Genomic DNA, 144,179 nt, shown 5'->3' on the forward strand with positions numbered 1-144,179 from the left:
CCCGTAAACCACATACATTTGAAAACAGCATATCTTTAGAATTTCCACAGAGATAAAACTGTTATTTTCCGTACGGTGCTCGCTCTGAACTCATTTAGTTTGTTAATCAACAATTCGTTAAAGTTTTACAAAATATGAAATAGATTAAAACAAATTCGAAATTCGGCCGTCCAGATGCCTATGTTCGGGTGGAGGATTACATTATTCAAAATTTGATGGCTATAGATACCGTTGTTAATAGCTCTAGATACTGTCGTTTGTCACAGTGCGAGAAACATACATGTATTCATGCAGATTCTTCATTATTTAATTTCTTTACATATAATACAGGGCAATAATATTTGGTAACAATTTGCAAGGAGACATGGGCATTTATAGTAAAACAGCGCAAAATGCCGCTTCGAAACTAGCACCCTTTTTAGGCTACCGCCCCTTTGGGCTAATAAATTAAATTAACAGTTAATAAAGGAATCTTATGCAGAATTAAAAATAAATTTAAAAAATAATCACTATAAAATACAAGCAAAATTAATTATTACGGTTAAATACAATTTTAATATTAGAATTAAATGTATAACAATTTTTAAGGAGTCAAAAGTGTTTATCACTATGATGTATTATGAAATATAATTGAAATAAAATTCCCTTATAGAAATTGTGCTACAATACTCATCTATAATTTTAAAAAAAGCAGCACAATTTAGAATTTTAAACAAAACTTTCGAAAATTCGTTTTTAAATATTTTAGTATTTTTTTACTTATTTACACCAATAAAAAGCATAAAAGTTGCAAGAGAAAATTGCTTGTTTGAAATTTTATATTAGTTCAGATTTAAAATATTATTTTCTAAAAGAAGTAGTTACAACATAGGAAAAGCTAAATAAAAATATCCAGTCCTGAAAGCATTCAATAGCTTTATAATTATTTGGAATGTTATTTATGCTTGATAAATATGCTAAATTTTTAAAAATCAATCTCAGTTTCAAAAATAAAAATATGTAGAAATTTTAATTTGTGAAGTGAGGCGCTACAACCAGCTTCTTCTTGATAATTATACACGCTGCAATAGGCAACCACTGTTAAATTTCTGCAAGTCGTCCCTACTCCTCCGGATGTGATCAAGGTGACAGCTGGCAACCCCTCAGAGGAGAGAGAAAACCCATTTGGGTTAGTCTATTTCTTATAAGGTCCATGCTACGCCCTAAAGGAAAGGTTTCTCCTTTTGCAATCCCAAATCAAAAAGCGGTGGAAGGGGAAATTAATTGTAACTATTTATTATAAAGTACTTATTTTATATATTAATTTGTTTCTGTATAATTCGCATTATGATCGAATAATCAATAGACATGTTTTCTAAGTATAAATCAAAGAAGTAACTAGGCAGGATTCTGGTACTCTGGAATGAACTTTGCAAGTTAAGAGGAAACGTGGTATATTATTTGCAGTTCGAAATTTTCATATATCATTCCGAAGCGTCTAATTTTGTTCATATACTGAATCTCTTACTAGCTTTTCCATTAAACGCAAGTCCAAAAATCAGTCCTAATATTCAATTTGAAATTGAATTTATTAATGTGAATGATTCTTACAATTTAATACAACATGTATTGCGTTGGTTTGCTATAAACGGTGTATCACTTTTCAAATTGTTGCCACTAAATAATTTCACCCTGTATTATTTTTAAAGAAATTAATTAAGGAAGAAGTCTGTATGTTTGAATGTATAGTTCTCACAACGTATAAAACGATGGTACTTGCAACCTGTGCAGTCGCAACAAGAGGCAAGGTAAGGGACAGGAACATTTTGGATTTGGAAGCACAATTCACATTACAAAATGGCAAAGCTAAAGGCGGATCGATTTTTTTCTCTGTTTTTTACACTAATAAGCTGGAGGGGAGAATCATTCGTAAGTATTAATTGCTAACTCCAGAATACAGGTTTTTCTTTCTTAAGGACACAAAATCATTGACGTAAGTTGAGCAGTTGTGGCATGAAAGGACTTTGCCCCACCCCCATGTCGAATACCATTCTAGCAGTGGCGTAAATAAGGGTATGCAGGAATGCCGTTGCATAGGGGCCCGAAGGTTTAGGGGGCCCTTAAATGTCCTGCTGAACTACATTTACATGTTTAAAGTTAAAAGTATCTTTTTCCCTTTCGCTTTTCATTTTTATTTTTAGAGTTTGTACTACTATGAATTCTTATTTTAATATAATAGAATTCGTCTTCTTTTAAGTTTTTTAGCGCCCTCTTCCTATATGGTGCAATGACGCAGTTCCGTATAAGACGCAGAAAAGGGGCCCTTGGAAGCACATGAAACAGTTAAATTCAGTGTTTGCAAAAGTTAATATTCCATCATTCGACTATCAAATAGTAACTTCGTGACCTACCTCAGTTCAGACATAGGAGTCAGCAGAAAATAGGAAGAGTTCCTTTGTATTTCTTAAGTTTCTTACCAGAAAATTTTTAAAGGCGACCCCCTGAAGGAAAGATTTCTCCCTTCGCAATCATAATTCAACAGGAGATAGAAGTGAAAATTAATTGTAACTATTTATTATAATGTAATTATTTTGTATATTAATTTATTTCTATATACTTTGTTATTATGATCGAATAATTAATAGACACATTTTCTAAGTATAAATAAAGAAGTAACTAAACAGGATTCTGGTACTTAATTTCGAATGACCTTTGCAAATTAAGAGGAAACGTGGTATATTATTTGCAGTTTGAAATTTTCATAATATGTCATTCCGAAGCATTTAATTTTGTTCATATATTGAATCTGTTACTAGCACTTCCATTAAACCCAAGTCCAAAAATCAGGAATAATATTAAGCTTAAAATTGAATTTATTAATGTGAATGATTTTTACAATTTAATATAACATGTATTGCGCTGGTTCACTATAAACGGCGTATCACTTTTCAAATTGTTGCCACCAAATAATTTCACCCTGTACTATTTTTTAAAAAAATAAATAAAGAAGAATCTGCATAAATGTATGTATGTTTCTCGCACTATGACGAAACAACGTTACCTAGAATGTTTGAATGTATGGTTCTCACAATGTAAAAAACGACGGTGCAGTTATACATTAAGCGCGCATTCGTAAACGTATTTTGCGCACACAAATTCGCAGCGGTAAAGGTCTTACGTGCATGCGTCGCAGAAAGTTTGTAGCTTTGAGGTCCGGATTATGGGTGTCCAAATTAGCGACTTTTGACTGTATCTGTATTGCACACATGATCTTGCGGATACGTTTTGTATTCTGCTGAACGGATGACTTAAGTTCATACTTACGGATTCATTCATAAGTTCATACTTATACGGATGAAGAAAAGATTTTTTCTTCCTTTTGATAAGAATAAGCCACATGTTTATACTATAGGTGCTTTATACTTTAAGTGCTTATACTATAAACACACCAATTTTCTGCTGGAATCAATTCCTTTAAAATTGAATTTTGATGACTATTAAAATTCAAACAAGCATACATATTTTATTTATTTATTTATTGAGAAATTTTCTGCATTTGTGAAAAATTAAAAATAATGAGCCTACAGGAAAACAATAATGTATCACGTTTTATTACATAGTATTTCTGAAACACAAACTATTAGTGAGAAAATGATAACCTGTAACTATTTATCAATACATATGAGATGAGCTAATGCATAAAAATTGCTTTTTTCCCCTCACTTTTCTACAAAAGACTTCATTCCTTGCAAGAACCTAATGTAAAGTTGATGTTCATAAGATGTAAAAAAAGCTATCATTTTATCTGCAAACTCATTGGAAATTCCTCTTTCTTCCAAGTAATTCATCAGCAAATCATACAGATACTGTAAATAAAATTAGAGAAACATATTTTAATGCTAAAACATTCCACAAATGTCCATTAATTAATCAAAATTGAATACTAAGTTCATAACTTAGGTACACATTTATACAAGTACAGTTAAAAGACTTTAATCCGGACTCGTCAGGACTTTGGCGATTCCGGATTATAGATCATCGGTTTAAATCTGGTAAGATGGCATGCAGAAATTAAAAATATGAAACCGTAATTTATGAAATAAAGAGCAATTATGATCTAAAGGGTATCAAAATTTACAAAAAAAAAAAAAAAAAAAAAAAAGCTTAATACTTATTTGTTTATTTTATTAAACATTTCTTTCAACGCGCGCATGCCTAAAGCATACATTACGCATAGTCGAAATTAGAAAATTGCAATCAGAAAACTATTTGATGCGTATTCGTGATATTTATAATGATGAACGTCGGGACTTCGGCGATTCCGGATTTTAAATAATTTGTTTAAAATCACATCGGAGTACATCGAGACGAAATACTACATTTAGTAAGGAATTATAAGCCAAACAAAATAAAAACACCTGCCCTGAAGATAAGGATAGTGCTGACAGATCAACTTCCAGTTCATTGAGTGCTGCGACGCCCCCCCCCACAGAGCAGCGTGAAATTGATAAACAGATTTCGGAATGGTTAGAGAAACAAAGGATATGCCTTTATCCATTTTTTGCAGCATTTCTACTTTTTGTTTGATGGACATCGAAACATACTTTCGCTTTGTAGATCCTTTACATATTAGTAAATATATATCGGAAATTCTATTTGACATAATCGAAAGTTCAAGCTTACTTTTATAAAATTGCTCTAACAGTCTGCAAAAAATAATAAGCCGGATCCAATTCGAAGATTAAGGAACAACGCAATCTGCAACATTAACTGAAATAGATAATTTTAGCTTAGCTTATACCGTCCGTTATACATTAAACGCGCATGCGTAAATGCTGCGCAGAAAGTTTGTAGCTTTGAAGTCCGGATTATAGATGTTCGAATTAAAGACTTTTGACTGTATATGCTATATACATACATATATCTCGTGACAAACTTGCGTATGTATGTGTATATCTATATCAAACCAGATAATAATTAAATCAAAAACAGGTGATCCTTAATCTACCAGGAAGAACATAAATTGAAATTGAAACAAAAACAACTCAACAACTTAGCATGTGTATATATGTTAGGTCACCTGGAAAGTTCTGAACGGTGTGAAACTAAAGTGCATTTTCTTTTCATTATTATGCTACTTAGCAGCTTCACTGCCAGCCTTCACCTGGCTTTTAAATGTACTGGGAAAATGGCTGAAGGGAACACTAAACATTAAATTTAAAAACTGCGTAGAATTTTACTCTGCAAAACAACTTCATATAAAAGTTATTATGTATAACAAAATTACAATGAAATAAGCAATATCCCTTAATACAAATATTAATTATCCTAATAAATAAATTAACCAACTTCCCTTTGCAAAATCTTAAGAACTCAAATGGTATAAAGGAGGTAAAGAACTTTGTTTCCTAAAAAAATCATTCAAAACTTTTAAAAACAGTGAAATGAGCAATAAATAGCATAACAGAATACAAAAACAAAAAATTCTGAAAAGCAAAGTATAATTAATGATATTTTATTGTATATTTTCAAGAGAAAAAATTACAATGAAATAAGCTGTATCCCTTAATACAAATATTAATTATCCTAATAAAAAATTAACCAACTTTCCATTGAAGGGAAAAAAATCATATAAACTTTTCAATATCTTACAAACAGTGAAATAAGCAAAAAATAACATGAAAGCAACTCAAAAAACATAAAATTCCACGCAGAATTTTACTCCGCAGAACAACTTTATAAAAAAAAAAAGTATTATATATATAAATGACAATGAAATATGCCAATCTCTTGCACGCACGCACACACAGAGAGAGACTTTCTTTTATTATATGTAGAGACTGCTCATAAAGAGTGATTCTGGATTGGAGTGGATATATGGTTTTTTCTGCTCATTCTGCTTATTTCTACATGCATACTGTTGTGTAATTTTTCGTCCAATATACTGCTAAGAATGAAGAACCAAGAAGAGCATTTTCACCAAAATTTGGGCTAATATAGACAAAGTGCTATTTTTGATGATACAGTTTGAAGGTGGTTATGATAAGCATGAGAATTTTAGCTTTGAAAATGGTATTCAATCTGGATGACCATCGAGTGTAAACAAGAACCTGTTAAAAGCAGCTATTGTTGGAAATCTACCTTATACAGTTCCCAAAATATCAAATAGTCTAATTATTCCAAAAAGTACAGTATGTGATCAGTTGAAGATTTTTGTATGTAAGCTGCTATGATGTATAGTTATTCCATACTTTAACAGATCAGAATATAATTCCTCAAGTTTTGGCATGTGATTCTTTGGTTGGGAAAAAATAAAGAAGTTCCTTTTCTGAAATGACTTATTACTAGACACAAGAAGTAGATACAATACAATGTTACAAGAAAAAGATCTTTGGATAAGCCAGGAGAACCTTCTTTAGTATCATTGAGAAGGGGTTGCATCCCCAAAAAGTAATGCTTTGTGTATGATCTGACTATAAAGGGACTGCAAACTAAAAACTGTTGCTACAAAATTAGGCAATAAATTTGGAAAATATTCTTCCCAAATGGCAACTTTAAAAGCAAAGTGCTTAGAAGTGACCTATTTTTGAGGTGCTCTCATCTGACATGACAATGATCCACCCCACTTTTTGATGAATTTCAGACAAAAACTTATATACAATGTACGTCCAGAAAGTAAGTTCCGTTTGGTAATAAAAGTAAATTGTGTACAGCTACAGAAAAGTTATTTATTGCACAAAATTCAACAACTCTTAAACTACTTTTCCACATAACTGACAAAATATTGCAGGCATTTGTCATAGAGTGGCACAAGTTTTTGTATACCTTCTTCATAGAAATTTGTCGCCTGTGTCTTCAACCAGTTGGAAACAGTTTCTTTCAGCTCGTCGTCATTGTTGAAGTGTTGACCGCCAAGGAATGACTTAAGATGTAAGAACAGATGAAAATCGCTAGGAGCGAGGTCAGGGCTGTACGGAGGATGGTCAAACATGTCCAAGCCAAATCCCTGTAGGAGGTTTTTCGTCACATTTGCAGTGTGTGGTCGTGCGTTGTCGTGAAGAAAAACAACACCTTTTGACAGCAATCCTCGGCGCTTATTCTGTATTGCGCGGCTCAATTTCCGAAGTGTCTCGCAATAAGCATCTGCTCTGATTGTTTGACCACGCGGTAAGAAATCAATGAGTAAGATGCCTTTCCAGTCCCAGAACACTGTGCAGATCATTTTTTGAGGTGTCAAGATTTGCTTCGGCTTAACCTTTGCTGGGGATGAAGTGTGCCTCCATTCCATTGATTGGCCGCTTACTTTCAGGGGTGTTGTAAGAAACCCAAGTTTCATCTCCTGTGACTATCCGTGTCAGAAATTCTTCACCGCTTTCAGCATAACGGGTCAAAAACTGAAGTGCACTACCCATCCGTTTTGTTTTTGTTGCTCAGTAAGAATCTTTGGTACCCAACGTGAGCAAAGTTTACGAAATTTCAGTTTTTCGGTAACAATTTCATGCATTAGTGATCGTGAAATTTGGGGAAATTCCACAGCGAGAGCACTAATTGTAAACCTTCGGTTTTCATGGATCTTGTCATCAATCGCGTGAACCAGTTCTTCTGTAACCAAAGATGGATGCACACTTCGTTCTTCATCGTACACATCACTACGTCCGTCATTGAACTTTCGGACCCATCTTCTCACCATTGAATCTCTCATCGCTTTTGGTCCGTAAACATCGCAAATTTGCCGATAAATTTCACTAGGTTTCACTTTCCTTGCATTCAGAAAACGAATCACAGATCTGATTTCACAAACGGCGGGATTTTCAATCAACACCGACATTGTAAACAAGCACAGCAAAACGTACGTGACTGACAGCGATCTCCAAATGGTGCGCGTTTCTTCTCCTTGATACAGAGCGTCTACTGCGCATGTGCGGAACTGCGATCGCAGAGCTGCAGCGGAGATAAATTAAAACGGAACTTACTTTCTGGACGTGCCTCGTAGTTGAGACAGGGTTCATAGCCACATTTTAGTTTAAAAAATAAGCAGCTATAAGCACTTTTCAAGCACATTTTAAGAAAAAAAAAAAAAAAACAGCACCTGTCTAATTACATCATACACAACTGCATAACCTTAAAAATTAGACTTGTAATTTAAAATATTAGAAATGAAGTACTTATTAAGAGAGAATAAGGATTACCTCAACCATGGGAAAAAATTATTTTTTAGTTTTTGTTTTTAATTTTAAATAATAGTTCAATTTACAGAACTAGTTGACAATGAGAGAAAAAAAAACTATGAAGAACTAAACTATATTACAAGATTTAATGATGAAATTTCAGTTCAAAATAGAGAAAATAAATAATAATAAGGCACATTTATTGTATTCGCTTGGAACCTAATAATAAATACAATTTATTTTTCCACTCATATTGATATTTAAATAATTTAAATCTAAATTTTGAACATTTTCTAATTTTCATTGTATATCAGTTTTCTCTTAACAGATATTGCAAGCAAAGTAATTTAAGTAAAAAGAGGAACATTTCCGAAATCAGAAGACAGAAATTTGCTTCATGCAGTCATCTTTAACAGTAAAAGCTTAACTAACCCGCATATTTGGAAATTGGCGAATATTCGGACAGACGAGCGTAACTTGAAGGAGCGGAGAGGGGGGGATAAACTTTTTCCACTAAATAAATGCTTTTGACATTTCAATATGTGCATCGTATAAAAATAAGCCAACGGAACTAAAAAATTTTCTGCTCAGCAAGCACAGTAAAACTCTTTTTTCATAAACAAACCTCGGACTGAACATCAAATTAATTAACTCTGTAAAATATCGCAAACGTTATTGCGCAATACGTGCGCCGTAATTCTTCCCTACGTGATATTACGCAATCGGAATCAACAACTGCCGGTATTGAGAGAATAAAGAACTAAATAACTGGGGTGTTTTTCATTCTAATTTTCAACAGACGGCGTTAAATTTCCGGAATAGAATCATTCTTCGCTTGGGCTGGTAGATCGCAGAACTTTTAGTCCTATTCAATCCAGAATTCGATTACTTTCCCTTTATTTAAGCCATTCCGAATATTATTCCTTAGAAAGCTAATCTGTGTTAAAACACAACCATTTTTGGAAGTTTACTATACTTTAGCAGTTACTGCAACTATGTTATTATAAAGATTCATACATATGCTCATAATATAAGCATAACGATCATAATAAACACAAATATGAACTGACCGCAAATTTTTAAGATCTTGATACAAATTCAAACGTGTGTAGTATTTGGGTGGGAGGAAAGGAATGCCGAATGTACCGGAATATTCTACTGCTTTCGCAATTCTTTGACCACGATGGGCACCTGTCTGTACTCTTCGTGCACATCAAAGGTTATGTTAATGCAGAGAAAGGGGGAAGAGCTATTTCCGGGAGTATGATTCACCATCTGACATTCCATATTAGGAAGAAAATTTGCTTATTTAGCTTCGGCTTTGGTTCGGGTAAAATAGCGCATTCATTAAAAAAAAAAAAAAAAAAAAAAAAAAAAAGCACTAAAAGCAAAAATTAAGCACTAAAAACAAAAAAATAAGGGCTTTAAAGAAAAAGTAAGCACCTATAAGGGCCTTTATATTTTATTTTCAAATATAAGGACTTATAAGGACCGCTACGAACCCTGTGAAAGTATTACAGTCAAAAGTCGTTAATCCGGACTTGTCGGGACTTCGGCGATCCCGGATTCTAGATCATCAGTTTAATTCTGGTAAGATGGCATGCAGAAATTATAAAATGAAAAATATGAAACCGTAATTTATGAAATAAAGAACAATTATGATCTAAAGGGTATCAAAATTTACAAAAAAAAAAAAAAAAAAAAAGCTTAATATTTATTTGTTTACTTTATTAACCCCTTAAGGCACACATTAATTTCTAATTTTCGGTCAAAAAATCACCTATTTTTTTCTTGCATAATCATATTCTCTAGTGCATTTTAAGACATGATCGACAAATAAAAGTAATTTTTAACTAAAAATTTAATTAAAAAATCTTATTTTTAATTTTGGAATAATTTCACTTAAAGTTGTCTTTTGTTATGCTCCTTTGTATTAGAAAAGACAACATACAGGGGTACAAGTATAGGCTAATTCAAAAATATATATATATATTATACAAACAAAGTGAAAATGATTTGATTACATGTTTATTTTGAATTTATTTGATTTGATTACATGTTTATTATAGAATTATGTCCATGAGAGAGTTATCAAAAAATAATTCAAAGTATGACAAAGCATCATCGTAATCCGTCAGAGCAAAACAACAGCCAGGCTTAGCTTCAAATCGAAATCTCGGTGGTGCAACGTTTGGTTGATTTATACTAATTTGATACCAATTCTTTGCTATATCCAAAATCTCGTTGTCATTATCTTCCGATTCACTTCCATCACTCAAGAAATCATCACTCTCATCGCTGAAACTGTCTGATAAATTGGCATACTCAAAATTGTCATCGTCAGAGTCGCTCATTATCAGATAACTTTTTTTAAATTACAAAAACACTTAGTAATATAATTTGCAGTTAACTGCTTACTTTTATTATATTTACATAATAAAAATGGATATATTACCTTTACCACACCAAACGACTACTTTATAGCAAAGAATTCCTAGCAAACTTATAGCTAATCATCAAAATGCGCCACGTAGTTTACACAAGGAAAATGCTGAATAGTGGTGCCATCTATGTCAAATAAGTTTAATTATAATCTAGCCTATTTATTTTTACTGGAACAGATCTCAGACAAGCATTAGAAATAAAATAACGCGAGATACAAGGGCGCCCATGTGAGACACGGGCATGTGCAAATTTGCCGGAAACTTTCGCCCGTGTGAGACACCGGCAAATGCGTTAAGGGCTTAAACATTTCTTTCAATGTAAGTTGTTTAAGTTGCTTCGTTTTATGTGACAATACTTTCTCTTTAATTCTATAAACAGACATAATTTCTTGTTCAGTTACAAAGCTCCGCTGTTCAAGTCCTGTAATTGCTGTGTCGATAATACCGACTAAGTTTTCAATCGAAATTTTTTCGTTTTCAATAACCTCCTCGTCACTTTCTTCACAATCGGAAGCAAATTATAATGACGAGGAATTTGATTTAAATCATATTAAAGACAGAATATATCGAGATGAAATACTACATTTAGTAAGGAATTATAAGCCAAATAAAATGAAAACATCTGCCTTGAAGATAAGGATAGTCAGATCAACTTCCAATTCATTTCACGCCGCGGCGTCCCCACCCCACCCTACCGCAGATCAGCGTAAAATTGATAAACAGATTTCGAAATGGTTAGGTCATTTTTTGCAGCAATTCCACTTTTGTTTAATGGACTTCGAAACATACTTTCGCTTTGTAGATCCTTTACATATTAGTAAATATATATCGGAAATTCTATTTAACATAATTGAAAGTTCAAGCTTACTTTTATAAAATTGCTCTAACAGTCTGCAAAAAATAATAAGCCGGATCCAATTCGAAGATTAAAATAAGGCAATTAATTAAAAAAAAAGGTTTAAAAGATTTTGTGGTAAAATCCTAGTATATGCTACGGCATTGGCATGATTTTCAAAATTGTTGCCAAATCCCGTGTGTACCAACTGTACATGGAAGCTACTTTAACCTCCCACGGTACCCTATACTAGGATTAAACCGATTTTGTTTCATACGAGAATGGGAAGATATTTTCTTTAATTCAATATGCACTGCACATGTGCATGCGAGTCTCTAGATTCTCGAGGTTACAGAAAACCAAAAGTTGCTGGAAACTAGCTTTGTTTTTTTAATAGACAATCTGATTGGAGCTGTGAAAATTGGCTGTACCGCAGCTGCCAAAATGACACTTACGTGATATGTATTTTGCCAAGAAAGTGATCACTTTCAATGTTGGCGCAAAACTCACTTTTTGGAGGGAGACCGCTGTGTGAAATTCCCTGACTTTTACCAGTTTTCCAGGTAATGTGGCAATCCAAAGTCAATCTTTTAAACTGTCAGTTTTCAATTCTACTTTTAAGGACTATATGAACCTTGAATCTGGAAGAAATTCCAAGCTGTTCTGTTAAGTTGATATTTCTCTTCAAATTACTTCGTTTTGAAAGAATATGAAGCTGCACTGCTTTGAGACTTTAATTTTCTGAATAAAATTTATTACCCTTGAAGTTTAATTTGGGGTTTGACATTTTTCAGTTTTTTCCAGGAATATTTTAAAAGCATCAAGTTTTTTTAAACACATCTTATTAACATTATGACTTTTAAATATTACTGAAGCACTGCTTAAAACTGCACATTTTAAAAAGAAAAACTTTTCTTAGTCTGATAAAATTAAAAATGAACATAATCTTTCTGGTTTACATAAATCTAGTTTTAAATCCTGACAGTTAACCTTTTTCTCTCTATAAAGCGTCGAATGTTTTTTTTTTTTGTAAAACTTCGTAGCATAGTTTTAAAAAACTTTGGAATTAGAAATACTTGCTTAGGACCAATATTTAACCCCTTCCTTCTTGCTCCTGTCAAAATTACAGAGTAAAATTTCACCCTCTATTACTCATCCTCATGATATTTCTGGGCTGATGTGTTTAAAAGAAACACATAAAAACTTTTTTTAAAAATTCATTTCTTAAAACTGGAAAAAATTGTATTTCTATTTTATACACCAGATTGGTAGTATCCTTGATTTCAAGCTAAAAAAAAATTCGAAAACTTTAAAAAAAAATCGGGCACTTCTTTTCATTTTTTTTTTTTGTTGAAAGTTATGCAGTTGTTAAGCGATTAAGGAAATAAGCATAGTAGACAACTTTTTCAAACATTCGGCACATATAAATGTCACTACCAAAATACACCACAAATTATACCTAAATATTAAACAGTACTTACACCATCCATAACTTCACCAGCTACATAGTATGTAGAATCAGTAGAGTCACCTTCATATAAAGCTACATCAGTGATTTCAAATGAATCACCTAAAGAAGAAAAAAAAAAAAAAAAAAAAAAAGAGGAGCACTTTTTTTTTTAAACTGTATAGAGCAAAAATAATGAAAACATTGAATATGATGAAAGATTTATCCATCAAGCAAAATGTAAGAACCATTATTATTTCCAACATGCCAGGGCAGCATTTTTTAATCTTTTTTATAAGTGGAACATTTTTAATGTCCACTTTTATTGTGGAACCACTCGTTTGCTTCTATGGTATGGTTTTAATGCAACATACTGTAAATCAGTGTTTCTTAACCTGTGGGACCCCTTCGGGGTCCATGGGTCATATTTTGGGGGTCTGCCCACTGCTCCTAATTTTAAAATGTTTGGATCAATATTTAAAAAAAAAAATTTTTTTGTCACGGGCAACCTCTGTAAGCCGTCTGCCATTTCCCAATAATAGAGACCTCCACAATACGAGGAAAAGAGCATTCGCAAACCATATAAAATTTGAAATTTTTGGAAACACAAAATAGCCTTTGAATTTTACTTCACTTGGAAATAAAGTGACGTTCAAATCAGTTCCACAAAGTTCTTGCAAATTTTTAAAACAAAATATTTGTTCTACTTTTTCATGAGTTATAATTAAAGTATTTTTTTTTAAGTGTATTTTTGTGTCAATGTTGGTTCTTAATTTGATTATTTGATATTTTTTGTAGTCCAAAATGTCCAAAAAAAAGGAAGTATGATGAAAATTATGTAAAATATGGATTCTGCAGCATGAAGGAATCGGACGGTATTGAAAAGCCACAATGCTTTCTGTGTGGAAAAGTTTTGGGCAAACGCCAGTATGAAACCGGCAAAATTGAAAGAGCATCTAAAATCTCTTCATCCTGAAAATGCATCTAAACATCTAGAATATTTTACAAAAAAGAAAGCCCAGTTTTCGAAATCTGGAACGTTAACCAAACTTGGATTTGGTATTTCACAAAAACATTTGGTTGAGGCATATCGTATTGCCAAAAGTAAGAAACCACATACTATTGGAGAGACATTAATTAAGCCATGTGCACTGGAAATGGTTGAATTAGTTTGTGGACTGGAACAGAGAAAAAAAACATGAGGCTATTCCATTGTCCAAGGATGTGATACATTCAAGAATAGTTGAAATTTCTTGCAATATCTTAAAACAGATCACCAATGAATTGAAAGCATTGCCATTTCCCTTTAGTATGCAACTGGATGAAACTACAGACATCTTGAATTGTAGTCAACTTCTTGTTTTTGTTCGTTTTGTGTCTGCTGATACTATCAAAGAAGAATTCTTATTTTGTGAGCCTCTTTTTCAAACTACAACAGCAGTTGATGTTTTAGCGATTTTAAATGTTTTCTTTTCCAAACAAGACTTCGATTGGAAACAAAAACTTCATTCACTTTGTATGGATGGAGCACTTGCGATGCTTGGCAATAAATCTGGTTTTGCCCATTTGGTAAAAAAAGAGGCTCCTAATGTTATTGTTACACATTGCTTTTTACATAGACATGCACTTGCTACAAAAACTCTTCCAACCAGTTTAAAAGAAGTATTGTCAATAGTTATTAAAACTGTGAATTTTATTAGAAGTAGAACTCTTAATCATCCTCTTTTTAAAACACTGTGTCAAGAAATGAACACAGAACATGAGGTACTTATGTACCACATGGAAGTGCGCTGGCTGTCACGAGGGCAGGTTTTGAAACGAATTTTCATGTTGAAGACAGAAGTATCACTTTTTTTAGAAGAAAAAGATAACTCACTCTTTGAATATTTCAAGAAAAAAGATTTTATATGTAAATTGGCTTACCTGGCAGACATTTTTAACCACATGAATGATATACGTCTTTCAATTCAAGGGCCTGATACAACAATTATGGATGCCACTGAGAAACTACAGGCATTTTTATTGAAAATGTCACTTTGGAAAATTAGAATTCAAAATGGGATATACGCAAACTTTCATATATTGGACGATGTGCTTTTTGAAAATGGATCTTGGAAAGATAGTTTGTTATTGAACAACTTGAAAAATGAAATCTGTGAACACCTGGAAGTACTTCAAGTTTCATTTGAAAAATATTTCAATTCGGATGGAATAAATATATAAGATGAGTTGTGGATTCGCAATCCTTTTCTTTGTGATATTGACTGCATCGATGACATGAACCTTGCCAAGAATGAGCTAATTCATTTGAAAACAAAGTCATTGTTAAAAATGGATTTCCATTAAAAAACTCTTGGAGACTTTTGGTCTTCTTTAAGAGAAGCCTACCCATTACTTGTAAAACGAGCTATGGCAGCCATTATTCCATTTGCTACAGTATATCTTTGCGAAGCGGAATTTTCCACACTCGTCACAATAAAAACAAAACATCGAAATAGACTGAATGTCAAACATGATATGCGCGTTGCTTTGTCGAAAACTATCCCTCAATTCAATCTATTAATCAAGGAAAAGTAGCAACAGCCTTAAAATAAAAAATTTTAATTTCTTCAAATTTTTTATACTATTAGAATAAAAATATTTAAATAATTAAATAATAAAACAGAATATATTTCGTAATAAATTATGTTTAAGCAATTTTTTTTTTCACAGAGGAGTCCGTGACATATTTAAAATTTTTTAAGTGGTTCATTGTGCCAAAAAAGTTAAGAAACGCTGCTGTAAATGGATTATTACAACAAAAATAATTATTTCAAATAATATTTATTTGCTTCAGAAAATTTCAAAATTAATCCAAAAGCTCCTAAATAGCTTAAAATAGCATATTTAAAAAGCCTTAAAATTTTAATCAGATGAATGGTACTGCTTTTTTATTATTGCAGATATACTTAATATTAATTATGTTCGGCATTACATCTGTTTGGTATTTATTTTTTGTTGACATATACAGCTGAGCTCTTTTTCATGCAGTAGCAAATGATGAAAGAATTCATTTTTCAAATGGCACCAGTTTTCCACTCATGGCATTAATTTAATGTGTTATCTTAAATAAATTCACACAACAAACTAAACAAATAATAATTCTGCACAGGATGTCCGAAATGAGGTTGATCTGTTTCTGGACTTGCGACTACAGTCAAATATTGAAAATTCCCCGACCTGAAATCCGTGTTGCCTCTCAAAATATAAATATTCAGTTTATAGGTTATGGAAACCCCAACACTGAGTATAAAATAACAAAGAAAAAATACTTACCAAATAATGATGTCATAATTACCGAATAATAATAATGAGTCATAACGGAAATACCGAATTACTGACATCATGATAAAAGTTTTTTCCACCTCTAATCTGCATTGAGGTAAAAAAGCAGACGATTCACTCAACTCTTCTTTCAAGTTCATGATTCACGTTGTTGTATTTTCTGAGCTTTGTTATTTCACAAGATTATTTGGTGCTGCCTTCTTTTTTTATTCGGATATTTTGTGGATAAATTAAGAATATTTTAAATTTCAGCCCTTAATACAATGACAGATAAGAAATGCACTCATGATTTTACTGCCTGCAACGTTGAAAAACGTAAACACGTTGCATTGACGGTAATGCAAAAAGTGCAAATTCTGCAAAAGATGGAAAGTAGGTGCTATTCCTCGTTTTATAGCAGAATCATATGGAACTGCAACGCAATTGTGTATGATATACAGAAAAATAAAGAAAAGCGGTTGAAATTTTACAGCAACAGTGATTCTAACACTGGAATTCGAAACCGGAAATCTTTGCATCAGGCGAAATCGGCAAACTTCGATGCTGTGTACATATAATAATACAATGAATAATATAATCAGTTTATATATGTAATAATAATTTTACGCATATTATAAGTTATTGCAATAATGTATATAATAATTTAATTAAATGTATCTAATATGCCTTATTTATTTTGCACTTTTAGTCTGAATATTATGATTTATCTTTTCTGCCCTGAAATCCACAAAATCCGCACAACCTCTGGTCCCAAGCTTTGCGGATTTCTGGACTTCTACTGTAGCAAGTTTCTGGGCTGAAAGGCTTTCAAAAAACTGCAAAAACGTTGGCAGAAAATCATAGATTTGGGTGTTGATTATAACTTATACTAAAAGTACTGCTTTCAAGGTGTTTTTTTTTTTAACCCTAACTTTATTAAAAACGTTTTGGGGCAGAAAAATTTCATTAAAACCAGATTATTATTTCCTTCTTACAATAACTATTTTAGGTAGCATGCAGTACAAGCAACTAGTATATGAAAAGAGCTTTTAATTATATGAAATGTTTTAGAGGAAAGTAATAATTTCATTCCAATTTTCTTACAGCTGTTAAAAAAAAAAAAAAAAAAAAAAAAAAACACTACTCTAAGAAAGAAGAATCATGCATCATGATTTTGCTCATAGCAATTTGCCACATTTGGCTATTTTGCTAATAAAAGTGTTTCAGCATCTCATTTTTATACTGGTTCTAAATTTAAATTTTAATAATAATACTAAAAATTCTCTCACGCTCAGCATTGCTATGGGGAATTGTAACATTAAAGTTCTCTGTACTTTTAAATTTTCTGATTAGACGCCATTGAATATCAACTCATTCAAGTTTTCCAACTGCAAAATTATGTTTGCAGTGTGCCTGTTGAAACATTAGCATCTTTGTCTTTGAAAATTAAGCGAAGTAATACTGAAAATCTCTATTTAAGAAATAACTATAACTGGGAAAAGATGTAGTTTCCAGGATAGAAGCATTTGCAAATCTGGAAGATCTTTTCCTACTTTGCTAACTGCAGCCCTAATAACAAATCTTCAACATTTATTATTACTTCTCATTTTACTATAATTCACATGCCATACAAAATCAGAAAACACAAAGGTTGGCTTTACAAATTTCGATATCATGTCTTTAAAGAAACCACCAATCATTAAATGCAAAATACAAATTAACAGGATTCCTTATTGCAGAATTGAATTAAAAACACTGAATCATGACAAATAGAACCATACAAAAAGAAGAAGAAGAAGAAGAAAAAAAAAAAAAAAAAAAAAGCTTTATTAAGACCAAAGACAAAAAGCAAAATAATCATTGTTCATGAGAAATGGCTTCTTTTTTTTTTTTAAATTTTGGAAACACCTCTGGTTCAAATTTATACTTATATTTTGTTGTACTCTTCTGTGAATTGCCAATTAAGTTGCTCACTATTGAAGGAGTTACTTTTCTCACACTTATACTAAACAGTGACAATATCTTCATTTACTTTAGTCAATTTTATTATAACACCTTTTATCTTAACTCTGAAAGTATTTATTTCATCCTTAAAAAATGCAAATTCAGTTCCCATATTCGAGAATTCAACAAACATTTCTTTAAAGGTAAATAGCATGCATATACATGTTTCAAAAGTTTTATTAATTCAGTATTATGCAGTTATCTAGTTTCGTCTAGGTTTTCTTTCCTTTTAGAATTCTATTCAAGATAGTAATGAACATTAACAATGAATTCATGTATATTTATTAGTGAAGAAGCTGCACATATTTCAACTTAAGTTTTAAAAGTAGTAGTAAAGTACATACATAATTTGCAACTCAGTTTTTCTTCAAGATGCCTGCAATACCAGTCCTCAAGCCTACCAATGCTGTATTTTTCAATACAATTCACAATGTTCTTGTGTTTATATGTGCATGTTTTAAGTATATCCAACCTAGCACTGTATGAAACTGGAAAATCACGACAAACATTACACATCACAAACATGTGACATTTTATGGATGAAAATCATTTCACTCAGATTCAACATCTCGATTAGTAGAATTTTCTAATATTCTGATGAAATAAGAATACTGTTTCTCTTGTATAAAGAATTATCAGTAAACATGAGTCATAATTTTGTGTTCATTTTGTCCTCCCTTTTATTTGGGTCACCTGTCACTACTATTGACTGAATGATTTTGTAAGTTTAAGATCCAGACTAGAAAGTCAAATCAGCTTTTAAGACTAGAAAGTCAAAACAGCTTTTAGGTCATGCTAGCATGACAAAAGATGAATCTTTAGGAGAAGTAAAAATCACCACAAGGTTTCCCCATATGTGAACCGGCGGAAGGATCATTACCAATGATCAAATTTATCTAACTTAAATGTTGGTGAAACCTGGGAAGAGGATTTAACTTTCCTTCCCAGTGTTATGCACCATTGAGCAGTGTGCAGAATGCTTTAATTACGATTATTTTGAAATCCTAAGTAATCTTGTTTTATGTCCCTTGATTTACTAAAATTTTTCAATATTTTGATAAAATAAGAATCAAAAGAAGATATTTAAACATCATGAAAATGCATATCTAAGAGAATATATTCTGGTGCCTAATAATGTAATGTTCATGACTGTGAATGATACATATTTAAAAGCATTATATTGTATCCCCCCAGTTTTAACTAATTTTATCAGCTGAAAGTCAAGGTGGGAAAATTATGAAAGTAATTTAATTTCAGACCATGTTTACAATAGGGACATAATAAAAGCACAGTGGTCATGGATAAACTACTGACAATAGAAACATACATTTTAATAAGAATACTATTTATATTAGCATTACAATATTTTATGGATATTGAGCTGATAACTGATGGTAGTTGATCCAAATATGTTGTACTCAAAGCTTAGGAGCACCTCACATGATTGAGTTTTCACTGCAGTTCCCAAGAGAGATATCAGAGAATGAAGAAAGTAAAAGACTGGGATTTCAAAAGCACACGAGCAGTACATATGGCAATAGAATTGGAACATAAATAATAGAAGTAAGATGAAATTACATGTTTGGAAAAGTTTTTTTAAGTGCAAGAATACCTGCCACATCCAGGCACCTTAACTAAGAATTTGCACATAATACCTTTCAAATAATAAATGAAAGGGAAAATGAAATGGATGAAATGCTAATAAAAAAATAAAAATACAAACTGAGTAAAAATAAATATAATCAAGCGAATACATTTATCCAATAAACTAGCGCTCAGAGGTGAAAACACTGTACAATAACAAGGAAAATTTATGTGAACCTACCTAAAATATTCAGAAACTAGTGCTAAAAAGTTGGAGGAAGCATACGAGGAAATACAGTATATGCTTTCAAAAAATAAGACTGAAATCATCATAGTGAAGACAATAAGAAAGCTATATATTTATCCATCTGACTGTTTTTTTGTTTCAAGTCGAAATATTCGTATAAGAGAATTCTTATGACTTCTCTTTAAATCACCTCATTCAAAAAAACTTTTCAGTTGTTAACCCACTCAAAATTCCACATCAATTACTGTCTGCTATTTGGATTTCAGACAACACAGACATCTATCTTCATAATTTTTATTGGCTGTGTAAAATAACCTATTCTAATATTGCACTAATCCTTTTCCAACTGGCATGTCATATACGCATCAGCTGCTAATTGTATCTCAGAGTCAAGTGTGTCATACATGAACTGCTACTTAAATGGACTGTTAGGACAGGTGTACCACATATGAATTTTTAGATAGAATATTTAATTAGCATATAATTTTTCTCCCCACTAGTTGTAGCCCTATGTCTGTTACGGTCTTATAGAGATTGAAGAATGCTGACCTTCATTCTGTAACAGTATTTTTTATTTTTGGTATTTTATTTTGGAATAAAAGTGGAAATAAAGAAAGCTGGCTAGCAACAGCATCAGCTATTACAAACACATGGAGATGTTATTGATGCTTCAGAACATTTTTGCTTTTATTTTTGGTGATGAATACATGTCCTGTTTTAGAAGTTTTATTCATTCCTCTTAAAGAGTTTGGCTAACGTTAAGGTGACTGTTTTGTGTATCATTTAGTGAAACATTTTTTATACTTCAAATGGCAAAGAAAATATAATGATTAAATTTTCAAATTAATTCTGACAACTACCTGAGTGTTCCTCTCATAATGTGCCAAAAATTGTAACAACTGGATTACAAACATAATTTATGTGAATTATTTTACAAAATTAGGTTTAGCAACGCAGACTGACTATCCCAACAATACAGTGCATCTTGTCACCATGTACTCTCAGAGAGCGGTTCTGTGACTGAGGAACTGTTGCAAAAGGGTTAATATTCCTAATGTTGAATTAGAAAAAAGAACTTTTCCACTTGCAAGGGAAAACCAAAAAATTTATATTTGGTAACATATGACTATTTTCAGTGATTGCTATATTAATAACTTAAATATTTATTTATTGAGAAAGAAATTGTACTGCTATTCCATTGGCTAAAAAAATTTTAAGATGTCTTTCAGTAAGAAAACTGCTTTAAAATTCCTGTAAGGACCAATCAGGGTTGCCACTCAAACAGAAGAATGAAATTCCCTGACTTTTCCAGGTGTGTTTTAAGTCTATCCGTGTAATGCGTGTTGGCTGTGCTGAGAGGTAAATTAATTATGGTACCATTTGAAAACACAAAATTTGCCAATTACATATGACAAAAATCGCTTTCCCAAAACTTTACTATTATAATTATAATCGCAGTTGTTTTCTCCACTGAAGATTGAGATTAGAATCTGCCCAATCTGGATTTAAAAATGTCTTTTTTGGAGATATTTTGCAGCTAAGTGAAAGAAAGAAATCTATTTAACCATATTTTAAAATAAATTCAGGTATTTTACATTTCTTTAGCAGCATACATAAATAAAATATATGTGCATTAAATTTTGTGATGGTATGTCATCATACTGCTAGAATTAGTTGCAGGAGTAAGCCAGAGGAAATTGCCTAAAATTTGAAAGGACTCATAATAAATGCATTTAGAGGGAAGAAGCAAGATTAAATGATATGAATGACATCAAAATAAAGTTAATTACTTAAAAATTGAATTACAATAAACAACCATATCTTGGTGAATATAGTTAGTTATATTAAATGGTTAGCCTAGGTGACTGCTTACTATTTTTTTTATTTTACTACAAAATGACAAATAAGACATTTGTTAAAAAGATAAAAAAAGGTTAAAGGATTTTGTGGGAAAATTCTAGTGTATGGTACATTCTTGACATGATTATGAAAATTGTCGCCAACACCAAAATGACCTGTTTACCCCTCATCATAAATGTACGGTTTACTACTCATAATAAAGTTGCCAAATTCTGTGTGTACTGTATACTGGAATTGACCTGACTTTGTTTTATATGAGAATGGAAAGGCATTTTCTTTTCCTCAACATGCACTGCACATACCCATGCGAATCTCTCGATGTTACTGGAAACCAGAGTTGTTGAAAACTTGCTTTGGCTTTGTAAAAAAGACAATCTGTTAGCAGCTGCAAAAACTGGCTCTATATCAGCTGCCTGAATGATGCTCATGCAATACATAATTTGTGAAGAAAAGTAATCACTTCCAACATTGGTGTAAAAATCACTTTTTGGCGGGAATGTCGTATGAAATTCCCTGGCTCTTCCAGATTTTGACAAAATAGTTAAATGCCCTGATTTTTCCCTGACTTTCTTTAGCCAATTTCCAAATTCCTTGACTTTTTTTGGTTTTCCAGGTAGCGTGGCAACCCTGACCAATACTGTTGTCTTTTGAGGTATGCCAGAAAGTGATCTTGAACTACTAATGGATAGATAGCATATTGCCATGGCTGAGGCATCTATCGAAACATGAAAAAACTGTTTGACAGTGTGGTATTGGCTGTTCCAAGCAACTGTAATGAATGTTGTGAGATTTTTATTTAGCATAGAAGTAAAAATTATATAGGTTTATTATTGGATGAGAATACAGTATGATGACAGGTGTATAAGGTTGGATATAAGTGTATGAATGGGCTGAGAAGATAAAAATCAATATTGCTAATATGAAAGCTTCTTCTTGTCTGGGTCTAACAACGCAGAAGACATTTTTACAGATATGCAGAACTTGATATGGGAAAACCAAATTCTTAATTAGAAAGGTGTTATCCCATCATTCATCACAATCTGAAGTTCTCTCAAATGTGTGCAAGATAGGCACACAAGCATTTGACAGCTAAAATGGGAAAAAGACTTGCTGATGCTTATAAAAAAACTCCTCCATCGGTGCAAACCTGATGATGAAGAAATCTGCAACAAATGAAGGCTGAATGCACTTCTGAGTAGAACAAAGTTCTTAGATAATGATGAGGTTTGGTCAGAAGCACATGACTGGATCCATACACTTTAGAAATAATGCAATTTTTGCAGTATCTATATATCTGCCTAGTGTATTAGCCCATAAGTATACTGAAATACAAAGGGACCTTATTGAATGCTGATACTATAATTAATACACTGTTAACTATATACAGCTTGTAAACAAACAAAAAAGGGGGTTTTCTCTGATAAGAGTAACATTATTGTCTGCAAAAGTAGCACACTGAAAACTTGCAACTCCAATCGAAGTTTTGTTCTTTTTTCTTTTGTGCTGTCATTGGTTCTTTACAATGTTTTTCTTCTCAAATGATTTATGCTAGAAATCTTCATCATGCATGTATTGTTCTTACACTATTTATGGATTTTCAACATGCTGATCAATTTTTGAAAGAAAAAAGTGGGTGTTGCCACTTGAAAATTTCAAACTTATTTTACTGTAATTTACTGTTTACTTTATTATTTTACTGTATTATTACAGAATTATTTCTGAAAGCTCTGTTGTTTTGAATCATCACAATCTTGAGTGCATACTTTCAAATACATAAACATACAAATAATATCTAAAATTTCATTTGAGTCGGTTGAGTGGACAAGTTTCAAATATTAACCCACGGGAAAGTGCGTGCGGTGTATCATACCACCTCTACAAAAAAGTGGAATATTGCTAACTTGTGAAACTGAAATTTTGTGCTGCAATTTAGTAGCTGAGTTTCTAGCAGTGGTTGACTTTCAGAACCGCTTTTCCATTCATTGCCTGTGTGTTTCAGAAAAAGATTTATCGGTATTTTGTTGCAACTGGGGTATAACACACCCCACGCGCCTGTCCGCGTAAGTGCTTTTGTGACTGAATATTTATTTGAGAAATTTATTTCTAGAGTGAAACAGTAAATATTTCCACTCGTAAACAATTTCAAAATGTTTGAAATTATATTTTTTAAGATTTCTGATCTCATTATGGCAAATGGAGATGGAACTGCAGAATGGCTGTGTGAATTATTAGAAATAGTTGAAAGTGATGAAGATTGCATTTCGGAAACTGAAAATGAAGATAGGAATATTTTCTACACTGTTTTGGGTTCGGAAAAAAAAAAAAAAAAAAAAAAAAGAAACAATTTCTTATGTTAACCAAAAAAGGAAAAACTGCTCTAACACTTTCAACATTACATAACGATAATGCTATAGATGATACTATTGGAGAAAAAGAAAAAGCCAGAAATTATATGTTTTTAGAATATGTGATGTAGCCGTTCCTCAATAGACACTAATGCCGGCTAGCTTTAAAAGGATTTATTAACAGAGCACACAGGAACGGTTACAAACAAAAGAAATATATATAAAAATGAAACATAAACGAAATGGAGCATCAAACATTGAGAATAACATAACATAGTAATCTATCATCATGGCGGCTGGAGGTCGACTGACGTTTTTTTTCATATCGCCACGAGATGGCGTTTAAATAAAATAGTTCGGTTACAATTCATGAGTTCATGGCGTGAATAAAATAGTTCAATTACACTTAAATAGGTCTGTGTCGACTGACGTTTTTTTTCATATCGCCACGAGATGGCGTTTAAATAAAATAGTTCGGTTACAATTCATGAGTTCATGGCGTGAATAAAATAGTTCAATTACACTTAAATAGGTCTGTGTCGACTGACGTTTTTTTTTCATATCGCCACGAGATGGCGTTTAAATAAAATAGTTCGGTTACAATTCATGAGTTCATGGCGTGAATAAAATAGTTCAATTACACTTAAATAGGTCTGTTACAAATATGACTAAGGGAGCAGTGGACACTGTGGATGAAATAGCAACAAGTTTTTCAATTGCCAGAATAAAAAGGAGGTGGCCAATGCTAATTTTATTTTCTGCACTAAATGTTGCTGCAAATAATTTTTGAATTATAATACTTTCAACGGCTAATCCACCAACCAGATACTAAAGCAGACATCTGTTTTTGAGAGACATAGCATTACATTTAATAAAAAAAAGGTACTGAACAACGATAAGAGATTAATACTTTATCGAGAAACTTACGTACTGCATGCAAAAGAGCAGAAGTTTCGACGAATAATTCAAATGAATATATGAAATTCAAAACAACTAAGTATAAAAGATGTGATTTTGGGAAGGGGGGGCTCAAGCCAAGGACAAAATGCAAATGCTATGTTTAAAATGAGAACTTTCTGTGCCAAGAACACATGAATAAATTTTATTCAAAGTGCAAACAGATCAAATAAGAATTGTGTATTAGAGATGCAATAAGACCAAGGAAATGATTTTTATTTTATTATTATTTTCATTTATCTTAATTTTAACTCTCTATAAGCTTATTTTCGCAATTCATTTCTTGTAACCCAAGTATTATTCATGTGTTATAAAAGAAAATAAAGCTTTAAAATTTAATAAAATTACTTTTACCATATTTTAAATATTGGGGTATGTGATACCCCACGTGCCCACTTTAGTAACTTTTCTTGATGCGCCTTCCGCCGGGTTAAGGAAGGAATTATAACCAGAGGCATCATATTTCAGAGATCTATACAATTACTAGCATATGCTGATGACATTGACATTATTGGCAGAAGTAAACAGGCGTGTGAAAACTCATTTCTCTAAAGTCTGTAGCCAGAGACATTGGACTTCTTATTAATGAGTGTAAAACAAAATTTATGGCAGTAACTAAAAGAGTTCCTAATCCCCTTCCACTGCAAATAAAGTTTTATACTTTCGAGGCTGTTCCTCAGTTTATGTGTTTATGTTTCCAGGGTTGAGAATGCTGAGAAACAACAAATGCTAACTCTGAACTCTTTGGAAGGCATTTTCCAGTATAACATGATCCCAAGCATTTGATAATGCACTATCAAATGCCTAGAGCATAAACTATCATTTCTTCAGCAAATTCATTCCTACATTTTCCACCTTCCCTTTTAATGGTTTAACAGAAGTAGGTTTTCAGGAAATCTGCATATAAATCATCATTCATTGCCTGTCCATGGGTTGGCAACGTTGACATGTTTAATTACAATGGATGGCCTGACAGATTTTGCAGCCTATAAATTATTTTTGTGATACTATCTTTGAACTACTTCTACTACTCAAGAATTGAAACAGGATTAAATTCATCACTAGATGCTTGCTGTGACATGCCAAGTATTTCATTACCACTCTTCTCAAGTTTCAACTCAACAGTTACACTTCTACCATAGTTTCCTGGAGATGTATTTCTTATTCTATGGCAAAATGTATTAAGTGCTTAAACTATGATTAAATTCAACAGGCTATCACTGTCCAACTACTGGTTCAGGTATGTCAATGTATGACCATCTTTGCTAAGTCTGATATCAAAAAAGAGAGGCAGTCAAAAACTTTTCAAGCACAACAGCTCATATTTCTGGTTGCCATTCTTGTCAATGGAGATTCCCAAGCGATACTTTAAAATCATAAACAGCTGAATATGCATATGTTAATTATGAATGTATTGTTTTAAGGATGCAACTGCAATTCATATCAATAATACTTAAGAACCAAACAGTAAATGGAAAATGTAGAAATGTTAAAAATTAATATTATTAACATTCTTACTGTAAGCTTCACTTTCTGCATTAGGATCAACTTCTGAATAACTGCACGTAAATGACAAAGTCTTGTTACCCTTCTTGACTTCTACAGTAAATTGAGGTTTTGCTTGCAATCTCTAGAAAATGGGAAGAAAAAAATTTATATTTCACATTGTGTTATTCATATGGACAAAATAAATAATCAGCAGAATAAATTTGAATTTTTCACATAATTAAGCCTTCATTAAGATTTTTACAAATTTGTGAAACATTTAAAAAATATTAAAGGTGGCGCATAACTTCACTTTAGGCACTTTGCACATTTTTAAACTTGCCTTTAATATCAGATTTTTATTCCAAATGGAAAATAAAGCTCAGTGATCCCGAAGTTACCAATTCATTAAAATTACCAATATATACTAATGAGAATTTTTGTAATTAATGCATTTACCTCTGTCTGCAAATATATCAAAATTACTGTTAAGATCTTTGAATGGTCCAAATCATAATTTATTTCAGATATATCAATTAATCAAGATCTTGTGGGTGATGCAACTGTTATATATTGGATGGGTTTCAATGGGATTCTTGCAAAAATTAGAACATACTGGCAATAAAATAGCAATTGGTGATAATTTTTATCTAGAATAGGATTGTCTAATCTAATCTAGTTACAATCATCTGAATTGTCACTTAAAATTTGTGTACGGAACGTTTGAACCAAAAACTGCAGTGCATTCTTTAAAAAATATAATACAAGCAAAAATATCATATACAGAGAAAAATAATTATTATAATACAAGTAAAAATATTATAAACAAAGTAATGATTTATATATATGTGTGTGTGTGTGTAAGAAAAATAAAGAATATGTAAAAGATTAAATGAGCAGCTTAAATTTAAATTTCCCTTCTCTATTCCAAAATTAGTAACCCCTCTCTGCACTGCGTCATTTCGAGACTATTCTATGTCATATGACTCGTAGGTAATTCTGGTGATGTAAATGGAACTAAAACTCAATCAACCAATAGCTATTTTAGAGCAATATTAACTGTCCAATCAGAATGCTTTGGGAAACAAAACTAACTCAGTTTGACTTACGATTTTATTCTGAACATTACGCACTTGCTTTCCTTGCTTTGGCCTAGCTACACTGCTGTCTGTCTGCTCTAATTTCTTGCTACAAAATTATAAGGTAACCCCTTTGGAACAGGCACATTTAATGTGCCAATTTGTATGTAACCATAAGATGTTGCTGAAAATAAAACTGAAGATTTAATCTGCCTTCGCCTCCAATTTCCTAGTTATGATGGATCAACACGTCTACGCTATCAAAATTCCTGCACCTGAATTTATTACATATATATATATATATATATATAACCTTATTTTGTATAATAAACATACTAAAATTAAAAGCATTAAAATAGACAGTAAAATTCAAACATCACAAAGTTATACACTAATAATAAGGTAATATAAAATTACTCTGCCAAAAACAACCTTTAGACCTAATGTCCAAAGACTTCAAAGTTTACACAAGCAGTAAATATCTGGTTGCATACTTAATGTAAGAATAAGCAGAATTCTGTAAGATGGTATTCATTCAATCTTTATTACACAGACCTAAATATGACGATGCGATACTTAAAAAAAAAAAAAAGCAATTTTTATAATGCAAAAATGATGCTAAAAAATAAAATTGGCAGGATTTTGCCCTTTACATAGATAACTTTGTTTGCTAAATCAATCTACTTTCCTGTGTTGAGTACGGTGGCTTGGCAAATGCAATCAAGAGCAGGAGACTGACGTTAATTATGGAAAGGGAAAGTAAACGGCTGTGTCAGGGATCATAAGGGGAGATATATTTAAAAAAAAGTGTTTTTAGGTCTCATGTATCAGTATATCAGAAATAAATGATGCACATGGTATCAGAATGGAGACAAATTACATAAGATACGAAAAGTTATATTTATTTGTTTATTAACATTACATTGTTTTCGTTCAGGAATTTCCTTCCACCCCCTCTGAGCAATACATACAGGTACATGTAAGTTGGCTGAAAAGCACTGCTATAAACAAATAATCCAACCCAATTCCAGTTGAACAGCGCTTATTAATACTAATTGTTTACGGAAAGCATCCTAGTTTTTGAAAAGCTTCGTATCATCTAACATAAAATTAATTAATTAATCATCTTAAGAATGATTTTGTGTTGAATATGGCAAAACATATGAGGTTTGGCTAGGCATGATTTCATGGAGAATTTTCTAAGGAAAATGGGCTCATATTTACATACCTTAAGGAAATCCACAAAAATGCTTACAAAAAGTGGCACATTGCAGTAGGGTTCCTTCAATTCATCTGTTAAATTTGCATCTAATTGTCAAGTGCTCAATTTTTTTGGCTAGTTTATACATTCAAAGGAAAATACAAGTTACTCACTGAACTTTGCACGTTAGTCTGAATAACCTTTAAACCTGATGAACAGTATATTTCTGTGACAAGGCGAGCTTTCTGACTGTACAATCTGTTTTACATTTAGCAAGCTTGTGCGGAATAAGTTTATTCGCTATTTTATGTAATTTCTGCAATATTTGGTAATTCTTTTATTTTTTTTCATTTAATTTTTTTAAGATAATTTCTTTTCATTCACAAATATTTATATTTTCTATTTTTCTAATAAGTGAAACATTTACTTAGATTCTGATATTTTGTTTTCATAAGATAAAGTACAAAACCTTTGTTAAAATTTTCATTGCTCACTGTAGTTCAGTGACCGTATTTTAATGTGCTACTTTATTCGCGAGTCCATTCATCCGGTTTGAAACTTGAAAATGAATTAACAAATCGATCTTTCCATTCAATTGGTCCTATCGACTTGAATACAGTGAGCCTGAGTAAACGGGAAGTATCTTTCGTAAATATAAAAACCATTATAAGCGCATCTCTAAATAATAATTTTCAAATATAATTTTGACAGCTGTTTGACGCTGCTTTCAAAAGATTTCTTAATTATAAATATAAATATATATACTGAAAATTACAAAGAGAATAACACATACGTATCTGTTATTACGAGAATAAGTATTTCTAACGTATGCAAAAGGCAATTTATTTACTGTATTGATTTATTACTTATTGTAATGGATTGGAATATTTGAATATGAATTAGCTGAATATTTAAGAAAAATATTATGACTGTGAGAATAGGGAAAAAAAAAACATTTTTTAAATATTTACTTTCTTATAGAATGTAGATGAATTCATTTTTACTCAACGAAAATCAAAATTTAGTAGCTAATTAATCTGTCCTGTATCGAGCACTTTAGTTCAGTGATCCGTATTAATGTGCGCTTTTTAAAAAAAAATTTAAATGCTTCAAGAATAATTACAAAAGGGCATAATTCTCTTCTTACCCTTAAATTCTTCAATAAAAAAACTGCATTTTCATAATAACCAAGTGAAATAATTTTCTAAATATAAGTCAAGGCATGAAAAATAAGGTACATAAACAGCTTGGAAATGGAACTAGCATTGAGATTCTCTTTAAGAAATATGGTGAAGCTTAACAAAAAGTCTACGAAGTGAAGTAATTCTATACAATATTTTCTAACTCTTTAACTCTTTATGATTAAATTGCACTCAATTATACTTTATAAACGACATGTAAATACTATTTAATGTATATGTGTGGATGTGGCTCACTAGCGGCTGAGCTGTAAAGTCGTTGGAACTCTGGCAGGTCGATCCTGATTGACGGGGATGGCTGTATTGGTGCTTTCGAGGTTTTCCCCCACATGTCACGTGCATAAGAGTCAGTTTTGCTTAGAAAGTTCTCCACAAGGCACCCTTACCCCTAGGCAAATAACCGTCGAATGCTTTGCTATAATCAAACAAACCAGACCAAACAATAGATATATAAATAAGTAGCTTAAAAAACTGCTATATTTTATGTATACTTATCAAGTAGTATTTCAATATATATAATCATTAAAAGAAAGGAAAAAGAGAATCCTAACTGATTGTATATAATGTAATATCCCTATGAAGGCCTTAACAATTCTTTCTCACTTAATCGTAACCCAAAAAGAGAACAAATTAAACGTTAGATACGTATATAATACTGAATCTAATACAAAATATAAAAATAAATTATATATGTACGAAACCTAACTAACTATTTATATTGATATTACATAAATATACGTATGGTAATGAACATTGTATAATAAAGATATTTTATACCTTGTTCTATATCTGGTTCCATTTATATATACTTATACATAGATATATATAATTTAAGGATTATAGTAGTAGTTAATACTACTACATATAAAACACAAAAGTGCATCAATAATGTATTTTTCAGTATTATTTAACTTCATTCTTAAGAATTTTCTGCAGTCTAGTTTGTGTTATTTTATTCATAAGTCTCAAATAAAAACAATTATTGTTTATATGTCATTAGAAAATTAACCAAAAAGCAGCCACCACAATGTAATTGAGAAACAGTCCTTAGCCGTGCAAAGGTTGAAAGCCATTCAGTTATGACTATTATCTCACATACTCAGCTACTTTGCATACATGCAAATAGCATTCGAAATGAAAAACTCAATATTTACTACAAATTCATTCGTGTAACAAATATCTGTCTTTCTACACCTATGGCTTTAAAAAAAGATGTTATTTATCTTACAGTTTATCGTTAAGTAATGCATTTTCATTGTACAAAATTGCATTCATTCAAAGAATTCAATTTGTATTTTCCTCTGTATAAAACTGACAGTAGAGAAGTTAGATGTTTAAACAACCCCCACATTTTCTCAAGAGCACGAGCAAAATTATCCCCTCCTTTTCAGCCCCCTCATGAAAAAAGGGGTTCTAAATTTACGACCTGACCGCATATGAGGGTATTTTTTGAGTACTGCTTAGTAAGAAATATTTGTTTTCTTTTCTACTGCTTTTTAATTAAGTCATGAAACAGCCATAATATGCCCTAACAATCTTTCAGAAATCCTCATCTGATAATGCTTTACCTGTTTTTGCTATTTCTTTGACAAGAATGTATATCAACTAACCTCCAATTAAGGATTTGAAATCCTTAAAGATCACTGTCCTGAAATTAGAGAAATCATTTGAAAGATTTAACTTTCGGGTTGTTTATTCTCCCATCAATAAACTTCCGAGTTCCATACTCGGATTTATTGATTCCATACTCTCATTCCGAGACCCCATTCCGGATATGAATTCCTGGGGTATTTATAGGATTCCTTGCCAGTGTGGTTTAATTTACATTGGCCAAACTAAGAGAGCCTTAAAATTTCGCGTCAAGGAACATGAGGCATATGTTAGAAAAAAGGAAACACAGAAGTCTTCTGTTGCTCAACATTGTAGGTCCGAAAATCACACTTTCAATTTTTCTGCTGCCAAAATTATTCAAAAAACATCTTCCATTGGAGGAGAACTAGATTTCTAGAGGCATTTTACATTAAAAAAAAAACCTTTCTGTTCTAGTTAAAGATCCTAATTCCAATCCATCTTTGCCTTCGGCCTTTAAAGAAATTATGTTTTAGTTCTGGTTTCACCAACAGATGGCGCCACTTGCTTATTCTTGTCCATATTTTCTTAACTTATCTAATCATTATTTCCTATCTTGTTCATTTGCGGTTTTGCAGTTGAGGATGGTGGTTCGGTAAAACCATCGAAACTAGTCATGTGAAATTTTGAAAATATAAAGCTGATTTTTGCTGTTTGACTTCTGAATTGATATAAAAGTTGCTCAGATGTACAACTCAAAACTACTACATCTATTCCAGGTCCAGCTAGCTATGGTACTTGGGGCGGAGAAAATAAACCATTACAAAATTTCTTTTTCTGTAACTGTGGCTAGCTATAAAGCTTATGCAGTATCACAACTGTACTAATTTCAATTATACAGCTGAAACTTGCAAAGTAAAGGTACACTTTGTAAAATGTGCTCAATTACACACAAGTTGCAAGTGTGTAGCTAAAGAAAATTAAGCACTGTAATTGCTTAATAATACACACACCTTTAGTTATAAAGGTTGTCTGCAATACCCTTTAAATTTATGAAGTAAAAATTATTCAGAAATAGTGAGGAAAACATTCCTGTGAAACCAACTGACTGTAATGATAAAAACAGTTTGGAAGCAAATTTTCCTGTTACTTTAACTAAGAATTTAAGCATACCTGAGGTTTCTCAGCTAAATGAAAATAAAAAAAAAATTCTAAATTCCAGAAACAAGCAAAACCAAATATTGTCAAAAGCAAAAAATCCTTGAATGGTAACAGCATTATCAATATATGCAAGTTCATGGAAGTTATTACAAATTTCTCTTCATTGGATGTAATTACCCCCTTAACAGCTGACAAAATCTTTCACAATTCACTCCACAGTACCACTATTTTTTGCACAAGCACACAGTGATGGGGTGTATTTGGGGAAAAGAAGAACAGTTTACCATTGAAAAAACATTTCTTGTTTTAGTGATAACAAGATTGCGGCCATTGATGTTTACATTTGAAACAGGAGACTAGTGGATATTTGTTGCCAATCTAGAGAAATTTAGCTTCCAACAACAAAGCATTAATTTATTATTGCCAATTAAATCATAAGCATGATTTTATTTTCGAGGAAAAACGTGTTTAAGATTTACTTCGTAATTTTTAATATAGATATTTTGAGTTTTTATGTATTTTTGCCTTCTCGCGAAGTGAGAACTGAATTAATTAAATGAGAAATACTCAATCGTCTGTGTAAAACTGTTTCTCTTTTTTTTTTTTGGTTTGCTTAATTTCTTTTACACATCATTCTAGCTTTATTATAGTATTTGAATAGAACATGTGGCAATGATTATCTAATTCTGTTCAGGTGCGCCGGAACAACTCAACCTGACTCTTTCGCATTTGGAACTATGCCAAAGAACATTGAATTCAGTTGAACAGTCAGACTCAGACGAACGCATTCACAAGGCAGCTGCAATGCTGTCTATTTTTCACTGTTTTTGTTCTGTTCTCGTACTTATAAGTGTTATATGTCATTTGCTTGTTTATACTTGTATTGTGCAATTATTTAATATAAGTTTTGTGTTTAAAACGAGGACGTGTAGTGAGTTCATTCACATTACATCGCAACATTAAATTTTTGGAGGCACCGGTGAGATTAAAGGAATTTTGATTTTGGGTACGTCAGCACTGCAACTCTACATTCGGTACAGTACTGGATATTACTGGATACTTTTAGCTTCGAACTTCATTTAAAGACCAAGCAAGATAAGTATTTTTTTCTTTTTTACAAGTTTGACTTTGGTTTTCTTCATTGCACCATTACTTCGTAATGGAAGACAAGGTTAAGATTGCAATAAATAGTAGAGGTAGAGCGAAAGTTGCTCTTACTAGAATTTCAAATTTCATTAATGATGATAAGCAATTATTCGAAAAACATGATTTAATGAATAAACTTCAAAAAATTGAAAGCGTTTATTCTGATTTTGACAAGGCAGATGCAGATTTTCCGCCGGAAAGTTCTGAAATGGAAGAATTTGAGAAAAAATATTATGAAACCAAAGCCAAACTACAACAAGAACTTGAGAAATTAAATGTTACTGTTAATATGCAAGTGACTAATGTTAATGAACGTCAAATACCAGGTTATAGTACTACAAATACTGCTAATATTTTTAAATTACCTAGAATAAATATGCAGTCTTTTAACGGTAATTACAGAAACTGGAGGTCTTTCAAGGACTTATATGTATCATTAGTGCATAACAATGAAAATTTAAGCAACATTCAAAAATTTCAATATCTAAAGGGTTTATTAACTGATGAACCAGCTTCTATTATTAAACATATTCCCATTTCAGAAAATAGTTATATGGAAGCCTGGGGAAATTATTATCTAGGTATGATAAGAAAAAACAAAGTGTCACATCACTAGTCAAAACTTTCATAGATCAGTCTTGGGTAATTAATGCAAATGCAATTAATTTGCGAAAAATTGCCGATACATCTGATGAAATTATCAGAGGTTTAAAATCTATTGATCCAAAAGCTAATGAAAGGGATGTCTGGCTAATTTATATTTTATTACAGAAGGTTGACAACGAAACATGTAAGCAATGGTCTGAGTTTTCAGCAAAAGTGGAATTTCCTACTTTTGAAATGTTTATTCAATTTATAACTGATAGATGTTCCTCTTTAGAAATTTTCCACGAAAAAGAAAGGGAAAAAACTCAACCTAGTGTTAAAAGATTTTCTATTAACAAAAGTAGTATCAAATGTATTATGTGTAAATCAGATCATTTTCTTTTCAAATGCCCCAAATTTAAAGCACTAACTGTCATAGAAAGAAATCAATTTGTTAGGAAAAATAATCTTTGTTTAAATTGTTTTTCTAGTCAACACAAAAAATCTGAATGTATGTCTCCACATCGTTGTCATTATTGCCGGTTATTGCATCAGAGTACTCTGCGTGAAAATCAATTAAAAAGTTATTCCACATATGCATCTCTTTCTGAGAGCAGTTTTCAGTCAGAACAGCAAAGAATCCAACGGCGAATGAAATATCAGACACTGCGTCTATGAATGAAAACAAAAACGGAACTGTAATTCAAAATAATAGCGTTCAAACAACTTTTGGCTTATTGCCAACTGCGTATGTAAATATAATTGATTCGATGGGTCAAAAACGTAATATTAGACTGCTTTGTGATAGTGGTTCCGAATCAACATTATTATCTGAATCTTGTATTAATTTATTGGGATTTAAAAGAAAAAATGCGCGTTTTCCTGAGTCAAAAGTCGCAGTTACAAAAGGTTGCATTGAAATTGAGTTGATGTCAATCCATGATACATCAGTCAGAATGCCAATTAAGGCATTTGTATTAGATAAACTAACTGCTGTGCTTCCAAGCCAAAAAATAAATGAGAAAGACTTTTCGCATTTGAAAAATGTAAAGTTAGCTGATCCATATTTTCACATTCCGGATAAGATAGATACTATTCTAGGATCTGACTACTTGTTTTCTATTTTACTTCCTGGACAAATAACTTGTTCTCAAAGTGATTTAATTGCTCAAAACTCAATCTTTGGTTTCCTCATATCCGGAAAACTACCGGAATCTCAAACAAAATCAAATTCACTTTCAAACTTGCGTATTTATGAAATAAATATTGATAGCGAATTGAAACGGTTTTGGGAGTTAGACGAGGTACCAAATTCAACTGACACTGTATTCTCACCTGAAGAACAATTTGTTGAAATGCATTTTCAGGAAAATTACTCAATTAATTCAGATGGTCGTTTTGTTGTGAAGTTGCCATTTTTAAAATCTAAATCTGAATTAGGTAATTCAAAACCAGCTGCACTTTCTCGATTATACGCTATGGAACGTAAATTTAAGGAAAACTTGGAATTTGAAAACCAATACAAGGATTTTATGCATGAATATGAAAATTTAGGTCATATGGAATTGGTTACACAAAACGGTTTAAATAGATTTCAGAATGAACAATATTTCCTTCCCCATCATGCAGTGATCAAGCCGTCTAGTACAGCTACCAAATTAAGAGTCGTTTTTGACGCTTCATGTAAAACTTCCAACGGTAAATCATTGAATTCAATCTTGGGTGTTGGTCCTAAATTGCAACGAGACATTTTCGAAATATTAGTTAATTTTCAATTTCTGGAAATAGTCTTTTTAGCAGACATAGAGAAATTGTACCGTCAAGTTTTAGTGTCCGAAGACGATCGGAACTACCAACAAATTCTTTGGAGGTTTAATTCTAACGAAGAAATACGCACATATAAGTTAAACACCATAACATATGGTTTAGCTCCAGCTTCTTTCCTAGCCACTAGGTGCATTAAGCAAATTGCCCTAGATTATTCACAAAATATTGCTGTTTCTCATACTTTACTACACAATGTATACATGGATGATTTACTATCGGGTTCAAGTACCGATTGTGATGCAATATCACTTTGTAAGGAAATTAACAATATTTTACAAACGCACGCTTTCCACCTACGAAAGTGGAATTCTAATTCAAATGCATTTCTTGCAGAATTTCAAGAACATTGTTTAACGGACACTAATTTAGAAATAATTTCTAATGATAAGGAAAGCACGAAAGTCTTAGGATTGTTTTGGAACTCTTCAACAGACACATTCATTTTCAAACCCGTACTTACACTCTCCTCACCGCTGACAAAAAGACACATTTTGTCCCAATCGGCACGCATTTTCGATCCATTAGGATTAATTTCACCATGTACTGTTGTATTGAAAATTGTTTATCAAAAGCTCTGGCTTACAAAAGGGGACTGGGATTCTCTTATTCCACAAAGTCTTGCTGAAGATTTGTTTAAATTTCAGAAACCTTTCAATGCAGTTGAACATTTTACCGTTCCTAGAGGTGTCACACTTATTTCCTCCGACACATTTGAATTGCACGGTTTTAGCGACACTGCAACACTTGCTTACGCTGCTGCAATATATTGCAAACAAATACACGGAAATGAAATAAAGGTTTCTCTCTTAGTTTCTAAAACTAAAGTGGCACCTATCAAACAAAAGTATCTATTTCTAAATTGGAACTATGCAGTGCTCGTTTGCTTTCAAAGTTATATTGTGCAGTCATGAACAGTCTCAAAAAATATAAGTTTGATGTTTACGCTTGGACTGACTCCAAAGTCGTACTTTCTTGGCTTTCGGGACATCCCTGTAAATGGAAGACTTTTGTTGCAAACCGGACGTCTCAAATAATCGAAGTACTTCCAACAAAATACTGGAGGCATGTCCCTTCCAAAGAGAACCCAGCAGATATCGCTTCACGTGGTATTGATCCCAAATGTCTTCCTAATTGCAACTTGTGATAGAATGGCCCAAGTTGGCTGTTTATGGATTCGTCTCACTGGCCGAAACAGGAATCCGCTTCCAAATAAATCAAGGATCTAATTAAAGCTGAACAAAGATCTGATCCTATATGTTCATTTCATAGTGCTATGTCAAATGAATTATATAGTGATTTATTTGAAAAATATTCATCATTTTCTAAGATTATACGTATTTTAGCATATTGTTTAAGATTCATCAATAAGTGCAAAACCAATAACAAATGTCAAACACTTATAACTGATTCCTTTTCTCCACTCACTTACACGGAAACTAAAAATGCAGAAATAATCATAATTCGGTGGGTTCAGAAAGATTATTTTAATGAAGACCTAAAATGCATTAAAAATCAAAGATCGTTGCCTAAAAAAAGTCAGCTACACTTCCTCCATCCATTTATAGATGAAAACAGTCTTTTACGGGTGGGAGGGCGTTTACAAAATTCAGAATTGTCTTTTAATCAAAAGCACCCAGTGATTCTACCTGCTAAACACAAGATAAGTGAGCTCATCGTAAAAGAAAAGCATGTGACATATTTACATCCTGGTGCTTCATTACTGTCCCACATTATCAAACAATCATATTGGATAATAGGTGGAAAAAAGCTCATTAATAAATGTGTTCACAAATGCATCAAATGCTTCAAATTTAAAGCATCCACCGCATCTCAGCTTATGGGTAATCTACCTAAGCATCGAGTAACACCCGAGAGGTCTTTCTTCAACTGCGGCGTGGACTATGCTGGTCCTATTTCAATCAAGTTCAATAAGGGTCGTGGAGCAAAATCAACCAAGGGTTACATTGCTCTATTTATTTGTCTCGCTACTAAGGCACTACACATCGAGGCAGTGAGCGATTTAACCGCTGATGCATTTTTGCGTCGCTTCAGTGCTAGACAAGGAGCTCCAAGTCACATTTACAGCGACAATGCAACAAACTTCGTTGGGGCTAATCGAAAGCTCAGCGAAATACAATGATTGTGGGCTTCACTTCCTAAGAATGAAGCCGTTGCTAATAATTTAACTCAAGCATCAATAGAATGGCACTTTACACATCCAGCATCTCCTCATTTCAGAGGAATTTAGGAGGCCACAATTAAATCAACCAAATATCACTGTAAAAGAGTAATCGGTTAAACTCTACTTACTTTCGAAGAATTGATAACTCTATTGGCTCAGATAGAAGCCATTTTAAATTCTCGTCCGTTATGTAGTGTAAACAATACTGACATTGATTGCATTAATATTCTCACTCCTTCACATTTTCTTACAGGAGACGTGATCCTATCCCCTCCTGAACTACCTCTTACTAGTCCTGCTAATATACGGAATAGGTGGGATCTCCTTCAAAAGATGCGAAAGGACTTCTGCAAATCATGGACCAAAGCATATCTAGCTTCTCTTCAAACCAGAAAGAAATGGAAGGACACTCAGCCGAATATAAAAATTGGAGACATCGTCCTGTTACTAGATGATGGTCATCTTCCAGGTTCTTGGCCACTAGGACAAGTGGTTGAACTTCATCATGGTGCTGACGGACTGGTTCGTGTGGCCACGGCTAAAACTAAAAACTCTATTTTCAAAAGAAATATTCATAAATTAGCTCCTTTGCTCATATATAAGGACTAATGCCTGATAGGGTGGGAGTATGTTCCGGTGCGCCAAAACAGAACAACTCAACCTGACTCTTTCGCATTTGGAACTATGCGAAAGAACATTGAATTCAGTTGAACAGACAGACTCAGACGAACGCATTCGCAAGGCAGCTGCAATGCTGTCTATTTTTCACTGTTTTTGTTCTGTTCTCGTACTTATAAGTGTTATATGCCATTTGCTTGTTTATACTTGTATTGTGCAATTATTTAATATAAGTTTTGTGTTTAAAACGAGGACGTGTAGCGAGTTCATCACATTACATCGCAACAAATTCTATTCTTTAAATGATATAAATTTTGTGCATTATGCGTTATAATATGAACAAAATATATAAGTTAACTGTTATATAATTTAAAGTTTATATAATTATTAATACTGTTAAGTGAATCTAGCGCCCGAGTGTCGCTATGGTAAACAAATACTAGAGTGAATTTTAAAAAATGCAATTATTCTATTGTGGTTTACGCGCTGTCGGCGAAGTAGATTTAATTCAATCCAATAAGTTTAAATTAAATGCAAGAAAAAATGCGTATAATTTAATATTCCAATACAAGGAAGTCATGTGGTGTACACATCAGTTTTTTTTTTTTTTGGTGTGTGTGTGTGTGTGTGTGTGTGCAGTGTACATCAATTTTATTTTGAATAAGAATTGCTGGTAACTCAAGTGACAGATAAAAATTGCCAAAAATTACACAACTTTTCCCAAAAAAGGTTCCATGAGCATCATCACTAATTTTGTAGAAAGTCGAGGTACTGGACATATCCTGACTTTGCTTTAGCAAGTACAAACAACTTTACTCCAAAGCAAAGTCTTTTCAAAGCTATGTATTATACCCGTGATAGTTTTCCTTTGCATTCCAAAGCTGTTTGAGTAGTTATAAGGCTAGACACAAATGAAGGAGCATGTATTTGGTAAAGATGTACATTTATGCCCTTGGTAGTTAAGGTGTTAAGAAAACTGCCTGGTGAATGTTTGAGATTCAAATTGCAAATAATTCCATTGATAAATTCTTTATTCAAAGCCACTGAAGATATCCCTATGCCTAGCCAAAACTAATTTCTAGTTGTCATATATATTAAAAATTAACACACTTTGGTCTAAATTATTATATCCACAATATTCTGCAAATGTTATTACTTATATGATTATTATTATCTTTTGGTACTGATAAATACAATTCATTTATATTTAATGTCCTGGTAGTATTACATTGTTCCACTTTCCATTTGTGTGCTTCTTTGGTGTTAGCAATTTACCCCACATAAAACATATCAATTATTGCAAAATTTACCTGAAATATACTTGTATTAGAACTTATTGAATTAAAACGCATGTTGTGCAACGGACTTTTAACATGCTATGCATACAAGGTATGAGGACACTTAAGTGCAATTTTGAAATGTTGCTTAAATTTGTAAAGGGCTAATATTATATATTTATACAAACCGTTATACAGGATTCATACACATTTTTGCACACATAAATTAAGTACTTTTAAGGACCATTAATGAAAAAATTAAGGACCTATGAGCAAATGGGAACTGAAAAAATTCAATTAAAAATATTATCCACGCCTGAATTTCAATTTGTAATACCATCCGAAAAATAAAATAGATCCATAAGTAGTATGCATAATTACTAAACATGAATTAATTAACATAACTATGCTTTGCTCATTGCTTTCTATATAAAACACAGTCCTCCTCCTCTCATTTTATAATTTTTTTTTCACATGAAAGAGAGGGAACTATGATTGGTATCCTGCAAAATCAATAGTTTTACTCAAAATCTACACCAAATTCAGACTATTGCTGTCCCTGATTTAAATTTTATATTGGCTGTTTCTTTTCCAATTTAATACCATATTCAGCTTTTAAACCATATCTGTGGAAGGCCAACGAAAATCTTTATATACAGATAAGTAAAAATCTTCAAGAGGTGAATGCTACAGCTGAAAAAGATGTTAAATTGCTTAAGGACTATAATGACATATTAAAAATGCAGGGGGGGGGAGGAGATTTTTACTTTTATGTTACTGAGGTTAATAGATAAGCTGTTCCCATAGAAACCAACAAATAGAAACAGCTTTGGAAGCTTTAAAAAATTAGATGCTTGTTGAATTTTAATTTAAAATTTCATACTTTTTTTATCTAGTTTTGCATTATTATACTAATATCTGCAATTAATTCATCTGGTAGCGACAATCTAATGTTCAGATGGACGGTTTAAAATTCACACACACATTTATTATCTAAAATAGAAAACAAGACACAACTGTCATTTAAAGTACTGAATAACATTTGTATTAATGCTAAAGAAATTCATTTTCAAGAATTTACCTCTTGTTGAGTTTCTTGAGTTTCATTAGGATCCATTACATCATCAGAATCAGATACAAATGGATCATTAACATTGGCTTTTATAGTAATTCTGAAATAAAAATGTAATTAGTAGAAAAATATTTGTGTGAAACACTGAAGCTAAACAACACTTTTTCAAGCTAGAGCAAAATACTACCAAAACAAATTGTATTTTATTGTATAATTTCCCCCGGGGCTTTTAATGGATCTAATTTTAAATGTTTTGCCTTATTTATGCATTTTTCAACTTACAGCATTACTTTAAGAATTGGATTCTTTCATAAGTATAATAAGTTCTTAGAATTTCTCATATTGGTGCCCCTTACACATGCAATCTAATGTCCTTCATTTCATTCTTAAAATCCCATTCAAAGAAATCATCTTCCCCTCTCATGGAGATAAACAGGGAGTGAAACATACCCTGGATTTTTAGTCTGCAAGAGGGTCTGACAAAGAACTGGACTGGAGTACTAAACATCTGCACTCTATAGGAAAATGGAGAGTACATGTAAAAGTGCCCACTGCATTTCTGTGTCTATCTGAAGCTGGTGGCATTTAGTTATATACTATATTATGATTTTTACTCTTTTTAAAATTTTTTATTAAAGGCCTTTATCAAAAATAAGAATTTTTAGATTTAAATAAATAGTTTTTAAAAGAAATTTTATTTCTACCCATAGTCCGAGAAATGGATAGTAATGCACGTTAAGGAAATTAAAAACTAAATAAGTAAAATTAAAGACTAAATTGTTTAGCGCATCTTAGTTATAAAAACTTTTGTAATCACATAAATAAGTCATGTAATGCCTCCTTTCAGAAATCGCATATATCATGTCTGTGCTTTCATTTGATGTACAGCGTTTTATTTTTGATAAGCCATATTTTATTTTTCTGAACAAGGATATAAATTAACTGTTATTGCTATATAGTTTTTCTTTCAGTTTAAAAATTAAATTAAAATGTGGGACCTGCATTCTACAGAACAGCAAAAAATGGATTATTTTCAGTCTTACCATTAAAAAAAAAAAAAAGAGTGCATTAATAGACACAATACGGCCAAAAGAATAATAACTGATTGGAACAATTATGTACATGAAGTTTGCACACATAGCATTCTAAACAGTTTCCTGTAAAACTGGAAGGCCTAGCAAAATAGCAGAAACTTTTATAAAGCGTAATAACAAAAAAGGTTGAATTCTAATTGCTTATTAAATAGATAGGCATCAGTTTCTTCAGAATTCCGGAGAAATGACTTGTGTGATATTTGCCAATTTTCACAGTTCAGTGATATTTAACTTTCATAGTCAGTGAGATAACATCTTAAGTTCCATAAAATAATATGTATTATAACGAGAAATCATAAACAAAATTTCTCTCTTATTTTTTATGTAATGAAATAAGGAAATTTATAAGCATTAAAGTTTTTTAATACAGCTTAACTAAAATTGAATATAAAATTAAGTGTGTGTAATAATTCAATCCTTCAGTCATTAAAAATTTTAATGAAATAACAAAACAAAATATTCCTGCTAGGTTTTCAGCTGCCTTCCATGCAAGGAATATATGATATGGCATGTTTTTCTTCACTGCTTAGTGGTTCAATATACACTGAAGTGACAAAAGTCATGGGATAGCAAAATGCAAATATACAGATAGCAGTAGTATCGCATAGAAAATGTATAAATGCAATAATACATTTCATTATGTAAAATAATGAAATGTGAAGTGCTTTGGCAGGGCTTTCATTTGTGTTCAAGTTATTCATGTGAAGACGCTTTGGCGTGATTACGGCCGCACGAAGAGAATTTACAGACTTTGAATGCGGAATGGTAGTTAGAGCTAGACACATGGGTCATTCCATTTCGGATATTGTTAGGGAATTCAACATTCTGAGAAGATCCACAGTGTCAAGAGTGTGCTGAGAGTATCTAATTTCAGGCATAACATCCCACCATGGACATCGCAGTGGCCGACCACCTGCACTTAACGACTGAGACCAGCGACGACTGCGTAGAATTGTCAATGTTCACAGACAAGCAACACTGAGTCAAATAACCGCAGAAATCAACACGGGACGTGTCCGATAGGACAGTGCGGTGAAATTTGTCTTCCTTGGGCTATGCCAGCAGAAGACCGACTCGAGTGCCTTTACTGACAGCACGACATTGCCTGCAGCGACTCTCGTGGGCTCGTGAGCATATCGGTTGGTCACTAAACGAATGAAAAACCGTGGCTTGGTCAGATGAGTCACGATTTCAGTTTGTAAGAGCTGATGGTAGGGTTCGAGTGTGGCACAGACCCCACGAAGCCATGGACCAAAGTTGTCAACAAGGCACTGTTCAAGCTGGTGGTGGTTCCATAATGGTCTGGGCTGTTTTTACATAGCATGGACTCGGTCCTCTGCTGCAACTGAAACGATCATTGACTAGAAATAGATACCTTCAGCTACTTGGAGATCACTTACAGTCATTCATGGACTTCACGTACTCAAACAACGATGGGATTTTTATGGATGACAATGCGCCATGTCACCAGGCCACAATTGTTTGCGATTGGATAGAAGAACATTCTGGACAATTCCAGCGAATGATCTGGCCACCTAGATCGCCCGACATGAATCCCATCGAACATTTATGGGACGTCATCGAGAAGTCAGTTCGTGCCCAAAACCCTGCACCGTCAACACTTTCACAATTATGGACGTCTATAGAGGCAGCATGGCTCAATATTCCTGCAGCGGACTTCCAACGACTTCTTGAGTCCATGCCACGTCGAGTTGCTGCACATCGCCGGGCAAAAGGAGGACCAACAAAATATTAGGAGGTATCCCATGACTTTCATTGTTCATAACATAGATAGCTAATTAGCAATACACTTAATTAACTATCTATTTATCTGATCTCTGACTGTATAAATTATTAAATTAAGCAAAACTTTAAGTATAATGTAATTTAATATTTGCCTATTACACTTCAGTTGAACATACACACACATTATTTGTCTCATATCACATATTATATACCTTAGCAGTTGAAATTCCCTTTTCGCATTATTTACGCAATGAAATCTGATAAAATTATTACCCTTAAGCTAAGGTACTCTGGAATACCTTGTCACACAAGGAAGTTTTCCTTAAATTCTGCATTTTACCCCCTATTATTTTTAATTGTAAATAATGTGTAAAAACTGAAAAAATTAAATAAAAATAAGTTAAAGCATGCATTTATTTTTGAAAGAAAGGCACAAAAGAATTATCATTTCGAAATAATCATATATATTAAATGTTGATGCTTACGCATAGGAATTACACTGTAAAAAATTTTAGTTCAATGTTACACCATTTAATGGTTCAAAGTAAAATGTAGCACCAAAACATGGTTCAATTCTTTTCATTGTCCACTGAGATATGGTGCAATCAGTGCCGACGTGAACCTTTTCACAATTTTAACGTAATAAATTGCAGCCATTCAAAGCAAAGCATTCTAGCACATGACTAGTCTTCCCATGATTCCATGTTTTGAAAGTTTAATGGATAAAATCACTTAATTCTAATTCAGAATTCTGCTTTCAACCAAATGTTCCCCAATTTTTCTAAAAATTTTCAATCAAAATATCCATTCTAAAACAAATATTCATTGTGTAATTTGTTGAGCTTTACTGCCTAAATACCCTTAATAAATTTTCTGAACAAAATTGCAGCATCATATGCTAATCAGCTCCCATAATAATAATTATATAACAATAGTAAAATTTCTAATTGATCCAAAACAATACTCATACAAGGAGTACACTTATTCACTTCCTCAAGGAGAAAACAAATCATCATGAACTATTCTAGAAAAATCTATTAAGTATACACAGTGTATCTCAGATACGAAGCTTTAGCTGTATTATGAACAAATTCTGCTTTTTAAATAAATAAATGTATAAAAAATTAAAATTTATAATAAGACATACACAGTTTTTCAATTTTGCTTTAAATAATCGCTCAGAACCAAAATACAGATAATTAAATCAAGATTAAACTTAAAACTCTTCTACATCGTCTCTTTTCAAAAATATGAAGCAAATTTTAAAAAATTCTGTTTTAAATTTTACAAATGAAATTTGTGAAATTTTATATCTTTAAAAATTAAGAAAACTTTATCATTTGGAAATCTATACACAATTATAGTTCTGAAAATTACAATAATTTACTTTTTTAAAATTTATTCTTGCGTCCTCCAACTTAAGACTTAGTTAATCCAAATTCTAGCATGAAATACTGCATGTACTAATTAATGGTTTTTTAATGAGAATGATTACAAATAAAGTGAAATTCTTGATGTTTCCTGAACATTTTATAACATATAACATTGTATAGTTTTATATGCAGAACTTGAAGTACTGTTCAGTTACTGAGACTATTGGTGGCAAGTATTGTATGATTATTTCCACCATACATAAATTACATTCTCATGGTGCATAAATTTATATCTGCAATTCGATACAACATTTAATTTAAAAACTGAAAGGAGTATCTAAAGTATAGTCATCAGAATGCAATAGATATAAGAGAATATTATAAATGCAGTTTTACGATAGTAATTTACTTTAAAAACCAAAATCCACTTTAGTTATTTCATATTATTTTATTATAGCACCAATCAAAAATGATTTGAAATGCTTTTAGAAATTTAAGACTTTTGGAATAAGATAACTCAAATACTTTTTATCCATTTTTAGTGTAGAAGACTATACCTTTTAGAATATAAAATAAGAATTCCAAACCTTTACTCTAAAATATTTCCAAAATTAATTAAAATCTTTATTCATCTACTTTTTAAAATTTTTACATTTTGAACATGCCCTCATCTTTTAGTGGATAATACTTTAAATGGATGGACAACAAGAGGTTACCGAAACTCTAAAACGAATGACATAAAAATTTTAAAATATGCCATTATACAAATGATTGATATTTTATCGTAAATTATTATTCAGTGAATTAAGAAATTAATAATTTTAATATTAAATTTGATTGAAATTGAACTAAGGATTTACATCTTCTATATTACACACTTTTAGACAACAGATAGGAAATACAAAATATCAGAATTTTTCTTTAATGTAAAAGCTTAGAAAATCCTTCAAAAGAGAAAAAAAAAAAAAAAAAAAAAAAAAAAAAAAAAAAAAAAAAAAAAGAGGACCAAAATTTTACAATTATTGCAACATAATTCGGATGAAAGAAAAACTTCTCCAGCAGCATGGGAAATTTCATTACCCTCAGTCACAATGAAAAAGACAGAATGGGAAAGAAGAAAAAGAAAATAACCCACTGCAGGGATTCCAGAACCCCCCGCCGCATTCAAGCAATTCTGACTTCGCCCCGTATCCAGACGATATAGAGGCTTTGATTTTCCGAATTGTGAGAAAGCATATGTCATTTCATTTCAAGATTTTTTCAAGCTTTCATTCCTGTTTCAAGTTAGAATTAAGTTTCAAGAATAAAACAATTTTTAGAAACAAGACAAAAAAAAAAAAAAAAAAAAAAAAAAAAAAAAAAAAGGACAGTAAAGATTTTCTAACACTGCATGATAAGTGAAAACTCTTATGTTATTACCTAAATTCTCTCAAAGATATTAAATAAATATTTTAGAGTAAAGGTTTGGAATTCTTATTTTATATTCTAAAAGGTATAGTCTTCTACACTAAAAATCGATAAAAAATATTTGAGTTATCTTATTCCAAAAGTCTTAAATTTCTAAAAGCATTTCAAATCATTTTTGATTGGTGCTATAATAAAATAATATGAAATAACTAAAGTGGATTTTGGTTTTTAAAGTAAATTACTATCGTAGTAAAACTGCATTTATAATATTCTCTTATATCTATTGCATTCTGATGACCATACTTTAGATACTCCTTTCAGTTTTTAAATTAAATGTTGTATCGAATTGCAGATATAAATTTATGCACCATGAGAATGTAATTTATGTATGGTGGAAATAATCATACAATACTTGCCACCAATATTAATCTAACAAATAATGCTTAACAATTTAAACAGGGTTCATAGCCACATTTTAGTTTAAAAAATAAGCACCTATAAGCACTTTTCAAGCACATTTTAAGAAAAAAATAAGCACTTGTCTAATTACATTATACACAACTGCATAACCTTAAAAATTAGACTTGTAATTTAAAATAATGAGAAATGGAGTATTTATTAAGAGAGAATAAGTATTACCTCAACCATGGAAAATAATTACTTTTTTTTTTTTTTTTTTAAATTTTAAATAACAGTCCAATTTACAGAACTAGTTTACAACGAGAGGAAAAAAAACTATGCAGAACTAAACTATATTACAAGATTTAATGATAAAAATTTCAGTTCAAAATAGAGAAAATAAATAATAATAAGGAATATTTATTGTATTCGCTTGGAACCAAATAATAAATACAATTCATTTTTCCACTCATATTGATATTTAAATAATTTAAATCTAAATTCTGAACATTTTCTAAATTTTCATTGTATATCAGTTTTTCCTTAACAGATATTGCAAGCAAAGTAATTTAAGTAAAAAAGAGAAACATTTCTGAAATCAGAAGACAGAAATTTGCTTCATGCAGTCATCCTTTAACAGTAAAAGCTTAACTAACCCGCATACTTGGAAATTGGCGAATATTCGGACAGTCGAGCGTAACTTGAAAAAGAGGAGCGGAAGGGGGGTAGACTGTAGCCGCTCTTTAGATTTCTCCGCTAAATAAATGCTTTTGATATATGCATCATATAAAAATAAACCAATGGAACTGAAAAATATTCTGCTTAGCAAGCACAGTAAAACTCTTTTAAGCGTTCACAAATCTCGGACAGAACATCAAAATTAGTTATCTCTGCAAGATATCACAAACGCTATTGCGCAATACGTGCGGCGTAATTCTTCCCTACGTGATATTACACAATCAGAATCAACAGCTGCCGGTATTGGCAGAATAAAGAACTAAATAACCGGGGTGTTTTTCATTCTAATTTTCAACAGATGGCGTTAAATTTCCGGAATAGAATCGTTCTTCGCTTGGGTTGGTAGACTGCAGAACTTTTAGTCCTATTCAATCCAGATTGGAAAGTGACACACACAAAAAAAAGGGAGAAAAAGAAAAAAAAAGTCCGTGGCTTGTTTTGCAGTGAACTGTAACAGTTTCAATATTCGAGATTTTGTGGAGAGAGGGGAGAACCACCCAATCTTCGTACTGTATAATGTATTCGCCAAAAAAATGAAATTATTTTGACTATTCGATGACTTTCCCTTTATTTAAGCCATTCCGAATATTATTCCTTAGAAAGCTAATCTGTGTTAAAACACCACCATTTTTGGAAGTTTACTATACTTCAGCAGTTACTGCAACTATGTTATTATAAACATTCATACATATGCTCATAATATAAGCATAATGATCATAATAAACACGAATATGAACTGAACATTCATACATATGCTCATAATATAAGCATAATGATCATAATAAACATGAATATGAACTGACCAAGCGGAACGAGAATGCAAATTATTAAGATCTTGATAGAAATTCAAACGTGTGTAGTATTTGGGTGGGAGGAAAAGAATGCCGAATGTACCGGAATTTTCAACTGCATTCGCAATTCTTTGACCAGTAAATAGAACGACGGGCACCTGTCTGTACTTTTCGTGCACACCAAAGGTTATGTTAATGCAGAGATAGAGGGAAAAGCTATTTCCGGGAGTATGACTCACTATCTGACATTCCATATTAGGAAGAAAAGTTGTTTATTTAGTTTCGGCTTTGGTACGGGGAAAAATAGCGCGTTCATTAAAAAAACAAAAAAGCACTAAAAGCAAAAAATAAGCACTAAAAACAAAAAAATAAGGGCTTTAAAGATAAAGTAAGCACCTTTAACCCACCGGGCGGCTCGCATTCAAATCTATTTACGTCTCGAAAACTGCAGTAAAAATTAACCATGTTTACAATTTTTTTTTCATTTAGAGTGAACCAAAATTGTCCTGAAAACGGCCTTTGTTAGATTTTCTTCCCCCCTTCTTGTAGGTCGATCAACAAGTCGTTTCACTTAAGTGATGGTTTCCTACTGTCCTTTGATTACCGCCTAGAGGCGAGTAAGCAGATGGGCTGCTTTTGCCTTACGGAGGAAGGAACACGTTTTGTGTCCATGCTTTGGTTAGACGAAAAAAGATATTTTTTTCTGGAAATCCAAAACAGAAAAGGAAGTTTTGTACTGCCTTGTTACTAATTTTGTGCATATTTCTAATCTTAATTGCTTATCAGAGCCGTGCCAAGATAATTTTTCACCTGAGGCAGAAAGGTCAATGCGCGTCCATATAAATATAAAAATAGCTACACTTGTATTAAGCAAAAGTAATTGTATTAAGTCAAAATGTCATAACTCTTATAGCATAATTATACCATAATTCTTAAAGTATTTTTTAATCGTAGTTTTATAAATTCAGAGAAATAATGTAGCCAATTATTTATAATTTTCAAATGAAAACGTTAAAAAATTCGTTTTTGATAAATAAGAAATAACACTGAAATGCATATTGCATTAATTTCCAGGTTTTCTTGCAATTTTTTTGGTTTGTTTTATTGATTTAAGTTTGACGAAGCCTATTTCCTCTAATAATTAAAGTAATTTTCGAATTCGTATAGCCAATTTGGCGCCTCTTCTAGTGATTCACATGAGCCCGGCTTTGTTGCTTTTTAAGTATAAATGTTATTGATTTTTATTGCGTTTCGGTATTTTAATGTACGTTTATAAAATGTTAATTTGTTTTTATATGCATATTTCAGTAATATAATCTTACGACTAGTGAGACAGTGTAGTTCAACTAATTTTCTGCTTTTGATTCATGTTATCGAGCTTTAACGCTAAGAAAAAATTTATAAGAGGCTTAAAATACCTAATTCCTATTGAAAGCTACATGTAATTGATAATTAAATTACTATTAAAATAAAAAACACATGCTCAGTGTCAGTCATATCGACATAATGTTTGTAATTCATTTTACCACAAATTTATTTCGTTTATCTTGTTTCATATTTATAAAAGGGGAGTTTACCTTTATCGCATTTATTGGTTGATAGAAGTTATGGAATATTGAATATTTTGAAACAAATTTCAGTTATAATAACCTTATTAAAAATTTTCTACATATAGACAAGAAGTCACAGATACCTCTCAGTTTCCGAACTAAATTACATGGTACTGAAATTCGGTGCATTTTCATATGATTATTTTTGACAGAAAGAGTTACCTTACGTAAATCACAAAAGAACATTGTTTTAATTCTTAATTAAATATAGCACTTGTATTAAATTGCTAAAATTCATTGTTAGGAAAATCTCGCTCTAAAAAATTAGACACTTTTACCTTTCAAAGTGGAATTTTTGTGGTTTTCTCTGTGCATAATGTGGGCGCGAGTAAGTTTTTCTTAGAATGTCCTCCACGGAGGCATTTCTCCCTTTAGGCAGATAGCTCTCGCGTGCTTTGAAGGAAAAATAAAGCAAACCAAAACAAAAGCTTCAAAATTGGTGCTTAACATTTTTTTGGGTTCAAATACGCAAATTACTTAGAGATCTCAATTCACATTATCAAATGTTATTATTTAAATAAATAAAAGCAAGCTGAGGATTTCCATTTAAATTGTTTGTTTTAAAATAAAAAATAAGAACAGTAAGTTTTGAATAAATCTTGTCAACATCAAGCAGGGACAGGAACATGCCAATGTAAAATTTAATATTAGGCCAAAAAGAAACGCTTTGACGTAGATTTTGGATAAAACTTAATCAAATTCGCAGGTAGTCAGAGACAAGCCTTTCTTCAGTAGAGAGAAAAAAACGTTTCTGAAGTATTTGTGTATTTATTGCATAAATGTTTTAATGCTTCCATAGCACTGCTAATCGATAAAATTTATTTGACGAAAAGTAGGAAGTTTGCTTTTAAAATTCCGATTTTTCAACCTTTTTCAGTGACATATGTGGCATCGAAAAACACGTCTGGCCAGGAGGCAGATTAATGGCTGAAAAATTCTTAGAATTTAAAGAGGCATCGAACAAGAAAATTTAGGGATGGCGAAATTCTAAGAATTTGGCACTTGACAACGGCAAAAGTTTTAGAATGTAGAGAGCTACAGAATTTAGGCAGGGCAAAATATTTTTAATTTATAGAACATCGGTCAGTAGAATTAAGATCCCACAGCGATTGCACTGAAAAACAAATCAACCTCCTTATCGATTATGCGGATGGACGCAGATTAACTTCCGAAAGCTCAGTGAAGCAAGAGCTATACATAATGCAGCTATTTACGATTTCTGCTATAATAAACTGAAATTTAATATAATAATTTAACACTATATATCAGTTTACGAAAACATGATGATACTTTTTAGAAATTTTCTTTAATTCCCCAGTACACTTAAAAAAAAAAAAAGTACAATAGATTATATAATGATATTACTAACAAAATGATGCCGATGACGCATTTAATTTTTATCTTTTTATTAATCTAAATAAATATGTTATTGAGTTTTTCATAACTTATAGTTTTGCAAATTAAAAATGTTCAATAATATAATATGTGATTATGGTATTACTGGTATGGTACTATTCAAGGCAAAGCACACGAGGGTTCATGGAGGACTTTCTAAGGGAAACTGGCTCGTATACACGTTACACATGGGGAAAACCACGAAAACGACCATGCAGCCAGCCCGTTCGCGGGATTCGAACCTCGGACCGAACTATCAGTGTTCAGCGTCTTTACCGCTCGGCCGCTGGTGGGTAATATGTGATTATGAAAGCTGTGTAAAAGAAGAAAAATTCTTGCACATTCGTCAGGCAGCATATGATGGGCACCTGGTTGAGGAAAAGAATGCGTTTGTAGATGACTTTTTCAGGGAAACTGGTTTGGTATATTCAACCTAAAAATCAGCAAAATACCAAGCAACGAACGCATTCGCCGGAATTCAAACATAGGCAAAACTACCAGTGTTCAGTTGCAAAAGAGAGTTAACATAAACAGGCAACATGTCTGAAATTAGTATTTATTGCATCCAACAGTGATATGATTTTCTGATATGATTTAATGGAATATCACTGTAAAAGAATGGGAATCTTTTTTTTTTTTTTTTTTTTCCTTTTGTAAGGAGATATTTTTCTGCTTTGTTTTCAATATTTGGTTGAAATGCAAATTAAATAAATATTTACAAATACAGAATATTGGATAGTTATTGATGATTTCGAGATTCAGTTTCTGAAATCCATTTTATGTGTCATTTCCTTAAAAAGGTGAAAGTGAAACCAACTTTCGAGGAGTAAAATGATTACTAGAAAAGAGTTTCCGATTTCTTTCATTCTTTTATTCCCATTATAAATTTATCCCGTAGTTCTTAGAACATTCTTCTATCCGTAAGTGATGATTTGCTTTCCGAAAAAATTTTCTGAAAGGAATAAATTACTTAGTCTTCAAACCATGGGAAAATCTTGCCATCGCCGGTACTTAATTCCCTTCATTTACTGAGATAACCTGCTTTGTTATAAGTATGGTACTTGTTTTCTGATTTTTACTGAATTTGCATGCTCAAAGCTATCTAAATAAAGAAACGCTATTGTGAATATCAGGGTATGAGTACAATATGAAAGGGTTATATATTTTTTCAGAATTCCCCTATGAGCTGTTTATTCTTAGGGCAGAAAGAGGAAAAAGCTTGCATACATCGCCATTCCCGGAAACTAGACAGTACCGAAAACATTACTAGACAGTCCGGTTTATCAAACAATAGAGTTTATCTTATTCCTAGTTGTAAAAGCTGACAGTTATAAATTGTTATGTTCATGGCGACCTTCAGAAGGCATCAAATTATTTCAAAAGTTCCGCTGCTATAAATTTTCAGACTGCAATTTTGTTCCTTTAAATTTTCGAAAATACCTATTTTTTAAGTATTTTTCGGTACTTACATTAATATTGATACAAATAATATAGAAAGCACCAAACGTAGCTATGATGTATTTCAATTTGTCCTTAGTATTTTCTCACATATAGTATTAACACTTTGTCTACACGTTTCTAATTTTTCACCATAGTAAGCCTTCTCTTTCCGAATGTATTCAGTTCCTTTTCGCTTTCGTTTTCTGCTTCTTTTTTTTTTTTAAATTTTATTTATTTATTTATTTAATGTTACCATATCCTGAGTTTTACTCTAGCTATTAGCTAGAGTAGCTACTAGGTAGCATTCATTATAGTACATTCATTATATTCATATAGCTACTAGCTAGCATTCATTATAGTACAAAAACTAATATAGCTTCGCAATATCAACACATTTTTATTTTCAATAAAATCCACTAATTCGATTGATGCTGTAAAAATTACAATTTAATACTTTAGCCAATTATTCTGATTATAGTGATTTAAATTCGATTTTAGGCAACATATGCATTCTTTCAGAAAACGCGATATATTGAACACCGCTGTTACAAGTAAATACTGTACATTCAACCATTTCATAATATGTAAATGTAGCATAACTTCTTTTCGAGTGCTTGCACTGAGAGTCTCCTTCAAGTAAACCTTAATGGAACTTTATTTCATGAAAATTTACAAGTACTATAAAAGCCTCAGAATTATTTCCATTGCAAACATTTATGAATTATGCAGAAAAATATATAAGAAAAACATCAATGAGAAACTATTATCGAATATACATTTCATGACAGTAGTAAAACATTTTTTCAGTATTGACGGTATTAAAAAGCTCAATATTGTGATAAGCTAATTAAATAAAACGGTATTAAAAGTTTAATATTGTGATAAGTAAAAGTATACTAATCTATAACACTCATTTGATATTTTTGCCATTAGAACTATAATGTAATTCTAACCGTTAAAGTAACATTGTATTTGTATTAACTAGAATTATAATTGTAATTTCAATTAAATTTATCAGTACTCGTTGTTTCCTGCACCTTGAGGGAGACGCATTATTATTATTTTTTTTCCTATTATATAAAATACTGTCCTCAGAAAAAAATGTCTCTAGACATGATTCTGTCTCCAAAATTAATGGATGAGGTGAACAGAAATAATCTTGGAACAGCCTTTGGGCAAGTGCTGCGAGTATGCGAAATGTAAGACTGTAATTAAACTTCAACCATCCTGGAGACTACACTTTCTTAGAATATTGCCATTCGACAAATTATAAGACCTTCCATTTATCTTTAAAGTTTAAGCTATCTGTTATTGACTGACAAAAGCTGGTAATTCATTGTAGTTACTTTTTAGTTAAAACTACAACTAATGCAGTTATAATTGTAATTGTGCCGCCCAGATAGTATAGTGGTTAGGGAAGCCTGACTGCGATACCGAAGGGCCTGGGTTCGAATCCCGGATAAGGCATGGCTTTAACTGTTCGTCCTTTCATAGGAAGCGATGGTGGCCCACATATTAGACGCCTCCATACTAAAGTGACTGCAACTTCTGGCCTTGTATAGACTAATGGACTGTGTTGCACTGTAACTGTTTCCAATCTGCCATTGGGAAAAAAATTTAAAATAATAATAATAATAATAATAATAATAATTGTAATACAATGATTGTTCGAATTACAATATAACTTCAAAAGCAATTAGATTTTTCGCTCAGCAGAGTAATAAGTCATCTTTTGAATACTACTAGTTCAAATCGGATGCCCATTTTGGCAAACAATCTAAATGTTTAGATAGCTCCGTGGATTTCCTTATGTGTAACATGAATACAAATCATTTTATTTTAGAAAGTTCTCTATGAGTACATCATTCTTCTTAAACGTTTCGTTGCATTCAATTAAATAAAGATCTTTTCCTGCTTTTATTAACGGGTGATGTGAGCATGAGCCAGTTTCCCTTAGAAAGTCCTCCACAGAAGCATCTTTGCAGTCTTTACCGTAATGCAAATAATATGACAATCACAGGTGCATAAGAAAATTGTACTTTTATTTGTTCTTACGTGAAACAATGATGGAAAATAGTTCATGCAAGTACTTTCACTTGTAACTGAATAATGCATTTTAACTATTTATGGAAAATGTGTGTTATGTTGAATAAAAGACCAATTCGTAATTTTTTTTTTTCCAATGGCAGATAGTAGCCGTTTATAGACATTGATCACTACTAAGGCCAGTCATGTTATTAAGGAGGGAACTAATACGTGGGCCACCGTTGCCACCTATGAAGAGGACGAACAAATTACATTCATGCCCTATCCGGGATTCGAACCCAGGCTCTTCGGTACGGCAACCAGAGTCACGAACCGCTTTACTGTCTGAGCGGTAATTCATAATAAATGGATTTAGTAAAATGTCTAATACACACAGCAATTAAGCATACTGATTGCTGATCAGAATCCTTTTTTACCAGCTAAAGCAATAGGTTGGATAAAATTATGAGACTTAGTTTAGTCCTTGATGATCTCCTTTCTGAAAAGAAAAGGATAAATGTAATTTTTATCATTTATTTCTTGTGTAATGTAAACAAGACAAGCGTCCCGTAACAAATCCTCTGCGAAAACATCCGTTTGCACTGGCATAAACTCTTTGCTTGCTTTCCCTTAATCTTCTAATTTAAGTTCACATGTATATCGAAGATCATAAACATACATATTTGCTTACTAACTTCATGTGCATTTCGGTCTATATAAAATATTTCCTTTAAATAAACTCCTATTTATGCTGGTACCACAAACTACAATATATGTAAGATGATTCAGAAGACATGACAGAAAATATTAATATTTTTCTTATAGGTGATTATCCCGTTGTATTATTTAAAAACTCATTATCCAAAATGCAGAAACATTTCGAATATAATATTATTGACTGTAATTTTCAAATATTATCACGATTTCGTTAGTCTGTGTCACTGAAATTATAAGGGACAGTTGTTTTTCTGATTAAATAGTTACAAAGAGGTCATTACAATTGCATTGTAATTTTTATTAGATTATATAATTACAGTTATACTGTTTATTCAATTAGATTTCACAATTATAATGCAATTATAATTAAAATGCATTTGAGTAAATTGTATATGTAATTAAAAATTGTTACATTGTAATTACAAGATAATTGCATAATATTATTCCAATTACTATGTGTTTTCAATTGCATTCTGCAATTACATTTGCAATTAAGATCATGATTTTCCTGGGCTACGTAACTGCTTTTATCAGAAACAATTGCTATCCTAATTACATTATTATAATTGCTTACTGGAGTTACAATGACAGTGTAATTGTAATTAGATTATATGATTGCAGTTGCATTGAATATGAAATTGGATTTCACAAATATAGAGTAATTGTAATTTAAATGAAATTACGTAAATTGTAATTGTAATTAAAAAAACAGCTACTTTTTAACTATAACTACTTAGTAATTGCATAATTTTATTACAGTTGCATACTACACTTAGAATTACAATTATGATCATAATTTCACTATGTTAGGTAATTCTAATTATCAGAGACAATTACTTTCCTAATTATGTAGTTATAATTATCTACTGCAATTGCAGTTAAAATTACGTTGTAATTAGCTAATATTACCGTAGTTGTGATTAGATGCAATAAAATTTGTAATTGTAATTAGATTATATAATTATAATGTTTGTGATTATCATTGCATTGTAATTGTAAGACTTAAGAACTAAAATGCAATTACATACATTATTGTTGCATTTAAAAAGTACTTACTTTCTAATTGTAATTGCGAAGCTAATTACAATTGCAATATAATTGAAATCACATATTTCAAAATATTGTTGCAGTTTCTTGCAATTTTAATTTTAATTCCAATTACATTTTGCCAAACTGCATCTAAAATTTGGAGAATTAGGCTGGAAAATGAAAATTCTCTTTACGAACATAAACATTTAAGTTTACTATAGCTGGTATAAGCACAGAACAGCTGGAACAGCTGGAAGTTTTGAACGAGCTATTTATTCGAGCTGTTATTCAAAACCCATTTGCCCCTAGCGAATAGATAGTTTCCTCTCCTCAATTACCTCCCGCAGATAAAAATTATCACCTGTCAGTTTACATTAAGAGCAGAGAGGGGAGGGCACTCTGAGACAGGCCGTATATATGCTGCCTTGCCGTTTCGTGCCCAAATTTAAGTTTACGTATATATGCTGCCTTGCCGCCATGAGGACCAAAATATTTGGACGCATATATGCTGCCTTGCCGCTATGAGAGCCATTATTTTCGAACGCATATATACGGCCTTGCCGCCTGGAGGGTTAAGGGCCTTTATATCTTATTTTCAAATATAAGGACTTATAAGCACTTATAAGGACCGCTACGAACCCTGTTAAAGAATGATGTCCAAGTCTTTTCACTAATATACTTTTTAGTCCAAAGTTACTAAAAAGAATATAGCCCTGAAGGACTATTGTTTTCGTTTTGTGATTTTGTGTTGGTTCACTATAGACCTCCGTTTCACTTTTCAAACTGTTGCCACCAAATGTTATATTTGAAGAAATTAAATAAAGAAAAATCTGCATAAATGTATGTATATTTCTTGCATTGTGATAAAACAACGGTACCTAGAGCCATTGAGTTTTGAATGACATAATCCTACTGCGAATATAGGCATGTGGAAGCCCAAATTTGAAATGTTTTATGATCAATTTCATATTTTGTAAAACTTTAACGAATTTTTGATTAACAAACTCAACGATTTAAAAGCAAGTAGCGGCAACGTTGTACAGAAAAAACTGTTTATCGGAAATTCTAAATATGTGCTCAATTTAAAACCAATTTGCGATATTGCTCTTGAACTGAATTTTACGGCTTGAGTGCGAAGAAAATGATATTTAATAAATAAAGATAACAGACAAAATGTTAAAAAAAATGCTCCTTTGGACATAATTTAAAATCTGAAATTTTTCAGATTTTCCTTTCTTTTATTCTGCAAATGTAAGTAACATGGATAAATAAAAAAAAATCATTTTGTGTAATTTCATTTTAGCCCAAAGGGCATTAGCTCAGAAGGGCTACTAATTTCGTTTTGGCAGTTTGCGTCCATTCACTTTCTGCATTGATTCACCTTACAAACTATAGCCACCAAATATTACAGCCCTGTATTATATTTAAATAAATTGAATAACGAAGAACATGCAGAAATGTATGTATGTTACTCGCATTGTGATAAAACAACGGTACTTAGAACCGTCAAATTTTGGATAACGTAATCCTTCACCGAATATGGGCATCTGGAAGCTCTAATTTGGAATTTGTTTTACTATCTATTTCATATATTTTGTCAGACATTAAAGAATTTTTGATTAACAAATTCAACAATTTTTATAACAAGAGACTGATAAGAAAATGAGACAACGATGCTTCGTTTGTTCACATTCCCGGAAAAATCCTCGAAAACGGCAAATTACGAGTTCAAGGAATGTAACGTAGGACTGTGTGTAGATCCCTGTTTTAAAATTTTTCATACGAAAAGAGAATTTTAAGTAATATATTTAGTTTTCAGATGTATAATGTTAAAAGTCATAAAATGGTGAGTAATTAAAATAAAATGTGTAAAATATGCATTTAAACAAGAAATAAGGTAATTAAAGTATATATATAAAAATATCTATAAAACATAAGCCGTTTAAATACTCTATAGAGCATTATTAAATAATGCGTTGATACTTCGGAAATTTCATGGATTTAGGCTTAGTAGCAAAAAAGCCCCCGGCCCTGGAGACGCTCGCGGAAGACACTGCCGGCCTCCGCGATAAGCGCGTGTTTTCGCTACCCGGCTCGAAGGGGTTAATACTTGTAGATGGCCCACTATACTAAAACAGACCAGTAAGCATGTACGCTCGCTCTACCAGCAGCAGCACATTTCCGTAACAAGTACATAAACACTTTGTGATATAAATATTTTTTGGTGGCATGGTAAGTTGCCTCATCAGTACATTTTTGCACTTCTTTGGCAGGTTTGAAGATAATAATAATAGAAAATCCCCCCCTTTTAAAAAAAAATAAACTGATTATAACAAAATATTGTTGTTCGGCCAGCAAAATATTTGGTATTCAGCCCTAGTATTTGAAAAATTGTTCTTTAATGCATCTTCTTTTTTTTATTATGTTTTTGTTTCTTCTGTAGTTATTCATTAGAAATAAAATTAACATATTACTATCAGTAATTGAGATGCATTATTATCAATAACGGTGCATTTTCAATTTTTGATTTTACCTAGATCGATAATTTAGAAAATTGTTTTGCTTACTCACTAATCAATAAATTTAATCTAATTTCTAAAATGCTAATTGTTTTAATATGTTATATTCAACATATTGATTACTGAAGTATTTTCGTCATTCACAAAACATATTTTGCAACATACAAGGTTGTATAAATACATGCTTAAATTAAGTATGCATCTATGCTACCTTACACATAAAAACATGTCAAAGATTGAATTTATTATACTTTTATGTCAATTTGTTTTTCTATTTCTTGTTGACTGAATAGTTGACTAAATGACTTCAATATATAAAAAATTAGGACTTATTATAGCTCACATGAAAAGGTTAAGATTATTTCTCATAAGTAACCTAAGCAAGTTCTCTTTAGAATATCCTCTTTGAAGGAGTCCCTCTCATAAACTTAATGCATTATTTTGTAATTTATGGATCCAATCCAACCCCCAACTGATATAAGAAACTTCTCTCAAACTTTTACAGTATCCTTCATTAATTTATCCTTTTAGCTTATCTTGAGATTTGAACACCCTGCTACATCTAACATATATATATAAGTAATGCTTCTAGCTCTAATTGCCATTTGTATGAGAATACAGCCTTCTCTTCAGTTCAAGGTTTGTTACTCTATCAAACTAGTTAATAATAAATAACATTAAAACTTTAAAAAAATCTCTGCTTATTAATTTTAATTGACTTTTATATTATCTTCTTTCATTTAGAAATGTATTTTCAAGGAAATGCAAGCAAAAAATAAATATGCTAATATTCATTATTTAGCTAAACCTCATACTTATAATTCAAAGAATGCTTGTGAATTTGAAGAACAATTGTTACAGACTGCTACCTTTCCTTTTAAATTTCAACAAATGAAAAAAAAAAAAAAAATAAATAAATAAATAAATCTGAAGCAATTTAGTAGCAGTCAAATACAGTAGTCCTGTCTTCCATACTGTGTAAAATTCCCTTCATGCAGATTTTCGGATTACAATTGGTCAAATACATGTTAAATGTAAGCGAACTAATATAGCCAATCTGCTTTACCAGGAATAAAGCTCAAACATGATACAGTTATTATTCAAGTATTATATCTCTTTGAGCCACTAAAAAATTAAGTATCATACATTGGCAGATTTTGCTTAATGCAGTCAAAAGTCTTTAATCCAAGACTTTTGACTGCATTAAGCACTCAAAGCTACAAACTTTCTGCGCATGCGCAAATGCATAATAGCTTTATGCATGAGCATATGCGTTTTATGAATGCGCATAATACGTTTACGCATGCACGTTTAATGTATAACGGACGGTATAAGCTAAGCTAAAATTATCTAATTATCTATTTCAGTTAATGTTGCAGATTGCGTTGTTCCTTAATCTTCGAATTGGATTCAGCTTATTATTTCTTGCAGACTGTTAGAGCAATTTTATAAAAAGTAAGCTTGAGCTTTCGATTATGTCAAAAAGAGTTTCCAATTCTGGAGCTGCCAAAGGATCTACAAAGCGAAAGCATGTTTCGACGTCCATTAAACAAGAAGTGGTATTGCTGCAAAAAATGTATAAAGTCATGAAGAAAGTGACAAAGAGGTGATTTGTTTCTGTAACCATTTCAAAATTTGTTTATCAATTTCACGCTGCCCTGCGGGGAAGGGGGGACGCCGCGGCGCGCAATGAACTAGAAGTTGATCTGTCAGCACTATCCTTATCTTCAGGCAGATGTTTTTATTCAGCTTATAATTCCTTGCTAAATGTAGTGTTTCATCTCGATATACTCCGATATAATTTAAATCAATTTTCCTCATCATTATAAATATCACGAATACACATCAAATAGTTTTCTGGTTGTAATTTTCTAATTTCGACTATGCGTAATGTATGCTTTACGCATGCGCGCGTTGAAAGAAATGTTTAATAAAGTAAACAAATAAATATTAAGCTTTTTTTTTGTAAATTTTGATACCCTTTAGATCATAATTGCTCTTTATTTCATAAATTACGGTTTCATATTTTTAATTTTATAATTTCTGCATGCCATCTTACCAGATTTAAACTGATGATCTATAATGCGGAAAAAACCGGTAATCTGGAATCGCCGAAGTCCCGACGAGTCCGGATTAGACTTTTGACTGTATAATGAAAAGTTTCATTAGATTAATATTTACAACTGTAAATATGGTGAAATGACTTTCAATTAAAATGAAAGAACAAAGTATTCCTAAAATATAATGCAAAAATTAATTTAATATTTTTGCAAAATAAATATCAAAGAGCAAAACATTTTTAAATGATGACATTAAAAATAAATTTTTAACAAAGTAAAAAATTAAGCAGGGAACGAAAATACACTTTAGCAAAATCTAACACAAACTAAGTTCATTTAATGAGTTCAGTGACATGAAATATATTGAGAATTAAAAATTAAAATTTTCGAAATAAATACTTATTCTTTGACTAGTAAGAGCTTAAATTTTTACAGTTGTACATAGTGTTGACTCACATTTGTTGAAAATTTAATGCTTTACAATATTCTATAAATTTACAATATAATTAATACAGACATTAAAAATTAAAATACTTTACACTTAGATCTGATATCTAATGACAGAGTTTCACCACAAATTAAAAGTTTTTTTCTTTGAATTCACATACATCTAACCAAAATTTTTTAAAGATTTTCTAAAAAGACAAAGTTCCTTATGCAAATATCTGAGTTATGGTACTGAAAATGATCAGATAAATTTAAAATGTAATAGCATTTTCACTTCAAAAGTAAAAAGTAATGAAGAAACATATCGCAATTTAGAAGTCCTGAACAGTATACATTTTAAAACATGGATGCACACACAACCCTACACTGCATTCTTCGCACCAGTATCTAGTTTTGTCGTAATTCTCTTTCCTTTTATCATTTCTTTGTTGCACACAACACATCTTACAGGACACGTTCAACATAAGATACTACCATATTCTGATGCTTCAATTGGTTGCGATAAGTATGTTTTAATTACCGCTCTATCAGTCTCAGTCTAAATTCAAGATACCTGTTTAGGGCCACCACACTTCATATAAATTATATGATATAACATATAAATGACAAAAGCATTCCATATGGCTTGATCAAAGAGATGCAGAAATTTCTTTTTATAATACTTCCATTGTTGATTCCTTACGACTGGATAATAGGCTAGACACTGATCAGCTTTAGCCACACCTCTCATTTTTTTAATGTACTTAATCATAGATGTAGGTTTTCGTATGATTTCACAATTTTTTGAGAGTTTCGAAATCTGTAACTCGGTAAGTACTTAAAAACGAAATGGTTATTTTGTCTTGCCATTTCAGTACACATATTTTGCCTTTCTGAAAGGCCATAATTTCATCCTTCTTCAAACTTTCCGATTTTAGTTCTTAATGGAAGACCTTTCTTATCTAAACCCAAAGCTCCACATATATCCGTTTTTCCCACGATACGTAATTCAGAAAGTTCAAGTGAAATACAAAAGCTGTCTAGCTTTAAGCTATTGCTTTTTTATTTAGTAAATCATGTATCAGCATCATAGTGCTTTTCGTTGCAACTCCAAATTGTTCGTATCACAGATAAAATTTAGTACCTTTCCGAGTATAAAGTATGAAATTCCAAATGTATCCACTTAACAATTTGCACACTTGGAGTATTTTAATCCAGTATCTAGCTCTTTCAAGTTGCTATGTATTGTTTTCAACCTAGGAAGCCTTATAACCCAGCAGAGATCCATCTATAGCTATACCCCTCTTGGGTATCCATGCGTTATTGCAGCCTTTCAGAAAAGGTATAATTTTTCTCTTTAGGCTGAGGATGCACACTTTTGTCAATAGTTTCGTTATTTTCAAAATGCAAGAATTTCATAAGAAGACTATCACTTCTCATCTCATTAGTTTGCCTATAGATGGAGTGCTTATTATTGATATTTGAGTCCAAAACCATTTTTCCACTGGCTTCTGTATAATCCCTTGCAATAATAGCAATGAAAAAAATATATATTATTTCACATGAATCTGTTTCAGTCCATGTGTGTGCTCTTGCTTGTGGACTTAATTTAGTTGCAGCCAAATACTGGGAGGCATATCTATTAGTTTCTTCAACTGCAATGTTTACAATTTCATAATCGGAAAAAAAAAAAAAAAAAAAGGGAATTATAAAGGATCATTCACATCCTTTATGGTCATTTTTAAACCTGGGCAAGTGCTCAATAGAAATTTAGTAGGAACATGGTTGAGATTTGGAAATATCTATCTTGCACTAATCCAACACTTTGCTTCTGTTCTTCATCCGAATCACTTTCCATTTCAGATGAGGATAAAAACTTGCTTTCTGAACTAGATAAGGAACTTCTTCAGATCCACTGCCCATATATGATTCTTTTCAAAACAGCAAGAAACAGCAGCAGCAGAACAGATGAGGTGGCTGATGAACACTTTGGGATAAAAAACAAGTAAATGGCTTGGTCTTAAATTTATATTTTCTCTTAAAAGAGCTTTTTGAGAAAGTAAATGCATTATCGAGATACAATGAAATTTCCTTGTAATAAGCTAAATGCCAGTTACAATGCAATTATTCATATATTATGCACATTATCGAGATGCTAATAGAAACCCCCCTCCCCCCAAAAAAGAAAAAGAAATCTTTGTAGCGAATTTGTTAACATTATTATTGTTTCTCTAAGACATTTATGCAGGTGTGTATTCTTTTCCTGAGTGATGAAAAATAAAGAGTTTTCGGAGCACATGCTCCATATTATACAGCCTTCAGGTTTAAGTAATGAGAAACATAAACTTTTATTTCTGATTGTGTGCTGAAAAAGATATTAACTTTTTCAAAGAAAACACCTGATAACAGAATCTCCAAGTTGACTGCAATGCATATATACCTCCAGGGGGTACTGAACTAAAAGCTCACCTCTGTACATTTTTTACTTTACATGGGAGACCATTACCTTTGTGCAAAGACAAAAAAAGCATCTGCTACCTATAACTCTGATCTTTCACAGTTTGTTAACTACAACAAGAAATGGAGCTGCCTAAATTCTAAATTTATTACTTCTTCCAAAGAAACTGGTTTCAAGTTGTGTACTTGCCCTCTGTTAGTAATTTAAGCTACCCTGGCTTAAAAATCAGAAACACTCTTTCATCAGCAATTACAGTACATATAAACACAATACTATTATTTAAATTCAGACTTTAAAAACTTCATCTATGTTAAATTATGGAATGCAAAATATATATTAATTTAAGCAGTTTACTTCATGAAAAGTTATCACATTTTTCGTAGGAATTATTAAAACTGTTGTGTATGTAAACTATATATATATATATATATATATATATGTAAGATAAAAATATATGAATCAAAATTATAGATTAAAATATAAAACATTAATTCTTCCTCTCTATTCTAAAATCGTAATAACTTCTTTGCATTGTGTCATTTCTAGATCACTCTATGATCGGCGCAGCTCTGATGACGTAATCATTGGGAACTGAAACTGTCCTTGTAAACCAAAACTTTTCTCTTCGCGTGCTTCCATCTTTCATAACTACGCACTTCAGCTTTTGCTCGCTACTGTGCTAAGATGTGATTTCGCTGGCTTGCTTTCTATCCCAACAATATCAAAAATGTAAATCTTCTGTGGAAAGGCACGACTAGAGTGCCAAGTGATGGTGGCCACAAATATCAGTTGCAAATAAAAATGGAATTAAAACTGCCTCGACTGCCAAGTTCTTTAAATACTATGCAATCAAAATTCTTCTTCAATATGGGTCTAATCAAGCATCGACACTGCTCCGGCTTTTCCTTTTCTTGTGCTTTTAATATTACATATATATATATATATAAAGAAACCTAATATGAAGCTTAAAAAAAATTACCCCCATCCTGCACTATAGCTGCAGGATTGAAGTGCAGTAAACTGAAAGCATTTACAGTTAAAAGTAAATGGGAGTCAAAGCAAGACAATTTCTCTACAATATTAATAATTGGAATCGTGTGCAAGAGGTTTAACTCAATATTTAAATAAGTCAAAATTTAAATAAGAATTCATAGTTGAACAAATTCGATAAATAAAAATGCGAAAAGGAAAAAATATACAGAATAATAAAATTAAAAATTAATCTTTTTTTTGATTGAAACTCTAATTCAGAACTCATCAGGGGAAAATCAATTAAGTTTCATAAAAGTTGATTAATATGTCTAAAAATGTGTTTCGTTCTCCTGGTACATTTGAGATCAAAAACCGTAAAAAGAATTAAATTTTCATTTAGGATATGAAAATTCATATAAAAACCGGAAAATTGAATCTCAAATGTACGAGGATTTTACCCATGTGCCTTTGACACATTTGGAAAAAAAAAAGAATAAAACATAACATTGTGTCAAACTGCTTAAAAAAAAAAAAGTAAAACTTTACATTATGTAAAATGAAAATTCATAAAAACCAAAAAAAGGTCTAAAATCAATTATATCCAAATATGAAATTCAAAAGCAAATGCAAATAAAGAGCAGTATAAATAAACTTTAAACGAAATTGTCATTTAAACAGCTCTCAGAAATTGGGTGGTCCTTGATTATGCTAAATTAAACTTTTAATACAAAAAACGAAAAACTTTTCAAAGACAATTTCTTTATATAATAAAATCAAATGAACCTTAATCCATTAAAAACAAAAAACCTATTAAAAACAAAAATGGAGGAGAAACTTAATGAAAACTTAAGACGACCTTTGAAATGAAAAATGACTGAATTTTTAGATGACCAAACTGTGCTTTTTGTAGAATTCAAAGGAGAAGCAAATAATTGTAGCTCTTGGAAAAAGTATGTGATAAAGTTCGACGTGTTCAAAAGCAGAACTAAGTATTTAAACACATGTTCGAAATGTCCTATCCTGTTAAACTTTGTGTGTGGGGGTGCCAAACGTTGGGCGTGGTACGTAAATTCTTATTTACAGAATAATTTAATAGATAAAGGCAATTCAGTTTATAGACAACTGCTATACCACTTCTAATTTAAGTATGAAAGACCTCAATTACTAAAAGACAGTATAATATACTTTTGTAAATACAAATTCATAGCAACACATCTTTTCAAAATAAACATTTCTGTACCATCCACTTCAAGCATCCTGTTTATGATCGTATAAAAATTAATAAGATATTTAAACTACACCAACATCTGTTTCCGGGCAAAGTACAGGCAATATCAAGCTATTGATATGAATGCTAGGTAGCTTAATAATTAACCACCATGAGATCGAAGATGTTCCAGATATCTGAAATTGCAAACTCCCAGAATATAGCCCTTATGTAGTTCAACGTCACCAACATATTATTACAAGAAATTTAGAAATTTTAGAAGACTGAAATTTAAGGCAATTAATGAATCTCGGCACCAAATTTCAACCCAAATTTAAAGTTAGCAAAAAAAAAAAAAAAAAAAAACTCTGCATCCAACAATTCGAAAAAGATCTAGAATCTTCCATAGTATTCTCCACCTACAAAACTGAAGAATATGTTTATTATAACTTACTATTGATGACTTTTTTTTTTTTTTTTGAATTATTACTTAACCTTTTGAAGATGGGACGGCCATTATAGTGGCCATAAAGTCCTCTGTTTGAAACGACGGGGTTGTTCACTTTAGTGGCCATGTCTTTTTCCCCCATTTTCCAGGCTGAAAGAGTGGGGTTAAATGTCAAATTTGAGGTCCCTGGGGTTTTAACCACTTATAGCTTTCAAAGGTCTTTGTATTAAGAATCCGGTTTTTCCCTTTTAGTTCTTGTAGCTACATAGCTACAGAATTCGCGATAACTGCATTTGTAAATTATAAAGAGCCTTGCACTGCTTTACAATATTGCATATTTTCGAAAGTTTTTTAGGAATTATTTTGACATTTTTCTAGCAATATGCTGAAAAGGAAAAGAGGTCTGACTGAAGAAGAAATACGAAAACTTCTTCAAGAGCCTGATAATACACATACATATATCTGTATGTTTAATACACATATGCATAAATCCACACACAAACACATATAAATAAATGCATATATGTGCCTGTGTCCGCACGCATATCCGCACGTATACCATATTATATCAATGCAAACATACATACTACATGGATATGTAGGTATACATTTCAATAAACGAATATAAATTACCACGTTCTTGTATACATGTACTTTTTCTTACATTCTTATCAGTTCTGTCTTTATTTTCATATATATCTGTTTGTGCTGAAGTGACTCTCACACACGGACGTTTACTGTGATGGTACTGTTATCAGGGTTGCCACTCAAACGGGAGAATGAAATTCCCTGACATTTCCAGGTGTGTTTCAAGAAAATTCCAGTCTATCCACGTAATGTACATTGGCCGTGCTAAGATTTAAATTAATTATGGTATTTACTTGTATTGTGCAGCAAATTCACTTAATTATTCAATAAATCCCAGAGGACATTTATTCTTAATTATTCTTGGTATACTTTGTTTGATAATTTTGTTTAATTTTCCACTTAAGAAAATAAAATTTAAGATATATACATTGGATAACAAATGTATGTTTTATTTAATTATTACTCCTGATCATCACCAGTTCAAGATGAGGCTAGTCCGGTCCTTATAAATCACAATGCAATGCTAAATAGTTAGGTTAGATTTTAGGTAAATTTAATTTGTGTGAGGTATGTTCTTAAAAGGCACCTTAACACTTGAAAACACACAATAATAGTAGTTGTTTTTTCCACTGAAGATTGAGATTAGAATCTTCCCAATCTGGAATAAAATAAGGCTTTTTTTGCAGACATTCTGCAGCTAAACGAAAGAAAGAAATCTATTTTAATAAATTGAGGTATTTTATATTTATTTCGCAGCATACGTAAGGAAAAAATATGTGCATTAAATTTTGTGATGGTATGTCATCATACTGCTAGAATTAATTTCAGGATTATGCCAGAGAAAATTTCCTGAAATTTGGAAATATTATTTACTATTAATAAATTTAGAGGGAAGAAGCAACATTAAATTATATGAATAACATAAAAATAAAGATAATTACTTAAAAAATTAATTAGAATAATCAATGATATTTTAGCGAATAATATTACATGGTTAGATTAGATGACTGATTACTATTTTTTTATTTTACTGCAAAATGGCAAGGTATTTATTAAAAAAAAAAAAAGGTTTAAAAAGATTTTGCGGTAAAATTCTAGTACACGGTAAGGCTTTGGCACGATTTTGAAACTTGTCGGTAAGACCAAAATGAACCGTTTACTGCGCATCATCATGTCGCCAAATCCCATTGTACCATACATGGAGATTATTCTAACTAAAGAACGTCTATGTAAAGAAGAAAAGGTTCCATACAAGTAAAATGCTATTACGCCGCTAGAATGCGGAGGGAAAATTTGCCAAAGGATTCGGCGACGGAACCTGGCGGCCAGAATTTCCCTCTCCGTGACGTGTACCGGAAATTGAGAAACACGTGTTAAGAAGAAACGCTCTTTGACAAAAAGAAAGCTACGAAAAATCCAAGACGAAACGTTTTATCAAATGACGTTTCTTCTTGGATTTTTCGCAATAATTTTAAAAACGGATTTTCGTAGTTTTATTTTTCACTGAAAATAACTAATCTATGAATTAATTTACTTGCGCCAAAAAATATTTTCTTTTCATAGACTAAACTTCACGGTTGCGGTGCCGTGCGCTACAAATATAACAAGCAGTAAAGGGTCTCATTTACGCCCTTCCGCATCTGCGAGTGCAATGCAGAGAAACTGTAACTCGAGAAATAAACAATTTCGTTGTTAGGCGACGTGTGCACCACGTTATTTTTCATTTTTGCGATAAATGCTTATCGACGTGGTGTTCACATCGCTCGCGGTTTGAGACAAAAGCATCTTGACGTGCGTGACACGTCTTTTTAGCGCAAGTGGTTAAAGAAATTTTTAACGATATTCATTTTATGAACTCTTGATAACATGACACTTCGAACTTCGACACCGGTTTCGACAGATATATCACGCATGCACAGCTGTTTCCCTCTATGATGGAACGGAGCCACGTCTGTTGCAGAGAGGTTTTCCTTCTTTACAATACATATGCTTTGATTCTAACCTCCATGGTACCGTATACTAGGATTAAACCCATTTTGTTTTATACAAGAACAGGTACTTTCTTTAGTTCATGCACTGCACATGCGATTCTCGAGAATACAAACCAAAAGTTGCGGGAAACTTGCTTTGCCTTTCTAAAAGACAATCAAATTGGAGCTGCGAAAATTGGCTCTATGCCAGCTGCCCAAATGACATTCACGTGATACACAATTCGCCAAAAAAGTTATCTCTTCCGACGGCGGCGCAAAAATCGCTTTCTTTGGCGGGATCGTTGTATGAACTTCCCTGACTTTTCCAGATTTTGACAAAAATACTTAAACTCCCTGACTTTTACCTGAATTGTTTGGTCAATTTTCGAATTCCCTGACATTTTCCGGTTCTCCCGGTTTTCCAGGTAGCGTGGCAACTCTGTGTTATTCAGACAAATCACAAGAACATAAATACAGTCAAAAGTCGTTAATCCGGACTTGTCGGGACTTCGGAGATTCCGGATTATAGATCATCAGTTTAAATCTCGTAAGATGGCATGCAGAAATTCTAAAATTAAAAATATGAAACCGTAATTTATGAAATAAAGAACAATTATGATCTAAAAGGTATCAAATTTTACAAAAAAAAAAAAAAAAAAAAAAAAAAAAAAAAAGCTTAATATTTATTTGTTTACTTTATTAAACATTTCTTTCAATGTAAGTTGTTTAAGTTGCTTCGTTTTTTATGTGATAATACTCTCTTTAATTCTATAAACAGACATACTTTCTTGTTCAGTTACCAAGTTTCGCTGTTCAAGTCCCGTTAATTGCTGTGTCGAGAATACCGACTAACTTGTCAATCGAAATTTTTTCGTTTTTACTAACCTCTCTGTCACATTCTTCATGTCTTTATCCATTTTTTGCAGCAATTCCACTTTTTGTTTGATGAACATCGAAACATACTTTCGTTTTGTACCATCCTTTGGGAGCTCCAGAATCGGAAATTCTATGTGACATAATCGAATGTTCAAGTTTACTTTTATAGTATTCCTCTTACAGTCTGCAAAAAATAATAAGCCGGATCCAATTCGAAAATTAAGGAACAACGCAATTATCAACATTAACTGAAATCGATAATTAGATAATTTTAGCTTATACCGTCCGTTATACATAAAACGCGCACGCGAAAACGTATTCTGCGCTTGTGCACACTCATATGCACAGTCGTAAAAGGTCTTACGCACACGCGTAAACGCCTATGTGCATGTGTCAACGCGGTGCATGCGCAGAAAGTTTTTAGCTTTGATGTCCGGATTATAGATCATTCCGAATTATGGGTGTCGGAATTAACGACTTTTGACTGTATAAATTTTGTGTCAAAGAAACAACAGTAGTTTTACAATTTCAGTCTGAAAACTGGAAATCGTAAATACACTAAAACTAGTCAATCAGTTTGAAAGGTCATCTCTAGTCATTAGATTCCAGATGTACTGATGTACAGTTATTTTAAAAGGTGCCTCTGTATCAGTGTCTCGATTTCACTGTCAAATAATTTTAAAGTAAGATGTTCAGAATGGATTAGAGTAACATTTGTGAAATTTCACTGTCCGTTGAGCTCCGAGAATAGAAACAGGATGTAAAAGCTTTCAAAAAATGATTAAATCATTGTTCTAAGACAACACATGTTCCCCATCGTAATTTCTGAACCTTGACCTTTTAAGTGATTGAACGTCTTTGCCATTCATTAGACATATATCTCAGCAACTACGTTCAAGGACAAATTCATGGGGACATATCTTAGGCACTCAGTTATGAAATAGTTTCGATATGACAGCATAATGACCGAGGTGTTAATGAAACCAATAGCTGCCAAATTTTCAGTAAAAAAGAGAAAAATAGTTAATTCAACTGTGTCAGTATAGATTTCGCATGACCTGACAATGAAGATTTTTAGAGTAACTGCAAGTAAAGATACTCCCTAATATATCGTAGAATTTAAATTCCACCGTATAAAATATGCCAATATGGTTGATGTCAAAGCTGCTACAAAGACAGTCTGGAGTTGAAACAAACAAAAGAGGAAATAGAAAATTCATATGCGATGATGATTTCAAACAGGAGAGAATTTTGCTGACTGGGCACCTGAAATTATCTGGAAATTTCTCTTAATGTGCTAAATTATGTAGCATAATATAAAATAACATAATACAGTATTGAAGACAACTAATTATCGTGTAACTTTTGTTCCACAGTTTTTGCAGACACTATGCATAACAAACAATTTTCCCTTCAATTTGAAAAACTCTTTGCACTAAGAAATTACCTAAATTTTGATACCCGAGTGAACGCATTCCCTTAGTGAGGCTGGGAATTTAGTTTTAGACAAATGGAATTTACGTTTTGAATTATGGGTTTGCATACTAAATAATTTGACATTTTAATGACTTAAACTCCTTGTATTATTAATACTTGAAATATATCACGTACTAATTTTCAATAAACAGTATAAAACGGTACATGATTAAATAATCTTTTTTTTTTTTTCAAAATTTTTAAAACAAAAATATTTTAAAAAACAGTTTTTGAGCATCTGTTTTATTATGCATTAATTTTGGAAAAGAACTGAATTTTAATTAATAGCACTTATGTAGTTGGACATTGCAGTACTAACAGTCTACAATAAAATAAAATTATTTTTAATTAAACCAGTTATATTCTAATTTGCTGAAAGTTTCCTCCTTAAATAGTATGTTATCAAGCAGATTTTGAACAATTATGTAAAATTAAAATTTCATTATGCCTATAGAGCATAATTTTAACAGTTCCACTTAACTTTAATTTTTAATCATTTCTATAGCTTTAAGCATTCACTTTTTAATTATTCCCTGTATGGTAGAAAGTTCAAAGATATAGCTTTATTTGATTATACCAAAACAAATTTAAAATTATAAGGACATTTAACAGTAAAAAGAAAAAAGACTGAGATGAAGACTGGTTAAATTTTATATTGTCCAAGGAAATAATCAAATAGTTGAAATATTTTTTTTTGACATAACATTAATATAGAGATACGATAGAAATAATTATTGTAAGCAACATAGTTTTGCAGTGTAATTTAAAATTCAAACCAAAATTTTATAAAAACGAAAGTAATGGCCTATAATATAAAGAATGGCATTTCCTTCAACGTAGGTTTACACATTTTCCAGTAGTCTCAATCCAGAACAACTGTAAGATGAAATTTTCCCTCAGCGACGAAAAGCATCTTCAAGTCTGGTCACTAATTCCTACACTTCCCTTCCTTTTGCGGCATAGATGCACTCCTCTGAGAATGCATTAAACTACACACAAGAATCTTTATTGCAAATAGGAGGTGATTTCTTAAAGGGGGGAAAGCATTCGGTTCAAGATTCCCCATCCTTTCAAGGCTTTTTACTGCCACCAAAGCCCCGGCCTCAAAAGGTTAAATAAAGTTATTCTTTTATATGTAATTATATGTAATTCAGGTTAACTGAATGCAGTACTATTCATTTCATGCGAATAATTAGAAATTTTAACTTACCGGTTTTAATTATGCATTTATATATCCATAAGTAAATTTGCTTAAATATTTTCAAATGCTATTTTTTAATTGACATGAGCAGTTCATACATTTCTGAACATTTGGTTTAATATAAAGGATATTTTATGAAAATGTTATTTGAAAGAGAGTATTGGAAAAACATGCTTACATGCTACTTATTTATTTAGCGAAGAATGTCCACGTTTGTTTGTTGTTTATAGAGCACTGTATACCCAAGAATTTTGTTGGCGATTAAACATAGCGTTCTAAAATAAAGAACAATAATCCTCTTAGACTCTTACTGAGAGTTGTCATTTAGAGATCTCCAGGATTCTAGAAATAAGGGGGATGCTGAGACATCTGCATGGCTGCTTTGAGGCGGTTATAGCACCTTTGAGGTCATTGCCAATGGCTGCCTAGAACCGTCAATAATGCTTTTGAACACATTTCCATTGACCGCTTAGAAGCGTCGGTAACGCTTTTGACATAGGTCTCCTTGATTATCTAAACCTGGTCACAATGCTCAGAGCGTTAAAGAACTTTGGTAAGTTTTTCAGTGATGCAATTACTATCTAACCTTTACTAACAGTCATCAGAGGGATTCTTCCAAAAGCTTCATCCACAGTTTTGTGTAATGAGAATAAATCATATTTTAGTCTGTGAAGCACCTATGCTATTATAGTTCAACGATATTCTTCATTTTAATATATCACCCATACAATTAAATGAACTAAATAATAGAGACAAGAGAAACAAGAGAGATTAAATCAATTTTGACAATATTAGATATTTCTGTTAGGTACTGTTCTGTTATCAGAAATGGTGTCATCGCCAAATATTTTGCTAAACTAGCCAAGAGATTGTTTCATACGAAGTTGCAATGTCTTTCAGTTGTTACAGTGTTTGCCTTTTAAAAAAAAAAGCAAAAGAATGCCTTTACAAAATTGGCAATATGAGAATACAAATTCTAAAGATGCTTGTCACTTGTGTTTTTATTATTAACCATGGTTACGAAAATCTGGGGAATATGGGACCAGATTCTGAAATGTATGAAAGTGCCACATGTATGTATGTGCATATATGTGTATGCATATACACACATATATTTGTACTTACATGAACACATCCATCCATCCATACATTTCTGGATCCAGTCTTGATAACAGAACAGTACCAAAATAGTCTACATTTCAATCTGGGAATTTTGGATTTGGGAAAGAAATTATCCGAACCACAATAAATTGATGGTACTATTCAGTTTTGAGGTCCGTAAAAAATCGCTGAACTAGTGTTGATGCCAGTGCTGCCAAAAATAATTGTGGCAACCCTAACGCAAGAAAGGAAGTATAATAGTAAATAACTATCTAAGATTCATATTTTAATTTAGATGAAAAGTTAATTTCTTTTAATACTTTTTTATTATTATAATTTATATTACAAAAGGCTAAACATGACTGAAGGGAAGCATAAGAGTAAATAACTATTTCAGATCATTATTATAATTTATAAAAAAAATGCTAAACATAACTGAACGGATGCTTGCATCGCTATTTCGCTACCGAGTTATCGCTAAAGCATAATTTCATTTTGTTGGTTCTTCAAACTTAATTTTCTATAATGAATGATGCTTTTTCTTTAAAAAAATTCTCAGTAAAGTGCAGAATTGTCCACTTATTTGTTTGCTGCTTTCTACAAGGGTAAACCAATTGGATTCTTGTCATTTTTCTATTACTTCATTCTTGTCAAATTTCTATTACTTTCTGATTACTTCATGGATACCTAGTATGTGCAATTCTTAAAAACGCATCAAGCAGTGGGTGATTCTGCACTTTACCCAAAATTCTATTGCAGACTTTTCGCCACGAGCAATTCCCAAATTGTTAAACCCATAGGATATCAAAAAAGGATTTAAAATCAAAAAAGGGTTTAAAAATTAAACTAGTATTTCAATGGCGTCTTAAGAAATATAGAACTATATAAACTTACATAATCTGAAATCTGCGCTTATGCTAGATTTGGCACACTGTTAAATGGGCGCGTTTGCTAGATTTGGCTCTTTTGCACATACATTTTTGTTTCAATTTTTTTATGGTTCTCAAAACGGAATAGTACCAAATCGATTTTCAACAGCCGAAAACATATATTGACAAACTGTCTTACGTCACCACCAACTACGTTTTTAGTAGCAGCTGGTATCCAAGTACAAAATACACATTTATCAGATAAATGCACAAAGGTTAGTTTTTAAAATTCATCAACAAAAATTTTACAATTTTATGGCCTTAGAAAAAGTTTAATCTGAAACAAAATTTCAAAAGAATTTGGTATTAGTAAATGAATAAAAAATACCCGGTGTGGACACTAAATGACTTCCTTGTATGGCTTATTAAATTATACACACTTTTTCCTGCACTTATTTAACTTACTTTTAGAATTTAAACTTACTTTTTAGACTATTAGAGATCAATTCCGTTTTCATCTCACCGCAAGGCAAAAAAATACATAAAAACTCAAATATTCATTAAAAATTGTAAAATACCAAAAACACCAAATACAGGTAATTTTTTTTTTTTTTAAACCCAAGGGCGTTAGCCCAGAAGGGCTATTAATTTCGTTTTCGGCATTTTGCGTTAAACTTTAAATGTTGGCTCACTTTTCAAATTTGTGCCACCAAATATTATTGCCCTGTTATATTTAAAGAAATTAAATAATGACGAATCTGCATAAATGTACGTATGTTTCTCGCATTGTGATAAAAGAACGGTACCCAGAGCCATCAGATCTATGTAATTTTCTACTGAATATGGGTATTTGAAAGCCCTAATTTGGAATTTGCTTTATTATCTATTTCATATAACTTCAATGAATTTTTGATTAACAAACTCAATGATTTCAAAGCAAGCAATGACAAACACTGTATGGGGGGAAAAATTTTTTTAACTCCAGCACGCGGGACTGTATATCGAAAATTTTAAAGACATATACATTTTAAAATTATTTTGCAATACTGCTGTTGAACTGAATTTTATGGTTTAAGTGTATAGAACATGATATTTAATAAATAAAGGTATACACAAAACATTAAGAAAAGTCCCTTTAGATTTTTAAATTCTTTTTTCAGGGTTCATAGCCACGTTTTAGTTAAAAAACTAAGCACCTATAAGAACTTTTCAAGCACTATTTAAGAAAAAAAAAAAAAAAAAAAAAAAAGCACCTGTCTAATTACATCATACACAACTGCATAACCTTAAAAATTAGACTTGTAATTTAAAGTATGAGAAATGAAGTATTTATTAAGAGAGAATAAGCATTACCTCAACGATGGAAAATAAATACTTTTTTTTTTTCTTTTTTTTTTCTAATTTTAAATAACAGTTCAATTTACAGAACTAGTTTACAATGAGAGGAAAAAATATGAAGAACTAAACTATATTACAAGATTTAATGATGAAATTTCAGTTCAAAGTAGAGAAAATAAATAATACAGTCAAAAGTCGTTAATCCGGACTCGTGGGGACTTCGGCGATTCCGGATTATAGATCATCAGTTTAAATCTGGTAAGATGGCATACAGAAATTACAAAATTAAAAATATGAAACCGTAATTTATGAAATAAAGAACAATTATGATCTAAAGGGTATCAAAATTTACAAAAAGAAAAAGCTTAATATTTACTTGTTTACTTTATTAAACATTTCCTTCAATGTAAGTTGCTTCGTTTCATGTGATAATACTTTCTCTTTAATTCTATTAAACAGACATAATTTCTTGTTTAGTTACAATGTTCTGCTGTTCAAGTCCTATAATTGCTGTGTTGAGAATACGGACTAATTTGTCAATCGAAATGTTTTCGTTTTCAATAACCTCTGGGTCACTTTCTTCACTATCCGAAGAGGAACTTGATTTAAATCATATCAAAGACAGAATGAAATACTACACTTAGTATGGAATTATAAACAAAATAAAATAAAAACATCTGCCCTGAAGATAAGGATAGTGCTGACAGATCAACTTCCAATCCCCAGGGTGAAATTGATAAACAGATTTCGGATCTCAAAACATACTTTCGCTTTGTAGATACAAATTACATATTAGTAAATATATATCGGAAATTCTATTTGACATAATCTTTCTAATCTATCATAATCTAATAATGACGTTTCTGCCCCCTCTCTGCCCAGAGCAGCGTGAAATTGATAAACAGATTTCGGATTTCAAAACATACTTTCGCTTTGTAGTAAATATATATCGAAAATTCTATTTGACATAATCGAAAGTTCAAGCTTACTTTTATAAAATTGCTCTAACAGTCTGCAAAAAATAATAAGCCGGATCCAATTCGAAGATTAAGGAACAACGCAATCAGCAACATTAACTGAATTAGATAACTTTAGCTTAGCGTATAACTCCGTTACAATTTAAACGCGTATGCTGACAAACATATTCGCAGCCGTAAGAGTCTTACGCGCTCTCGTAAATGCCTGTGCGCATGCGTGAACGCGACGCATGCGCAGAAAGTTTGTAGCTTTGAGGTCCGGATTATAGATCATTCCGGATTATGGGTGTCCAAATTAACGACTTTTGACTGTAATAAGGCATATTTATTGTATTCGCTTGGAACCTAATAATAAAAACAATTTATTTTTCCTCTCATTTAAATAATTTAAATCTAAATTCTGAACATTTTCTAAATTTTCATTGTGTATCAGTTTTCTCTTAACAGATATTGCAAGTAAAAAATTGCAAGTAATTTAAGTAAAAAAGAGGAATATTTATGAAATCAGAAGACAGAAATTTGCTTCATGCAGTCATCTTTAACAGTAAAAGCTTAACTAACCCGCATACTTGGAAATTCACGAATATTGGGACAGTCGAGCGTAACTTGAAAGAGCGGAGGGGGGTAGACTGTAGCCGCTCTTTAGAATTTTCCGCTAAATAAACGCTTTTGACATTTCAATATGTGCATCATATAAAAAAAAAAACCAATGGAACTAAAACATATTCGGCTTAGCAAGCACAGTAAAACTCTTTTAAGTGTTCATAAACAAATCTTGGACTGAACATCAAAATTAATTATCTCTGCAAAATATTGCAAACGTTATTGCGCAATACCTGACGTGATATTACACAATCGGAATCAACAACTGCCGTTATTGGGAGAATAAAGAACTAAATAACTGGGGTGTTTTTCATTCTAATTTTCAACAGATGACGTTAAATTTCCGGAATAGAATCATTCTTTGCTTGGGTTGGTAGACCGCAAAACTTTTAGTCCTATTATTCAATCCAGATTGGAAAGTGACCAAAAAAAAAGGTCCGTTACTTGTTTTGCAGCGAACCGTAAGTTTCAACATTCAAGATTTTGCGGAGAAAGGAGGAACCTCCCAACCTTTGTACTGCATAATATATTGGCCAAAAAAATTTAATTAATTTGACTATTACTTTCCCTTTATTAGAGCCATTCCGAATATTCTTCCTTAGAAAGCTAATCTGTGTTAAAACACAACCATTTTTGGAAGTTTATTATACTTCAGCAGTTACTGCAACTATGTTATTATAAACATTCATACATATGCTCATAATATAAGCATAATGATCATAATAAACACTAATATGAATTGACCAAGCGGAACGAGAATGCAAAATTTTAAGATCTTGATAGAAATTCAAACGTGTGTAGCATTTGGGAGGGAGGAAAAGAATGCCGAGGTGTAGCGGAATTTTCTACTGTTTTCGCAATTCTTTGATCAAAAGAACGACGGGCACCTGTCTATACTCTTCGTGCACTTCTTCTTATAAGGACCGCTACGAACCCTGATTTTATAATTAAAATTAGAGTTTCTATGCAAAAACAAGCAACTCAGCTAGCAGAGAGGTAGACAAAATTTTCGGTGCATGAAACTGAAAGTTAACTTTTGGTTACCCAGGGCAAAAAGACATTAAACCTGGTGCACCAACTTAAGCCACTATTCTAGAGTTTCAGCCTCATTAAACCAGTTAAACTTTTAAATTGTTGATAATTGTATAAGATAAAGGGAGGTGCATAACTACATATTATTGCAATCCCACATACAAAATTTCAAAGTTCTACGGCTACTCGTTTTCGAAGGTACATACAGACGTCATGAAGAAATCTCTTCTGAATCACTTTAAATCCATTTTGGAAAAAAAAAAAAAAAAAAAAAAAAAAAAAGAGTCCTTTATTCTGTTCATATGTACAGATGTCATGCAAACACATCATTCCAATGGATTTGAGAGTGGTCAAAATGGATGTTTTCACTGAATTTTGTTAGAAGATGTTTCATTAGTACCCGGAATTTTTCACAATTACAATATTTCCTTTGCTTTCTATAAGGAAGTTAAAAAAGAAATCTGAAAAGTTTCAGATTTTACAGTCACTTAAAAGGGTGTTAAGTTTTTTTACGCACTCGCTAAGCTCGCAACCCATCAGTCTGTTGTTTAACTCACTTCTGCTAATCCATTTCTTTTTGTCTTTTTAGCTTTATTATTAAGCATAATTTTAACCTCACACTTATGCCATATACAATTCAACAGCAAAATTACAAAAAATTTAAAAGCAGCATAACAGTATACGCTAAGAATTCTTGATGTAGTGTAAGTGTTGTTATTCATTTTTCTGTTTTTTTCCCTTCAGTTCATCATATCAATGTTCAGGTTTCTTACAAGATGGCTTTACAATACTTTTTCTTTTTATTACTAATTAGAGTACTTCCTTTACTTCATACAAGAAAATAAAAATTAGTCCAAATACTGCTCTTAAAATCTGTAAAATGGGAGGGGGGATATGCCCTCAAGGACTTATAATTATAGATCAAAATAAGATTGCTGAATTTAATGTAGAGTGGATTCAGGTTTTTCTAAATTTTACTTTTTTATTAGTCCTCAAATTATCCCACAGAATTAATTCTAATTTATCTACAGTTTAAAAATTAAATCCACATACTTTTTTCTCTGAATGTCGAAAATCCAAAAAAGGAAAATTTTCTCTAACTGATAAAATGAATAAGTATTCTAAACTTCTGAACCTTGAAAACTGATAAAAAGAGAAGGTATGATTTTGTTTATACAACTGAAGTGAATAACATTCTATAAATAAAAAGGATGCTGTAACAAATGAAATTGCTTTTTCTTCAAAAATAATTGGATTAGCAGCCTGTCATACATTCATAAAACATAGGTACTTGCATATTATTGCAACCATCTTAGTAGAAGTCTGCAGATTTCCAGAATGTGACAAAATCTGGCAACCATGTTCATAACAACCCTTCAGTCAAGTGATGTCACCATTTTCATATGCGTTTTTTTGCTGCATTCAAGTTTAAACACTTTTTATAAAACAAACATAACATTTTTTTGGTTTAAACTTAATTTTAAGATATGCACTTGTGGAACACGCCAGCAATGGAAGAAACTAGGCTAATATTTCTCCAAAAATGAAGAATTTCATCACAATTTTTCTTTTTAAGCAAAAACAGATTGTTGCATACTTGGAAGAAAAGAAGAGAAGGGGGAACAGAAAGATTTGGAGAAATGTTAATTTTTTTTAAAGGATTACAATTAAAATTTATATCATAAATTGCTAAAGTATAATATTTGCCTATTTATCATAAATATCGATCGTCTGAAAAGCTACTATTTGAATCCCATAATTTACTTTTTCAACTGTAAAAACCTGCCAAATTGTGCCAAGGTTCTAGCATTAATGCACAAGTACCTTGTACTATAAAGTAATTCAAATTTCCACATTTTTCTCATTTGCTAAAAAATTCTCTTAATTGTCTCTTTGCTTCCCTTCCATGAGTTCTCCCTTGACGTGGTTTAGGGGCAACAATGCAATATCAGCTACATAGGCTCCTATCTATGCAGCTAAGTCTATGCATGTTCCTGTCTACACAGGGTTAGTTGCTTACTCTGCTTATTCCTTGGGAGTAGCTGATATGTGAAAGATTTTACAGGACTAGAACCATTGTTTACAATAGGCCGTTCAGACATGGCAGGGACTTGTAATGGTAGGGTGAAATCTAAACTCGGGTGGTGTGCTCACTAGATGTTCAATTTAAAAAAAGCATCCTCTTTCGGCCCCTTTGGAAAACTACAATGATGGGAATACAGTACAAAGTCTGAAATCTGGGCCCGTCAGGACTAGCGCGATTCCGGATTTGGGATTTTTCCCGATATTAGATCATTAGTTTAAATCTAAAGATGGCATGTAGAAATAATAAAATTAAAAATATAATATCATAGTTTATGAAATAATGAAGCACTCATGATCTAAAGTGTATCAAAATTTCGAAAACAAATCTGAATATTTGTCTACTTTATTAAACATGTCTTTCAAGTTGTTTAAGTTGCTTTGTGTTCTGTGCTAATACTTTCTATTTAATTATATAGACAGACATAATTTCTTGTTTAGTTACAAAGATCCATTGCTGAAGTCCTGTAATTGCTGTGTCTAGGATTCTGACTAACTTGTAAGTAAAAAATTTTTCATTTTTCGTAACCACTCTCTGTCATTTCCTTCACTATTTGTGGCAGTATTTTCTGTATTTAGAACCCCACTACAGATTTTGTCATCCGTTAAATGATTGATGACTGAGGAGCATGGTCATCACAATGAAAAACTCCTTTTATATCATCTACTACCGCTCCTTCACATTTCTTTACAAAATCCATTAATTAGAAAATTTAACCTTTAGTTTGTGATATTCAAGAACCTATAGATTCATGGCTATCATCATAAAATTAAGATATCATTCACTATAGATATTTGGCTATGTATCATGAGACTGGAAATTAAAGACAATTTGTTTCACTAAATTTTATCTTGCTTCTATCGCACAACTGAGACAATTAAGCCTGAATTGTATCAGTTTAGTTACTTATTATACTTAAGCCTATTCCTCGCACATGCTTAAGGTTTATCCGAGTCCTGAATAAATAAATTCTCACATATAACTTATTGAGGGCCGGCACTAGAAATCTTAACACCTGATGCAGTCTCTGTGAGTACTAAATTCTGTTACCAAGTGCCTCCCTTTGTCTTCCCTAAATTCCACTGCTCGATGCGGCCATTCAAGTTCTGGCGCTGGGTTTATGCGAATAACAAATTAGTTATTTATTCTTAATTCAAATAGCACTAAATTTATTCATTTGGCCTATGAGTATCATTAACAAAATTTATTTTTAACATATGGAAAGATACGTTTGTTAAATATTTCCTGTCAACATTTCTTAATGCGCTAGAAAACAAACTTAAATCTGTAATCACCCTCAAGCGTAATGTCAACATAAAAGGTTACCATACTCTTTGTTATTCAATTACTAATACAAAAAACTATTTAGACATCATTACATGAGTCATTACTCAAGTTAACATGTCTTGATAAACATGGAATGACGAAAACAAAACATAATAAATAATGATTCGCCAAGTTGCATCAGAGATATAAAATATTAGTAGATGTAAAATCAAGGATGTTTCTATCAGGGTTGCCACTCAAACAGGAAAATGAAATTCCCTGACTTTTCCAGGTCAATCAAATGTGCATGCATAAAGCACACACACACAAAATAAATAAATATTTTTTTTTTCTAAAGTTGGTGGTGATTTTGAGGTCCGGATTTTAGATCATTCCGGATTTCGGACTTTGTACTGTATAATCATGCATGGGGCTGGTTCATCAGTTCAGCTGCAAGCCTCACCTTTGTCCCTATATTCACTTGGTAGATTTTGATCCTCAATTTAAAATAAAAATAGAATGTGCTTCTTTGAATGACAAAGAAATTTTAAAACAAGTGGATATTTATACCTTAATTAAAAATGATATCACAGAAAAAGGTGGGGTTATATTTATGGAATAATCATTTAATTAGAAAAAATACAAATTTCAGTGATTTTTTTAAAATCTCTAATTAAAAGTGGATGCAAATTGTATTTATTTAATACCATTCCTATTTATAAATGTTCTATTTTATAAACCTTTTAACAGTCCGTACAAAATTTTCATAATTCAAATTCATAAAATCAAAAGTTAATCACACATTAAATAACTTCATGGTGTAACTAATTTTTAAAACAAATTATATATATATATATATAAAAAAAAAAAAAAAAAAAAAAAAAAAAAAAAAACGTACATTTCATTGCCAAACTTTTTTGTTAAAGTAACATCAGCTTCAGATAAGGAATATTCAAATCCTTCAAGCTTTGGAAGATCAGATTTCACTCGCACTTTATTTTCATTTTCAATTTCTTCGGCTAAAAATGAAGCTAATTCTTGATCACCTGTAGAATTAAAAAGCATATCAACAGATGTAAAATGTATCACAGGGAAGTAAATATAATTTTAAAATACACTTTTTCACAAATGCAATGAATCATCAACTCAAATACATTCAGTTACGAAGGAAAATCAAGAAAATAGAAACACTTTTGCTTCTACATAATTGTTTATTTTAAATACATAAAATAATACTAGGAACATAAAAAATGCTAAGATTCCTTTAGATCATGAAAAATCAGAACGAAATAAAATCATTTACAAAATTGAATATTATATTCACTGAAAGATAAACTTCTTTTTTTTTCAACATTTGCTTGGATATGGTAAAGTACACAAGGGCTATCTACCTTCGTGGAGGATTTTGTACAGGAATTGTACAATTTCTGAAATCAGAAGACAGAAATTTGCTTCATGCAGCATACTTGGAAACTGGCGAATATTCGGACGAGCGTAACTTGAAAAAGAAAAGCGGAGAGGGGGGGGGGTAGATTGTAGCCGCGCTTTAAATTTTTCCGCTAAATAAATGCTGTTGACATTTCGATATACGCATCATATAAAAATAAATCAATGGAACTGAAAAATATTCTGCTTAGCAAGCACAGTAAAACTATTTTAAGTGTTCATAAACAAGTCTCGGACAGAACATCAAAATTAATTATCTCTGCAAAATATCCCAAGCGTTATTGCGCAATACGTGAGCCTTCCTTACGTTATATTACGCAATCGGAATCAACATTTGCCGGTATTGGGAGAATAATGGAAAGTGACCAAAAAAAAAAAAAAAAAAAAAAAGTCCGTAGCTTGTTTTGCAGCGAACTGTAACAGTTTCAATATTCGAGATTTTGCGGAGAAAGGGAAGAACTTCCCAATCTTCGTACTGTATAATGTATTGGCCAAAAAAACAAAATTATTTTGACTATTCGATTACTTTCCCTTTGTTTAAGCCATTCCGAATATTATTCCTTAGAAAGCTAATCTGTGTTAAAACACAACCATTTTTGAAAGTTTACTATACTTTAGCAGTTACTGCAACTATGTTATTATGAACATTCATACATATGCTCATAATATAAGCATAACGATCATAATAAACACGAATATGAACTGTCCGCAAATTTTTAAGATCTTGATAGAAATTCAAACGTGTGTAGTATTTGAGTGGGAGGCAAAGAATCCCGAATGTACCGGAATTTTCAACTGCATTCGCAATTCTTTGACCAATAAATAGAACGACGGGCACCTGTCTGTACTCTTCGTGCACACCAAAGGTTATGTTAATGCAGAGAAAGGGGAAAAGCTATTTCTGGGAGTATGATTCACCATCTGACATTCCATATTAGGAAGAAAAGTTGTTTATTTAGTTTTGGCTTTGGTACCGGGAAAAATAGCGCATTCATTTAAAAAGAAAAGCACTAAAAGCAAAAAATAAGCCCTAAAAACAAAAAAATAAGGGCTTTAAAGAAAAAGTAAGCACCTATAAGGGGCTTTATATTTCATTTTCAAATATAAGGACTTACAAGCACTTATAAGGACTGCTACGAACCCTGATACAGGAACGCATTCAAATTTCAAAATGTAAACATCTTTGTCGAATGGCGAAACATTTCTTCAGTTTTTTATGATCTACATTTTCAGAATGCTAAAATCACCTTTGAGGTATCAAACTGTTACGCGAAATTTTCAGATCTCAAGCTATTTACTGTTGCTTTCTATGGAAGTAATGAAGCTGGGAATTAAGATTCGTACTGAGTTAATGAATATTAATGAAGATTTGCACTGAGGATTAAATTCAGGGAACTAAAAAGTAGTACACATCTGAATTCCTGTATACATGCTTAGTATTCCAATATCTTGTTTGATTCCCTTCAAAACACGATTCTCATGTAAAATTAATTACTTTCTGAACATTACAAGTTACTGAGAGGTTAAGGACATTGAGTGCTGGTAGTTAGACATAGGTTTGACATCAGGCAATCGAGCTGGCAGCAAGGTCGGTTTTCGTTGTGATGTAAAGCGCGAATACGAGCCAATTTCTCTTGAAAGTTCTGCACGAAGGCATGCTTTCCTTTAGGTAGGCAGTCTTCGTGTGCTTTTCTATATTCAATTAACCTAAACAAACGTATCTAATTTCTGAACAAATTGATACAGATATGACATAGACGCAAATCATATAACAAAGGATAAATTAAAAAGTTTTGAAACTTTTTCTAATTTTGAATTAAAAAATATTCCATAATAACTGCTTTAATAAAAATTTGTATTTCATTTGTCACAAAATTAAAATTTATTGTCATTATATTGATTCATTAAAGCAAGGGTTTCTAAACATAGTTATGAAACGCTCATAAGTTTAGCTTTCTTATTTCGAATATAATTTTATTTTTATTTGTCGAATTAAATAAAGTGTTATCTACCTAAGCAAAAGGGGCTTTCGTGGAGGGTGTTAAAAGGAAATTGGCTGATATACCCTTTAGATATGTGAGAGAACAAGAAACGTTCATGCAGTCAATCCGTTCTTCGCATTTTGAATTGAGGTCAAATTATCAGAGTTAAAGAAATATTATTTACTCAGCCACTAGTTATCATTTAAAACACATAACAAACCAAAATTTCACTCAAGTAAGCGGTAGTCGTGGAATGCATGTCATTTAGAAATAACATTAAAATTAATTTTCATTACCTGAAACATTTATATTACTACACTGCCTTATACTAAAAATTGGAATAAAGTGATATAAACACTTATGAAAAGAATGAAACGAAGACAGTTTCAAATTCGAATTGAAACCAAATTAAAAAGTATTTAATTAGAAATAACTGAAAAAAATATGCAATTTTAAATACACTTAAAGTTTTAAAATAATTTCCGAAGAATTTTAGCAGCCAAGCTTCCGAAAATAAACTTTCGGCTAATCTTTGGAATATGGTAACAGGTAGTTTGGCGACATTTTGGTAAGGCGATAAAGGTTACTAGCTAGGACTTTAGCAGTGTACATGGGAAAAGTCAACAGTGTGCGCAATGCCATTTTTGTGCAATTCTGGGATGTTTTTTTAAGTGAAAACAGGTCGACGTGTACATGGATACCGTGTATGAGCAAATTCTTAAAAACGCGGCAAGCAGTTTGCGATTCTGCACTTTCTTTCAATTTCGCACCTAATCTTCGTTATGATTAAGCACTTTTGTTCCATAAAAGTTCTAGCATAAGCGTAATTCGGCTAGCAGATTGTTGGAAAAAATGTTGAGGAGGGAAAAAAAAAACAATGCCTTTACTTCGTGAAAACAAAATGGTGTCTCCCAATTTCGCACCTAATCTTCGTCATGATTAAGCACTTTTGTTCCATAAAAGTTCTAGCATAAGGGCCCTATCACTTCTATGGACGCGCACGCTTACCCGGGACAATTCCGAGAAATGAGATTCTAGTAGCATGGCCTTTAAGTGGCAGGCTTCCGAGAAATGTTTCGTCTAGATAGGAGGAACCTGTTCTGGCTACAAGCAACATTTTAAAATTTGTCCAAAAATGTTCCGGCTGGAGACGTGTTCCTCTAACGTTCAACCAATCAGACGAAAGTTCTGGTTCTGGAGGATCACGGGTAACTTTCAATATGGCGATGGCTCTCACTGTGAAGTGATGGACGGTGGAAATGGAGGCCGATTTAATTATTGCTGTGTTGTTGTAATACAACTGCTTGAGTCATTTTTTAAATGTGTATATATTCATTAAATATATAATTGTGGAAATTTCAGAGTTGACAGTATTTTACGACGTTCTTGTTTACAAATTGTTCGTTGCCAAAAGTTCGCCAAATTTGTCGTATTTCGTGCTGATCGTGTATTATCACTGTTATATAATAGAATTTTATTTCTTAAATTTAAGTTGAATAATTTTTTAAAATCCGTTTGTATATGCTCGGCTTTTCTCCTAATTACTTATCTTTTAAACTGTTAATTGCATAATCAGTGACACATTTTAAACGGCATAAAAGATGCATAAAAAAAGAAAAGCATAGCTTATGTATTAATGAGAATACTCATTAAATTTGTCTATTATTTTCATGTTATTAAAGAAATACTTTTTAGATTATAAATACATTAGAAACTATACTTTTATTGTAAATGCTACATACTGAAACATTGGAAATTTATGGATTTATTATTATGCATGATGAAAAACATTTGTATATACATTCATTAATATAAATCTTATTCATCACATTAATACTAATAAATATATATTAACAACTTCTAAACCATCACATCTCTGTATCTGTATGTAAATATATGACTTATTAGATGTGTATACAGTCAAAAGTCGTTAATTCGGAATGATCTATAATCCGGACATCAAAACTTAAAAACTTTCTGCGCATGCGCCGCGTTGACACATGCACATAGGAGTTTACGCGTGCGCGTAAGACCTTTTACGACTGCGCATATGAGTATGCGCAAGTGCAGAATACGTTTTCGCGTGCGCGTTTTATGTATAATGGACGTATAAGCTAAAATTATCTAATTATCTATTTCAGTTAATGTTGATGATTGCGTTGTTCCTTAACTTTCGAATTGGATCCGGCTTATTATTTTTTGCAGACTGTAAGAGCAATTTTATAAAAGTAAGCTTAAACTTTCGATTATATCAAATAGAATTTCCGATATATATTTGTTAATATGTAAAGGATCTAAAGCGAAAGTATGTTTTGAAATCCAAAATCTGTTTATCAATTTCACGCTGCTCAGCGGGCGCGTAATGAATTGGAAGTTGATTTGTCAGCACTATCCTTATCTTCAGCGCAGATGTTTTTATTTGGCTTATAATTCCTTGCCAAATGCAGTATTTCATCTCGATATGCTCCGTCTTTGATATGATTTAAAACAAGTTAATCGTCATTATAATTCGCTTCCGATAGCGAAGAAAAGTAACAGAGGTTATTGAAAACGAAAAAATTTTGATTGACAAATTAGTCGTTGTTCTTGACACAGCAATTATAGGACTTGAACAGCGGAACTTTGTAACTGAACAAGAAATTATGTCTGTTTAATAGAATTAAAGAGAAAGTATTATCACATGAAACGAAGCAAAACTTAAACAACTTACATTAAAAGAAATATTTAATAAAGTAAACAAATAAATATTAAGCCTTTTCTTTTTGTAAATTTTGATACCCTTTAGATCATAATTGTTCTTTATTTCATAAATTACGGTTTCATATTTTTAATTTTAGAATTTCTGCATGCCATCTTACGAGATTTAAACTGATGATCTATAATCCGGAAAATTCGATAATCCGGAATCGCCGAAGTCCCGACGAGTCCGGATTAACGACTTTTGACTGTATATATGTATGTATGAATACAAAAATGAGCATTGCCAAGAAGTTTATTTGAAGTTGCTTTTAATTCAGATAAAGATTATGTAATTGGCAGCAACTATAGTTATCAGTTCTTTGCAAATTATTATGGGTATGTAATAATCAGTTGAAAAATAATTGATGAGTATGAGTACTAAAGAGTGTACCCATTTTGTTATTGGGTTCATTCATTATTATATCATACATAATCTACGTAATAAAAACATGACTAATAAATAATAAGAAATGTAACAGCTGTGCATTTATAACATTTGATTACTTAAAAACGCACAACTGATTATCACTTTCATGTCTGTTTACATAATGAATTGCACGGGCCTACTAATGGCCGAAGCGTCGTTGAACACTGGTAGTTCTGTCTCAGGTTAGAATGGCGCGAACAGGCTGGCTACATGACGTTTCCTTGGTTTGCCCCATTTGTAAAAGGGATCCTCCTGTTAGGCAGATATCCCTCGAGGCTTTGCCGTAATCACATAAAACAAACTCGTGATGTGCACCACTTAATTTCTAGAGTTGGCATAATTAATGTGTTTTACGTGTATTACCAAGTGTTCCATGGGACAGTAAACAACTCGCACATGTTTGATTGCTCATGTATTCATATGCTTTATTTGATCTTCATTTTGTTGAATAGTATCTGCTGGCTGTGAGGACGTAAATATCAGCCATATAGACTTTTGTCATAAAAGGTACTTTTTTTTTTTTTGTCTGTTGTTTGAATGGACAAAACAGTAATTATAAGCCATAAAGTTAGTCAAGGTCAGAAGGTGGTCACCAGGTCATAAATTTTCCAGTGAGCCATCAAATTTTCATTGCAATGCAGACAACAGAAAATACACATAGATAATGTCTGATAAATAGACTTATCCAGCACACGTTTTAAACTATTTTTAGTGTATACAGAATTTGGCTATTACTGATGTAATTGATTACTATAACCAGAAGTGTGTTTACCTGTTACTTGAAGTGCCAGAGTGGAGATCAAAGTGATTATCTTGATAGCAATCACTTTTCTATTATCTTCCATAACTAACAATAAAGTTTAAAATGAAAAGAGTGTGAGCGATACAAAACAACATGGAAGAAGCAAACGTCACTTCAAAGGAAACGTCACTCGCCAATCTGAGCGATAACTGATTCTTGTTTGGCTTTCAGCCTGTTTACCAAGTGAAGATGGTAAACCTATTTCGCCAAAGGCCGTTTCTCAGAACTGCTGCTGCAAACGTTTTGTTCCGGCAACAAATATCGTAATGTCATAAGGGTTTAAGCGTAATTCGGCTAGCAGATTGTTGGAAAAAAATTGTTGAGGGAAAAAAAAAACACCCATGCCTTTACTTCGTGAAAACAAAATGGCGTCCAAATAAAAACTAGCAGGTTGCTGTAACAGGGTTGGTTGGTAAATTTTCGCCAAGTTACCATAATCCAATGATTAACCAAAATTTCTTTGATATTTGACAAGCCGTATTTGTACTTTAAACTTTAAAAAAACCTGAAAACGAAAACGCATTAGAATCGAAGTAACAGACTGTTCTTTTTATTTTCTCCTCTCAATAAAATATTTCCTGGGAAATACCGAATTTGAAAACAAGCCATGTGGGTTTAAAACACGGACAATTTTCCCCAATCCATTAGCGGAATCCCACAAAAGGACGCACTCTTCCAGGTATCATAAAATAGTCATCAAGCCTCAAGCGCTAGAATTCCTACCCTGCAACCAACGGCAAACTGTCCCGAGTCCCCAGTTGCTGTATCCTTAGTATGGGACACATATGTCCCAGCCCCCGGGAAAAGGTTAAGAATTGCACATACACGATATCCATGTACACGTCGCCCTATTTTCACTTTAAAAAAAATATACTAGAATTGCATTGCACACACTCTTTACTTTATCCATGTCCTAACTAGTAACCTTTATCGCCTTACCAAGAAAAGAAAAGCGGTAATTTTGATTTTATCGATGCACGATAGCTATGAAAACGATGGTAAAACTGGGAAACCAGAAATTAAAGAGTTCAATTTGACAAAAAGCTCTCTATTTACGCAAGCAGTTGTTGAACTCAACATGTGCTTATGGTGATATTTTTTTTAATACTGGATATGTGTGGATATTAAATTCATTGTTGCAGAACTATGGTTTAATTGACAGTAATACTTAATAAAGTTGCATATTTTGGCACAGCTTTAGTATTAGTCCTTTTTGGCGAGAAATTTGTTTGGCGACATTGTGGAGCAATAAACGTAAAATTATGATAACCTCGGTAACCTTAAATACTGAGCTCAAAAACATGCCGCCATTTCTGTCCACGTAACTTTATTGAATTTGGTAGGTATCAGAACTTTGATGGCAGGAGGGATAAATTGCATGTTTTTCTTAAAGTAACGTTTGTGTTAGGAAAGCACAGCATTTAAAATATTTTTAAAAAGCTAAAATTTGATAGTTAAAACTGATACTTTTAATATTACATCACGAGTCTTGACATTTTTTCATATGTCAACTCTGCATATTATTATAAACTCCATTCCCCAAGGAAAAAAAACCACATTTTGAGTAGCATAAGGTAAACTCTTTGTGTTTCCTTTGCTAAGGAGATCAAAATTACCATGGTCTAAAAATACTTTTTTGCCTCATATTAGAACTATAGGGATGTGTAATTGCATGAATTCATAGGTTCAAATCAGGACCAAAATTATTGCTTTTATAGCATTTTTATAATTTGACTGACTATAAAAAATATAATGTTGCTTAGATTATGGAATAAATTGCTTATAATTTACAGTTCTCAAATTTTGTAAATCTTACAACCTAATAATAGCTGTATATGAATAACCTTCACTGAGTATTATTATTTTTATTAATAGTATGTTGACATAACAGTCGACTTTTTATTTTAAATTTTATGCCAATTTTCTACATTACTTAAACATTTTATCTAACAGAAATCTGGATTTTTTGTAATAAAAACTCTATAATAAAAGTAAGAGTACAATTTATATATAAAAATTTGAGGTTGATCTTTACATTACGGTAACTGGTAGTTTGGCGACATTTTGGAGGCGATAAAGGTTACTACCTGGGACTTTGGTAATAATGTGAGCAGTACTGAGTTCCGATTACGCATATTTTGTGTGGGGGAAATGAGAGATCATGGGATATGCCATGTGATATTAATGGACGAATTACGGTTCTTTAATCGGAAAAGGGGGGAAATCGGGAAAAAATCTGGAAATTTTGTATTTGGCTTTATTCTGTGTTGTGTGAAATAGTGTTTGTGAATTTTTGGATCCCATGGCCGTAAGTAAAGTGAATTCGAAATGGGTATTTAGTGGTATTGAAAAGGATAGTAAGAAATGTTTTTTAAGGTTGTGTGAGAGAGAAATAAACATGTTTTATTATGTTATTTATTTTACCTGGTATCTTGCTTTGAAAGATAAGTATGATTTTAAAGATTCTGAAAGAGAATGAAGAAAAGTGTATCCGCCACATAATGAAGATTCTGAAGGAGATTAGGTAAGTTAGTATTTTTAATTATTTTTATGCATTGTTGGAAATGTAAGGTGGAAAGGAATTTGGTATTATTGGGAAAATTGTTATTAGCAATGATTTAGTTTAAAGTAATTAGGATTGTAAGGTAATTTTTATTAATTGAATGTATGTGCTCATGTATATTTTAAGTGGTGTTTTTGAATTTAATTATATTTTAATGAAATGATAGTTATTTTGTGAATTTTATACTTGTAGGAATTTGGTGTATGTTTAAGTTGAAATAAATGTGCATGGAAATAATTTAAATATTTGATAATAAATATTTGTAATGCTTCATGTATGAATTCGTTGGTGACGTGTATAATGTAATAGATGATTTAGAGGTAAAAGTTTTTGGATATTTTATTTATTTTATATGTGGAAATGTTCATCCTTGGAAAGGGTAGATACTTTTTCACGATCAGGTAATTTCATATATGTTCTTTTTACCGGGTTTAAAGATTGAGAAAATTGTCATGTATTTTCGTGAAATTTTTTTAATTTATGAGATAAAAGCAGTGTACATGGATATAGTGAAGAGTGTGCGGAATGCCATTTTTGTGCAATTCTGGGATGTTTTTTTAAGTAAAAATAAGTCGACGTGTACATGGTTCAGTGATATTTTAATGAAATGATAGTTATTTTGTGAATTTTATGCTTGTAGGAATTTGGTTTACGTTTAAGTTGAAATAAACGTGCATGGAAATAATTTAAATATTTGATACTAAATATTTGTAATGCTTCATGTATGAATTCGTTGGTGATGTGTATAATGTAATAGATGATTTAGAGGTAAAAGTTTTTGGATATTTTATTTATTTTATATGTGGAAATGTTCATATTTGTAAAGGGTAAATACTTTTTCGCGATCAGGTAATTTCATATATGTTCATTTTACCGGGTTTAAAGATTGAGAAAATTGTCATGTATTTTCGTGAAATTTTTCTAATTTATGAGAAAAAAGCAGTGTACATGGATATAGTGAAGAGTGTGCGCAATGCCATTTTTGTGCAATTCTGGGATGTTTTTTTAAGTAAAAATAAGTCGACGTGTACATGGTTCAGTGATATTTTAATGAAATGATAGTTATTTTGTGAATTTTATGCTTGTAGGAATTTGGTTTACGTTTAAGTTGAAATAAACGTGCATGGAAATAATTTAAATATTTGATACTAAATATTTGTAATGCTTCATGTATGAATTCGTTGGTGATGTGTATAATGTAATAGATGATTTAGAGGTAAAAGTTTTTGGATATTTTATTTATTTTATATGTGGAAATGTTCATATTTGTAAAGGGTAAATACTTTTTCGCGATCAGGTAATTTCATATATGTTCATTTTACCGGGTTTAAAGATTGAGAAAATTGTCATGTATTTTCGTGAAATTTTTCTAATTTATGAGAAAAAAGCAGTGTACATGGATATAGTGAAGAGTGTGCGCAATGCCATTTTTGTGCAATTCTGGGATGTTTTTTAAGTAAAAATAAGTCGGCGTGTACATGGTTTATGTGTATGTGTTATTTTGAAAAACGCGTAAGGTGTATGGTATTGTGCACTTTTTCCGAATTTTGCAGTGAATATTTGTCATGATTAAGCAGTTTTGTTTGATAAAATTACTAGCATAAGTGTAATTCGGCTAGTAGATTGTTGGAAGAAGTGTTCAGTAGATAAGAAGAATAGAAACATGTCTTTACTTCGTGAAGACAAAATGGCGGCGGGGAAAAAAAATAGAGGGTTGCTGTAGGGGAGTTGGTCGCCAAATTTTCGCCAAAAAATCGCCAAGTTACCGTAATGTAAAGATCAACCAAATTTGACTACATGGCAAGCACTTAGGTACTGATTTCAATGTCTTTAAATGTTATTATTATAAAGTTTAGATATATTCTTATTAAGTTAAGATATACTTTTATTCTCTCATAATGTTTAGATGTACAGTTAGTCTAGTGCAGTTAGTATTTAGTCTAGATCGGATTTTGTTGACAATCCGCCATTTTTTTCCGATCTTGAAAGCCGGTATACATTGGCGACCGAAGTTTGTCGCCAAATCAAAAAATCGCCAGAAGGACCAATACTAAAGCTGTTCCCATATTTTCATGCATGTTTCATAAAATTTTTGTTCTTGAAAAGCTTTGTTTCTTAAAAGGAAGAAAATGGTTATTTTGGGGGCTAAAGTGCAGAATCGCCCACTTATTTCTTTGGTGCTTTTTACAAGAGCAAGAATTGCATTTTTCTCAATTTTCTTTTACTTTTTAACTGAAAATAGCTCGATGTGTACATGTATAAAGTCAAGAATGTGTGCAGTGCCATTTTTGTGCAATTATGGGATGTTGTTTTAAATGAAAATAGATCAACGTGTACATGGATATTGAGTATGTGCAATCCTTAAAAACGCGCCATGCAGTGGGCGATTCTGCACTTTCCCCTTTTTTTATATGAATTAAACTCCGTATTAACCGCGAGCTTGGCGAGTAAAAACGCAACGGCGCAACGGGTTCTCTACGGATGAAAACCCTTAAATTATTTATGTTTAAAATATATTGATTTAAATGAATTAGAATTCCATAAATATGCATAAAGTATCTATAACATTCCTTAAAAATGCATAAAAGTATATATTTCTACGCGTTTCTTAAAGGGGGTCTGCAAGATCGCTCACAGACATTAACACACAGTAATTACGCCGAAAAAATTGTCGCAACAGTTAAAGGTTAATAAACTATCACACAAAATTAGCTACTACCGAATCATAAACTCACTTTTCAAGCTTTCATTTTCTTACTTTTAGTGAGAAATGAGCATCCACAACCACACGTGGTAGACCACGATTATTTTAGATGTGATTCGTCCGAGATCAGAATCCCGGTTTTCGGCTTAAAAAGAAAAAAAAAAAAAAAAAAAAAAAAAACATTTCCTTACCTTTAGTGTGAAGTGAGCATCCACAACCACACGTATTAGACCACGATGTTACTTTAGATGTGATTCGTCCGAGATCAGAATCCCGGTTTCGGCTTAAACAGAACAAAGATCTCGACAGTGTTCTTGTGTTTATACCGCCAGCATAAAACAGCGACTTCGATAAAGATTTCGAAAGAAGTGCCTTACTACTAGACAAAGTTTTAGAGAAATTTATTACACTGCGAATAGCGTGAAAAGACATTTCGAGTATACGGCGAATTCTCACGTTTTCAAAGCAGATAGTGTTGAGTCAAAAGTTGAAGTGCTTCCCGGCTGTTAAAGCAGTGTTGTGAAATCAACTGAAGTAATAACCGGCGCAAGGCGCTGCTGTTTGTGACGTCAGCCTGCGTGCTGAGTGTTTTCGAATGTTTTGCTTGTAGACGAGACGAAAGCTGATCTCGGAAGAGTGATACTGTTTTGATGAAAATAAAGAATGACTTATTAAGAATTTTTTGTCTTTATTCATAATGCACCCAACCTCGGATAGAGGCATCCCGCAACTGAACGAACTGTTTTGAATATATTTGATTTATATATTTTCTGTGTTCTTCGTAACATAGTGGTACCCTCGGCGGAACCGGGTGCTATGAATAAGAATTTTCCGATTGAACTTTTGATATTGAATTTCAATTTTGAATATACTTTGAAGATGGATTTGATCGCTTTGAAGGCCCAAAGAAGAGGACTTAGAATTGCGTTTTCGCAAACCTCAAGGAAAACCGAAAGTGAATTAACTAAAGAAGTAAGAGATTTAAAAATACTTTCGATTTTGAAGTGTCAACTTTACGATAAATTCCAGAGACTTGACGTATGCCAGAGTGCTATATCGCTGCAGATTTTGCAAACTGAAGATGGAGAAAAATTATTTAGTGATGATTTTTAAGAAGCGGAGGATTACCGAGATAAGTTTCTAGAACAGTGTGCTCAAATAGATGCTGAAATACAAGCCTCCTCTCTTCCAACTAACTCTGAATCTAGGAAATTTAAATTGCCTAAATTCGAGCTTAAAAAATTCAGTGGTAAAGCTAAAGATTAGACTTTTTGGAGTCAGTTCCAGAAAATCCACGACGACAAAAGTATCGCGGATGAAGATAAAATGCAGTATCTATTGCAGGCCATGGAACCCAAATCGAAAGCAGAACGCCTAGTCCTTAGCTTCCCGGCAACGGCAGCTAATTATCCTAAAGCCATCGAACAATTAAGAGAGCGCTTTGGACGCGAAGATTTACTTGTGCAAATCTATGTGAGAGACTTGTTAAGCCTAGTGATGAAGAACGCTGTAACCGGAAGAGCAAAAACTGATCTACCATCCCTGTATGATGAACTAGAAGGAAAATTGGGAGCGTTGGAAAGTTTGGGGAGAACCCAAGAAAAATATGGGGATTTTTTGACCCCCTTAGTGGAAAGTTGCTTACCAGAAGAAGTATTGATGGCATGGGAAAGAAGCAGAAATCACGACTCCATTGAAACTAAAGGGACTCGATCTTTGCAACATTTAATGAATTTCTTAAAGCAGGAAATCAACGGAGAAGAGATGGTTCAACTCGCAAGAGCTGGTTTCGCTTCCCAACAGAACCATCGGAAGAAAGACTTTAACCACGAACAGGTAAAGCAAAATGAACCCGTAACAGCGTCAGCTCTAGTAAGTCTTGAGAATTCAGGTAAGAGTGTTCCGAACTGTAATTTTTGTCAAAAGAAACATTTTAGTGAAAAATTTTACTCTGAAAAAAAAAAAAAAAAAAAAAAAAAAAAAAAAAAAAAAAAATGACTTTAGCTGAAAAACAACAATTGTTGTTGAAAAAAGTGCTTGTTTCTCTTGTCTGAAAAGAACGAGTCACATTAGTAAATTTTGTCCTTTGAAAGGTAAGTTAAGTTGTTCTATTTGCAAACGTTGTAATCATTTTGATGTAATGTGTAATCAAAAGCTAAAAAATAACGATCAGATACATGTTTCAAAAGAGAGTTCTCTTTCTAACTGTGGCAGAAGCGAAACTGTATTTTTGCAAACGCGTTGCGTTCGAATTCGGTGTCAAGGTCGCGAGAAAATTATGCGCTGCATAATTGATAGCGGAAGCCAAAGTAGCTACGTTAGTGAAAGTATGATGAGTCAGCTTAAAGCATCTCCACTTCGGGAGGAGACAGTTATACATGCACTGTTTGGGGGGGACGAAACGAAACCTAAACAACATGAAGTGTTTTTGGTCGAGGTCAGCAATTTAAAAGGAACGTTTGCATGCAGTTTTGAAGCACTTTCTGAAAAAAGGATTTGCGGTTTTATTCCTAAGGTTAAGGATAAAGAGATTTTGAATGAATTAAAAGAAAAAGAAATCGAATTTTCTGATTCGTTGCGAAAGGAAACTGAAATTAACCTTTTAATCGGAGCAGATGTTATAGGAAAATTATTGACTGGAAATTCTATTGAATTACAGTCGGGGGTCACGGCTGTCGAAACGAAACTTAGGTGGACGGTATTTGGAAAACGAAATTCGGGTGAAAAGGATAATATTTTGAAAACATTTTCAATGCATGTCAGGAGAATTCCTTTGAATGAGTTATGGGAACTTAAAAAAATAGGAATATGCGCTCCAAACGAAACTGTTAAAATGAATGAAAGTTTTAATTTATCTGAATTTGAGAAGAAAATGAAAATTCTTCCAGATGGAAGATTTGAAGTAGAACTTCCGTGGAAATGTGATACGACACATTTAACCGATAATAAAGAATTATCCTGGAAAAGGTATCAAAAGATGATCTATAAACTCAGATGTAGTAAATTTTTCGATGATTATCAAAATGTGTTCAAGGAATGGGAAAGGTTGAATATTATTGAACGCGTACCAGAAAACGAACTGAATAATGAATGTCATTATTTGCCGCATAGGCCTGTAATCGAATTAGGAAGTGAAACCACGAAAATTCGTCCTGCTTTTGACGCTTCTGCATCTGAGAAAGGGAAACTCTCTTTGAACGAATTTTGGGTAAAGGAATAAATCTTATTGAATTAATACCTGATATTATAGATCGTTTTAGGATGTATCCGATAGGTATTAGTGCCAATATTGAAAAAGCTTTTTTAATGTTATCCGTTGCATCTAAAGATAGAGATTTTCTCAGATTTTTTTTCCCATGCAATGAAGGGCAATTAATTTATAGGCATTGCAGAGTTGCGTTTGGAGTTTCTTCGAGCCCCTACTTGTTGAACGCATCTATAATGCATCTATTAGAAAACTGTCCACGTCAATATAGTGAAGTTGCTCAAAAATTTAAATCGTCATTTTATATGGATAATTGTTTATCTAGTGTTTTTGTATTGATGAACAGTTTACGTTTATTGAACATTCCAAAATAATCGTGTCAAGTGGATGTTTTAACTTGCGCGGTTTTGAAAGCAATGTAGCTGGTTCAAATGTTGACAAACATTCAGGGGATACTTCCGTTTTGGAGGTAATTTGGGTAATGATACGCTGAGGTGCTGCAGAGATACAGATATATTGACCTGTGATACGAAAATCACAAAGAGGACAATTTTGGCAATTGTGCAGACAATTTTTGATCCTATTGGTTTATTAACGCCAACTACATTGCTTCCAAAACTGTTGTTGTAAAAATTGTGGAAAGTGAAAATTTCATGGGATGATGAATTGTCTCCAAATGATGTAAATATATTTTTGAACTGGTTTAGAGAACTTAATGTTTTGAAAGATGTTACTTTGCCTCGATACTTGTTTATCAATGACACGTCTGAACTACATGTATTTGTGGATGCTTGCAAGGGGGCGTATGCAGCGTGCGTCTTTGTTCGATCAGTATTTAATTCTGAAGTAAAAATAAATCTCGTACGGGCGAAGTCTAGAGTATCGCCTTTGAAATCTTTAAGCATTCCTCGCTTATAATTAATGGCCTGTTGTATAGGTTCTAGACTTGCAAATTCTATTATCAAGGCTCTCGGTTTGCCCGATTTAAAAGTTACCTTCTGGTCTGATTCAACCACTGCCCTTTGGTAAATAACAGAGCAAGGAAATTGGCCCGTTTTCGTCGAAAATAGGGTTAAAGAGATTCGAGAGTTGACGCGAGGTCATTCATGGAGACATGTCCCAGGGAAACTGAATATTGCCGACTTGTTATCGCGCGGATGTTTTGCAAAGCAAATGCTTCGGTCTAGATGGTGGGAAGGCCCCTTGTGGTTGCGAGAAGGCCCTGAAAACTGGCCCACTGGTGAGATTATTTGTTTGCATGAAGAAGTAGAATTGGAGAGGAAAAAGATAAAAATAGTGAATATTGATCTATCAAAAGATGCACCCCCTTGGCATCGAATGAGTGTAAATAATTGCAAAGATGGTTCTGAAAAGAATAGAAACATTGAACTTTCACAGTATGAAATTGAAAACTCTGAGAAAAATTTAATTCGTTTGGTTCAAAATTATTATCTGACTGATAAGAAATCTTATCATTTTATTGAAACGCTCATTGATGATGATGGTATTCTGAGAGTTAAAACGAGAATACTAAATAGAGATGACCATGAATCCTTTCTGTATCCAATACTGTTACCAGAAAAATGTGATTTCACTAAGTTATTAATCAGAAATGTGCATAATAAGAACTGTCATGCTGGTCTTCAGATGATGCAATGTATATTACGAGAAAGATTTTGGATAGTCAGAGCTAGAAAGGCCATTAAAAATGTCCTCTTTAACTGTATCGTTTGTAAAAAAAAAATTAAAACTAAGGCTATGTCAAGCGAACCGACACCTCTGCCAACAGACCGAGTTACGGATTGTGCGCCATTTGAAATCATAGGAATTGATTTGGCTGAACCGCTGTTTTTAAAAAATAGAGGAAAGGTGTGGATCGCGCTGTTCACCTGAGCTGTGTACCGTGCCATTCACCTTGAACTCGTAAATTATCTTTCTACTGAAGCTTTTCTTCTGGCGCTTCGACGATTTGTTGCTAGGCGCGGACGACCTAGAATAATTTATAGTGATAACGGGACAAATTTTCGGGGTGCATCTAATGATTTATCAAAACTAAATTGGGCTAAAGCATTAAAGGAAACGGGAACTGAAAGGATAATCTGGAAATTTATTCCACCTACTGCAGCTTGGTGGAGCGGCTGGTGGGAGAGGTTGGTTCGTACAGTAAAAGAATTGCTGAAACGTACTTTAGGTAAATCAGTGTTATCATATGCAGGACTTTATGTTATTATTTGTGATAGTGAAACTATAATTAATTGTAGACCCTTAACTTATGTTTCTGAAGATCCGCAAGAATTAGTACCTCTGACACCCGCCATGTTTCTTAACGAGAACAGAAATTCCAACGTTGAAGATCTTGATGAATTAAATTCGTCAAGTCTTAATAAGTATAGAACTAAATTGTTAAATGATCTGAGACAAAGATTTAGAAAAGAATACCTTAGTCATCTGGTTCAAAAGCATAATGAAAAACGATCTCGGGAACCTGTAGTAGGAGAAATAGTACTGATGGGGGATGATAACAGAAAACGTTTATTTTGGCCTTTAGCCCGAATTACAGAATTGATCCCTGGACGTGATGGAAAGATTCGTACGGTTAAACTTAAGACCCAGCATGGAACAGTTGTACGACCAATACAACGCATCTTTCCTCTGGAGATACAGGCCAATGACAGAAACATAATTCCTGATAAGAAATTGGGTGTAGAGGAATCTAATTCTAGCGCTCGGTGTACGTTAAAAAGGAGAATTGCACCTGATAAAATGGTGATGCAACAATATTCCTCCTCTGGACGACTTGTAAAAGCTCCAAAAAGACTTGATCTTTTAAATAATGTCTGTTATGAGTTTGAGACTCAACCTGAGTTTCAAGGGGGGGAGGATGTTGTGAAATGAACTGATGTAATAACCGGCGGGAGGCGCTGCTGTTTGTGACGTCAGCCTCCGTGCTGAGTGTTTTCGCATGTTTTGCTTGTAGACGGGACTGCTCAAAAAAAACTGGGACAGTCCTATATCTCACGATCTACTGGGCCGATTGACAAAATTCAAATTGCCTTCTTCATGTCTCGAAAGCGCGACTTAGGATATATATTAGATTTATATATAGCACTATTCTAACATAGGTATTTTAACATAAAATCGGACTTTTTCTGAAATAACATACCAATGTTTTACATATTTGGATTCTACAACTCAAATTACGCCTAAATATGACATTTTGTAAATTTTGGAGCGAAATTTACGGAGAAATTCACAAATTTATGTTGGCACTTTTTTGTCAGTTTGCGCCAAGAATAGTTCACTTGGCGAACTTCTTAATATATGGCAACCTAGTTTCCTTTCCCGTGAGAGGAAAAAAAGTCACCATCATTCTTTTTTTCCAAATAGTATTCTTTATATTATATTTTTAATTAAAACTTATTATTTTAAGTAATTCTTTCTTTTTCGAATTTCATTTTAATTGTTTAAGTTGCATGGTTTTTTTCGAATAACTGTTTTAAAATTTTCTGTTTACCTATTCGAACTGCTTAAATAAAGGTGCAGCGTTTATTTTTTTTTCAAATACTTTTCTTTATATATATTTTTTGTCATAGTTATTATTTTAGGTAATTTTTAAATTCTTATAGTTTTATTTTAATTGTTTGTGTTGCATTGTATCTTCAGATAATTGCTTTAAAATTTTCTATTTATTCCTTCGAATTGAGCACTTTTAATATATTTATTAATATAAATTTTCCAGAATGTGATTTTATTTATTTGAATTGCGTTTCTTTCGGAGGAATACTTTGTAACCCACACTATGATGCGTTTGAAAACTGCATATATTAAAAGAGAATACAGTAAAGCACAGTTAACACGCCTTTCAATATTCCGTTCAGAAAAGATATATCTATAAATAAGAGAGATATTTAACTTAGGATTGCGACATTTTAACTTAGGATGACTTGCATACACTGCTTTAAACAGTTTTATCATTGCGCCCATTGCTTTACACAATTTTATCCTACATTTGGCTTCTTAAATGTTATTCATATTTTAGTCAAATATTTTATTTTTGAAATCGTAAGAATCAAATATCATAAGATTAAAAGGTTTTAAATTAAAAAAAAAAAAAAAAAAATAGAAATACTAAATTTTACCCAAAAATTTATTTTTTCTTCTCTTTTTCTTCAGGCATTCTACTTTATTCTTGCTCTTTTTCTTTAGGCATTCCGCAAGTATATTAAAAAGTATCCAAATTTTCGAAATATCTTGATATTTCTGACAATCATTTTAAATAAAGTTATCGCCTTCCATTTCATAAAGACCCACAAACGGCCGAGCGGTAAAGTCGCTGAAACCTGGTAGTTCGCTCCGGGGTTCGAATCCCGGTAAACGGGCTGGTTGCATGGGCGTTTTCGTGTATTTTCTTATGTGTACCGTGTATGCCAGCTGGTTCCCTTAGAAGGTTCTTGACGAAGGCATCCATCCTTTTAAACAGACAACCCTGCTTTGGCGTAACGTAATAATCCAATTCAATCCATTTCATCAATATTTGGTCAGAGCCTTTATCACTCTTTAGAGGCTAAACATTTTGAAGGTATGAGATGAAAGGAAAGACTGGTTTCATCAAGAGGTTTTGATTTATTTAATTATGACAAAGTACACTACGGCTATCTGCCTAAGGGGAGGGATGCCTTCGTGGAGGACTTTCAAAGGGAAACTGGCTCGCATGCACGTTACAAATGGGGAAAACCACAAAAATGCCCATGCAGCCAGGCCGTTTGCGGATTTCGGACCTCGGACAGAATTACCAGCGTTCAACGACTTTACCGCTCGGTCGCTGTTTCATCAGGAGGAAAAAAAAATATCTCTAGGTGACATCCACATACATCACTGGATAAACTCCTGAATCTTCAAATAATTCGAATGAGAAAATCATGGGATTCTCCATTTATGATAAGATATGATGTTCTATAACGTAATTTAAATTTATACAACAATATAGTCTAAACCAGTCGCTCTTCACTTCAATCTGCAATGATATCGTTTTTTCTTTTCTGTTAACACAAACTCAATTGATGGTATTTTCTAGTGTACACGTCCAGGTGTTTTCTCTTTGACCACCTAAATTCTTTGAAGTACGCTGAAAGTATATTCAAAAACGTCCAACTTTTTGAAACATCTTGGTATGTCTGACAGCCAAATTTTGCAGCAAATTTTTGCTTACTTTTCTCCCTAATTTTCTTCTTTCCTTCTACAGTTATTTTCAGTGCTCACACAAGAAAATTAAGATTTTTCGATTGCTAGACTCCATAAATTTTGCATTCTTCTCAATTTCTTAAAATATGAATTACATGAATTGCGTTTCAGCTGAAGACAGCTTTTCATTTTCTAATCATTTTAACTATAAATAAAGTTTAAAGCGAAGTCCAAAGGATAAATATTTTAATTAAAAGATTTTTGCTAAATGACAAAGAAATAAAATAGTCCAGCAGGGTTTATTCTGTACCACCGAGTAACTCGATTCTTATATCGGCTGAAACAATCTAAATCATATTAAAGATAATTTTTTATACAATCTATAACGCGAGAGAAAAATTAGCTTCTTAAAACATTCTTTCTAAGAGAATTAATATAAAAGATTATGTTTATATACATTTTTTTAAAGCTGGGACTTGAACCAAACTGTCAAATTTTTAAAGTTTAATTTATTTTATTAAAATTTTTAAAGTTATAATTAAAGTTCCAATTTGAAATGGTCATAAAAGGAAAATTACCGTACCAAATGTTATCAAACTTGGGAATCGTGTAAAGGAAGTTATGGGAATTTATTTTCCGCGGGGGGGGGAGAATTCAAAAACTCACCACCAGGGGAAAAATGGCGCTGTATATAAGGTTGATAAATGAAATAAGACAGGAAAGCATCTGTTAAAAATGTGTTTAATATTTTCCGAAACGTGTTACAAAGCATGTTCAATGTAGCGTCCAGCAATTTCCCAAAGCAAGTTAAATCCTGTTACTGCATTCTCAAGAGCAGCTCTTAGCATATCAGGAGGAATGTTACGGACATGTCAGTGTATCACATTTTTCATTTCTGCCCAACTGTTTAGATTATCACCATAAACAGTGCTTTTGAGAAAACCCCATAGCTAAAAGTCACAGAGGTTGAGGACTGGTGGGAAGAGGGGAAGTGTTGGCCTATAAGACGTTCATTCGTGAAATGTTGCCTAAGTAACTGTGCGACACACGTGAGGTGGGGCCCAGCCCTGCATAAAAATAGTAGTATCTAAAATGCCACGTTAACTGCAGTTCATGTATCACGAAACATTTTAACATTGACTCTAAGTGAGCTGCAATCACAGTGGTCCATCTGTCGACTGCTCTTCAGAGAAAAATGGTTCAGTTATGAAACTAGCTGTCATTCAACACTAAACGGTGTGGAATGACTGCTATGCAATCCAATGCAATAGGAGAATGCAATGGAACTAGATAGATAACATGAGGGATTTCTTTGGCCCAAATCGATTAAAAGCGTTTTGAATCAGTATCTTCATGTTTTAGGGCCGAATTCAGGCTTCAAAAATTACAAATTAACGATCTGTAAGAAAACGATTTCCAGATTGTACGCACTTGTGCGAGTGATTTGGGATCTCACATTTTCTAATCGCTAATTCGTGGTTTTCACGGACGAATTTCTCACTACACTTTTATGACCGTTTCAATGTGGAACTTTAAATATAACCACTCTGTAAATTATTAAATTTTAATTTGAAGCTATGCGTTATATGTATACCATGCGTAAATTTTTCGCTTTTATGGAAAAATAAAGAATCAAAGCAAATATACTTAGGATAATGGACCAAAACTGAAAACAATTCCCTTCCCTTCGAAAATAAAATATTGAAATTCAACCTTGAATTTATTGGGTTATCGAAATATTTAATTTGACTTATCTTCTAAGTCCTAGTTCCGACAACAATTCCGTCAAAAATACCGAATTACTTAAGCTGAAGTAAAAGATTTAGTATATATTCACTGTATGTTAGTAAAGTAATCAGAGTGTAATAAAAATAGATTATAGAATTTACGCTGATGCAACTTTTTGTCTGACTGCACAACATGTAATGGAAGAGAAGGCTTGTAAAGATCTGTTTTTGACATGCCTCTAAAAGTAGATGTCATACTCCTTTTGTCTCTTCAATATCACAAAACTTTCCTTTGAGAGGCAACTTTAGTTTTTGTGAAAGAAAAAAAATCACAAGACAAATTTGAAAAACATGCAGGACGATCGAGTACACATACTTATTTTCGGAACACAAGCGGTTCTCCGACTAGTTATTGAATAATGAAAAGATGCATTATCATGCAATACAAAACATTTGGAATACGTTGTCTGACTGAAAAAGTAAGATTAAAAGTCATCTGCTTAATTCACAGCCATTTACAAGTCAACTGGCAATTTCAGAATCGTTTTGATCCTGAGCTTGTAAGACAAACCTTATATCACTGGATTTAAACACTTCTTTAATCTTCCGAGAACGTTCCTTCTTTAGCTCATATTCCAAGAATATTAAGTGAATACAATTATTGCAAAAGAAATTGAATATTCATTTGCACTACGGCTTGGTAGTTTACTAACGAGTTAACAAAACTTAAATTCTGCTTTTTGTGTCTAAGAATACAACAATATTTTAAATATTAACAAATAAAATATTAAATTGGAGATTTACTTGGAGCCTCATCAGTTGCCTAGCATTTGAAGATTGTTAAATACTAATTGTTTGTTGCAACGTCTAACCCAGGCTTGCATGGTTGGTTTTCATAGTTTTCTATGTTCTCCTTACAAAGGTTCTCTATGAAAGCATCTTAATCAAATAGCTCCCATGTTCTTTCTATGTTCAAATAACCAACTAACTTAGTTTAAGCGCGATTTCCAAGTGAAGTTACTAACAAAACCCGAATACTCATTAAAAATCATGTAGCTTGACAATCGGGAGTAACATGAAAGATACGGCGCCAATAATTGAATTGCTGTTACGGTACGCTGTTTCTAAATTTAGATGGTCATTCCTTAATTAAATAGTCCACCAGGAGCCGAGCGGTAAAGACGCTGAGCACTGGTAGTTCGGTCGGAAGTTCAAATCCCGCGAACGGGCTGGCTGCATGGGCGTTTTAGTGGTTTTCCCCATGTGTAACGTGTATACGAGCCAGTTTACCTTAGAAAGTCCTCCACGAAGGCATCCCTCCCTTTAGGCAGATAGCCCTCGTGTGCTTTGCCATAATTAAATAATCTAATCCAATCCTTAATTAATATAATTGATTTGTAACTTCTACTAGAGCTGACGGTAAAAATTGAAGTGCAAATAAATAATATCGTGTGCAATCTTGATTAATATAAAATAAAAAATTTTGCATAGAAAAATATTTGCATTCAGACAGAAAGTTTTTTGAAATATTTGCAATTACTTTATAAGAAGGATTTATTAATAACCGTAATAATTACTTATTATATTACTGATGATTAGGATTCAGTTCTTGACAATTACATTCTAAATTAGAATTTTAAGGATATAATGAAAATACGCTACGCACAAAAATACATTTTAGGATAAAAAATGAGTTGATTTTTTATGTGTTAAAACTTCTTAAATTCATTTAATAAATATCGTATCCTCGTTGTTAATTGAATCCAGAATGTTGTGTGTCGTTTATATAATTATTTTTACTTGTCCACAGAAGCTGCTGAATTAACCAGTCATTAAGTAGCTGCAGATCATTTCTACATAACCATTGAACTTCCACTAATTCAGTCTCTAGAGGGTTGTATGTTTATATCATAATTTGACTTATATAAATGATTATTCTAAATCTTATGTTTCTATAAAAATATACTGTGCTTTAAAAATATGGATGATAGTATCTGCCGCTCTTTCAGGCACTTCAAAAGCAACAGTTTGTTTAGAAATAAATTATGCATTTAATGTCATAAAATATTTTCATAAAATTCAAATAAACATTAAAAGAAAATTCTCAGTTTTAGACAATTCGATTTAAACGAAGTAAAGTAGCAGACGATAAAACGCCGAAGGTAAAAATTTACTCTTAGAAAAATGTACTCTTATTTTTTTTTTAAAAAAAAAAGGAAGAAAGAGAGAAATTTAAAAAAATAGTTAAAAATTTGAATAATATTATCTGTAATTTTTTAAAAAATAGCTTTTCATATAGTATTAATAAATATTTATTACGCATCATTGAGGGGAAATATTTTATATAATTAATTCTCAATAAAATTTGACTTGAAATTTAAGGTTAAAAATAGCTGTGGCAATTCAGTGTAACATAAATCCATAAACCACATTTGGCGTTATTATCGCTCAAAAAAAAGATGCCAAATTTCAAAACGCGAAAATATGTAAATTCCTGTATATTTTAGAAAATTTTGAATAAAAAAGTCTAATTTTTTTGCAGATATGCTTAAAAATACACCTACTTTATGATGATGGTAAAAATTTTATAGGTTATAATTCAAAATTTTTTCGAAAAATTTAAAAATTATTTAAAAATAGAAATTAAAAAAATAAAACACAAAAAATGGGTAAATTTTATTTGGAATGAACCTAAATTTCGAAATGTGAGAGAAAAAATCAAAAAAGTTTAATAAAAAAAAGAGATATTAATAAATATTTGCCAAATTCAATTAACATTGAGGAGCTAAAATTTTGAGATCTAATATTTTAAAAACTACTCGTACGATTTTTACAAAACTTAATATTCTGGCATAATTTGAACCGTAGAATCGAAATATGGAAAAAAATTGGTATGTTATTTCAGAAAAAGTCCGATTTTGTGTCAAAATACCTATGTTAGAATAGTGCTATATATAGATCTAATATATATCCTAAGTCGCGCTTTCGAGACATGAAGAAAGCAGTTTGAATTTTGTCAATCGGCGCAGTAGAACGGGAGATATAGCACTGTCCCCCTTTTTTTTTTTTTTTTTTTTTTTGAGCAGTGTACATCTCGGAAGAGTGATACTGTTTTGATGGAAATAATGAATGACTTATTAAGAATTTTTTTGTCTTTATTCATAATGCACCCAGCCTCGGGTAGAGGCATCCCGCAATTGAACGAACTGTTTTGAATATATTTGATTTATATATTTTCTGTGTTCTTCGTAACAGCATGTTACCTTTTTTTTTATTATTATTATTTTAAGTGCCTTCGTATCACACATATATGCAATTTCCTATAAAATTCAGGGCTGAAAATTTAAATCATCATGAAGAATTAAATTTTTTTGTTTATTTTTAAAATTAATAACATTTATTTTCTACCTTCGTATAGATTTTTTACTCGTTCACTAAAATTCGCTTCTTTTATATAAACATAGGTTATACATAACGAACAGTTTCCACGATGTACGTGTTCATCCACTTGTCCTCTCATCTCAGGAAAGATCTTTTTAATAAAGCTAATTTACCATTCTTTTACTATTCCTTCTTCACGCTAATACTTTTAGAATTAGCAGGAAATTCAAAGAGACTTACTTTTTAGAATTAGCAGGAAATACAAAGAGAAAAAGTACTTTTAAATTTATTCTTCTTTCAAGATGTGGCATGTAAAGAAGCTGTGGATTAAAAGATATATTTTTGCTTTTTCTGAAGAAAAATATTCCCATTCCATAATTCAGAAACGATGCACGATATTATTAATATTTCTAAGTGAAAAAAATAACATTATTAATAAAAGGGAAGAATCGTCAATCATTACTTGTATATGAAAAGAAGACACTAAAGGCTTACTCGAAAAAAGAACGTACTATTTCTAATGTTTGTGAAGTTAAATCGGTAGCAAGAAAAAAATCTCCCTGCAGAAATCAGTTGCAAAGTGTGACTCAAAAGTGTGACTCAAAGTGTGACTCATATCGGGTGACTCAAAAGTCCGTTAACATTTTAAAATTCAATAATTCACTGAATAATGTGTTGGCGTCAGGATTTTGTCTTACATCCACTGTGCGTATCTTTTTGATTTTGCGTTATTATTTAACAGAACAGAACCAACATCATTATAATACTTTATTCTACTACTCTTTTAAAAAGTGCATGGGTAATTAATATCGTCTGTCGCCGTGGTTACATCCCTATCTTTCGTTTTTGGTTTTTACTATAAATGCTTTGAATATCTTTAAATATCATGACACCATCTGGCGGTAGACTGTGAAAATTGCTAAGATTCGGGCATCCTGACTAAGAGCCCTAGTCTGGACACCGTCGAGATGGAAGAACGGGTCGTTTTCTGCGATCTACTCGACAGAGAGCGAGTCTGGTGTCATTGTCTCGATCATTACAGAGATCGACGCGTCGGAAATTTTTCCGTCAGCTGGATAGCTGCCGTTTAAGTTTCTGACTGTCATTTTAGAGCTAAAGTGAGGATGGCGGATAGTTTCTGGAAGTGTACTTAATAAATATTTTAATTTCTTAAAATTTGTGAAAAACTCGAATATTTCGCTATAGAAATAACGCATTTGATGCTGACGATTCTAGATTATTTATGTATTCTACAGTAGCAATTCTTTAATTAAATTTTAGTGAAAATAATATATTTGGTGTTTTCCTATTTCACATATAAAGAAGGAGTGCATACTTTTAACTTAAAATTTTAATTTTTCAGCTAATGTATATATCAATGTACTTAATTTCATGTTTGGATGAGTAATTTATAAATTTTGCAATTTTATGTTTTAAATTATAATGTATTTTCTTCTACTTTTATTTTAATTTGTAGTGTATAAAAATTTAATACATTAACACGTGCATTAAAGAATATGCAGTATATAATTCAAATTATTCACATCCTAAATTCAATATTTACATTAAATTGCTTTGAGTTAATAAAATTATTTAAGTAGTTTCAACTGTACTGATATGAATGTCAGTTTCCGAAATCTCCTGTATAATTTTCGGTTAAATTCTTGTAAATATTATAATGCAAGATTTATAATTAGTTATCAGATTTTTTAATGTGGTCTGCTTTTAGATATTACATCAGTTTTGTATTTTTATTCTGATCTTTAAGTGCTTGGTTTTGGTTTTATGTAATTACGGCAAAGCCTCGAGGGATCTGCCTAAAGTGAGGGTTGTCTTCGTGGAGGACTTTCTAAAGGAAACTAGCTCGTATACACGTAACACATGGAGAAACCACGAAAACGCCCATGCAGCCAGCCCGTTCGCGGGATTCCAACCTTGCACAGAACTTCCAATGTTCAGAGATTTTACCGCTCGGCCGCTTGTAGGATCGATTTAAAAAGGGTATAAATAAGAATATGTACTGCGATTTCTTTCACTGCATCTGATAATATATTTATCATACAATTATATATATATATATATATATATATATATATATATAATTTATTTCCTAAACCGTATTGATTAATTGATTATATTATCTCCTAAGTTTAATTAGAATTATTTTAAAAGTGTGCATCCATACTGGTAAGTTATATTTTGAAAGATGTTTTGAAGTAATTTGAAAGCAAAATGTTAATAATGTTTTAACGGGGACTGGAGTTAAATCATCACGAAGAATAATATTACAATTGCAAAAGTAAAAATTAAAACATGTAATTATTGTCATTGATCGGAAATTAGTTGATTTTTCAAGGGGAACAAACCAACTCCCGTTCAATGATCAATAATTGATAGAAATACGTAAATATGAAAGTGTTTCGTCTTTACTCGAGTTATAAATTAAAGCCAAACCGGCAATTCTAGTCAGGCCAAATATTTCCGCGAATAGTTGTTACTCAAAGAACTGATTCTCATGAAGCATTTTAGTCAATTCAATTTGGAGTAAAAATCAATTACTGTAGAGAAATCTTGTAAAACTCGAGTAATCGTCCCCGACACTATCATCTTTATGTATTTGAGTACTATATTATTTGTAGAAATTAAACATTGGAAATTGTCATTATGAAATCGAAATCAAAGTAAAGTTGAAATAAACATAGAAGATTATAAAAAAGATAAATAATGCAAACTTTGCAAAAACAAATCAAAGAGAACATAAAAATAATATAAAAATAATATAAAAATAAAATAGAAAATAATATAAATAAGATCAGTGAATGTACATGAAGATATAAAGGCCAGAAAGGTATTAAGTAACTTACATTCTTTCTAGTGGGGGAGTTGGCAGTGTGTTCTCTTCGTGTCTAACTCAGAAGTGTAGGGTGTCCGAAAATTCTTAGCGGCAGTAGGGGCTTTGAATTAAATCAGTCGGCAAGACTTGGGTGAAGAAATTTATGGTAGTGGGTGGGACTTGGAATTCTTGAGGGATGTATTTTGTGGAGTTCTTATCTGAGAGAGACCGTCTGTTAAGATTTTTTTAAAAATACTAGTGAATGGAAATTAATTAATTTCTGGCTAATTGTCGTGTCGCAATGATTAAGAATTTAAGAAAGGAAAAAGGCATTTTCGCTATCCAAGAGCTAGTAGACAGTCTAAAGGCAGGAAATAGGCCCATTTTTTTAGTAACAGTATAGTAACAGTATATGTCTGAAGACAATTAGCTTTTTACAATATATATATATATTTAAAACAGATTTTGCGTGCCTTAACCTCCTATGCTTCTGGAAGTTACCAATGATATGTTGGTAATGAGGCCCATGCAGATAGTCCGTTCGCTGGATTCGAACCTCGGACCGTACTACCAGTGTTCAGAGATTTTACTGCTTGGCCACTAGTGAAATCGATATAAAAAGGGCATAAACAGGAATGTGTACTGCAATTTCCTTTCACTGCATATGTTAATATATTTATAATACATTTAGTTACTTATTTATTTTAAACAGGTTTTGTATGTCTTAAAATTTTATGCTTTTGGAATTTACGAGAAATATGTTTGTAATGAAGCCCATGCAGCAAGCCCGATCGCAGGATTCGAACCTCGGTCCGAACTATCAGTGTTCAGAGATTTTACCGCTCGGCCGCTAGTGGGATCAATTTAAAAAGGATATAAATAGAAACATGTACTGCAATTTCTTTCACTGCATATGCTGATATATTTATAATACAGTTATATATGTATATAGTTATTTATTTAAAAAAGGTTTTGTACGCCTTAAATTTTTATGCTTTTGGAAGTTACCAGAAATATGTTTGTAATAAGAAATATATTAATAATGACAGATATATTGATATATTTGTTATTAGAGATATGTTGGTAATGCAGCCAACCCGTTCACGATATCCGGACCTCGGACTGAACTACCAGTGTTCAGCGATTTTACCTCACGGTCGCTGGTAAGATCGATTTAAAAAGGGTATAAATAGGAATATGTACTACAATTTCCTTTCACTGCATATGTTGATATATTTATAATATATTATACAAATTATGAAATAATATTATTAAACAATTATATATTTATAATTGTTTGCCTTAAATTGTTTTGCATCTGGAAGTTACCAGAGATATATTGGGCTGAGAAATAAATGTCAAGTTGGTGCATTTGAGACGTTACATATGCTATTTGTTCTGGTATTTTCACCAAATAGATAAATTTACATTTATCTATTTAGTGAAAATACATCATTTAGTTTTCAACAAAACAAAATGAAATTACGATTCAATCGAAAGTTTGGATTGTCTGGTGTCATCAGCGCTGTAGGATGGTACCCACGTATCTATAATTGCACCTACTGACACGGAAGAATGCCAGAGTTCATTTATATAAACAGAAAAATCTTTCCATTATCTTAATATGCAGCTGTTATGCAATTTTCCCTTCCATTTTATATAATATATATATGTTTATGTGTGTGCATTTATATGCAAGATCATATGTTTTGTGATTTAACTTATAGTTATTTAATTCTTTTTATTTTCCTGTAGGGTTTATATTTATTTTAACTAACATTTATTTTAAGTTTAAACTATCTTTCCTGTCAAGCCTTACTTTCCCCTGGAATTGCCAATGCAAGAGTATGTAAATTTTAGTAGAACGCGCAAGGATTCAAATTGTCAGCGGAAGTAATCTAAGTCAAATAGAAGGGAAACGAGTTCGAAGGTGTGCTTTCTTGCTTCACGAGCGTGGAGGTGGCTAGTTAGAAATTGAAGAACCACGCGTTTTGGCCTGTGTGTTTGCCTCGGCAGATTGTTAATCTTTCAACGTAATATTCAGAGTTTGCTGAATTAGCAGCGGTATTTTAGAACGCGGTGAGGTTAGTTACGTTTAGAGAGCCTCGTAGTTAGTCACTTGTTATTATCTCTTTTCAGTTTCTTATTTTTATTTTACCGCCGGGTCGGCGTAGTTTGTGAGCGTCAAGAGCACGCATTTGTAATTTCTAAAGTTGAATAAAAAGGGCTTAAAACCCTTCTCAAGACATTGGTCTACTTCCAGTTCTTAGCAGTCACCACTATTGTTGCGTGCAGGTTGGAAGCGCGCAACGTTACATTGGCGCCCGAACACTTGTCGAACTGAAATGGCCGAAAATTGGATGGAAGTTGCTGGACAACAAGAAATGGCAAGCCAATTGGAAGGATTTGGATACCTGGTCCAGACGATGAGAGCGTCAATCAAGCCAAACGTCAATTTCGACGGAAAAATTTCGGTGGCGATATTTCTAGAAGGCCTAGACAATCACTTCCAGCTCTACCCTGTGCCTGAAAGACAAAAAGTTGCCATCGCCACATCTGCACTAAGAGCACAGGCCGCGCTATGGTGGAAGAATATAGGCAAATTTTTATTAGGGGAATTCGGAGGCCAGACATATACATTTGAAAATTTCAAAAAATCGTTATTAAAGGCCTTCCCCATAGTGAAAGATCGAGCAAGGCTAGAAGCCGAACTGTATAGTTTTTATCAACGGAATATAGAAGAGTTGACGGACTTTATTCTGCGAAAAATTAAGCTGACGGATATGCTGTATGGGAAGAAACCCGACGCGGAGATTATTGAAATAATCTTACCAAGATTGTTACCTGCTGTTCAAGACTACTTCGAAATTAGAAACCCAAGCACATTGACGGAGCTCTTCGAATTGGCGGTCAAGTTTCAAAATCGCAGAATAGTGGAAAAAGCTAGAGGGGCATCGTATTCTCAAAGTATCCGAAGACAATCTTCAAATGAGCAGACCAGAAATGCAAACCGCTCTTATGGGGGAAAGAGCAATCAAGCTAACTCATCGAAGCTCGAAGGTCAAGGCCCAAAAAGGAAATTTGAAAACAAACGTCCGCGTACCCAGAAGGCAGAAGTGGAAAGGAAAGCTTTAAACGAGTAGAGGGGCCTGTGAAAGCGAGGGTCCAGACCCCGGAAGTTTTAAAAAAACCCTCAAGAAGACACTTAAATACAGTCATCGTAAAGAACTCACAGTTACCTATTATACAAGTCCTGGTTGGCGATGTACCAGTAGAAGCCCTCATCGATACAGGAGCAGAAGATAATTTTATGAGTGATATTTTTTTAAGAAGAATTTTAATAGGTTACGATTATTTAAAAATAAAAACACAGAAATCATAGCAGCGCAAGGACAAACTTGTCAATGTATCGGAAAACTATCTTTAAAAATACAACTTCAAAACGAAAGCCTTAAAGTATTAATTTTTGTAGTAAAAAAATTGCAAAATCCACTTATTTTAGGTATGGAGTTTTTAAGGGCCGCGAAGGCCAAACTCAATTTTCATCTATTGTGCTGGAAATGGACCGGAGGGTGGTGGAACCAGTGGAACAACCGCAAGTCGACCTTAGCCATTTGAATGACCATGAAAGTCAAGCCATCCAGCAAGTGGTGAGTACTTTTTCAAACTTGTTTTCAGAACGGCCTGGTATCAGTATCAGTATCAGTATCAATCTTGCTTTTTAAACAAGAAGAAAGAAGATGAGGACTTTGGTGAACGCCGTTTCCTCCAATCCGTGAGGGTTAATATTGAAATTAACAACAAACGTTTTTACAAATTTTTATTAAACATATACAAACATCCATGCCTTCTCCGGGATTCGAACCCGGACCCTTCGGCACGGTAGTCAGCAACGCTAACCACTATACCGGTTGGGCGGCAGAACGGCCTAGTAGCTGTCAAATAGTTACGCATGAGATACAGTTAACTGCCGACAAACCCTGTAGGACTAAACCTTATCGCTATGATAAACAGAAAGAGCTAATCATAGAAGAACATATTCAGGAAATTTTAAAGAAAATAATAACGCCCATAAATAGTGAGTCGTACTATGTAGGAAAAAGAACGAGTTTCCTCCTTCGGATAAAAGGGCTTGGAGGTTTGCTATCGATTACAGAAAACTGAATAGTATTACTAAATTCCCAGTTTACCCTCTGCCGGTTATAGAGGAAATTATTAGAAAGATTAAATCTACAAGATACATGACTACTTTGGACTTAACGTCTGGCTACTATCAAATAGCTATGAGACCCGAAGACATACATAAAACCGCGTTTATAACAAAATCGGGCACTTATGCATTTTTACGCATGCCCTTTGGGTTGTGTGGGGCCTCATAAACATTCCAGAGAGCTATGGACATTGTTCTAAAGCCTGTCCTAGGAAAATCGACTTTAATCTATCTAGATGATATAATTATAACGAGTAGTACGTTGGAACAACATATTAAAGATCTAGAAGAAGTTTTTAAATTATTAAAAGAGGCCGGTCTTACAATTAACGCCTCAAAATGCAAGTTCGCAACTAAAGAACTTAAATATCTGGGTTATAAAATTTCGCAAAAGGGTATAGAAACTCAAGATTCAAAAATAAAAGAAATCAAGAATTTCCCACCTCCCAACACCGCCAAGAAACTTTCTTCTTTCCTTGGGTTATGTTCTTATTATCGGTCATTCATAAAAGATTTTGCTAATATTGTTGAACCCTTGTTAGTAATTAAAAGAAAGAAAAGTAAATTCACGCGGACAGCGGAAGCAAATACCGCATTTGAAAAGTTAAAAGAAGCGCTCATCAATGCCCCTGTTTTGAAATTCCCGGAGGGGGACGAAAATCTGGAAATTGCAGCAGATGCGTCGGACTATGCTGTGGGTGCGGTTCTTATGCAAAATGACCATCCTTTGGCATTTTTTAGTAAATCGTTGAATCATACATAAAGGAATTATTCAGCTACAGATAGAGAAACATTAGCCGTATTAATAGCTGTACACAAATTTCGAGTTTATTTCGGCAAAGCGCCAGTAACAGTCTTTTCGGATCATGCGGCTGTTGGTAGACTTTACTCGGGGAAAAACCTAACGCCCAGGTTAATAAGATGGGCTTTAAAACTCCAAGAATATAATCTAATAATCAAATATAAACCGGGTAAGGAAAACAATGTAGCTGACGCACTTTCTCGCATAAAACTGGACGATGAAGGCAACGAACTTAAATGCGCTGTGTTGACTTCAAAAATTTTAGATTCTAGAGATACAATTATTGCTGAATTGAAAGCTGATCCTGAATTTGGAAGTATCTATGCATATTTGAAAGACACCGACAGCTTTGAGCACACATATCGATGCAATAAGAAATAGAGCAGAAAACTATGAAATAATAGATAATTTATTATTTTATACGAAAACAACAAACGAAAATCTCGAGTACAAACCAGTCATCCCAGCCTCGCTTCGATTAAGCATTTTGAAGGAATTACACGACACGAAAACAGCGGGTCATTTAGAGGTCAGAAAGACTTTAAAAAGGGTACGCGAGGCGGTATATTTCCCGCAATTATACAAGATAGTAACTGCGTATGTCATGTCCTGCAATCAATGTCAGTTAATAAATTATATTAATTACAGCCCGGCCGGGTACTTAAATAGCATTCGCGCTACATTTCCGAATGAAATTTTAGGCATAGATCTTCTTGGTCCTTTCCCCCAGAGTGAGTTAAATAAAAATCGTTTTCATTTAGTAATTGTAGATCATTTTTCAAAATGGACAAAAATTGTTCCACTTAAACGCGCGTCAGCCAAAACAGTCGCAGATGCATTCTTACACAGATACATTTTAAAATACGGTGCACCGATAAAAGTCATTAGCGATAACGGTAAACAATTTGTTAGCCAAATATTTGAAAACATATGCTTTGGACTTGGCATACGCCATATCAAAATGGTTCCGTATACACCACAGGCAAACATAGCAGAAAGAGTTAATAAAAACATTGTAAAAATAATTCGAAGTTATGTTAGCACACATCACAAGCGCTGGGATGGCTACAAAAATGAGTTAGCTTATGCTTTAAGAACGGCAAATCACGATACTACGGGTAAAACCCCAGCAGAATTATTTTTAGGGCGGAAGTTAATTACGCCATTAGATAAATTATTCTTTGTGCAACAAAGAGAGCAAGAATTTAAACAGAAAGACGTGCAAACACTTATTGACCAGGCGGTTGAAAGCTCGGATACGGCAAGAAATAGGCAAAAATTATATTATGATGGAAAACGCCGTGAAGCAGATTTTAAAGTTGGGGATAAAGTGTTGAAGCGGAAGTTTTCTTTATCAAGTGCCCCAGACAATTTTACTGCAAAGTTAGCTCCAAAATTTGAAGGCCCCTATGTAATTCAGGAAACCAAGGGAGTCGTATTGAACCTTAAGAACGAGAGAGGGGAAATCTGTAAAGCAAGTCCCGACCAGGTGAAAAAATATTATAATCAAAATGATTTTGAAATCCTTAAAAGTTTCTTGCAGGACTCAAGCGTAAAAGAAGTAGAAGGTCCAGAAGTAACGTCACCCGTTCCACCACCCAAGAAGCAGAGAACTGAAGAGAAACCTAACACTTCTACAACCCATGCGACGGTACCGAAAAGAAGAAATGAAAACTTTCAGACTCCAGCATTTAAAAAAAACAAGAAAGCAAAGCCGCCGCGTAATGAAACCTTGGTAAAGAGGAAAACACCACTTACAACGTATCGCAGTAGAAATTCTACATCGAGGAGAACGCTTCGAGGGCTAGAGAGTCAGGTGCAAACAAGGCTGCCGTTCCCGAAAACGAAAAGACAGCAGGAGGAACGAAAAGACCACCACCAACAGAAGAAATTCAAGCATGACTCCAGACCGGAGGACGCCAAGACCAGCCGTCCAGGGGAAAAACGGAAAAGACAGCAACCCGACGACTACTACGCCAAGAGGCCAGCATGCAGAGGGCGAAAAAGAAAAAGTAACGTGGACGACACTCGGAGGACACTAAGGAAAAGACTGACGTCGATGAAACCTATAACGTGGGAGCAGTTCTGCCAGAAAAGGATGTCGGAGTTCCAATCATCGAAAACTCAAAGATAAGTTAAAATCCTCTATACATTTTTTTTTCGTTTGTTCCGAAATGTTATGCGTAAATACGATGTTCTATGTTTTGACAGAAGTCAATGTGTCTCGGTTGAGACTTAGTTTTCTTTTACTTTATTTACCTAAGGCAAAAGTATTATTTTCTTTAAGTATAAAATCTAAGAACAAGCAGTTTCTGTTTGTCGAAAGACTAATTTTGTTATGTTAAAGCCAAAATTTGGCCGAAGATAAAAATAACTTCGTATTCTTGTATTAATAAGAACTTTAGTTTCAGTGCCGCCAGCTTGGCGAAGAATAAGTAAAGTAAAAATTTATTTTTCTCTTATTCATTTTATGGTAAATTGTAAAAATCATATGTATTAGAATTTTGTAAATATACGTAAATGCTTGAAAGTTATGTAAAAGTAGAATTTAGTCTAGAAGCAGAAAATTTTAGATGTTAAAAGTAAATGCTCAAAAGCAATGAATTCAAATTTAAGTATTAAACTGTAGATAAAATAATGCTTTAGAGCGAAAGCCTGCATGTCTAAAGATGAATGAGGGGGAATTTAGAATGAATGTGTTTTGTAAGGTTCTCCACCTACACTTGAATTTTAAGAATGTTAAAGTAGCTCATCGAGTTGTAGAATGTCGAGTAAGGCGTGTCTATTTGGTCGTTGAATTCTAACAAATCATTGTGGTGAGGGGAAGTGTTGCAATACTAAAACACGAATATTCCCGTTTGACACCACACATGGTGGAGAGCCAGGGTAAAGTTAAATTCATGTTTGAATACTTGAATGAATGAGAATTAAGCAGTAACTAAGGAAAATAAATCGTTCAAAAACAAAAACTTATTCAGTGCAAGAAAGTATAAATTATAATGTATTTAGAAAGATACTGATACTTATTCCTTCCAGATGGTGGAAGGAAGAGAACAGATTGATTGCTGAAGTCCAGGAAAGGTTGCTGTAAGAAGAGAGAGTTAAATAAGTATATACAGAAATTTATTCTACCTTTTGTAAGATAACAGATTTTTTTTTTATGTAAACGAGGCTCTTAAAATTTAGTCCAGAATTGTGAAAACTTTTCAACAGGTCGTTTCTAGGACCTGCTTCCAAGTTTACCAAATTCTGGCCGCGGCAAATGTAGGGTTTATGTTTATTTTAACTAACATTTATTTTAAGTTTAAACTATCTTTCGTGTCAAGGCTTACTTTCCCCTGCAATTGCCAATGCCAGAGTATGTAAATTTTAGTAGAACGCGCAAGGATTCAAATTGTCAGCGGAAGTAATCTAAGTTAAATAGAAGGGAAACGAGTTCGAAGGTGTGCTTTCTTGCTTCACGAGCGTGGAGGTGGCTAGTTAGAAATTGAAGAACCACGCGTTTCTGCCTGTGTGTTTGCCTCGGCAGATTGTTAATCTTTCAACGTAATATTCAGAGTTTGCTGAATTAGCAGCGGTATTTTAGAACGCGGTGAGGTTTGTTACGTTTAGAGAGCCTCGTAGTTAGTCACTTGTTATTATCTCTTTTCAGTTTCTTATTTTTATTTTACCGCCGGGTCGGCGTAGTTTGTGAGCGTCAAGAGCACGCATTTATAATTTCTAAAGTTGAATAAAAAGGGCTTAAAACCCTTCTAAAGACTTTGGTCTACTTCCAGTTCTTAGCAGTCACCACTATTGTTGCGTGCAGGTTGGAAGCGCGCAACGTTACATTCCTTCCCATTACTTTTGTTAAAAATTTCTTATATTTTTACTCACTAGTAAATCGTCTTTTAATGCATCAATCCAAAATTTTCTGCTTATTGGTATTTTCGATACATGGTATATTTGTAGCAACGTGATAAGTATAATTCCTGAATAAATAAAATTATTGATACAACCATGGGCTGCTAAAAATTTAAAAAAATTTTGATTCAAATTCAATAGAAATATTAAACACGCGTACACGATGCTATATTTTAATGATTTAGGACACTGTTACATAACCTTTTAAGACAAAAAATATTTTAACCATAAAACTGTTAACAAATAGTTTACAAACATGTAACCTTTTAGAAAATTTCCATTTTGCAAAAGATCATACGTAAAATTATGCTTACTCTTTTCACATATCTGCAGTTTTGTGTAAAATATCCATTGACTCTTCCCATTTCTTTTTTCTGTGCTCTTTACTAAATGTTCTATCAAGTTTATCACTTAGCAGCTGCAGAGTTATTCGAAAAATTTCACTTTTACTCCAACTGATTGGTAATTTTTTTTTTGATACCGCCATCCTCATTGAAAAGCACGTGGGAAGCAGCACTTTTGTTAACAAACTACCCCCCTTTCCCTGAGCCTCGAGCAATGTAGAGGTGAGACAGACTGGTTGCTATGCAATAAACGTCACTTCCGCACGGAATCTCCACTTCATTTTCCGCCGACGGAATTTGAAGGGGTCAGACCAGTACCTCCTATAAACGAAGCCACGGCACGCCGCACACTACGCCACTAAAGTCGTCCTTATGTACAGAAAGCATGGTTGCCACATGAAACCACTTATCGCTGTTATTCCTTTAAGAGGAGAGAAAATGAAAAGTAGTTTTTATTTCCTTGCATAAGGCTTACTATATCGTTTGGTTTTAAATATATATATTCCGATTTGATTTCATCGACTGCATTTTCTAATTTCAAATACCTAACCTTACTTTCCTTATATATTTTTATGCTTAAAATAATAACAGTATAGTAAAGAAATTAATTCAACATACTTCAGATTAGTAGTAATAAATATATACTGAATATCTGGCTGATGCTGGTTTGCTTTCTGAAGAATATATATTTTATTAAATATTTTCTTCCTTAACAAAGAGGATAACGCATAATTAAGCAAGTTTAAAATTGATTAACACTAAAAATCCTTAAATTAATTTTAATCAATTTTTAACGGCATTTTCTGTTTCTCATAAATACAAATTTACACATAATTGTTTAGTCATTTTCCGCTTTTTTTTCACTTCAGTGTGGGACTGAATTTCTTAACAGATGAGAAACCTGGAGAATGATTTGAAAAATACTATTTTTTAGCATCTATCAATATTTATTCATTGGTAATTTTAAAATACGGTAGCAAAACATTTCATATATTTAGGCATTTTAAATTAGATCATTATTTGAGAATGCATAACTGCATCTTCCCCAATAATAAAAAAAAGAAAAATTGTAAAAATTCAACAAACTTGACACTTGCTAGGAATTCAAAATTCTTATGTTTCATTCTTATTGTTAAATGTTTGTAACACCCCTTTTGTCTAATTATGTGCATATAATTTTTTTTTTGTAACTTGTAAATTTTTGTTCCTGAAAGCATTTCATTGTAATTTATTTGAGAATTTTTTAGCAAATGATAAATATGAAGTTTATGTATGTATTTACTGGAATTTTTATCAGGGTAATCAGTAGGAACTTTTAAAACATCTAAATAGATCAAATGTCCTCAATTCTTAGAATTGAAAGAATAACAAGTTTTATGTATTTTCCTATTAGAAATGAAAATAAATATAGCCTGATTGTTAAGATGCAAAGTAAGATTTAAAATTTTCAAAATAATTCAGATTTTTATTAAAGGAAAGCAACACAATTAGGATGCAAAACATATAAAAAGGATTTTATTTATTTATTTTTTTTGGCCTGAATTTTTTGTACCAGTAAATTTATAACTGGAAGTAATAGGAAATGGCATTGCATACTACAGTGGGAAAAAGGGTGGGATGACTATTTATTTATGTAACTTGATGCTACTTATTTTTTATTACAGTTAAGTCTTTTTAATATCAAAATAGTTTAGTATAACTGCATGAAGCCTTACAGCTGGGAAGGATTAAAAATATTTTTTTTACTCAATTTATTTTTGATAAGTTTTCCCTTGTATATGTACAACCACATCATTAGAAATTTTAATTCCAAAGTATTTAATTTTAGTTTTGACAGAATTTAGCATGTATTACAATGAAAATATTGTATAAGAATACAGTGAATTTCCTCCATAAAAATGCATGAATATCTATAAAAATGACTCATATGGAATTGTAGGTAAAAACAAATTGTATTTATTTTCTTCTTACAGTGTAAAATCAATGTAATAAACATGTCTGCTTCAATTAAAATAATATTAAAAAATTGCAAGATACTGATTTCAAAATCTAAACAATAGTAATATTAATTGGCAAAGTATTTTATCTTCAAAAATCAATATTTCTCTAGTTTACAATAAATACACCTATTTTGCACAAAATGATATTATATAAGAGACTTAACAACTTTAGCACTTTACTGTCATAATTAGTTAACTATTACAAATGCTTTTTTTTTTTTTTTGTGTGTGTGTGTGTGCATGCATTTTGAAAGAGTTGGTAAAGATTTCACAACACAAATAGAAAAAGCACTATTTTTTTATTTAACATACTATCTACATTCTGCAAAAAATATTCATTTAGATAAAATGAATTACAAATTAAGTCTGAAGATAATAAGAAACAATAGATTAGTGTCACTATCTTATTTTATAAAGTTTACTAACTTATAAACATAGTATATGTCATTTCTGCTGTATGCATAAATTATTTTTTTAATGTTTTCAATTTCCGTTGCTTATTTAAATTGTTACTTAAAAGATTATCATTCAACTTTTTGCAGTAATTATTTAGAAAAATATTCGTTGATGCTTGTATGATATTTTTCAAAATAATTTGAGGGTCATGAAGTTTAGGACAGTCATTCAACTCTAAAAAAAATTTTTCATGAAGTAAATTTAGAGTAATTTTACACACTGTAACTCGTGGATTTGCCGAAAATAAAAATTCTTGCTCATATTCATCTGAAATAAGTTTCTTAACAACAATAAAATTGTATATAACAGCATGTAAAATATCAGGATGAGGATACATAAGACCTCTATCAAAAACCTTAATCCATGAATGAATATTTTCATCGTTTTCTAAAGCTAACTCCTTATCAATAGTAATATTGGATTTATATACATCACATTTTAACTTTTTTAGCATACTATAACAGCAATATCCAGCTATATAAGTCAAAATAGGTACATCCAATTTTATGTCGTGTATATCACTATCTTCAACTGTTATTTCATCTATGAATGTTTGTACATCAGTGTCATCAAAAGTTTGTTCTTCAGTGTCTTTAAAATCAGATACATGAAGAGGAATATTTCCAAATTTTGAAGAATTTATTAGGGTTGGTAATGTACTCTGAAGTCTTAATTTACCCTCTATTTCATAAACCTGTCTGATAGAAATATTATGGTGAGCTCCAGCCAGTTGCCTGTACTTACCAAATCTAGCCTCTAACATATCTGTTTGTATTTTTCCAAGTAAAAGGTATTTAAAACCCAACTCATTTATACAATACCTTGATATCTCAATTAAAGCATACGTTGTATGGTATACTGCAAAGTGAGTTTCTTTGGTTAGGCAACCAGAGGTTAAATTCAAATTTTTCCAATTATCTAGCCAATTCAAAAAGTTATTCATAAAAACATATTTTTCATCATTTTCTGCCACAGTGAAAGGTGTTTCAAATACATTATTTTTATGAACCCCTTTAAAAATAGATTTCACATTTACAATTGACCACCATGTGTTTATTATTTTAATAAAGTTTCCAGTTTCTTGGAAATTTATTATTTCTTTCTGCTGCCCAAAAGAAAATAATGCTTCAACAACATTATCATTAAAAATCTGCAATGCAAGCTTTACACTTTGTTTTTCTAAGTTAGTTTGATATAGAGCTTTTATTGTCAGACCATAAGCATACTTTAATAACTTACCAGTTTCAGATTCATGTAATTTTTTAATACAAGAAAAAGATGCAGTTTCAATATGTGAAGCATCATCAAAACTTGGGAAAAACATACTCTGATTATTATTTTTTTGATTTATCCAGTTATTTCTAATGCATTTTAAAATATGCACTGTATCAATAATAAAAAACATTGGCCTAGATTTGTCAACAGGGTTTTGATAAACAATACTAACTTTAGGTGGTTCGGAAAACAGAGACATAGCCTTTTTATTAATCGAATTATTGTCAGTGACAATAGCAATAATTTTAAACCCAATATTTTCTAATCCCACAACAATTTTAATATAAATATACAAATTATCCGCACTAAGTGTTTTCACCGGCAAAATATGTACAACATCCTTATAAACAGATAATAGGCTGCGAATCATGAAAACATATGCACTAGATGCAGCATTTTTGCAATTATATGCCATTCCACACAAATTACCACCTTTATAATCAAATGCTTGATTTAGATGAATTTCATCAATCATTAAAATAACAAGCAGATCTTTTTCTGATAGTTCTTGAAATTTAAATTTTATGTAGCTTAGGAACTTTTGGTTGTATTGTTCATTTATTGGATATATATTAAAATCTGAAAAAATTTTCTGAATGGTCCGTGGATGAGGCATAATAATATTTTCTGAATTTCGAATAAAATTATATGCATGTGGTGAAATTGTGTGAAGTAAAGTGGAAAATATTAGAAAGTCTGCAGAATACCTACATTGTTGTTTTTCTGAATTCAAGTTTGATAGTTGCTCAACGAGAAAATTTATTTCATTGTTTTTATGTGGAATTTTCTCTTTTAAAATTGTCATTAATTCATTTACAATTTGTAAATAATTTTGAATACTGTCTTCAGATGAATCATTTGAGGCAAATAGGTCTAATTTCTCTAAAATACTTAAAAGATCTTTAAGGTTGTTAATTTTTGATGGGATTACATATTGCTTCAGTGATTTAATAGGTATATTTCTAATTGCTACAGATATATTCAAATTACAATCAATCAATAATGATTTTAGAATTCTTGGATGATTGTCATTAGAAATATTAAGAATCATAGTATGTATAGGCCTGTGTATAACTATCCAGTTATCTGGTAAATTCACAGTATTAAAACAAATTTTTAGTTCATCTAAATTATAAAACATTTGTTTTCGTTCATACTCTTCCTTTTCAGCTAAGCTACAGGCTAAGGCTTTTTCGAGTGCATCTTGTTCTCTTTTGAGTCTTTTATGCTCTGGTGATTCCCTTGATGAAACACTGGAACTAAGATGACTCGGACCATCAGGAAACAGACTTGGAATTGCACCATTCTTTAAACGAGGATATGACAATGGTATAATGATCTTCTTTCCAGTTTTCTCATCAAAGAATTCAGTTTGCCTCAGAACATCCTCTTGCTTGAAGTGAAGTTCACACACCTTTTAATATGAAAAAGAACAAATAAATAAACATGTATCAAAAGGTTAAACAATTATAAAATCGTAAGCATTCGCCATCCTTTAAATACATGCACAGTCTAATAAGGGTTTTATTGTATTTTTATTTAATCATGGCAAAGCACTCCAGAGCTATCTGCTTAAGGGAAGGGTTACCGTTGTGGAAAACGTTCATCATTTAATTTATTTAAAAATAATACAGGGCGATAATGTTTGGATGGTAACAATTTGAAGAGATATAGCCATTTAAAGTGCACAACGCAAAAAAGTGATGCAGCCATTTAGAGTGAATAATGCAAAATCTTAAAACAAAACTATTAACTCTTTTGGGCTAAAAAGAGCCATGGATGCTGTCATAAAGTTTTGAAAAGTGCAAATAATTAGCACATGTTTGTTGTCATATGTCAAATGCATATAACATAAGTAATATTTAATTGATACATCCTCAGGTAACATACAATTGCTCATGTATATATAATTGCTACATCCTAAATATTTCTTTCTTCAGTTATTTGAAAACAACACTTGGTTATGGAATTACATTCAAAATGGTGATAATACAGTTATAAAAAGAATAAGATTAACCATCAGTTGATGGATAAGAATAAGATTAACCACATTCATTCGTACCATTCAAATATAAAGTTACTGGCTCTTTTTCTAAACATTTTTACAAATGATATGTTCACAACCAGAAGTACAAATTTACTTGTGTGCCTATGAATGTTTATATTTAAGAGCATAAAACAGCATTAGTCATTAAAAAAATTCATTTTTCTTGAATTATTGAAAGCATGTATAAGTGCTAAAATATGATACACAAAGAAAAAAACAAGAATTTGTATATTTAACAGTTTATTTGCAGTAATTAAATATTTTAGGCTATTCTTATGTAATTTTGGAGTGAAATATTCACATTCATCAATCGTGTTTGACATTGTATTACTGTGGAAGGCTCACTAGATTGCTTATTTTCCATATAATTTTCTTAACTTTTTTCAAAAATTTTAAAAGTTATATAACTTACTAATACAATGAAACATTTTCATATTCCACTGCAACAAGTATAAATAAACAAAACCCCTTATATAAGTGTTTTTAGATAAGAAATTAATGTAAATTTCAAGCCCACAAGAACTTACTGCCAGTAGCAAGTGAATCACTGTAACAAGGTAGGTGTTATTGGCATAAGAAACTCGTACTTTTATAGATGTGTGTGTGCATGAAACAATTTAATAGGCTAATTAGGATTTATGCTAACATGTAATGAAAACTAGTAAGCTTACAATCTTAGGCAATATTATTTGAACAAGACAGTTTAATTTAAACACCTTGTAACTTATTCCAGAAATTAAAATAATTACTGTCAAAACTAGTCCATTTATACGATTGTTTTCTTTTACATATATTTCATAATTTTTTTAAGGATTTTAGAATTAATAAAGTTTAGAACATTGCATAATTAGCATTAATTTCCTGTTCACATGAGTTACGAGCAAAATGCATTCTCAAATGCTCCTAGCATATAATAAAGGGGCATTGCATACATTCAGTTTTAAAAAGAAAAAAAAAAATAAAAATAAAATAGGTGGAACGAGACTTATCTAAATCAAAAGAAATAGTATACCCAAACAGTTAAATACTTATATCTAAAACAACTTTAAATTAACGGCTTTAAAATTACGAGTTGAAGCATTTTATATTTATCTACTTAAAGTTATAATATGAACTTTATAAGGTTGGTGGATTTTCTATTGACTAGTTATTGAGAAAAGGGTCCATTTTATAATCACTTTAAAATTCAGTATAAGCTCTGTATAACATAAATTCCTGAAAGATTAATCAATCCCAAATCAATGTGCGTGTTATAAAGATCCCGACGCCGAAAATATAAATTACTGAAATAATTCATTAATAATACTCATTCATAATGGGATAAGAGAAATTTCTGCCAAGTAAATAAATATATAACTATGCTTGTATAGAAAGTAATTAAAACTTCGTTTTATTTTCTATGGTTGAATGCAATGGAACTTTAGTAAATTATTTCCCTTGCATTGAGAATTTTTTGTTTTCGCATTTTCAAGTCATGTTTCTTTCAATGACATTAATCTTTCAGGAATTTTCTAATTTAAAAATGAAATGCATGCTTACCTTTGAATGTTTCGTAGGCTTGAATCCATCTTTTCGTTTGCAGTTCCAAATCCATTGTTTTCTCAGTTGTTCTTCCGTAGGAAAACTAAATACAGCCATCTTCGGGCCATTCTTATAATTTCCTTTGCATGTTGCAACACAGCATTTATGTGGCATAATAAAAAATAAATAAAGTAATTTAAATGAAAAATGTTCTATTAGAGCACACTACACTTTCAAACAACAGTCAGTTCACTACGCTACGACACCGAAGTATATTCTTTCATTCTTTGCCACGAGGAAGATGGTAGGAATGACGACTTAGATGACGTCAGACCGTTCAAGCAACCCTAGAGGCTTGGCTTCGTATATAGGAGGTACTGGTCAGACTCGCTCTCCCGTTTGCTGTCGAGTGGAAAGAGAATCCCGACTGGGTTTTCGATATCGATCTCGACAGGTGTCCAGACTAGACCCCTAAACAATTGCCCTCAATTGTCGCTTTTTTTAACAAACATTGATGGCAATACCACAAGAATCCACATTTTGTGCACAGTATAATTATGATTTAAAGTTCTAAAATGAGTAAAACGTTCTATAAAAAAAGTTCTTAATGAAGTTTTTCCAGTAAAGTTCCTTGCAGGTTCGGGGAAAGAAAAAAAATGAAGGTTTACATTACCTGTAGCTTCACGAGTTAATATCCGAGTTACCTGGTTCCTCTTCATCCAACTCACCTAGGTTATTAGCATGCAAAGACTTCAGCTGACTCACGTGGGCTGTTGTTATATACAGTCTAACACGCTCTTTTTTTTTTCTTCTTATAGTAGTACTTCTTCATCTTATTTGCCCTTCGCTCTTTTACTTCCTTCAGCATTAATGATGTAAAGATTTTCAGTACTCTTTCTTTACTCTCAGCTTGAGTAATACGACTTCTCTTTGGCATTTGATGTTCTATTTCTCGGTGCGTGATTTCCGAATAAGATGACATTTGCAGGAACTTATCTTCACTCATCGTTTGGGCTGAATACACAAATTCTTCTTTCTGCCTAATTCTTCTTTCACTTGCAAATTCCTCAAATTTCCTTTCTGGTTATTTTTCTTCCATGCATAGAGTTTAAACCTGCTTTATCAGAAGGCCTTTTTTCGTATTCTTTCATATCTGAATCATTTTTGCACATCCGATACAAACGGTAGCCTCTCCTTGTTACAAAATTTCTCTCGGGAATATAAGACACATCACTTTCAACTTGGTCATTTCAGTTTGGAAATCATAGTTGGTATTTTTCTATACAAGGGTTTTGAACAATCAGCTTTGCTTCTAACGTAAAAATGATCATCATATTTCACATTCCAACCGTAAGTCTTATCACCATTGCAGAGACGTAAATCTTTGTTTTTGTTAGATTTACTTCGAACATAATTTTGGTTAGCATAATCAACTTCGTAGTTTGTCGCAGGATAAAATACTTGTTTTTCAGTTTTTACCTTTACAATATTGGCACTATTATTTATTATTTTCTTTGTTTCATCCGCTTGTAATTTAACACACAAATTTTCTTCAGTGCAATCGAAACCAATAAATAGATAATCTTTTGTATAGCCGATATGCAAAGCATCACAGACTCTAGCATATGCAATGTGTGGCAAATCTAAGAACGTTCGTCCAACCAATAAGTCAACTGGATGAGCCGAATCTTGCACAATTAATACTGGAATATCTTTTGCCACTACGTCATCGATTTTTAAATCCACAAATGCCTCACCAAGACTTTTTATCGGACAGTTTGATTTCCGAAACCAAACAGTTCCTTTTTGCAAAATGAAAAATTAATCCCAGGCTTTTCGCAGCCGATTCTTTAAGTAGACATGACGACGCTCCCGTGTCAATCATTGAATACGCAATACAAGAATTGTTAATAGCATTCCTCAAGTACACATCAGCTGCTACGAATGAGTCATCAAAACCGTGAACGTTTAATGTAGCTTCTTTTTTATTCTTAGGGCAATATTTAATTGAATGGCCTTTTAATCCACAAATTTTGAAGGGACAGGGACAATCTTTTGAAATATGACCAAAAAGATTACATGAAAAACATTTGGGACCCCCTGATCATTACGAGTAGAAGAATTAAATAGTTTTTGCGTTTCATTATATTTATGCATAGGCGAACTATCTTCGCAATATTTATAGCTTCTCGTCGTGTCTCTGCTTTGGAACCTATTAGCGTTACTAACATTCACTACTCTCGGAGTGCTTTTAGAATCATCCCAAGGCCATAACTTGGAACTGCTTTTACTTTCAATGTTTGTTTTTAGTCCTGATCGAACGTTTTCGTAGCCATCTAATTTTCCAGCTAGTTCATTTGCGTTTACATATTTAGGCCATGGATCAATAAAAAGCTCCCTCATAGAATTCGGAACCCGTCTTTTCAATTGATCTGTTATAATTAATTCTTTTAAAGAATCGAAATCATTAATTATTAATCCTACTAACCATTCGTTAAGATAGTTACGAATTACGAAAACGAAATTTGTCCATGTATTTTTTGAATCCCTAATATGATTAACAAATTTCTGGCGAAATTTTTCTGGACTTAACTTAAAACGCTTTAATAATAAATTCTTAACAAATGCGTAGTCATTAGCTTGCTCTTCAGATTCTCTGGTGTAGTCTCGAGAAGTAAAAGTCCTAATAAGTGAAAAACATAATAGTCTTCATTTAACCCCACCCGTTTTGGCTTTGACGTTCAAATATTACTAGTAATGAAGCTATGTCTCCATCCTTTAAATCGAATTTTTGCATAAGACTTTTCAAATCGATACATTTTTTGTTTTCTCGTGTGGGTGTATTTTTCGTTGACGTCTCGGACATTATTTTATTTTTGTTTAAAAGCTTTAGTTTTTGTAATTAAAAATTCCTTTGTTTTTCCCGATCTTCAGCTTCTAACTGTATTCGTTTTTCGCGTTCTTTAAACTCTAATTTTGCTTGTTTTTCTAATCTTTCATCTTCTGCTTTCTTAAGTCTTTCCTCGATAATACTTTCAAAGACTTGTTTTACAAATAGTTAGTCATAATTTTTACTATTAGTGATGATGTTTTTAATCGTAATTACAATGGCGTCTGGTGGAACCTTTTCCCCGATTTCTGTCGCAAGTTCAATTAGATCGCTTTTGCGTTCTTTACCAAGAAAAGACATCTTCAAGGTTACCTTTTTATATACGTTTAATACTTATTACTGATACGTTCAATAGCTTTCGAAAATACCTTTAAAAGCTTTCATACATGCGTTTAATAGTTTCATTAATACGTTTAATAACTTTACAACGGAGTAAAAAGGAAAACATTTACCTTTTTCGTTTTTGCATCAGACCTTCAATAGCGTTCAGTTACAATAGATTGACATTGACATCGGCAATCCCACTTCTGAAATTGTTGGCGTCAGGATTTTTCTCTTATATCCACTATGCGTATCTTTTTGATTTTGCGTTATTGTTTAACAAGACAGAAATTCAGAACCAACATCATTATAATACTTTATTCTACTACTCTTTTAAAAAGTGCACGAGTAATTAATATCGTCGGTCGCTGAGGTTACATTCCTATTTTTCGTTTTTGTTTTTATTACAAATGCTTTGAATATCTTTTAATATCATGACGCCACCTGGCGGTAGACTGTGTAAATTGCTAACAAATGTAATAACAAATGTAACAAATGTAATGTAACAAATGTAAGGTAAAAATTGACACACATATTTGAAATGTCAAGGGCTTTATTGAAAGTTAAAAAAAAAAAAAGTGCTTTAAACGGCCAACAGATTATGTTTCATACGATAGTAAAAGCAATAATTAGCATTAAAATTGATATTTAGCAAAGACTATGTTCGGATATTCTCCGAAACATATCCAGCTCTTAAGAATTATTTGCCTAGGATGAGACCTGCCTCTGTGGAAAGCATGAATTTGAAAAGAAATTTTAGGATAACAGTAAACTAAAGATGAAATATAAAACAAAAATACATTTGGAAATATAGGTAAAATAAGTTAAGTTAATTGATTGTTGCACGTTACAAAACCCTACAGCATTAATTTAAACAATTCATAATGAACAGCGCGAGTGAAAAAAGAAGTCGATTTCTCCATACGCTTTTTCAAAGTTCCTAATAAATAAATTCTCCCATATTTGAGCACAAAGCTCAACCTATACGCTTTTTTAAGTCCCCGGTGAATAATTGCTGGTATAATTGGGCACAAAGTTAACAAATTTCGCACATTCCGCAGCATTTCCCTTACGTATTGCTGAAGTCTGAATTCATCGCCAAGCCAAACATACATACTAGATGTTCTTTTGGCCAAGCGACGAAGGTTACCATGCTGAAAATATGCCTATTGCACATGCGTGAAACATAAATCATGCTAGGGGTAGAGATGTTCTTTGGCTAGACGCTATTTGCTTCACGAACCAAACAACAAAAGAAGGTTAGAATAGTTTCTAACCTCCTTGCCAAACAATATCGATTGACGTTCTTTGTCTAGACGCTACTTGTTTCACGAACCAAACAATATGTATTGACGTTCTTTGGAAGAACATCTACGTATATATATATATATATATATATATAAAACACTCATATTACACTAGAAACATCCCGAAAAATGTCAGTTATGACGATATAGTAAATATAAAATATGAAGGAATATGCCGGAAACTTTCATATATATATATATATATATATTGCTGTTTTGTTGTAATATAATTGTCTAAATCATTTTAACCCTAGAATGCTACCCTTTGAAAAACTTATGGGAATAGTAACCATTTGTTTACGAAACGAATTGCGCTTAAGCGTGTTTAAAACCTGTTTTAAAAGTTAATTAAAATAAAAGTATACTACCCGCAGATGATTTCAGGACTCTGAAACTTCAAGGTAGTAAGAATGTATCATTTATTTATTTTCAAAGCAGTCTTTACACATACTAGCATGTTGTTCTCTGCGCATTACTCTTGTTTGACAAAAGTTGGGAGTTATAGTGCGCAAAATATAAGGAAAAAGTACAATGTTTTCTTTTTTTGCTGCCAGATTGTTCAAAGAGGTTCCAACAGTTCCCTTATAATTGTTCTTGTTGATCGAGGCAAAGTTGATATGCTGTAACTCTTCTTCCTCCATGCAGCAAGAACATCTTCACTTAGCTTTATTGCGAACTTTTTCCTTGATGATGCTTTGTCGGGTTTTATATTGTTACTTTATTTTCTTCCTTCACGTTAAGATACGGGTTCTTTTGGATTTGGAGTGAATAACAACGACACTTGATGAAGTATCGAAACATACTTTATTGGCTGGTATTAATCAGGACAGCTCCAAAATCTCGTTTACAGTCGTCGAACTGTTATAAACACGCTGGCATGATCAGCGACACAGCTTTCAGGTTATCAAGCTATCACGGTGGAAACAGCTTCACTGCAAAGCACCAGACTACAGCTCCCAACTCTGCTCGGTCGTTCTCGGAAATCCACGTACTCTCGAGACTCTCCACGCTACAACTCCCGATGTACTCGACGACACATAGAGCACAGCTCCCGAATTTTCGGCTCAGTCATTCCCGGAGCTCAACACGCTCTCTCGACGATGCACTAATCGCGATACTCTAAGAGACTCCTTCGGTGCACTCGACGATCCACTCGGCACTCGCTGCCCGGCTGTCAACTCGATCGACTACGCAGGAATTGACTCTTTAGACGAGACACCAACTCGATACTAACTATTTCACGCTCGCACTCTAGACGAGGGACTCATCCAGTGACTGACTATCAGCTCGCTAGACGAGGCACACATACTACAGCAGGGTTTATATAGCTTTCGGCTTGTGTTCGAGAATATTCTGGGCTAAACCGGTAAAAATTCGTTCCAGAAGGTTCTTCATTCGTCCATGGCATATCGCCAATTTTGTCGCCAAATAGCCGATTTCTCGCCAAATATGGCAATTTTGATTTCACTTGCCATTTTATGGCAACCCTAAAACTGCTTTGCGAGGAAGCCATCTTACTGCGCCTGGACATTTCGTAACAATATTATGTACGTATATAACATGTGCATTCACTAAACTGATATTTATCATGTTGAGAAACGCAGAAAAGAGGCCTTCGTCGAGTTTTCTACTACATGACATCTTGTTGCATATCTCATCCAATGCGTCTGCAATCCCTTTTACAGCTCAGTCCTTTGGTTCTTTAGTAAATGGATAATATCGCGAGGTGCTGTACTTTTGTTGCTTGATTTAGGAACAGATGACCACTTATCTTTACCACTGAGCTGAATTTTTCCGGGGTAAATAACAGATTTTTCATGACTAAAAAAATTTCGGAAATTTTTAACTTTTTAAGCTCCGTATTTCAAATTTAATTTTTCAACTTGTTTAGCATTTTATTTTTTAGCTCCATATTTCAAATGAAAATTTTCATCATCCCTGGGTTTGTTTTTCAAACATTGTTTCTTCTTCATTTTTGTTGTCAAGTGATCATTCCTCATTTCCATCTTTGTCGCTATCTGTAAATTCTTCTCCGATACATCCCAAGAAATAGAATTTTCTTCATCACTCTCGGTAGCCTCCGGTCTACTCCAAACATTTTCCATGCGAAAAGTCTTCAACACAGAAACACAGAAATGAACAAACACAGAATTCAACACAGAAATGAACTTAAATCGGATTCTGAAATGAAATGTTACAGCTAACCATTCGTCTGCGAGACGAATATTGTACTAAAAATGCTATATGCGAAAATATTCCGGTAAGAAGCAGTGTCCTAATCTATAGCAGCCAAGATCATATAAAGGTACTGAGTCGCATGTCCCAATTCCTATTTTAAGGAAGGCCAGGCAAGGTTATTTGTTATGGCTTTCGTCCAGGAGACGAATGGGTAGCATTCTAGGGTAAAAAATGTTTATATATTCATTAAATTTATAATCGTGGAAATTTCAGAGTAGACAGTATTTTACGACGTCCTTGCACTTCGGAATTGTTTACAAATTATTCGTCGCTCAAATTTCTCCAAATTTATCTTATTTCGTGCTGATCGTGTATTATCACTGTTTAAATTAGAATAGAATTTTATTTATTAAACTTAATTTGAATAACTTTTTAAAATCCGTTTATACGCGACTTTTCTCTTAATTATTTACCTTTTAAATTGTTAATTGCGTAATCATCGACATAGTGTAAACAACATAAAAGATGCGTAAAAAAGGAAAGCATTATTTATGTAATAATGAGGATACTCGTTAAATTTGTCCCCCACCATTTTCATGTAATTAATGAAATACTTTTTAGATTATAAATGTATTAGAAACTATACTTTTATTGTAAATGCTACTTATTGAAACACTGAAAATTTATGGATTTATTATTATGCATGATGAAAAACATTTGTATATACATTCATTAATATAAATGTAGTTCATTACATTGTAAGAATTATGTTAATTTTATTAACAGTTAAATTTTAAGTTAAAGTTCCTTTCCTGTCAAATTCTTAACTTCAACTTACTACTTCTGGCCAGAACGTAGTTTTGGAATCTTGCTGAATATTTAATGAGAAGGAGCGGTATTTAAACCAGGAAGTTACTTCCTGAGTCAGAGAGAATCAGAGTTTCTGATTTACGCGCGTCTGCCTTTTTGGCCACTCTCTCTCTCAAAGCTGTTATTACGCTCGGCCGTACTCAGGCCCTTGCTAAGCTTCGTAGTAAAATAAGTTAAGGGGCCAACTCAAATTAAACCTTGATAGCTTCGGCTATATTTCTTTAGTTAATCTTAGTTTTAGTTTAATTCTTAGTCTTTTTAGTTCAAGTCCAAGTGCGGGCTTTGCTTGTACACTCCCAGGCGGAGTTTGTTAAATCTTATTAGAATAATAAAGGATTAGTTACCCTTTTATCTTGTTGTTTCTTTTCACCGAACACAAGCGATTATTCGCTTATCAGTTCTTAGATTCCTCACTTCCAACTTTAACTTAGAATTTCAAAGTGAGGTTCTCTACAAGCTGTAGAGACATTAGATATTTTTTGAAAGTAGGAGACATGAAAAATGAGCAACGCCTTCGCCGGGACTCGAACCACGGGCCTTTCGAATACGCGCCAAGCGTGCTGACCACTACACTACGAAGTTATGCTAAGAAGGCGGGAAAAATTAATTATATACTCCCCCTTTCAAAGGGCGACTGGGGTTTTAGGGGACCCAATCGCCACCACCTTTTAGTTAGGGTGCCACTGTAGAGACAGGTATTTTTTTTGAAAGTAGGAGACATGAAAAATGAGCAACACCTTCGCCGAGACTCGAGCCACAGGCCTCTTGAATATGCGCCGAACGTGCTGACCACTACATTAAGAAGGCGAGAGAAATGCCTTATATGGCATGAAGAAAAAATGATTAAATTTGTAAGCAGTTTTGGAATTTACAGAGGTGCGAAGTTAGTAGAAACAGCTGCCACCCCTGGCAGCTAAAACGGCTCTTACCCGGTTTATCATGAAGTCGAACTGGGAATGGATGACAGAAACGGGCAACTCATTCCATGCTGCTTCAAGGTCTATGCCACACTTCACTGGAGAGGGGTGGCTGGACAATCTCTCAGCAACCCTTGACCAGATATTTTCAATGGGTGACAGATCTGAAGACCGTGCTGGCCAGGGCAGCAATGGAATACCCTGTGTCGAGCAATGTCAGAACATGATGTGCAACATTTGGTCTTGCAATTATCTAGTTGGAAGATGGCGTTTGGCAGGCCTCGAAGATATGGCGAGGCACAACAATTGGACGTAATATGTCAGAAATGTACCGATCTGCGCTCAAATTAGCGTCGATCCGAACTAGAGATGTGTGTGTCATGTATCCAGTGGCTGCAGAACACATCACACCAGGTGCAGGGTCCCTATGACAATATCGAATGCAAGCAGGCGACATGTGGTCTCCTCGGAGCATCCAGATATGGCTATGGCCATCAGAATACTGCACGCGGACTCGTCTGAAAAGACAATATTGTACCCCTCTTGCATCCAGCTTTGTCGTTCGGCACATCAGAATCACCACCTCTGTCTTTGCTGCATTTTCAGGGAAAGCTAAAGTAACGGTCGCCGCGCTGATAGTTTACGTTGCTGCAAACGTAGAGGCACCGTACGAGCGGATACTGGGCGTAGTGCAAACATGCCCATTTCCTGACTAAAGGTCGATTATGTATTTGTGCGGTTTCTCAGAGCTGACATCACAATATGTCTGTCCTCTCGGGCGTTAGTCAGGAGAAGACGCTGAGATCCTGCCTACCGTTCAGTATGACCCTCAGTAACCCATAGATTCTATATTCACATGACAGTGATTGGCTGTCGAGCAGTGCAACGGGCGAATCCACACTCTCGATAGGCAACAATCCTGCCTCGATCGAATTCCGAATTTTGCTGGTAAGAATTTATTATTATTATTCGAGGCACAACACGATATTCTGAGCAAACTCTGACCGTACAAAGCGCTTTCCGAATGAGAAATCAGCTATACAACTCTTCTTTTATGCAGTGCTTTAGATGTCGTTTCTCCCTCCTGCGTCGTCTAAATGCGTTGAAATACTAATCATTTGCATATCCAAACCTCTTCTTCCTTTCATGTGATTTTAGCGTTCGTCACATCATTCCTTCCTGGTGTTGCAATTTTGATGATCAGCTGTGTAGGTGAGGACAAGCTTGTTTCCCAGAAAAACTCGTAAACTTATATAACCCTTCTCTTGTCTTACTTAAAACGACCTGAGCAAGGCTTATTCAGTTAAGAATATCGACTAACGTGTCAACATTCTATAACTTTGACCACCTATTTTATAATGTTGTTTGCATTAGCTAATGATAATGCATCGAATACTCAATAAATGATAATCCAAATGAATAAATTCGAGAGTGACTGCACTACCACTTTCATGGGGACGAGCCGATATTACTGATGAATCGTCTGACCTGAGAATCAGAATTCTGACTAGAGTGTAATGCAGTTAGAATTATATTGTTACTAAGCATTAGAATAAGGCATTCAGAATCAACAAAAGGATAGACGCAGAGCCAGAATGGCAGTTTTTGGGAAGGATCGTGGGATAGCAAGAATTACTGCAAATTAGTTGAAAGCTTCTGCCATTCAGCATCACTTACCTATATTCTCTAGACGTGTAGTTTAAAAAAAGTGTTTCAAGGAAAGGTTGTTTGAATTTTTTGCGTCTGTTGCAATATCCATAACTCCTAGGCATTGAGAGCAGAGCAGAACAGAACACAGGAAACGAACTTCTGCCCTGATAATTACCTTTCAAGAAAAATCGTCCGATTTTCAGGACACTATTCAAGGGAGCGTAACTCCCGCGGTCCCCTCCGGGCTTTATATATAGCATTGGACGAAAGATAACGCTCAGTCAATAAAAGTACGAAGTCAGCTTTGCAAATGGGTACCCTTCCAGTGGCAACGATTATATTTGATGTGGTGTTCCATCTGCTAAGTCCAGGAGAGGTTCGAATGTAGTCAATCATCCAGTTGAAAATGCCTCATATCTAACTATGTTGCGATTCCATAGTCAAGAGGCAGACAAGACATTGCCATATGGTCCCTGCAGAGTCTGAACCATCCTCTGAATGAACGGAGGTTCTAGTCCTGTGAAGACTTATTATATACTACCGTGGGTGAAATTGCCTAAGTATATATTCTAGGCAGTAGCTTCACCGATTTTCCGTCGTCGATCCCGGGAAGATAAGAAACGCTTATTCTGGTGTTCCGACTGATAATTTTCGAAAGTATTGGACTAGAATTGAATCATGTTCTGCGATAAATTATGATTTTCGTTAGCTGGGATTCATATGTGGAAGAAGATTGGCTTACCTTAATTCAGCATAGAAGTCCCGTGAGCTGGGCACCCTTTGTCAACGTAAAAGAACCGTTCATCTATTAGGCAGCTAAAATCTACAATAACCAAATTTTTGATTGATCTTTCGCAGCACTTTAAGAGCTTAACGATTTATGGACAAGATCCTACGAACTCCTGTATTGCCCAAACTATCGCATCTGTCAGAGAGCATTCTTGAGCAAGATAATAACCAACTGCACGCGGCCAATGCCTCCAAGAAATGTCTGTTTAATATTACAACCTCCCTTTTTGCTTGCCAGATCTTTAGTTCTTTCCCAAAAGTAACATGCATAGGGCATGTTAGGATGCCAGTTACAACCATCTGACAACGCGTATAAATCTGATCAGCAGTTAAAAACTTTTTGTCAGCAAGTTTGGAAATAATGTTTCAAGTTTGTTTCGCAAATGCTTCGCAAAACCAAAGAATTAAGTTGGCAAGGAAATTGTTTGTGTTCCGATCCAATTTGAGATCAATTATGCACGGTGACTATCGTTCTCTTGAAATTTAACACTAGTATTTCATAAAATTTCATGTATACAGGAGTGTATGTAGGGCGAATGTTAAGTTCTTTGCTGTGCGCAGACGCCTGTCTGCGCACAGCAATTAATTAATTGTTTGAAATTAAACATTTTCATATTTTAATTTTGATTTTTATTGCTTTCCACTTGATTTGTGTGTTATGCTTGATGATTTCCAAACAGCTCGAATTCAAAGCAATTGCATACGTGCAGCAAAGATGTAGTTTTTTTTGGCTATCTTAGTAGTGTCTTGCATGCAATTTGTAGTTGCAATACGCATCATTTATAAACTATGTTTCTTATTTCTAATCAAATTTGTTGTCAAGTAAGCACATAACATTTTCCTAAGTATTGAAAAATTCAGTAGTGTCTCGAAGGATGATAAAAACATTTTTTTTTAGTTGCAATTTTGTTCATGATGGTTAAATGGCCTAAAATAGATACCCAATGTTCACAAGAGAAACAGGATGGATGGACCAACATCAAATAAAGAAAAAAAGTATTAATGAAAATGAAACAAAAATGAATCCACTGGCTCTCTTTCTACTTCTAAAAAAATTGAGTAAATATCAAGAAGAGTTTATTTTATACTATATTAATTACATGTTGCATTATCAATGGAAAATGAATATCCATTGTGTGTTAAATGCAATGAAAACTTAGCACATGGAAAGCATGAAACCTGTGAAATTAAAAACACATTTGGAACGGTAGCTGGCACAAATGATAAAGTAGCCAACAATGGTACAACTGATGCCAAACGGAATATCTTCGCTGGGTTACCTTTTACGCCTTATTTTCAAAACGATTTGCAGCCATTTCTTATCAGATTGATTGTTTCTTTCAATACTAGCATACAATTACATAGAATTTTTACAAGATAATTAAATTTTATGCCCTAAGACCATTCGTGGTAATTAAGTCAATTAGAATGCAATCACACCGCTCACCCAAAAGTGAAAATATAAAAAAAGGCAAAATCAGGGGTTAAATTCATCAATTCTAATAAGAATGCACTAGCGAAGTAAAGCACTGCGGTTTTACATAATTTCTGAGTAAGCTATTCGTACGAATTGAAATAATTCTTGCATTTAAACTTGTATTCCAAATTAAGATGTAAGTTGAAATTAATGTAGATAATTGCTGAGAGAATTAGATTTTTGTAGTGTAGTTTACATGAGATGAGGTCACGTGATACGAACTGGCGAATCAATATGTTGAACCATGAAAGCAAAGTAAATTCTTAATATCTTTTTACAAATTTATTGTCTTTATTTATTGGCTTTTTACAAAATTTTAAACCATAGTAAAATGTTTATGCCTTCAAAATAAAAAATTCATAGAACTAACTTTTGTTAACATTTTTTATATGTATACTGTATGTTGTCGCCAACAAAGTCTGCTTGGTGCGATTTGTGCCGGCGAAACAAAAAAAGTAGCTCAGAAACTAAACATAAAGATTTAGTAAATAAATCTGAAGAATTTTTTGTAAGGAATGAGCTGAGAGCATTAAAAATTAAAATGTATTATTGAAAAATATATAACAGTTCCTGAGAAGGCTTTACAGGCATCCTTAAAAGTTTCATATTTAATTGCAAAACATTTAAAACCTTATACAATTGGAGAATCACTCTTTCTTCCTTCAGCAATTAAAATGACATTATTTATGCATGCAGAAAAATATAGTAATGATTTAAAAACAATAGCATTATCAAAAGATATCGTTTCTCACCAAATTTCTGTCATATCAGACACTATAGAATACAAAATCCTGTCTTTACTATACAACTTGATGAAACTACTGACATTACTAAAATGTCTCAATTCATCGTTTATCTGAGATACGTTTTTGAAGAGGATGCAGTAGAATATTTTTTATGTTATAATATTTGGGAAGGAAAAGCAACTGGAGAGAAAATATTTGAAATTATTAACAGATATTTTGAAACGAATAATCTTACCTAGACACACTGTGTCACAGTTTGTACTGATGATGCTGCAGCATTAACAGGTAATTATAAAGGACCAAGAGGGTTAATAATGAAAATTGCTCCCCATATAATATTTCATCATTGTGAAAAATTGTACACGATATTGCAGGGTTATTACTGCAATTAATTATATTAAAAGACAAAATCCTAAACAGTTTTCTCTTTTTAATACGATGTAATGAGATAAGTGCTGTGTATGAGACATTATTACCAAAGTCAGTTGGCTTTCACACAGAAAAATACTGAATCATATTTTCGATTCGAGAAATATAGTTTACATATTTTTGGAAGAAAAGAAACATACATCAGCAAATTCATTCATTAACAATGATTAGTTAGGAAAACTCAGTTTCATAGCAAACATTTTCTAAAAACATAAACATTTTAATACTGAGCACCACTATTGAAGCTTTTAAAACTAAGCCAATACTTTGGCAAGGAGAATTGAACAAAAACAATAGAAACATGTTTTCAGAATTTACTAAAGAAAATAATACAGATTTCTTGTTTAAAACAACATATGATAAAATTGACAGAAACTTTTTGAAAAATTTCCAAATAAGGAATTAGGTTGGATCCGTGACCCATTTTTTTAAAAATATTTTCAATTCCAATGTATCTCTAAATGAAAAAGAACAGTTAATTGATATTTTAAGTGACGAAATACTGTGTGTTCAAGTGAAGTCTCTAACTTGCCAAAAATTTTAGTTATCTATTGGAAACAAATATGCCGATTTAAAAGGAATGAAACTAAATTATTACGTTTCTCACATAAAATTGTATAGTAAACCTTTAGCTTATATTTAAAACTTCCAAAAGGCTTATGTTACATTTTTTTTTTTTTTTTTTGTTATATAAGCATTGAAAGCGGATTTCTCACTGAAATAGAAATAATTTTGCTATTCGAAATGGAGAACTTTTTTATTGAAATATTTTTTTCTCTGTGCCATTTAATTGCATCTACTACAGATTAAAGACCTGTTTTTAACACATTTTGAATTCGTTGTCATATTGATCTACGAAGAACTAGATTAGTGAGTTTTTATTACATTGACAAATATAGTTTTTAAGTAAACAAAAAATTTTCAGCGGAGATAAATATTTGTCAAATATAAATGTGTTTTCAAAGCGTAAATAAATAACCCATCATAATGATAATGGCTAAATAATAAGTGATAAAAAGAGAACCCGGTTAGAACATTCATATCTCTAATTACTCTAACAAAGTAATTTGCTTTGATTTAATCTTTATAATACAATATATTTACAATGATAAGACAAAATCCAATGTGAAAAGTTATGTGAAGATTACGATAGTATTCATAGTATTCGTATAATCCTATAACCAGATAATAATATTAAAATAAATTTTATCTGAATGAAGTTTTCTTATTACAGAAACAGTCAAATTATGCAAGTACATAAACGAATGCACTTTCAAACTATATGCTTAATACTGTTTACAAACGCATGGCAAAGTTATGTTTACGTTACTTCTCGCCGTGCAGCGCATGCTCAAGAATTACCATCCAGGCGAAACTAGTCGATTTTTCCATGACTTCAAAAATTCGAAAAGTGGGGTAGGGTTTGGAAATACGCGTCCGCCCACATGCCCCTGCTATTGGTTTTGGATTTCTTCTGATGGACGACAATGCGCGACGGCACCGAATTCGGGTCTCTGAAGAATATCTTGAAGGTCACAGTATGGAGCGGATGGAATGGCCAGCTCAATTCCCAGACCTGAATCCGATAGAGCATCTTTGGGACTACCTTGGGAGACAGGTTTGCTGCTTTAACTCCTCCTCCAAGGTCGTTAGATGAGCTTAAACAAGGATTACTCCGTGTCTGGTCGTGGCTTCCATTTCACTGACCGACAACTTAATTAACAGGATGGAACGTCGCTGCCGCCATTGTATTGCAGCTAGGGGTAGACACATTCCTTATTAGAACCCACTTTTTTAATGTTCCCACCCCATTTTTCCTCAAAAAAACTGTGATATACTGTTTCACCAAGACTGGATTTCTCTGCCAAGAGTGCAATTTTTTGTTGTAAGTCATGTTTGTGTTGAACTTTAGAAACATTCTATGTCACATGCATTATAAAACTCTTTAGTGAACATGTCCTGTATATTTCTTGTTTCTATGTTGCTTCATTCTCAAATTAGATACAAAAAACATGCTGTTCCTTAACTTTTGGAGGGCAGTATATTAGGATCAATGAAGGAACTAATGTGATTGAATCAATGCAAGGTCACCAAGAGGTATACAGCACTAATAGATTACTATTACAATCTAGAATTACCAAAACATATAACAATTGATGCTGCAGTGTATATATAACCATGCTTCAGTGTTTTCATATGCTAGCATCATTAAACTGAGAATTGTGTTCTCTATCATTATAAATAATGCT

At 32.5% G+C, this 144,179-nt stretch overlaps 2 protein-coding genes across 2 annotated transcripts; both read right to left on the reverse strand.

Moving 5' to 3' along the window:
- Positions 1–3,496: 3,496 nt before the first annotated feature.
- On the reverse strand, positions 3,497–95,977 carry P32 (complement C1q binding protein P32). The gene is made up of 6 exons (XM_035360385.2): positions 95,663–95,977; positions 83,707–83,854; positions 41,584–41,674; positions 26,692–26,803; positions 12,908–12,996; positions 3,497–3,845 (listed from the first exon to the last, which is right to left on the reverse strand). The coding sequence occupies exons 1-6, from the start codon at positions 95,901–95,903 to the stop codon at positions 3,699–3,701; spliced, it is 828 nt and encodes a 275-aa protein (XP_035216276.1). The 5' UTR covers positions 95,904–95,977; the 3' UTR covers positions 3,497–3,698.
- A 26,624-nt stretch (positions 95,978–122,601) lies between these two features.
- Positions 122,602–128,725, reverse strand: LOC146996220 (uncharacterized). Its single transcript, XM_085820408.1, has 2 exons — positions 128,375–128,725; positions 122,602–126,202 (listed from the first exon to the last, which is right to left on the reverse strand). The coding sequence occupies exons 1-2, from the start codon at positions 128,528–128,530 to the stop codon at positions 123,524–123,526; spliced, it is 2,835 nt and encodes a 944-aa protein (XP_085676534.1). The 5' UTR covers positions 128,531–128,725; the 3' UTR covers positions 122,602–123,523.
- Between the last annotated feature and the right edge of the window lie 15,454 nt (positions 128,726–144,179).

Source organism: Stegodyphus dumicola, chromosome 7 (genome assembly GCF_044657685.1).
Source record: "Stegodyphus dumicola isolate Sdum_Otavi_A_Nest chromosome 7, ASM4465768v1".
NCBI classification, from domain to species: domain Eukaryota; kingdom Metazoa; phylum Arthropoda; class Arachnida; order Araneae; family Eresidae; genus Stegodyphus; species Stegodyphus dumicola.

Excerpts from the sequence above, each read along its gene's own strand:
- P32 (XM_035360385.2), bottom strand. The coding sequence starts at position 95,903 with ATGTCTTTTCACGCTATTCGCAGTGTAATAAATTTCTCTAAAACTTTG. Across the intron at positions 83,855-95,662 it reads ATGCTCACTTCACACTAAAG|GTGATCAAGAATTAGCTTCA; the intron begins GTAAGGAAATGT and ends TTAATTCTACAG. Across the intron at positions 3,846-12,907 it reads CTGGTGAAGTTATGGATGGT|TATCTGTATGATTTGCTGAT; the intron begins GTAAGTACTGTT and ends TTTTATTTACAG.
- LOC146996220 (XM_085820408.1), bottom strand. The coding sequence starts at position 128,530 with ATGCCACATAAATGCTGTGTTGCAACATGCAAAGGAAATTATAAGAAT. Across the intron at positions 126,203-128,374 it reads AGCCTACGAAACATTCAAAG|GTGTGTGAACTTCACTTCAA; the intron begins GTAAGCATGCAT and ends TCATATTAAAAG.